At 40.3% G+C, this 144179-nt stretch overlaps 5 protein-coding genes and 1 long non-coding RNA gene across 8 annotated transcripts in view; 3 read left to right on the top strand and 3 right to left on the bottom strand.

The window, feature by feature from the left end:
• Nucleotides 1-15844: 15844 nt before the first annotated feature.
• zgc:172282 (leucine-rich repeat and fibronectin type III domain-containing protein 1-like protein) lies at nucleotides 15845-32352 on the top strand. Its single transcript, XM_063016788.1, has 3 exons — nucleotides 15845-17223; nucleotides 29131-29723; nucleotides 32267-32352. The coding sequence occupies exons 1-3, from the start codon at nucleotides 15845-15847 to the stop codon at nucleotides 32332-32334; spliced, it is 2040 nt and encodes a 679-aa protein (XP_062872858.1). The 3' UTR covers nucleotides 32335-32352.
• Nucleotides 32353-58651: 26299 nt separating this feature from the next.
• On the bottom strand, nucleotides 58652-66932 carry LOC134334380 (uncharacterized). Its single transcript, XR_010015478.1, has 2 exons — nucleotides 66835-66932; nucleotides 58652-58885 (listed from the first exon to the last, which is right to left on the bottom strand). It is a non-coding gene; the product is annotated as an uncharacterized LOC134334380 (long non-coding RNA).
• Nucleotides 66933-71160: 4228 nt separating this feature from the next.
• Nucleotides 71161-76846, top strand: scn2b (sodium channel, voltage-gated, type II, beta). Its single transcript, XM_063016653.1, has 3 exons — nucleotides 71161-71343; nucleotides 72378-72588; nucleotides 76647-76846. Exons 1-3 carry the CDS (start codon nucleotides 71161-71163, stop codon nucleotides 76844-76846), a joined length of 594 nt encoding a protein of 197 aa, XP_062872723.1.
• A 10732-nt stretch (nucleotides 76847-87578) lies between these two features.
• scn4ba (sodium channel, voltage-gated, type IV, beta a) lies at nucleotides 87579-101296 on the top strand. Its single transcript, XM_063016652.1, has 6 exons — nucleotides 87579-87602; nucleotides 87704-88057; nucleotides 96902-97065; nucleotides 98128-98347; nucleotides 99734-99863; nucleotides 100813-101296. Exons 2-6 carry the CDS (start codon nucleotides 87934-87936, stop codon nucleotides 100910-100912), a joined length of 738 nt encoding a protein of 245 aa, XP_062872722.1. The 5' UTR covers nucleotides 87579-87602; nucleotides 87704-87933; the 3' UTR covers nucleotides 100913-101296.
• An 8851-nt stretch (nucleotides 101297-110147) lies between these two features.
• On the bottom strand, nucleotides 110148-133798 carry tmprss4a (transmembrane serine protease 4a). 3 transcript variants are annotated; one of them, XM_063016650.1, is made up of 14 exons: nucleotides 133762-133798; nucleotides 132366-132527; nucleotides 122468-122522; nucleotides 122215-122358; nucleotides 118513-118665; nucleotides 117868-117997; nucleotides 117575-117685; nucleotides 117322-117365; nucleotides 115978-116140; nucleotides 115684-115847; nucleotides 113882-113977; nucleotides 113633-113775; nucleotides 112640-112789; nucleotides 110148-112298 (listed from the first exon to the last, which is right to left on the bottom strand). In XM_063016650.1, exons 4-14 carry the CDS (start codon nucleotides 122324-122326, stop codon nucleotides 112290-112292), a joined length of 1275 nt encoding a protein of 424 aa, XP_062872720.1. In that variant the 5' UTR covers nucleotides 122327-122358; nucleotides 122468-122522; nucleotides 132366-132527; nucleotides 133762-133798; the 3' UTR covers nucleotides 110148-112289. The 3 variants fall into 3 exon arrangements, with proteins under 3 accessions (XP_062872720.1, XP_062872719.1, XP_062872721.1); XM_063016649.1 differs by lacking the exon at nucleotides 133762-133798 and adding an exon at nucleotides 132627-132696; XM_063016651.1 differs by lacking the exons at nucleotides 132366-132527; nucleotides 133762-133798 and having other exon boundaries at nucleotides 122468-122797.
• A 9509-nt stretch (nucleotides 133799-143307) lies between these two features.
• Nucleotides 143308-144179, bottom strand: part of il10ra (interleukin 10 receptor, alpha) — a 4871-nt gene continuing 3999 nt past the window's right edge. Inside the window, exon 7 of the mRNA XM_063016492.1 lies at nucleotides 143308-144179. This exon is cut by the window's right edge and continues 34 nt beyond it. Within this exon, the coding sequence (XP_062872562.1) occupies nucleotides 143308-144179 (872 nt within the window).

The following is a 144179-nucleotide window of genomic DNA, read 5'->3' as shown; positions in this document are numbered from 1 at the left end:
AGAAGGTTGCTGGTTTAAGACCCACCAGTGCTAAGTTGCCACTGTTGGGCCCTGAGCAAGACCCTTCATCCTCCAGTTGTAGCCTAGGGCGGCACGGTGGCTCACAGCAAGAAGGTCCTGCGTTCGATCCTCAGGTGGAGCGGTTCGGGTCCTTTCTGGGCGGAGTTTGCATGTTCTCCCCGTGTTTGTGTGGACACTGAATTGTATGTGTGTCTGCCCTGCGATGGACTGGCGCCCTGTCCAGGGTGTTACTGTGTACCTTGTGCCCATTGAAAAGCTGGGATAGGCTCCAGCACCCCCCGCGTGACCCTAATTGGATAAGTGGTAAAGAACGTAAGTGAGTGAGTGAGTTAGTTGTAGCCTAGCGGTTAAGATAATAGTAATCAAAAGGTTGCTTGTTCAAGCTCCACCACTGCCAGGTTGCCACTGTTGGACCCTTGAGCAAGGCCCTTAACCCTCAATTGCTAATCTGAATGGTGCTAATCTGCCTCAAACACTTTTCCTTTACCCCCACCACAGGTAAACAGAGGTACAGGCTTGGATACATTATGACAATGCCTTCAGAATCTGAGGAACATCTTCTCATCTCCCTACCTTTTCTTCACTTTCACCCTACTGCCAATCCACATGCAGCACTTTCCACTTCCTCTTCACACCCAGGCATCTATGAGCTTTTCTAATGTGTCCACTTTCTTCACACTGAGGTAAGTGTGACCGCATTGTAATCTTGATATATAGCCGGCCGTGATGACTTAGAAACTGGAAATTGGAAATCTACTGTTCTATGACCATTTAGACGATAGCTGGAAGGGGCAATTTTGCTGAAAAATGAGGAGGTGAGAATACCACATGTGGGATGAGAGGCAGCATGTGGCATCTGTCTGGAATTTATTCACTGGGAAGCGAGATGAAAACGACTCTGTGGAGTATTTGTGTCAAACTGCCACCAATTTGCCTTGTGCACGGACATAAGCCCTAACCTTTTTCCTAAAAAATAAAACTCACCTGAATAATAAACCTGCTAAATAAACCTGCCATGGAAAATGCCTCAATTGCTGGTTTTGGTTTAAGACATATCAGCTCAAAAGCTGTCAATTTTAGCAAACATGTATTATCTGTGATATAGATGTAGTAATATATACTTACACTGATCACCCATAACATTAAACCACCTCCTTGTTTCTACACTCACTGTCCATTTTATCAGCTCCACTTACCACATAGAAGCACTTTGTAATACTACAATTACTGACTGTAGTCCAGTTTAGTAGTTTCTCTACATACCTTTTTAACCTGCTTTCACCCTGTTCTTCAATGGTCAGGACCCCCACAGGACCACTACAGAGCAGGTATTATTTAGGTGGTGGATCATTCTCAGCACTGCAGTGACACTAACATTGTGGTGGTGTGTTAGTGTGTGTTGTGCTTTTATGAGTGGATCAGACACTGCAGCGCTGCTGGAGTTTTTAAATACCGTGTCCACCCACTGTCCACTCTATTAGACACTCCTACCTAGTTGGTCCACCCTGTAGATGTAAAGTCAGAGACGATCGCTCATCTGTTGCTGCTGTTTGAGTTGGTCATCTTCTAGACCTTCATCAGTGGTCACAGGACGCTGCCTACAGGGCGCTGTTGGCTGGATATTTTGTCTTATCCACTCATACCAGCACAACACACACTAACACACCACCATGTCAGTGTCACTGCGGTGCTGAGAATGATCCAACACCTAAATAATACCTACTCTGTAGTGGTCCTGGGAGAGTCCTGACCATTGAAGAACAGCATGAAATGGGGCTAACAAAGCATGCAGAGAAACAGATGGACTACAGTCAGTAATTGTAGAACTACAAAGTGCTACTATTTGGTAAGTGGAGCTGATAAAATGGACAGTGAGTGGAGGTGGTTTTAATGTTATGGCTGATGAGTATATATACCAGACAGCTATTTTGGTTGAAGGCTCGAATAGCTTGTGGGAAAAAGCTCATTCTCATCCTTTCTCTCTCCTTTCTCTCTAGAGGAGTCTGTTATTGCGATGACTGGGTTTCTTTGCTATCATTCCGGCCCTTGACCAGCACCGTTTTCTATAAATGGACTGCAGGTCAAGATATTTTATGGTTTTGGTTGATGTAGTGGGTTTACTTCTGGTGAAGTGGTGGTAGGAACTTCCTTACATGGATCTGCTTTAGTGGGATCTGCATCAACAACGAGCTGGGCGAATCAAATATGTGTTCGTACTTAAAGACCCAACGTAGGCTGTAAATGGTATAACATCAAGTGTGCTACGGACAACCACTATTGCAAATGACCATACAGGAATGCACATGGTAAACAGCAATATTAAGTTAGACTGCAACATTCAATTAATGCTTGATTGGTATTAAGGGACAATGCGTGCCAACATTACATTCCCAACATCATTGCACCATTGGCAGCAGCCTACAATGTTGACTCAAGCCAAGTTAAATCCATGGCATTATGTTGTTGCAGCTGTAAAATACACTATGCTCGAGTTTCAATCTCTGATTGGCTGTGTGTCAGTAAGAGGCGGGACAAGGGCTGAAATGGGTTTGATGGATGGCCCCTACACGATGAGACGGGGGATAATGGGGATCGGTGCATGACTCTCCATGCGCGAAATGGATCCTCATATCAACTTGCCTTGTGGAGATGGAAAAATGGGTCGGTACTGCACACGTGTCGGAAAGGGTTTGTAGCAGTTGGTCTGTGGCAGTAGGAGTGAATCTCAGAAGTCTTGAAGCAGGTAATTTTCTTTCCATTTTCTATCTGTCCAGTTCAGTGAGCCTGTTCCCAGTGTTGCCTCAGTGTCCTATTTTTTTACTTCACAGAAAAGGGACCCTGTGTGGTCTTCTCAATGCAAACCATTCATAACATCACAAGATCTGAAATGTTGTGACTTACTATAGTATTAATATTAGCAGGAGGCTGTATAGCTCTATTCTCTATTAAGCTCTTACTTATCAACATGGTATTGTGGACTCCAAGACTGACATTCATTGGATGATTCTCATCACTCTAAACAGCTGTGGGATCAGAACTGGCATACATAATCCAGCCTACCAGTGGTCTTAATGTGTGCCAGAAAAACCGGTACAACAGAGGACTGTAGTGGCTGGTGGTGGCTCCATAATGGTATGGGGTTACATAGTGTACATGATGGTATGAGGACTCCCGGTTTACACCCATTCATGTCCTGCATTCATTCTGATGGGTTTGGCCTCTTCCAACAGGACCATGCGCCGCCACACGAGTCTAGAGATGCCAGATCTGAGTTTGGGGTTTTGCCATTCCTACCTAGGTTACCAGATCTTAAGGTTATTGAACACATCTAGGACGCCACAGAAATCCTACACCTTGGAATACAACAGAATTGTGGACTGTTCTGCTGGAAGTTTGGGGTTCATTGCATACAGAATAGTTCTGCAAGCTTGTAGAGTCCTACTCAAACTTGAAGGACCTACCAAGGTCTATCAGACTGGTGTACCAGTTTTTCTGGGACTTCATTGTACAGGCAGGCAATTAAGAGTTGAGAGGAGTTTCTGTGTCCTGTGTCCTGTGCATTTGAATGCCTTATGCAGTGGTTCTCAGTAGGCTTGGATGGGGCTCCCATTGCATTTAATTGAGAAGAGTGAAAAACAATCACGCATGACGGGACGGTAAAATCAAAAGGCTATTAGCATACAAGGTATAGTCATATAGATGTAGATGTATTTTAAACTACCCAAAGCATACATTGCGTCTTTGAGAATCTCTCCCGGAAGTTCCAGGAGCCTCCCGCATATACATAGCGGCTCCCTGATGCCCGGAAGTCAGATCAAATCTCCTGGAATCTAGAACCTAGAACGAGCGGTCAAGAGCGCACACACACACACGCACGCAGGCGACACAGACTTTTTTCCCCGAGTGCGTATTAAATTCATTATCTGATATACAATCTAGCGCACTGTGTAGGGAACATAAATCAATTGTCTAATATACTGTCTAGTGCACTATGTAGGGAACATAAATCCGTTATCTGATATACAATTTAGTGCACTATGTAGGGAACATAATTAATTATGTAATACACTATCTAGTGCACTATGTAAGGAACACAAATCATCATCTAGTTATACTTTCTAGTGCACTATGTAGTGAACATGAATGCGTTATCTGATATACTATCTAGTGCACTACGTAGGGAACATAAATTCATATGTAAAATAATATCTAGTGCACTATGTAGGGAACATAAATCCGTTATCTGATATACAATTTAGTGCACTATGTAGGGAACCTAAATCCGTTAACTAATACGCTACCTAAAGCATTATGTAAGAAACGTTAGTCTATTATCTAGTACACTATCTAGTGCACTAAGTAAGGAACATAAATTCTCTTCTAATATACAATCTAGTGCACTATGTATGTAACATAAATCTATTATCTTGCACACTATCTAGTGCACTATGTAGTACACATTAATGTGTTTGTGACGCGAACAGTTAGCTTAGTAGCTCAGTTAGCAGCTCCTAAAAGTTCTGTTATCACCCATATATATGTTTTAATGTGTGCGAGAGGTTTTTTAGCTTTTTTTGTTTGTTTTGGGCTTGGGGGGTCAGGGTCGAGGTCCGGGGGTACCTCCCTGAAATGAGTTTTTGCAACTTGGGATGTCTGGAATGGACATGTTTGAATTTCCCATTACACAAGTGCACAGGTCGATGGACGGCCACTATGAAAGATTCCGATTCAGTTGTTGATGCAGATCCAGCTGAAGACCAAGGTGAGGAAGCTCCTACCTATCACTACATCAACCAAGATGTTTACCTTTATCATGGATTCATCGAATTTCCAATTAGCAAGAACACCAAAGCTTTTGTCATCCTTGCTCAAAGTATACTAATACGATCATAACCCATGTCAAGAGGGTCCCAGAAAATGTTTTTTTTTAACACAAGAGGGTCTAAGAGGAAAAAAAAAAGGTTGAAAACCGCTTTCTTATCGCACCAATTATAAGATATTAGGTTCTATTTTTAGAAAACTGCCCAATTACTGTCTCATTGTGAAACACCCAGGAGTAATCACTAACACAGAACATCCACTATGTCCATTATAAATGTATTCGCCTGATGAATACGCACTATTTATATGTCTGATTTGGGAATTGCACTTATATACACTTATAATGACTCTCCAACTTAATTATGCAGCTCTACACAGCTGTAGCAATCAAACTGCATTTAACAAAACTACTTAACTTCATTTTATTTGTTATTATACATCCATTCCTGCATTTCAGGCCTGCAAAGTTGGGACAGGGGCAATTTAGGGCTAGTAATGAGGTGAAAAAACTAAATAATGATGTGATTCCAAACAGGTGATTGTTTGTCAACAAATGTGTGAGAAAATGATTGAAATATTTAAAAACAATGTACCTCAAATAAAGATTGGAAAGGATTTGCATATTTCCCCCTCTACAGTGCATAATATCATTAAACCATTCAAGGAATCAAGAGGAATTTCAGTGCGTAAAGGCCAAGGGTGCAAGCTTAAGCTGAATGCCCGTGATCTTCGATCCCTCAGACGGCACTGCATCAAGAACCTCCACTCAACAATAGCTGATATAACCACATGGGTGAGGGATTACTTTGGCAAACCTTTGTCAAGCACTATAATACAGAGTTACATGCACAAATGCCACAAAACTTTACTGTGCAAAAAAGAAGCCTTATGTTAACCATGTCCAGAAGCGGTGTCGACTTCTCTGGGCTCTGAGGCATCTAGGATGGACCATCACACAGTTGAAATGTGTATTGTGTATTATCAGATGAATCAGCATTCCAGGTCAAAGACAAAAAGGACCATCCAGACTGTTCTCAGCAACAAGTCCAAAAGCCAGCGTCTGTCATGGTATGGGGGTGTGTCAGTGCCCTTGGCAAAGGTGAAACACTAAATCACTTGGTCTCCTCGGTGCCAAAACGTCTTTAAAGTGTGGTGTAAAGGAGTAGCAACATTACAAAGTGGTAAATGCTTTACTGTCCCAACTTAAAGTCAAAGTAAATGTAAGAAACTGTGTGTCTTTATTATTATTACTGTCCCAACTTTTTCTGATTTGGGGTTGTAATAAAAAAAATAGAATTAAAATACACAAGAGAATCTTGAATGCAAACTCCAAACGTGGGTTTAGCCAGGATGCCGTCATGGTCATTAGAATAATTAGAAATAAATAATCTGGGCCCAGCAAATGATGTAGAAGGTGGTAAAGCTGTGCTGGACCTAGTATCGACTCAAGTGTGATTTAAGATGATGTATGTAAGGATTTACGTTTATGACTAATCACAATGCTGGGGTCTGCCAAAGCAACTAACAAGATTCAGGAGCTTTATTGATGAAGCTGTAGATCGGGTTTATAATTAATGAGCAGGCCTTGATGTAGAATTCTGGGACAGGATCAAGCTGGCAGTTGGTATAATTACTCCGGTTTATTGTACTTATCCAGGCACTTCTTGACCCAATTTGCACCCGCTGATTAACTCACTGTTATCATCTGTACATAATACATTTAAAGTGGAAATAAGATGAAGTGGCAATTTTCATTCATTTACTCAACATTTTTGTTGACTCCATAAGTCATATAATAAGTCATAAATAGGTCATAATTATAGCAGCTTAATTACAATTCAAATATTGTGGTACCTTGTAACTCAACGTCCCCTAAACTGTTTGAAATTTAGTGCCCTTCATCGAGAAATTTGTACCCTTAAACTAAACGTTTCCCTTAAACTCAACGTTTAAAAAATGTAAAGTCATCAAAGTGTGCATATGAGAAGAATCTGCATTTGTGTGGAACAACTGTCAAATCCAGTCTGAAAGCTCCACATGTATCTGTGTTTAGCTGGATTTTCCTCACCGTTTCACTTTTAAACTTATGTTACAGCTCGGGGTTCTAAAAAATTGTGTTTTTATATTATATTTGTTTTATTTTTAGTGTATAAGTGTCAAAAACAACCCCGTTTTTACATAAGCCTAAAATATATGCAAGTCCACGGGACCATGGAACGCATTAACAGGTTTTCCATACATCCTTATGGGAACAAATACCTTAAAAACTCAACACCTTTAAACTCAAAGCCAGTCCCAGAACCAGTTGATGTTGAGTTTCAAGGTACCACTGTAATCAATGTAATCAAGTGGTGGCTCCCAGGTGATGCAGTGGCTCCTGACAAAATAAAGCCTGTCACTCATGTAAACGGAGAGATGTCGCCGGCTAGTGGAGAATTACTGAACTACTGGTCTTGGTACACTTATCGTGGGAATTTTAAACAATCGACTAGACATTCGAGTTTTCCGATTTCGTCTGTTGAATCCGAAATCTGTTAAATAGAGGTTCGTTAAATCGAGGTTCCACTGTATAGTCAAAACTTTAAGCTCTTATGGTAGTATAGGGATCTGTGACCCCCTATTACTATTCTTTAATAACTAGAACAGAGGGAGGTCTGTGACTTGTGTCGGCACATTGGTGGACTGAGTAGCTAACGTTGCAGTCTTGCCTCATTTAGATTCAGTTATGCAAATCTGTTCTATTTCTTTTTTCTTATTTAGCTTGTTATGGAAAAATATGGTGAGATGATAAATAAAAACAAACATTATAATTGATTGGATTGGATTGAAAAATTTATCGGCATGATCGTGAGTTCCTCCAGCAGTCTGTCTGGAGAAGAACCCAGATGAGATGCAATGGCTTATACTGCTCTAGTCACCACACAATAAAGGACTACTAGCAAGGTATATAGAAGTCATTTCACTATTGTGCTCTACCTTTAAGACAAAATCAAGCCAGCATGGCAATAATTTATGCTTCAAGTTACCAGGTCTCTGTAAAGTTGACCATGTTGAACGTCATTCAGCAGGAAAGCTGTGCTGGATGTGAAACATCAACAGTACAAACATGCTATACTGCACTTACATTTAATATCAAATGAGGCTACGGTTTCCACACACCTAAGAGCGTAATAAAATTTATCACCTGTGTTATGCCTATCGATCGGGAGGAATCATCTGCCCGACCAACCTCTAAGAAATACATCGTCAGCAATGCCGTAAAAACACGAGCGGTGTCCGGCTGACTGATGCACGCGCTCAGAATGCTGAGTAATACGCTGACTTATAGTGCTCGTAGGTTATTACGACCAGTTAAGCCTGGGTGTTGCACAGGGTATTACAGAGACTGATGGTCATTTCCTCACATTGCATTTCAGGTTCAGGACTCAGGACTGATTTTATGTCTCAGTTGTAACTGACTAAGGTTACATAAGCGCTGCAAGATTCAGTGCCTTTATTTGCCATAGCATTAAAACCTCCTCACTGTCCATGTTATCAACCCCACTGTTGTTCTTCAATGGTCAGGACCCCCACAGGACCACTACAGAGCAGGTATTATTTAGGTGGTGGATCATTCTCAGCACAAAAGTGACAATGACATGGTGGTGGTGTGTTAGTGTGTGTTGTGCTGGTATGAGTGGATCAGACACAGCAGTGCTGATGGAGTTTTTAGACACCTCACTGTCACTGCTGGACTGAGAATAGTCCACCAACCAAAAACATCCAGCCATCAGCGCCCCATGGGCAGCGTCCTGACACCACTGATGAAGGTCTAGAAGATGACCAACTCAAACAGCAGCAATAGATGAGTGATCGTCTCTGACTTTACATCTACAAGGTGGACCAACTAGGTAGGAGTGTCTAATAGAGTGGACAGTGAGTGGACACGGTATGTAAAAACTCCAGCAGCATTACTGTGTCTGATCCACTCATACCAGCACAACACACACTAACACACCACCACCATGTCAGTGTGGTGAACCTGTGAAAGTCCTGACCATTAAAGAACAGAATGAAAGGGGGCAAACAAAGCATGCAGAGAAACAGATGTCAGTAATTGTAGAACTACTAAGTGCTTCTATATGGTAAGTTGAGCTGATCAAATGGACAGTGTGTGTAGAAACAAGGAGGTGGTTTTAATGTTATGGCTGATCGGTGTACATATACAGATTTGCATTTTCCATACTGTCCCAACTTTTTCTGATTTGGGGTTGTATATCAGTTCATCCCTCCATCTGCTACTGGCCCAGCCCATCCTGTATGTCAAATTTTAAAACCCAGTGTGAGCCTAGTCTTGAGCCAAAAAAAATTGCCCACCTCTGCTCTAGATGGATTTTACCAAGGTCAGTCAAGTGCTTAATATTTATGTTAAAGCTTGTTAATAAAACAGTTTACAGTTAATTAAATATTAAAAAATTACTGCAAGTTGTATGGCTAAGCAATATTCTAATGTAGATTTTAATACGTACTGTATGTTTAATATTCATTTCCTACAAGATATACAAGAGATAATAAAAAATCCTGCCTGGGCTAAACAGCTGTAGTATATTATTAAAATATGATATGAATGACCTAAAGCAGTAGGGTTCATAACTTTACACATCATTAGCTGCACATTCTACTTCATTCAGATGAGTTGCATCGTTCTGAAGCTTATTTAAAGAAACTGAGTTGCTCTGTGCATAAATGTAAGCAGTATTTGAACATATTGATACCAATAAACACAAGAAGATCCTAAAACAGAACCTTGTGGGACACCATATTGCATCTTTGTCTAAATCCTGTTCTTCTGAACTTAAAGCTTTAAGCCTTTCCTATAAAATTGTGCAATTTTGACCACAATATGATGTGATACGTCATTTCTTCAGTTAGTGCCGATTGCTTAACATCATGCTTCTGGAAAACAGACTGAAATATTTACGACTGACCATTAGAAGGATAAATGAGAGTAATTTCATTTAATTGGGGTCCAGTTCTACAGAGGGGAACACTGTGCGCAAGGCAGGTGCATATCCATTGCGTGGCTTTAACCTTCCCCCTCTTTCAGACATTGCAAATCATGTCTGTGTAGGCGCCTGGGCAGCTGATGGCACGTGGCGTGGACAAATCTGAAGTCAAGATTTAATTTCTCAACAGTGGCAACCTGGCAGTTGAACCAACATTTACCTCTGTGCTTTAACTGCCCAGTGTTAGTATTCTGGAGGCTAAGAATGGGTGCGATCAGTAGATTGTAAACTGGGCAAGGTCATCTTGTATGGCCGCCAGGGATTCTGGGAACTGTATTTGGAGTTACCTGTGGCTTGGTTTGGCTACGGTACTTTGGAACGGTACTCGTCTGACTGCATTGTGCGAAGTGTTACGTTTGGTGGAGGGGGATTATGGTGTGGGGTTGTTGTTCAGGAGTTGGGCTCTGCCCCTTAGTTCCAGTGAAAGAAACTCTTAATACTTCAATATACCATGAGCAATTTCATGCTCCCAACTTTGTGGGAACAGTTTGGATCCATCCATCCATCCATCCACTTTAACAAGTAGTCTGTCTGTCTGTCTGTCTGTCTATCTATCTATCTATCATCTATCCATCCATCCATCCATCCACTTTAACAAGTATTCTATCTATCTACCTGTCTGTCCGTCTGTCCGTCCATCCATCATCCGCAACATTGATTGTATGACCTGAAAAGCTACAGATTTTTTAAAATACTTAAAATCAGTGTTAACAGTGTATAAATAGCATATTCAGCAGTGTGTGTACAGGATGCAGCTGAGACATGTCTAATGTCTATTGACATGGTCTCAGCATGATGCAACATGTGCAATTTATCTAGTGTAATTTCAGTGTAACACATTTACTTATACCAGTTTTTAAGTAGGGTGGCATTGTGGCTTGGTGGGTAGCACCGTCGCCTAACAGAAGTAGGTGGGTTTGTTTCCCAGGTGGAGCAGTCCGGGTCCACCCCATGTCTGCATGGGTTTCCTCATCGGTTTCCTCCCACAGTCCAAAGACGTCCAAAAGCATCCCAAGGTGCCCTGTCCAGGGTGTTTCTGTGTGCTTATTGGGAGTTGGGATAGTCTCCAGCACCCCTCGTGACACTGATACATGATTTAATGATTTGGGGGTGGTGAAATCCCTGTAGCCTGAACAAAACCCTAACCAAACACCACTCATCCCTGAATCATTTGGCCATTTAGTCCTCACTTATAGCCTAAAGCTTTCGCTATTAATGCTAGTCACACATGAGCGATTTGTACTGCAGTTTACCAGACAGCAACCTTTCACACATGATTGATCCAGTACACATGATGCAACAGACAAACAGCACACTGAGGATCTGCTGAAATAAAGAATTTAGTGTTGTGTTTCCAGAATAAGATCCTGTAATCTGTTTTATAGCCATCATTGTGTACTTTAAAAGCTTATTTAGTAAACATTTTCATGCCTGGCTGGTTGAAAGGGCACTTCATATAAAGGAGGATGAAGGAGGACAAGCCAATGTTTAAATTTTAAAATGGAACTCTGAAGGAATAAAGCAACTGATTGAGATTTATAGTGAATGCCTTAGCATTTTTACACACTTGTGTTGTGGGGTTGAGCTTGAATAGATATAATTGTCGTTGTAACCCACCAATCTGCACTTAATCACCCATAATGAGTTAATTACAATTAAAATTAACGTCTAAAATATATAATTAACAAAAATATTCAAACCATTTGCTGTGGCACTTCAAACTGTAGTAAAATGCACCCTTTATTTTAGTTATCCTTGATTTCTCTTAAAAAACCTCTGGTGTACACATGAACTGGGGCGAGAATTCACCTTTCAAAAAGTACAAAGTTGAAAGAACAATGTGTGTGTTCAACTGAATAGTTTTATAGTGAAGACAGAAGATTGTTTGGGATGAAATTAGGAAAGGAAAGACCGACTGTAATTGGCTGCCAGGCAAGCCCTTGGCCCGTCAGGTGAGCCCTAAGCCCAATAATTGCTTTTCAGGTATCAAAAATAAGTGAGAAATACACATACACCAACCATACTGACAGGTGAAGCGAATAACACTGATTATCTCTTCATCACAGCACCAGTTAGTGGGTGGGATATATTAGGCAGCAAGTGAACATTTCATTTTCAAAGTATATATACTGTATATATACAGTATATATATATATATATATATATATATATATATATATATATATATATATATATATATATATATATATATATATATATATATATATATATATATATATATATATATATATATATATATATATATATATATATATATATATATATATACAGTGTATCACAAAAGTGAGTACACCCCTCACATTTCTGCAAATATTTCATTATATCTTTCATTATATATATATATATATATATATATATATAATAATGTTGGGCCTAGAATCGAACCCTGAGGCACACCCTTAGTAACAGATGGAGGCTGTAAGATAAAATTGCTCTGATTTAACTTGTTGCAACTATCTGTAAGATAGTTTGAAATTCACTCCAGTGAGTAATCAGAGACTCCAATGCTGCCCAGCCTATCTAAAAGAGTCGAATGATCAAGTGTCGAAATCCTTAGCTAGATCAATAAAAATAGCTGCACTGCTACTTTCACATCATCACATGAAAATCTTCTTCCCTTTAAGCTTCTCTGAGCGGTCCAAAAAGGTGAAAATCAGATGGTGCTAAATCCGGACTATAAGCTCTCTCTCAATCTCTTAGATACGACCAATTACTACTCCCCCCACCCTCACCATTTCTAATGAAAATATAATAGTGTGGAAACTTTTTAAAGCTCCCTCGTATTACACTGTATCGTAGCAAGCAGCCGGTTCGCCAGTATAGAAAGGCAAGGGACGTTCCCCCTGCTTATGTCATCATTAAGAAACATTAATAGCGATTAAAATGGGTTTTATGGTTGGAATAGTGTTGTGAGCATTTATGTTAAGTTGTGTTTGTCACAATGTGATTCATAGAGTCTTTTGAGTTCATGTATACCAGATGTGGTCTCATGCTTTTGTAACTCATTCAAGAGCAATTGCAAATAAAGTGTGCTGCCCCCTACAGCTAAGGAGCAGAAATGTTACATCTTACATCTCACAAACACCATAATATAAACACAAGGAGTAAAAATGAAGGTGGTTTTAAAGGTATGGGAAATGAAAAGGCACTATAAGCATAAGCATATAAATTTTATACTAAAAAATGATCACTACTTAACACACACAGGACACAATAGCACGTGTTACAAATTAACCAAAACACTAAACAACAAACAGGGCACACAGCTAAACCCTATGCTAAGCTACCCTAAGCCTAAGCATTTACCTAAGCTACAACAGATAGACTGAGAATAAACAAATGAACCTTCTACCTACTATACAAAACATTAAAATTACTGGCAAATGAAACACTAGGAAACTGCTAATGCAAGAAGCTAGAAAGCTAAATGGATAGACATAAACTTTTATGCTAACCATTGATCTAAGCACTGAATGAAAACAAGGAACAGCGCTGTAAACTAAGCTAAGCTAAACTAAATTAGAGGACATTAAATAGTCGTCTAGATACTGAGCTTTGCTAATACTAGCCTGAACACTAAATTCTGAAAACAAGGAACAAATCCCTAAACTAAGCTAAATTAAAGGACACATTAATTAGTAATCTAGATACTGAGCTATGGTAATGCTAGCCCCAACATTAAATACTGAAAACAAGGAACAAATCCCTAAACTAAGCTAAATTAAAGGACACATTAATTAGTAATCTAGATACTGAGCTATGGTAATGCTAGCCCTAACATTAAATACTGAAAACAAAGAACAGATCCAGAAACTAAACTAAGCTCAACTAAATTAGAGAACACATGAATTAGTAATCTAGATAGTGAGCTAGATAGTGATGGTAATGCTAACCCCAACCTTAAATACTGAAAACAAGGAACAGATCAGTAAATTAAGCTAAGCTAAATTAGAGAATACATGAAATGGAAATCTAGATACTGAGCTATGGTAATGCTAGCCCCAACATTAAATACTAAAAACAAGGAATAGATGCTTAAACTAAGCTAAGCGCAAAAAAATAAAGACAACAAATGCTGGAATCATCACACAGAGAAAAGGAATCAGCAATGACAGACCAAAAAAAAGACTTAATACAAGGGGTACTATATAAACAGATCAATAATGGGAGACAAAGGGAACAGCTGAGGATAATAACTATAAGGACGAATCAGAGAAAAGGGGCGGTGACAGAAAGGGTGTCTCAAACGTTACCGAAATCTTATACTGTGGTTTACACTGATCAGCCATAAAACCACCTCCTTCTTTCTACCCATTTTCTCAGCTCCACTTACCATATAGGAGCACTTTGTAGTTCTACAATTACTGACTGTAGTCCATCTGTTTATCTGCATGCTTTGTTAGCCCCATTTCATGCTGTTCTTCAATGGTCAGGACTCTCCCAGGACCACCACAGAACAGGTATTATTTAGGTGGTGGATCATTCTTAGCACTGCAGTGACACTGACCTGGTGGTGGTGTGTTAGTGTGTGTTGTGCTGGTATGAGTGGATCAGACACAGCAGCACTGCTGGAGTTTTTAAACACCTCACTGTCCCTGCTGGACTGAGAATAGTCCACCAACCAAAAATGTATCCAGCCAACAGCGCCCCGTGGGCAGCGTCCTGTGACCACTGATGAAGGTCTAGAAGATGACCGACTCATACAGCAGCAATAGATGAGCGATCGTCTCTGACTTTACATCTACAAGGTGGGCCGACTAGGTAGGAGTGTCTAATAAAGTGGACAGTGACTGGACACGGTATTTAAAAACTCCAGCAGCGCTGCTGTGTCTGATCCACTCGTACCAGCACAACACACACTAACACACCACCACCACGTCAGTGTCACTGCAGTGCTGAGAATGATCCACCACGTAAATAATACGTGCTCTGTGGTGGTCCTGGGAGAGTTCTGACCCCAGTGTTTTCCATCTCCTAAGGAAAGCATAATTTAGCCACTTAGCTGTTGGCAGCTCAAGCTAATTGTATAAGTACAATAAGAAAACAACAATTCAGGCTAACCAACCTAAAGTAAGGGAAATGACTCCCTAATGAAGCTGTAAAATTAAATGTATTTAGTACTGTAAATATTATTCACATTTAGCTTTGGGCTATCAACCGAAAGGTTAAGAGTTTGAATCCCAGCTCTGCCATTCAGCCACTGTTGAACACCTGAGCTCAGTGCTCTGAGCCCAGTTTCCAAATGAGCTGGGAACAAATTTCAGACAGGATGAATCTGAGATATTTCATGTTTTGTCTGCTCAACTTCATTTCATTTATTAATAAACATCCATTCCTGCATTTCAGGCTTGCAACACATTCCAAAAAAAGTTGGGACAGTAAAGCATTTACCACTTTGTAATGTTGGCATTCTTTTTCACCACACTTAAAAGATGTTTTGGCACGTTTCAACTGTGTGATGGTCCATCCTAGATGCCTCTGAGCCCAGAGAAGGCGACACCACTTCTGGAGATGGTTAACATAAGGCTTCTTTTTTAGTTTTAAGTGGCATTTGTGCATGTAACTCTGTATTGTAGTACTTGACAAAGGTTTGCCAAAGTAATTCCTTGCCCATGTGGCTATATCAGCTATTGTTGAGTGGCGGTTCTTGATGCAGTGCCGTCTGAGGGATGGAAGATCACGGCCGTTCAGGTTAAGCTTGCGCCCTTGGCCTTTATGCGCTGAAATTCCTCCCAGTTCTTTGAATCATCTAATAATATTAAGCACTGTAGAGGGAAAAATATGCAAATCCCTTTCAATCTTTCTTTAAGGTACATTGTTTTTAAACATTTCAATCGTTTTGCTTTCCCAACTTTTTCTGATTTGGGGTTGTAATAGCTTCATGTTTACTTAATTAGTATCTTTGTTTCTGTTGCAGTTGTCCAGGACACTAAGGGATGGAGTGCCTCGTCTTCTCCCTGCTACTACTGGCTGTCTCTACCTCAGGGCAGCTATGTCCCAAGCGTTGTATGTGCCAAAACATATCACCATCACTTGCTATACTCTGTGCCAAGACGGGGCTGCTCTTTGTGCCCTCCATCATCGACCGGCGAACAGTGGAACTCCGTCTCACTGAGAACTTCATCACGACTGTGAGAAGAAAGGACTTCGCCAACATGACGAGTCTCCTGCACCTGACACTGTCGCGCAACACCATTAGCCACATCATGCCTTATACCTTCGCCGACCTCAAACGACTGCGCGCGTTGCATCTGGACAGCAACCGCCTTGGTGTAATCATTGACGACCACTTACGAGGTCTTACCAACTTGAGGCACCTTATTCTTGCCAACAACCAACTCTATAGCATATCACCACACGCATTCGATGACTTCTTGGGAACCCTTGAAGACTTGGACTTGTCCTACAATAACCTGGTGGACATCCCTTGGGACACGATTGGAAGGCTCACCAATGTAAACACCCTCAATATGGACCACAACCTTATAGAGCATGTTCCTTTAGGAGTGTTTTCCAACCTACACAAGCTGGCACGGCTTGACATGACATCCAATAAACTGAAAAATATTCCCCCTGACCCTTTGTTCTTGAGGATACCAGTTTACGCCAAGTCAAAAGGCTCTCCTTTGTCCTCGCTTGTTCTTAGCTTTGGAGGAAACCCACTTCACTGTAACTGTGAGCTCCTCTGGCTGAGAAGGCTTACCAGAGAGGATGATCTTGAGACGTGTGCCTCACCTCTTGATCTTTCAGCCAAATATTTTTGGACGATCCCAGAGGAAGAGTTCATCTGTGAGCCTCCTGTGATCACAAAGCGGTCCTTCAAGACTTTTGCAATGGAGGGTCAGCCAGCTAGTCTAAAATGCAAAGCCAACGGCGACCCAGACCCGGATGTTCACTGGATTTCTCCTGAAGGTCGTCTCCTTTCCAACACCTCTCGCACTCTTACCTTCAACAACGGCAGCCTAGAAATAAACATCACCTCTCTAAAAGACGCAGGAATATTCACTTGTATTGCATCTAATGCGGCTGGGGAGTCGACAGGCACAGTGGAACTTGTGGTCACACCACTTCCTCACCTCGCCAACAGTACTAATCGTGTCCGGGAACCTGACCCGGGACCATCTGATATTTTAAACTCTGTCAAGTCTACCTCGTCTTCTAGCAATGAAACAAGAATGAATGAGAAGAAGACGGTACTTGTGGAGCTATCTGCAAACTCTGCTCTTATTAGATGGCCTTCACAGCAGCATTTTCCTGGGATCAGGATGTACCAGATTCAGTACAACAGCTCGTTAGATGACACTCTGGTCTACAGGTAAGAGTGACATGGTATTAATAAACTATATGGCTGAAAGCATGTGGACACCCCTCCCAATTATCCATTGAATTAAGTTTAGGTGGGGCAGCGGGACTCTCTGAATTTAAATCTCAGCTCTGGTACCGGTCAGCTGGGCGCCTCCTAGCAGGCACAATTGGCCACTAAGTCTGCTGTGTAGGAAAAGACCTAGGGGGCCGAGTTGCCTGTACAGGAAGTGGAGGAACGGAACATGGAGAGCACTGTGTGACTCTCTGTGCACAGTATTTATGGCATTTAGCAGACACTCCAAAAGCGTCTTACTAAAATAACTTGTAACAGTATACAGTCTAAGCAATTAACCTGGCAACCTGGCAGTGCTAAGACTTGGGCGACTGGGCGACGCACCACCAAAGGACGAAGGGAAAGAATTCTACCTCAGTGTTAAATTAACTGTGGATATTCTGGACAGGGGCGGAACGGTGGCTCGGTGGGTAGCACTGTCGCCTCACAGCAAGAAGATCCTGGGTTCGATCCCCAGGCGGGGCGGTCCGGGTCCTTTCTGTGCAGAGTTTGCATGTTCTCCCCGTGTCTGCGTGGGTTTCCTCCCGGAGCCCCATATGAACTGGTTAATTGGAGACACTGTAAGTGAATGGGTGTGTGTGTCTGTGATGGACTGGCGTCCCGTCCAGGGTGTTACTGTGTGCCTTGCGCCCATTGAAAAGCTGGGATACAATCCAGCACCCAAACGACCCTAATTGGATAAGAAATGAATGAATGAATGTTCTGGACAGTTTGTCTTGCCTCTGAATATCATAGTCCAATCCGTGTCAAGTTAGCTAGCTGTTAATTTACCCACTGAACAGGTCACCCTGGCCACCATCGTAACAATCGCCCCCCTGAGAGATCTGGCAGGAGTCGCCACTGGTTCTGGACATTGTGAGTCCTCACTAGTTGGCCTTTTTTTAGCTTTCATATAGCTAAATTCATGTAGCTATATGAATTTTCATTGGGCAAGCTGTAGCCTAGTGGTTAAGGTACAGGACTAGTAATCAGAAGGTTGCTGGCTCAAGCCCCACCACTGCCTGTTGGTTGCTGCTGTTGGGCCTTTGAGCAAGGCCCTTAACCCTCAGTTGCTCAGGCTGTAACTGTAATGCTGAAAAATGCCGAAAATGTAATGTAAATATAGAAATGCGCTAATAATCAAAGCTTTTTTAAGCATGCAGCTAAGTTTGTTATCGTGATTGAGTCGCTTTGTCCATCTTTTGTCTTCTGCAGCAGCTTTTAGGACTTCAATACCTTCAAATTGAATCAGGAGAGCTCTCGGTGTGCATTACTTCCACATTATGTCAATCAGCACGTCTTGAGGTGCTGCCCTGATGGATTTTAAAACATTTCGGCCTTCTTGCAGCCGCCTTCATAACTGAGAACTTGAGTATAATCAGATTTAACGTCTTTGTCCTTACTTGACGCAAGGGGGAAAGTACTTTCAGGAGTGGAAGATAAATTGGTCACCAAGGTCTCTGTCACCTGTATCAAGCAACCCGGAATACTCTCCTGGGTTAACCAGAGACATCTGCTACATCAGCCTGTATAAAGAATGAAACTCCATCAGCTGCTTTGCCACTTTTACCTAAGTGTCTGAAAACATATGGCTTGAAATACTGTATGATGATACGGTTACCTTAAATAATTTCATTTCTAAGTGTAAGACCTAGCTGTGATCTCTCAACACATCGTGAGTGCAGTCACTGCAGATTTCTAACACATGGCGGCTTAAACCTGCAGGCTTCAGCCTCAGGTCTGTGAAAGTAAAAAAAAAAGCTCAGATTTAATATGAAGAAAATAATGAATAAGATGTCAAGAGTGCAGATTTTAGAGATTTTGAGACTCAGGCACCCAGAATTAGGCAGCTTAACTGAACGAAAAAACTTCCCTGGTGTATTAAGACTAATCCAACGACTGGGAAAATAAGTATGTTTTTATTCTGGTCTTGAAGGTTGAGACTGAGTTAGAATTCCAAATAGATGTGAGGAGGTTATTCATGAGGTAGACAGTTTATGTAAAGTGCAGGTGCAAATGATAATAAATGATAATAAATAATAGGTCCATTGTATAATCCAGGGTGTTAGTGGTGTCAACGGTGTAGTGTAGTGATTAAGGTGGGGAAGAAACTGTTCCTGAGCTGGTCCTGGCATGTATGTCCCTGTATCTCCTTCCAGACTACAGAAGGTTATACAGTATGTGGTTGGGGTCCCTAATGATGCAGTGTGGTCTGCAGTCTTCACCACCTTATGAAGGGCCTTTCTGTCAGCCACAGTGGAGCTGCCGTACCACACTGTCACACAGTTGGACAGTACACTCTCTTGGTATTCTAGGAACTATAAGTAATTCTAGGAACTATAAGTAGCCTTGGTATTCTAGGAACTATAAGTAGCCTTGGTATTCCATGAACTTTAACAAATTCTAGGAACTATAAGTAATTCTAGGAACTATAAGTAGCCTTGTTATTCTAGGAACTATAACCAATTCTAGGAACTATACATAGCCCTGCATCTTGTAAACATAGTTAACTTTCTGGGCTTTAGTTTTAGCTCAACTAAATAATGCAGATCAAGGCTCCATAGGTTAGTAATAGTAATAGTATTTCATAATTAATTAAAACAATTTAATTAGCATCCAGAGCAGAGATGATAGAATAAGACTAATATGATCAAACCATTAGTATTAGTGAGCACTTGAGCTGCTGCATTTTGAACGAGCTGGAGTTTGTTCATGGATCTACCAGAGCATCCCGTAAGAAGGGCATTGCAGTAATTTAACCCTAGTAGGTAGGTAAATGGATAGATGGATAGATAATTTATTGATCCAGAAGGAAATTAAAGCCCCAGCAGCATTATACAACAATAAAGGTACACATTATTAAAATTAAACAGTAAAAATTTTAAGAACAGAACACACAGCAATGAAAATGCAGAGAGGTGCAGTTTTAAGTATAAAGTACATAGTAAAAAATTAAATAGAGATTAAATATTAAACAGTAAAGTGGTAAAGGTGGAAAATGACTAGTAATTTACATTGAATTGTTCCAGTATAGCCATATATACATAAACATACAAGCATGCATATGAGGGTTCTTCAAAAAGTTTCCACATTTTTTTAAACTCACTTTTCTACATAGTCACCTTCTGGTGCATTTTTCCCAGCATTGCTCTCTCTCTATAAGCTCTCTCTCAGTCTCTCAGACACGACCGATTACTACTGCTCCCACCCTCACCGTTTCCATTAAAATATAAAAGTGCGGAAACTTTTTGAAGATCCATCGTACATACACAATTGCATATGCATGTGTATAAATATACATAAGTACACATATATACATGGCTACATGTAGGGCCCTCAGTCCTTGGCTACCACCCTCTAATGGTGGCAGGTAGAGTGCAAATAATAGCGGTCCCAAAACTGTAGTAGCAGTAAGTCAGGTAAGATTTAAACCAAGACAGTGCCATTCCTGTAACGTCTTCTGTATTTTCTAACTTTTCCAGTAAAATATTATGATCTACAATATCAATGCTGCGCTAAGGTCTAATAGAACAACAAAAAATGCATCCATTATCAGAAGACATTAACAGATCATTTCCTACCCTAATGAACGCAGTTTCAGTTTTATGGTTGGGTCTAAATCCTGATTAAAATGTCTCATGAGCATTATTTTTGTACAGATGAGAGCATAACTGTTGGGAAATTGATTTTTCTAAATTCTTTGAAACAAAAGGAAGGGTCAGAATTGGGAATCTCTAATCAGGCAAAAAAAAAAAAGTAAATAAATACAGAGATTATTATTATTATTATTATTATTATTATTATTATTAATAATAATAATAATAATAATAATAATAATAATAATAATATCAATTACCAGAGTAAAATAAATAAATACATACATACAGAGATTTAAATTATTATTTATTTTTTAATTATTTAATTATTATTATTACTTACAATAACAACAAGAACAACAATAATAATAAAAATAATAATAGTAATAATAATAATAACAACAATAATAACAATAATAAATAATAACAATAATAATAGCAATTACAACAACAATAATAATAAATAATAATAACAATAATAATAGCAATTACAACAACAATAATAATAATATTAATAAATAATAATAATAATAATAATAATAATTGAACATTGTGTCTAGATTGTTTCTGTCTAGATTTTTTTTCTTTCACTAACAGCTTCTATGTTTGTCCCCAAAGTAACCGTAAAATACTGGCCTGCTTTTTGTTTAAATACAATAGATCATTTTCTTCTCTGTAGGGTGTACAATTGTTTTTCTTGAGGGCAAAAGTTTACCCATTAAACACTTTTAACAATGCTTCCATCCACCTGGGACTCGTACTTGGTATATCAGGCAGTGTAGCCCATTTGTATTTGAGGATGAATGTGAGACAATGTCCCACAACATAAGTAAAATAATAGGCTCCATTGTGGGGAAAAACTATTAGAAGAAAATCCACTCTTGTGAGGCAAGCTGGTAAAGATCCAAAAGGGTTGCTTATAGATTTATAGTTGCGTGCTGAAAAGCATGTATATGGGGGCTTGGGTGGTGCAGAGGTAAAAACACTAGCACACCAGAGCTGACATCTCGGACTTGTGAGTGATTTGTGAATCTCAGCTCTGCTACTGGCATGCTGGGCTCTTACAAGGACAATGATTGGCTTGTCTGTCGGGTTACGATCTCTGCTGGCTGATCAATGGTGTCTGCATCAGAGACGGGGGATTTTGGATATTAGTGTGTGACTCTCCATGTGTGAGACCCATATGAACTCATCTTGTAAGGTGAAAAAAAGCAGTCAGCTACTGTACATGTGTCAGAGGGGCCGTGTGTTAGTCACGGCTCTCCTCGGTCAGGAGTGGGGGTCAGCATCAGTATATATGTATATATATATATATATATATATATGACTTGTGATGGACTTTCACCCAGGTTATTTCTGTGTGTCTTGCACCCATTGAGAGTTGTCATCGGCTCCAGCACCAACCCCACCGGTCGACCCTAAATAAGATAAGCAGTTTAGAAAGTTAGTTTAATGCACATACAATAATAAAGAACATAATAAGACAATCCTTTAGGGGCATGTACTGCTGATTAGGAAAGGAAATGGAGAAAAGCTTAAAGCAATTAAAGTTGTTAACAAGGATGTTAAGCAAATCTATATGTTTAATGAGGCGAGTAAAATAAATGTTACACAGACAACAGGTGTGAAAAGAACCACATACATACACATCATAGTCTGCTCTGGACCCTGCTTCCTAAGAAATTGGGTAATGTGATGTACACTGATCAGCCATAACATTAAAACCACCTCCTTGTTTCTACACTCACTGTCCATTGTACCAGCACCACTTACCATATAGAAGCACTTTGTAGTTTTACAATTACTGACTGTAGTCCATCTGTTACTCTGCATGCTTTGTTAGCCCTCTTTCATGCTGTTCTTCAATGGTCAGGACTCTCCCAGGACCACTACAGAGCAGGTATTATCTGGGTGGTGGATGATTCTCAGCACTGCAGTGACAATGGCATGGTGGTGGTGTGTTAGTGTGTGTTGTGCTGGTATGAGTGGATCAGACACAGCAGCGCTGCTGGAGGTTTTAAATACCGTGTCCAGTCACTGTCCACTCTATTAGACACTCCTACCTAGTTGGTCCACCTCGTAGATGTAAAGTCAGAGACGATCGCTCATCTATTGCTGCTGTTTGAGTTGGTCATCTTCTAGACCTTCATCAGTGGTCACAGGACGCTGCCCACAGGGTGCTGTTAGCTGGATATTTTTGGTTGGTGGACTATTCTCAGTCCAGTGAGGTGTTTAAAAACTCCAGCAGCACTGCTGTGTATTATCCACTCATACCAGCACAACACACACTAACACACCACCACCATGGCATTGTCACTGCAGTGCTGAGAATGACCCACCACCCAAATAATACTTGCTCTGTGGTGGTCTTGACCATTGAAGAACAGGGTAAAATCAGGGTAAAAAAGTATGCAGAGAAACAAATGGACTACAGTCAGTAATTGTAGAACTACAAAGTGCTTCTATATGGTAAGTTGAGCTGATAAAAGGGACAGTGAGTGTAGAAACAAGGAGGTGGTTTTAATGTTATGTCTGATTGGTGTATATTGGGCATTGATGCACCCTAATACCATGACAGATGTTGGCTTTTGCATGTTTCAATAATAACTGTCTGGAGGGTCTTTTTAGTCTTTGGCCCAGACAGTTAAACATATGTTTTTTTCCTAAACAACAAGCTGAAATGTGGACTCATCTGGCCACAGCACACGTTTGCACAGTCTTGCTGTCCATCTTTATGTCCTTTAATAAAAAAAAGCCACCACAAAGCATGGGTGACCACAGGGTGCCCTAGAAAAAATGGAAGTGATCCAGGGAGATCATGGCAGCTTTAGGTCCAGATCTAAAAAGTGAAAGTGATTAGCCGTGATGCCAGGAGCAGTTTGTCACCGCTGCAAGCAGACAGGTCACTTTGTAGGCACAGTGCCAAAAAAGTCGATGCTCAAGTGGCATATAGACAGCGAGAGATGCCAGACGACAGACGTAAAGGAGGATACGGCAGCTGTGAGGATAACCTCGACAAGAGATTAAGATGTTCTGGGCATTCTTAACGGATATCTGTGGCATGCCATCTAGTCGACAAGATGTTCCACCATCAGCCGAATCTACAAGAAGGCGCCAAGAAAGAGTAGCTGAGTCAGAATGACAGATCGAGGGCCAGGGTACTCCAGAGTTTGTTGAAGTATCATTGCAAATTCTGCAGTGCAACAGTATAGTTGCAAATGCTACAAGAAATGCCTGGTAAACCAATCTAGCACACCAGTGAATTTAAATCTCAGCTCTGCTACCAGCAGACTGGGCGCCTATACATACAATGTCTCATTCAGAGGTGGGATTGCCGAAGGGAAATCCTCCTAAATGCTCCAATGACGACCTCTTCTTGCTGCTTAATGGGGCCTGCACAGAGACGGGGAATAATAGGGATCAGTGCATGACTCTCTGTATGCAATACTAAGCCCCATATGAACCCGCCTCATGCTGGTGCTGATGGTCTTTTCGGTCAGGAGTAGAGGTCAGAAGCAGTAGAGGAAGCGAAATGCGCTTGGGGAAATTGGGGGAAATGCATTTAAAAAAATAATAAGATTGAAATGAAAAATGTCACCCCTATCTGCCAGCAAGATCCCTTGCCACATAAAAGCCGGTATGGTACGGGTATCATGTAAAAAGTATAGGATCATTAGGATTCTGCTTGGACTGCTGGCAACTCGTCAATCAAAATGTCCTATTCCACATCCTCTGCATTGAAGAGACGCTGTATCTGGTTTTACATGGTTCAGTTTGATTGATTTGAGGAATGGTTACTGGGAAAAGCACTGTGAGATATCTCTGTAACAGTGTACCCCCCATGTCATGTATTGTCTACCTGGATGACCTACTAGTCCAATCCACCAACTTCCAAACAACCCTGCAGTACCTGCAATGCATAAAGTTGACCATTGACTGGGTGTTACATTGGGATTGATTGGCCCTGTGTTTGGAGGGTCAGGAGGGTCTTCCCAGGTGCCAGTGCCACACTGTACCTGCACCTGACCAGCAGAGCATAATGATTAGGGAAGGGGAGCCCTGATTCCTTACAGGGCATCTGAGGGACTTTGCTGGGGACTGGTAGGCTACGTGCTGGCTGGCACTAAACGAAGGGGAACTATGTGGCATTGGTGCTGTGTGTCTTATATGGGTCTTTGGGTGGGGCAGCTGTATGGTTCAAATCTCAGCAGTGCCACCAACCCGGCAAAGCACCAGTGGGATGGTACAAGTGGCATAGGATGACAATATTCAACAGGAAAATGGAATATATAAATAAATAAGTAAAATATGTGGCTCATAAATAGACATTTTATGGACGTTTATCATTGTAAAATATTAGTGTCTATGTATGGTGGCCATGTCTGTATCTGTAGGCGGGGTTGTCAAGTTATTTATGTCTGTTTTGTATTGAAAAGAGTCCGTCTGTGTTTTTTGTAAGCAAGGCTAGACTGGGCTTGATGTTGGGTGTGCTATTCACCCTATTAAAGAGCTTCTTTTCTTCGCTGCGTGCCTCTGTTTCGCCAAAGAAAAGCCTCAATTATGATTCCAGACATGGACTCATTTCTTCTGATGTACTCCCACGCTACTATATTGACCCAGCGATTAGTTACAATAGAAGTATGGATTTGCCGTGACACTTACATTTAAGGGTACAAGTGACCTTAAGTATGCCAGCAAAATGCCCCAACAGCATAATAGAACCACCCTTGTATGAGCATCTTGGTCATTGATTGGGCAATTTTGAATTCTGAGTTTTCGGTCAATATTCCTATTGAACCGTTAACTAGTTGTGCAGTTTTTGTGACCGAGGCAACAACTGTGTGTCCACTGATAATGAACTTTCTTTTAAAATCACTAAACAAAAAGCAGACCGGCCTGTATAATGTTTAACATGTTTACAAATATGGTGTGATGTTAATTGCTTAATTGTGTCTGGACTTGTTATTGTTCATGGGAATCTTTGACCATTCTTCCAGAAGCGCATTTGTGAGGTCAGACGCTGATGTTGGACGAGGAGGACTGGCTCACAGTCTCTGCTCTAATTCATCCCAAAGGTGTTCTATCTGGTTGAGGTCAGGACACCAAACCTTGCTTTGTGCACTGGTGCGCAGTCATGTTGGAACAGGAAGGGGCCATCCCCAAACTGTTGCCACAAAGTTGGGAGCATGAAATTGTCCAAAATCTCTTGGTGTGCTGAAGCATTAAGAGTTCCTTTTCCCCATGCCCTTCTAATCCCCCCTCCACCAAACTTTACACTTGGCAGATTGCAGTCAGACGAGTACCATTCTCCTGGCAACCGCCAAACCCAGACTCGTCCATCGGATTACCAGACGGAGAAGCGTGATTCGTCACTCCAGAGAACACGTCTCCACTGCTCTAGAGTCCAGTGGCGGCGTGCTTTACACCACTGCGCTTGGTGATGTAAGGCCTGGATGCAGCTGCTCGGCCATGGAAACCCATTCCATGAAGCTCTCTAAGCACCGTTCTTGAGCTAATCTGAAGGCAACATGAAGTTGGCGACATCTGCGCACTATGCGCCTCAGCATCCGCCGACCCCGCTCTGTCATTTTACATGGCCTATCACTTCGTGGCCGAGTTGCTGTCGTTTCCAATCGCTTCCACTTTGTTATAATACCACTGACAGTGGACTGTGGAATATTTAGTAGCGAGGAAATTTCACGACTGGACTTGTTGCGCAGGTGGCATCACGGTACCACACTGGAATTCACTGAGCTGAAGCAGTCTGCATGCCTAGGTGCTTGATTAGAACACCTGAATTCATTGATTTGGATGGGTGAGCGAATACTTTTGGCAATATAGTGTCGATAAATGCGATTTGAGTGGAAACAGGAAGTCTCAGACTAACACAAAAGTACTGTATCACATTTGAAGCTAGGCCACCACAGGGCTTCTGGCCAATGAGTGCAAGCACCCATGGTTAGTTATATAAATAGATAATGAAGGAACCTGAGGGCTATTATAGAGGCCACACTCTGCTTTCCTCCAGCAGTCTCTCGGAGCTTGACTGAGCAAGGGTGCCCTGGTGGGTGTTTTTTGACACTCCAAAAGGTCTTTTTTCTCTTTCCTTTCCTTTTTGAAATCTGGCTCACATCAAGAATTTATCAACACTGGATGCACTGCAGAAAAGAGGCAAAATATAAGCCATGTATGGATCCTGGCAGTTAAGGTACTGGACTAGTAATTGAAAGGTCGCTGGTTTAAGCCTGACCATTGCCAGGTTGCCACTGTTGAACCCTTGAGCAAGGCCCTTAACCCTCAATTGCTTAGACAGTATTTACTGTCACAGTACTGTAAGTCACTTTGGATAAATTGTCTGCTAAATGCTGAAATTGTAAATGTAAAGCTCAGTGAGTCCATTGTGCATCAACAAATCCTATATATCCATGTATCTGCCCATTCATCTGTCTGCCCATTCATCCATCTAATTAAGATGCTTTGGCATGAACCGAATAGCCTAAACATTCCAACTTTGCTACTTACTACAGCACCATTCTAAGCCGGTCCAACAGGCAATACAGCTGGAGGACGATCTGCCAGATGTTAAATCAAATTAATTGTCTAAGATTAGAATCAATTGTCTTGCAGCTGTATCTTTATGTACTCATGCTGGTAATAATGTTACTCTTGCAAGAAGGTGCAATAAGCAAGTTTAACTGCATCGTCCATAGAGCAAATAGATTTAGAAATTTCAACATCTACAGTCCAAAATATCATTGAAAGATTACAATAATCCAGTGAATAATCCAACACTGCATTAAACATCGACATAATCTTGTAATTCAATGCTGCATCTACAAATGCAAGCTAAGATTCATCCATGCAGAGTGGAAGCCATTAATAAACCACATCCCAACATGCCATCAACTTCTGAAATGAATGGAACAATGCAAAGTGGAAATGTGCACTGTGGGCTAATGAGTCTGTCTTTTAAATAATGGATGTTTTACACTTCAGACCAAAAAACATTGAACTTCTTTTGATTTTTTCATCAGTTAATTGAGAGTTTAAGGGAATTAAGAAATCACAGATTCCTGATTTACTGCAATTTACAAAGCTGTACTAGAAATGGTGTTTGTAGTTGGTAGGTTAAGTCTGGCACCTCTGCTGAAGACGTTTCTGCCTTTAGAGACTCTCAGGGGTGTAAAAACTCCAAAAAAGTACCATCTTAAGTCTGTATCTTATGTTTTTTTACACTTAGTTGTCTTTTCCTTTCTGTTTTTTATATACCACCCTTTTCTTGTACTGCTGTAATGCGTAAATTTCCCCAAGGGGATCGATAAAGTCTTATCTCTTACATCGATCAGGCATAACATTATGCCCACCTTCCCAATATTGTGTGGTCCCCCTTTTGCTGCCAAAACAGCCCTGACCCATCGAGGCATAGACTCCACTAGACCCCTGAAGGTGTGCTGTGGTGTCTGGCACCAAGACATTAGCAGCAGATCCTTTAACTCCTCTAAGTTGTGAGGTGGGGCCTCCATGGATCGGACTTGTTTGTCCAGCACATCCCACAGATGCTCGATTGGATTGAGATCTGGGGAATTTGGAGGCCAAGTCAACACCTCAAACTCGTTGTTGTGATCCTCAAACCATTCCTGAAGCATTTTTGCTTCGTGGCAGGGCGCATCATCCTGCCAGCCATCAGGGAATATCGTTTCCATGAAAGGGTGTCCATGGTCTGCAACAATGCCTACGTAGGTGGTACATGTCAAAGTAACATCCACATGGATGGCAGGACCCAAGGTTTCCCAGCAGAACATTGCCCAAAGCATCACACTGTCTCCGCCGGCTTGCCTTTTTCCCCATAGTGCATCCTGGTGCCATGTGTTGCCCTGTTGGGGACGTACACGCACCCGATCATCCACATAATGTAGAAAGAAAACGTGATTCATCAGACCAGACCACCTTCCTGGATTGCTCTGTGGTCCAGTTCCGATGCTAAAAAGAGGGTGGGGGATTCAAAGCTGTGTAAGGACCCTGGTTAGTAACCCAAGGCGTCTGTACAGAGGTGAAGGAATGTGGTCATAAGTGTGTGACTCTCCATGCGCAAGACTGGCCTCAGGTGTGGCCTCAGGACTGAACTATATAATATGGATGTGACATTAATATGGAGGTCCCAGCAGCCGAAGACTAATAAAAAAACAGAACATCACAGCATTCTGGCAGTTGGTTAATATATTCATCCTCATTCAGAAAAACAGACACTAAACAGTATTTTTTTTTGCAGGATGATACCATCTACAAGTAAGGACTTCCTGGTGAGGGATCTGATGTCTGGGCGTGAGTACAACCTGTGCGTCCTGGCCATGTACGACGACATCCTGACATCTCTTACTGCTACACGCCAGGTGGGCTGCGTCACATTCGTCACAGAAACAGAATACAGCCAGTGCCAGATCCTGCAAAGTCACTTTCTGGGTGGCACCATGATCATCATAATCGGCGGCATCATTGTCGCCTCTGTGTTGGTCTTTATCATCATCCTTATGATCCGCTACAAAGTCTACAGCCAACACGGGGCTGCTAAAGGGATTGCCATGAGCAACAGTCGCTTACAGACCAACGGAAGAGGGCAGACGCCTGGGCAAGTGCCACACTCGGGTTCCAAAGTCTCCGAGAGGCATGAGGAGGCTCCTTCCTCCCTGAAAGACTGCTCTGCTATGTCTTTAGCTGTGGATTGTGACAAAGCGATGCAGATCACAGAGGCCAGCAGTGAGGGACTTGGGTCAACATTGCATAAGCCCGTCTCCAGGATTTGCACAGAGCAAAGAAGGAGAAGCTCGCTGTCTTCTATTGATATGACCACCGCTGTGGAAGGAAGTAAGTAAAATATAATTTAATGTTATTGTAGTTTGGAATGTTCTCTTTAAATCAATCAATAATTTCTATTAAAGTGTCTAATATTCCAAATACACATGCCGTATAACTAAAGCCCTACCTAATTCATCTAGTTCGTAAAATAAGCCGTTTCCCTGTGAAATCCCTGCATTTCAGGCCTACAACACATTCCAAAATAAGTTGGGACAGGGGCAATTTAGGGCTAGTAATGAGGTGAAAAATTAAACTAAATAATTATGATGTGATTCCAAACAGGTGATTGTAATCGCCTCTGGAAAAGACGACGTCTTGAAGGCAGCACATGTTGCTCTAAGATCTCAATGTACTTTTCTGCATTAATGCTGCCATCACAGAAGTGTAAATGACCTTTGCCAAGGGCACTGACACAACCTCATACAGTGACAGACCCTGGCTTTTGGACTTGTTCCTGATAACAGTCTGGATGGTCCTTTTCGTCTTTGGTCTGAAGCACACGGCTGATTCATCTGACCACGATACATGTTTCCACTGTGTGATGGTCCATCCTAGATGCCTCTGAGCCCAGAGAAGAAGACGCCACTTCTGGACATGGTTAACACAGGGCTTCTTTTTTGCACAGTAAAGTTTTAAGTGGTATTTGTGCATGTAACTCTGTATTGTAGCGCTTGACAAAGGTTTGCCAAAGTAATCCCTCACCCATGTGGTTATATCAGCTATTGTTGAGTGGTTCTGCAGGGATGGAAGATCACAGGCGTTCAGCTTAAGCTTTCACTTTTAGCCTTTGCACACTAAAATTCCTCCTGATTTATTGAATCGTTAATGATATTATGCACTGTAGAGGGAGAAATATGCAAATCCATTCCAATCTTTCTTTGAGGTTCATTGTTTTTAAGCATTTCAATCATTTTCTTACACATTTGTTGACAGACTGAAGATCCTGGGGTTGTAGTAACAATTATTGTCTTGAATTGTTTGTGTAAACATTTCTATATATGTATTCTTATCTCTACTGTGGTAACAAATGCATGGGGTGTTAATAAATATAAAAGAGTGTATTATTGTTCATAGCCTGTAGTCCTAAATTACTCAGACAGGACTCAATTAGGTTTTGTCGCTTCTGTTATTCAAAGACACAGTAATTTACACAATGATTAAAGGACAGCCTGTTTCTGGTAATTCGTTTCCAGAACACATCATTTTTCTATAAATTTACATCTTTTTTATGTAGCACTTAATTATAGACTCACTGGACCAGACACTGGCCTCATTACAAATAGCAGCATGTATTGTTTAATGTTAATTGGTTGTGTGATTTTGAAAAATACAGGCGATACGTCTTATTGTGTTCATAATATAATTAAATATGAAATAAATATAATATAAAATAGTATGAACTTTAACATTTTAAATGGATACGTTGTAAAGCGCAGTGCATTGTCAGACACAACAAAATTTGACTGAACTCGGGAACAATTCTGCAAATATACAACCCCAAATCAGAAAAAGCTGGGACATGAATGCAATGTTCCTTCCATTTACTTTGACTTTTATTTGATTGCAGGCAGTTTGAACCCAGGATATTTCATGTTTTCATGTCTGCTCAACTTCAATTCATTTGTTAATATACCGCCATTCCTGCATTTCAGGCAATTTAGTGCTAGTAATGAGTAAAACTTTACTGTGCAAAAAAGAAGCTTTATGTTAACCATGTCCAGAAGCGGCGTCGACTTCTCTGGGCTCGGAGGCATCTAGGATGGACCATCACACAGTGACTTTTTTGGAAAAAATAGATGCCGTGTGCTCCAGACCAAAGACGAAAAGGACCATCCAGACTGTTATCATCAACAAGTCCCAAAGCCAGGGTCAGTCATGGTATGAGGTTGTGTCAGTGACCTTGGCAAAGGGACGTCCATGCATTTTTCAACAAGATGATGGACTGGCCTGCCTGCAGTCCTGACCTGTCCCCAATAGAGAACGTGTGGAGAATTTTGAAACAAAAAATGTGACAACGACGACCCCGTACTGTCTCACATCTTAAGACGTGTCTGCAGGAAGAATGGGACAAAATAAAAGCTGAAACACTAAATCACTTGGTATCCTCGGTGCAAAAATGTCTTTCAAATGCGGTGAAAAGGAATAGCAACATTACAAAGTGTTAAATGCTTTACCAGACAAAACATAAAATATATCAGGTTCATCCTGTCTGCAATGAAATAAAAGTCAAAGTGTTTTTTTATTATTTGCCTTTTCCATGCTGTTCCAACTTTTTCTGATTTGGGGTTGTATATATAAGGTCTGAATTACCTTTATTGTCAGGCTGTGAATATATTTTTTAGTCAGATCAGCAAGTCTGCTTTATTGTTGAGTAAGTAGGTTTGTTTAGGGATTCATTCTGTTAGTAGACTTGAAAAGTTCTGTTTCAGCATCCTTTAGACACCTGGCACTACATAACACTTACACTGTATACCTGCTTACAGTTTGCACAATGTGCCATTGTTCTACTTTTAAGCTTATTCCTTACAGCTTTTTCTGTCTGTCATTTTTAGACACAGCGGTCCAGAAGGTCAGCAATGAGAAGAACGTTCCACGAGATTGGACTGGTTTTAAAATTTGATGACCTACCCTGCTGTCCTAAAAGAGGCAGCCATGAACTCTAAAAAAGTAATGCTATATTTATTTACCTTTTTATTTACTGTTTGATCCTATGGAGATTGTGTGATTATGTAGATTGTTAGGGGTGTGTGTATGTGTGTGTGTGAAACCCACCATTAATATAAACAATTAAACAAATTAATCATTTTAATTAGGGCGGCACGGTGGGTAGCGCTGTCACCTCAGAGCAAGTAGGTCCTGGGTTCGATCCCTAGGAGTCCTTTCTGTGCGGAGTTTGCATGTTCTCCCCGTGTCTGCGTGGGTTTCCTCCGGGAGCTCTGGTTTCCTCCCACAGTCCAAAAACATGCAGTCAGTTTAATTGGAGACACTGAATTGCCCTATAAGCAATGTGTGTGTGTGTGTGTGTGTGTATATATATATATATACAGTGTATCACAAAAGTGAGTACACCCCTCACATTTCTGCAGATATTTAAGTATATCTTTTCATGGGACAACACTGACAAAATGACACTTTGACACAATGAAAAGTAGTCTGTGTGCAGCTTATATAACAGTGTAAATTTATTCTTCCCTCAAAATAACTCAATATACAGCCATTACTGTCTAAACCACCGGCAACAAAAGTGAGTACACCCCTAAGAGACTACACCCCTAAATGTCCAAATTGAGCACTGCTTGTCATTTTCCCTCCAAAATGTCATGTGACTCGTTAGTGTTACTAGGTCTTAGGTGTGCATAGGAAGCAGGTGTGTTCAATTTAGTAGTACAGCTCTCACACTCTCTCATACTGGCCACTGAAAGTTCCAACATGGCACCTCATGGCAAAGAACTCTCTGAGGATCTTAAAAGACGAATTGTTGCGCTACATGAAGATGGCCAAGGCTACAAGAAGATTGCCAACACCCTGAAACTGAGCTGCAGCACAGTGGCCAAGATCATCCAGCGTTTAAAAAGAGCAGGGTCCACTCAGAACAGACCTCGCGTTGGTCGTCCAAAGAAGCTGAGTGCACGTGCTCAGCGTCACATCCAACTGCTGTCTTTGAAAGATAGGTGCAGGAGTGCTGTCAGCATTGCTGCAGAGATTGAAAAGGTGGGGGGTCAGCCTGTCAGTGCTCAGACCATACGCCGCACACTACATCAAATTGGTCTGCATGGCTGTCACCCCAGAAGGAAGCCTCTTCTGAAGTCTCTACACAAGAAAGCCCGCAAACAGTTTGCTGAAGACATGTCAACAAAGGACATGGATTACTGGAACCATGTCCTATGGTCTGATGAGACCAAAATTAATTTGTTTGGTTCAGATGGTCTCAAGCATGTGTGGCAGCAATCAGGTGAGGAGTACAAAGATAAGTGTGTCATGCCTACAGTCAAGCATGGTGGTGGGAATGCCATGGTCTGGGGCTGTATGAGTGCAGCAGGTGTTGGGGAGTTACATTTCATTGAGGGACACATGAACTCCAATATGTACTGTGAAATACTGAAGCAGAGCATGATCCCCTCCCTCCGGAAACTGGGTCGCAGGGCAGTGTTCCAGCATGATAATGACCCCAAACACACCTCTAAGACGACCACTGCTTTATTGAAGAGGCTGAGGGTAAAGGTGATGGACTGGCAGAAGCATGTCTCCAGACCTAAACCCAATAGAACATCTTTGGGGCATCCTCAAGCGGAAGGTGGAGGAGCGCAAAGTCTCGAATATCCGCCAGCTCCGTGATGTCGTCATGGAGGAGTGGAAAAGCATTCCAGTGGCAACCTGTGAAGCTCTGGTAAACTCCATGCCCAGGAGAGTTAAGGCAGTTCTGGGAAATAATGGTGGCCACACAAAATATTGACACTTCAGGAACTTTCACTAAGGGGTGTACTCACTTTTGTTGCCGGTGGTTTAGACATTAATGGCTGTATATTGAGTTATTTTGAGGGAAGAATAAATTTACACTGTTATATAAGCTGCACACAGACTACTTTTCATTGTGTCAAAGTGTCATTTTGTCAGTGTTGTCCCATGAAAAGATATACTTAAATATCTGCAGAAATGTGAGGGGTGTACTCACTTTTGTGATACACTGTATATATATATATGTTTGTCTGCCCTGAGGTGGACTGGTGTCCCGTCCAGCGTGTTACTGTGTGCCTTGTGCCCATTGAAAAGCTGGGAAAGGCTTCAGCACCCCTCCACGACTCTAATTGGATAAGCGGATAAGAAATGGTTGAATGAAATAATTTTAATTAATAAATAATTGCTTTTGATTATACCATCCAAACACTTCGTAAAATGCAACAGGGCACGCCCAGGTGGCGGAGCAGGATACTCCGCTAGAGCTCCTGAACTCCTCGGTTCGAAACTCGGCATTGCCACTAATCAGCTGGGCGCCATCTAGCGGGCATAATTGGCAGTGCCTGCAGCAGTTACGTTTCTGCTAGGGCGGGATAACCGGACTATGTGGGTGGGGTCATTCAATGCTGTGTAAGGACCCTGATTAGCAGAAAAAAAGAGGCACCTGTGCAGAGTGCATGAGTGAAAAATAAGCTAAATTGGGAGAAAATGCATAAGTAAAATAGAAGAAAATGAATGAATAAATAAAATGCAACAGGAACCCCCCTCTGGGCTCACTGAGGCCACCTAGTGGGCTCCGGCCCCCCTGTTGAGAAACACTTGTCTAGGAGATTATGACTGATACATTTAAACACATACTTGTCATGCAACTGTTTTATACATATTAGGGATGTAACAATACACTCTATCCGTGATGCGATTCACGATACTGGGTTCACAATACGATTTTTTCCCGATTTTTTAAACAAAATAAAATTGAAGACACATTATGACAAAGTTTCCTTTTATTATTTCTCTTTAAAAAATAAAATAAAATACTGTATTTGTGCTTATCTTTTATTTATCTAAATAATGAATGTCCTTTCATTTCTGAGGTAGGTACAAACTATGCAAAACAATGCTGCACATTTCCCTTTTTGTGTAAAAAAAAAAATAAAATGAAATTTAAAAACAAATCCCACATTAAATAAATAAATGAATAATACAAATAAAGAAAGTCCTCACATAAATAAATTTGGCTGGAAAATTCCGAACCTGGCAACCCTGTAGTGACGTCAACCAGGCGAGGTGAATAGTGCCAGTGCCCTCTGCTGTTTAAAGTGAATATTGATTCATTATACATGTAAACAGAATTGAATCGTTACACGTGAATCGATTTGTGGTGCATCGTTACATCCCTAATATATACAACCCTAAGCCTAACCTTAATGTTTTTTTCTATTTTTCTTTTTTCTTTTAGACTTTTTAGTCTTCAGGGAAACGTAATAATGGGATCTCTTCAGTAAAACTCCTGCAGGCCATTATCCATCAAACTCTTCACTAAATATTTCTGGAACTATCCCAGCAATTACATCAAGGACAACTCTGGAGACTCAATGCACTGTTTCCAGAAACGGGACATTAAGCACATAATTGTTTTATTTTTTATTGATGGCTTATGAAACATGTTGGCTTTTGGAACTCACTGTGGACTGGCCTGACTTGTTTAGCTGGCAGGTACAGCATTCGTCGTAACCTGTACAGCAGCGGGTAAGTACAACCTTAAACCTTAAAAAAAACCTAATGAAAAGTAATGATGTCATGTTTATTGTGAAGACCCTCGTGACTAGATGTAAGAAGGAACATAAGACATGTCACGCTCATCGTAATATCTTAGGTCTTAGAACAAATTCATGGTCAGGTGTATTTCTAAAAGGGACTCCGAGGGGCAATGGTAGCTGAATGGTTAAGGCACTAAAGCGGTGTTCATAATAACATGAGCTAGGAAGCAAAATAGTCTCCGCCGAACGATCCGCCGCTGCCTTCTTAAATGCCATAAGCACATTACTGGAGACGAGGTGCAGCTGTGGACAATTAGCTGAAGACCAATCACAATGAGGGGGTTGTTAAAAACAAACATTCCAAACATGTGCTCCTGGAGAGAGGGGTGTGGCACAAACAAACTCCAGGAGCATAGATGCTTAATTCGTGACGCATAGCGGTTTATATTGGATATACTAAAACAAAGAAATGCGGAGTTTGACAAGGCTTATGAACAATTTTATGTTCATTTTCTTAATTCACATAGAAGAACATCTGGATTTGGGCAGTTTATCCCTTTCTTTATGACAGATCCTCTCAAGCTATCGGAATAGATGATAAGGGTCTGTGAACTGACATATCTCCACAGATGTTAAATCTAAATGTGTAAGTCTGAGCTTTGACTGGGTCACTCCAAGACATTTATGGGTCTGTCCGAAAACCTAGTGACCTATTTACATAGACAGCATTCTATGTCATCCTGTACACACTCCCGAAAAGAAGGCTGTCTGAATTCTTAGCTGCCCAAAATTGCTGCCTACTAAGCGTTAATCAGACTGAATAACGAGGAAGCATCCGATGCTTCCTTAGCGGTGAAGGCAATCCCAGCGTTCAGTGCAGCACAACTTTTCTCACAAAAAATTACAAATATGGCGAATGGATGCCGCGGGTTGTGCCACCTCAGCCCATTGGTTTGAATGGCCTGAGGCTAACTGTGTTAGCTTAGTAAGCTAAAACTGCATTGACTTAAACGCTGTAATCGCCGTCTAAGTAGTGTGTCTAAATAACCTGCCTTATAAGTTTGATGTCTTATTAGAATCCTCTCTGCTTAGGCAGCTGCCCAGGTAGGCAGTAGGCAGCAAGGCAGCTCACTAGGTTTCGAATGAACCCTGTATTTTAGGGGTCTGTGTTTGTGTGCACTGTGAAATAGGTTTCCTCAAGGATTGTTCCTGTATTTAGCTGCATTAATTAATACCTTAACTCTTACTATTCCCACTATGCCAACACAATGTTTACTATAGTAATTAAATTAGCCAGATGATGTGCAGTATTGGTTTTTCACCTGATTTAATGCAAGAGCAGAGAATTCTTTCATCACGCTGCCCTTTACTTTCCGTTTAGCAAATGCCATGCGGGCTGTTTTATGCCTTTTACTCAACAGTAACTTCCATTTAGCCACTCTGGCATAAAGGCTGAGTTTATGGAGTCCTGCAGAGATGATTGTCCATCAAACATGTTCTCACATCTCTGCACAGAACGTTTGGAGCATTAGAGTGATTCTTGGCTGGATGCCCAATTTAGCTGAATAGCCAATTTCAGTGCAAAATATGTCAAGGTCCAGGCAAAGTGTTTTCTATTTAAAAAACACTGAGGTCACTGTGGTCCTGCTAACTCGAAAAACCTTGACCTTGTTTCTTTATATCTTTGATATGCTGATCTGTGCTTTGCCTAAATGATGATGAAGATCCAGACAGTTCCTTAGACTTCAGAGATGTTATGGCTTGGTTTCTGTCCTTATAATGCAGTAAAAATTGTAAGCTAATTTAGTTGTAGACTCAGAAGTCACTTTAGAAACATCACTTTGGAATATGGAACACTCCTCGCTCTGTTAGTGACTTATTTAACTCTGATGAACTCAATAAACTCACATACAGCAATAAATCTGGCACTAGAACCCACATGAATTAAAGTGCTGCCAATTACACACTACGGGTCTGTCTGAAAACCTAGTGAGCTGCCTTGCTGCCTACTGCCTAAGTAGTGAGGATTCTAATAAGACATCAAACTTATAAGGCAGATTATTTTAAATAAATGACACTTGTGCACTTTTATACAAATACGAATTTATTTACATTTAAAAGAACTCCATTCGCTGCTCTGCATTCGCGCACCATATTTATAATTTTTTGTAAGAAAAGTTGTGCCGCACTGAATGCTGGGATTACCTTCACCGCTAAGGAAGCATCAGTCAGATCTGATTCTAACGTTTAGAATTAAGGCACCCTCAGTAGGCAGCAATTTAAGGTATCTCAGAATTTAGACATACCTTCTTCTTGGAAGTGTGTAGGATTACGTACAATACCATCTATGTATGTCTATGAGAGCTCACTAGGACCCTAAATTCAGCAAAGCCAAATTCATCACAGGAGCTCCAAATCTTGTGATCTTGGACCATGGCTGTAAACATGGCTATAAACAGTGATAAGCAAAAACAAACTGAAATCCTAATCTGCCACTCTTCCAACACAAGATTTGAAGCCCTCCTGTGCTGAATTTGACTTCCCCAAAATGCATGTTGACAAGCCACAGTCCTTCTGGTAGAATGTACTCTAGACTGTTAAAAGAATAGCTTTTTGTTATGTCAAAACAATGTTTAAAAGTGAATAATATGCCTGCTATGTACAATGAAGGAGGTTCAGTATTGTTTTGAGGTTGCTTTTCTGCATCAGATACTGGGCAAAATAAGGTTAGGAGACTATCAAGGCATTTTGTAGTGTAACATAATGTTCAACCTAGTGTCAAAAAGCTGTGTTAGTCTCAGGTCATTGGTCTACCAGCAGGATAATGACCAGAAACACATCTAAAACCACCCTGGGCAGTTTTTAAACAATCTGATATGAGTCTTGATCTGAATTCTATTGAACCTTTGTGTAAAGAGCTGGACCAAAAGAGGTGTGAGTCAAACTAGCAAAGGTGTGACTCCAAATGCTGTGCTATTAATATTAGATTCATGGTGTAATATTGCATTTGTAGCATTAAGCAGATTGAGGGCCTTGCTAGACTGCCCAACAATAGCACCTTGGTGGTAGTGGGGCTTGAACCAGCAACCAGTTTTGTGTTTTGCAAGTTACCTACAACCCACTCTGTTTGCACAGGTAGTCCAGCTTCTCCAGGATCTCCAAGATGACACATCCATACCTGCTATCGAAGGTTTGCTGTGTCTCCCAGCACAGTAGCAAGAGCATTGAGGAGATACCAGGGATACCAGGACATTACACGGGCATCAATCCAGCACCAGGACCGATATCTGCTCCTTTGTACGAAGAGGAACAGGGGGAGCACTGCCAGAGCCCTACAAAATGACTGGACTTACTGAGATCTCCCAGGACATCATGTGACATCACATGTCGGGAGTGCATACAAGCATATGGGGGCCATACAGTCACGTTATGAGATTGAATAAGCCTTTTTTATCCTGATTTTTTGTGTGATTTTGAATCCAGGCTTCAATGCGTCCAATATTTCCATTGACTGTTCTTATCTCATTTTGTTCTCAACAAATTACACAATTTATATCAGTAAAGATTTTCAAGATCTGATGTGTGATTTAATTAAATGCTTCCTTAATTTTTGTGCAGTGTATTATACACACTGTGTGTGTATGTGTGTGTGTTTTCTCAGAGGAGAAAAATTTCTCTGCATAAGGTTCCTTGTTGACAATAAAACTCACACTGTGTGCTGTGTGTGTGTGACAGTGTGTGTTCAATAACGGACTTCATGCTGAGAAATCTTTTCCCCCTGGGGTCAATAATGTCTGGGCATGCTATTTTCTATCGCATGGTCAATAGAAGGGGTAGAAGCTCACAGCCCTGTGCAGCCCTGTATACTATGCTCACAATTGATGCTGTGTTATTCCTGTCAAGACAAGGCTAGCGGCTCTTTAGTTGCTTTAAGATGCGGTACTCACTCGTCTTACCGGCAGTTGCAGATTGGCTTTCCCAATTAATTACATTTCACTATTATTTATAATTAATTAAACCATGAATGCGAATAAAAGAAAAAAAATCATTAATTAAAGTCTCCCTTGGAGGCGTAGGTTTGAATCCCACTTCTGACACCAATGTGGCGTCGCTGAGATGTAAAGAAACATAACGCTGTTTTGGTAGGAGAATAATGCTTTTTACACATTTATTTTTGAGTCACATTTATTTGTATAGCAACTGCACAGAATCCAGGACCGACAGACCAAAAACCCCTGTTGAGCAAGCCTAGGGCGGCAGTGGCAAGTAAAACCTCCCCTAAAATGATAGGAAGAAACCTTGAAAGGGAACCAGACTCGGTCGATACCTCCATCCTCCTTGGGTGGCCTGGAGAATAACTTGAATGAATAGGATTTACACAAATCATACATACACAAGTTATAACTAGCTGGCGCCCACCAGCTAGCTATTCCGCTAGCACACCAGCTCCGAGATTCTCAACTCCTCGGTTCGAAACTCGGCGTTGCCACCAGTCAGCTGGGCGCCATCTAGCTGGCATAATTGTCAGTGCCTGCAGCAGACACGTCTCTGCTAGGGTGGGATGACCGGACTATGTGGGTGGGGTCTTCAAACGCTGTGTAAGGACCCTGACTGATGGATAGAGAGGTGCCTGTGCAGAGTGCATAGGTGAAAAAGGTTTCCGCTAAGGGCTGTGTGCAGGTCGTCGGAGGAGGTGTGAGCATCAATATACCCACCTCGACTGCAATCAGAGATCCCCCAGCAGCGGAAGACAAATTAACTACGCTAAATTGGGAGAAAATGGAAGAAAAGGCATAAATTATTTCATTATTCAGTCCAGTCTGTAATAAGGTCCGTAGTGAGGTCTGGACATTTGTGGTGCAAACAAGCCAGGTGTCCGTCACATCTAGCAGGAGCAGCATTGTTGGCACGGCAGTCCCGACTTGAAGGCTTCGACCTCGGGTTGGTAAACAGGTCTCCATCAGAACTACCTCAGTTCCTAAAATGTGAACTCATTAAGCATTAGACTCCGACACCCCTCATTATTACAGCATAACTAGAAGGCAGAGCGAGCAGGTAACACAGTCATGAAGGCTTTCACAGGACATCAGTGCCACCTCCTCCACTATCATCAAACCTGAGTGATCGGACAGGAGAGGCAGAACGACAGCAACACAACATCCCTGATCACCACCAGAAGTTTCTATGACCTATACACCAACCTGGCATAACATTATGACCACTGACGGGTGACGTGAATAACACTTATTATCTTTTTTGACAAGGGCCAAATTGTGATGGCTAGACGACTGGGTCAGAGCATCTCCAAAACTGCAGCTCTTGTGGGGTGTTCCTGGTCTGCAGTGGTCAGTATCTCCTGCTTTGGTGTCCACATACTTTTGGCAATCGAGCATCTGTGGGATGTGCTGGACAAACAAGTCCGATCCATGGAGGCCCCACCTCGCAACTTGCTAACGTCTTGGTGTCAGATACCACAGCACACCTTCAGGGATCTAGTGGAGGTCAGGGCTGTTTTGGCAGGAAAATGAAGGCCAACACAATATTAGGAAGGTGGTCATAATGTTATGCCTGATCTGTATTTTAGAAATGACTTGTGTCAATTACAAGGGCGTGGAAAAAGATCCCTCCTGCTGTCGAACAAGTGGACAGAACACACAGGTCATCAAACACAACACACCAATACATTGATAGTTACACCGATCAGGCATAAAATTATGACCACCTTCCTAATATTGTGTTGGTCCCCCTTTTGCTGCCAAAACAGCCCTGCAACTGTGATGCACTGTGTATCTCTGACACCTTTCTATCAGAACCAGCATTAACATCTTCAGCCTTCACTCCCCATGTGCATCAATGAGCCTTGGCCGCCCATGACCCTGTCGCCGGTTTACCACTGTTCCCTCCTTGGACCACTTTTGATAGATACTGACCACTGCAGGCTAGGAACACCCCACAAGAGCTGCAGTTTTGGAGATTCTCAGACCCAGTCGTCTAGCCATCACAATTTGACCCTAGCTCAAATCACATCAACTTTGTGGATAAAATGTTCACCTGCTGCCTAATATATCCCACCCACTAACAGGTGCCGTGATGAAGAGATAATCAGTGTTATTCACTTCACCTGTCAGTGGTCATAATGTTATGCCTGGTCAGTGTAGATGGTATGTGATAGTCTACTAACATACAAGATAATGAAATAGTTCTTCTGCAGCATAAGTGTTTACCCTGTCATTTCAAGGTTTAGGATAATGAGCCGTCTCGTCGCCTGCTGGGGGAAGCTGATTGACCAAGCATGATGATCCTGCAATCAACATCACAACACCGCATGAGCAGCAGCCTGTGAAAAAGGAGGGTTTGGTGTTATGTTTATATGAGAAAGCATGTGTTTATTTTATTCAGACTCAGTTAAAGGATAGACTATGATCTATAAAGAAAGGAAATGAAGAACAGGGGTATGTTTAATTTCCCCCAAGGTTTTTGTATTATTAAATAGAACCCTCACTCCATATACTGTTTACTTTAACAATATTAGTTATAGATTTTGTGGTGATGCGTAACCCACCTATGCGGCTATAGGCGCTCAGAAAAGACGTTCTACAGTGATGTGCTAATAGCTGGGAAGGATCATATGTCAAAGCTGCCAGACTGTTGACCTTGAGAATGGATGAGGGCACACCTACAGTCTCTGTATCGGCTTGAATTTCAGGTTCAGAATGGAAGTAGTCCTCCATGGCTAAATAAGCAATTAAGTTCTGGTTTTGACAGTTTAAGGTTCAATTTGGGGCAACAGATCAATACGCACTTGTGGATAAAGTGTACACAAAGCAGACTTCTAGTCCAAATTACTAGGAAAAGTTACACAGTACAATTCACACCGACTGACTGTAGTCCATCTGTTTCTCTGCATGCTTTGTTAGCCCCCTTTCATGCTGTTCTTCAATAGTCAGGACTCTCCAGGACCACCACAGAGCAGGTATTATTTGGGTGGTGGGTCATTCTCTGCACTGCACTGACACTTACATGGTGGACTGACAATAGTCCACCAACCAAAAATATCTAGCCAACAGCGCCCCATATGGGCAGCGTCCTGTGACCACTGATGAAGATCTCAAAGATGACCAACTCAAACAGCAGCAATAGATGAGCGATCGTCTCTGACTTTACATCGACAAGGTGGATCAACTAGGTAGGAGTGTCTAATAGAGTGGACAGTGAGTGGACACGGTATTTAAAAATTCCGGCAGTCCACTCATACCAGCACAACACACACTAACACACCACCACCATGTCAGTGTCACTGCAGTGCTGAGAATGATCCACCACCCAAATAATACCTGCTCTGTGGTGGTCCTGTGGGGGTCCTGACCATCGAAGAACAGGGTGAAAGCAGGCTAAAAAAGCATGCAGAGAAACAGATGGACTACAGTCAGTAATTGTAGAACTACAAAGTGCTTCTATACGGTAAGTGGAGCTGCTGCCTATAAGACGTCATCTTTTCCAGGGACGTCCATGTGTCATTTCTGCGGAAGACAAGGGTACGGGTACTTGACTGGCCTCTTTAGGTTCTAAAGTCCAACACCTAATGTAATGTGACTAGAGCAGTGTAAAAGGAGGACCATGGTATCTGTTCCTTGTTCTTCTTCAGAAATATAATCTTGCTGATCTTACAACCTACTGTCTGTCTGACCTAAAGTGGATTACAACATGACTAAACCATTGGGAACTTAATAATAACCTTTAATTTGCCGCAGCTGGGATGTGTTACATTAACACCACCCAGGGATGTGATCAAGGTGACTTGCAAGCATGGTGAAAACTAAAAAGCTGTCACAAAAGCCGAGAGAACAGATCATTTCATTGCACCAAAGGGGTTCTGGGTATAAAGAGATTTCCAAGACCTTGAACATTCCTAGAGACTAGATTGTCAATTAGGAGAAACTGACACATTAGTTATCTGTGCCTCTGTGCCCCCTCTGCTGGTTGAAATGACAACCCAGAAGGACATTTATTTCAGGAGCTGGGTCGCATTACACGAATCCAATCACATCAAGACAATGAAGATAAACCCATGTGTTACTGTAAAAGACAGGATGACCTGATGAAGGGTGGGACAAATGTGGCAGTGGCAACCAGCGGATCACTGAACAACCAGGGACTTCATGGACTGTCTCCAAAATTCATGCCACTCTTGACCAAGAAGTACAGAAAGGGTCAACGGAAATATGCCAGAAGGAATTTGGATAGACCTTCAGTTGTATCTCCTCTACTGCTGCAGACCCCTTCCAACCTCCAACCACTTCTTTTCACCTGCAGGGATTAGTTTAGCATCCAGCATATAGATTCCTAAACCCCCACAATACAAGCTTAAGCCTTCTTGCATTCCGTGAGTCCATTCAGCTTGTGATTACCAAGAAATCAATTTACATACCCTCTGGGCTCTAGACCTGGATGGCCTGACGGGGCTTTGCATTCTCTCGACTAATTATCCAGTCTGATGGAGAGGGTGATTAACTGGTCCAATAATCTTGGCAGACTAATTCCGTTTTTACCATCTAAGCTTCGTATCACAGACTAAGCAGGTCAACAACTTTGTTACCTACATTAAACATCAAGGGATGCTCTCGATCCAGATTAGTTTCTTGTTTTGTTATCTTGGAAATCAGATCAGCCACCAGTGTATTGGTGGACCGAGTAGCTTTCCTCATGCTGATTTACCCATGCTGATTCCCCCATACCTTTCCTTAAATGGTCAGTACTTGTGCTGTCCTTATACACTGTCAAGTCACATAATTATAATTATGACCACTACTTTTGGCAGCTGTTTATGGACCCATGCATCCATGTGGATGGCACTCTCAACCAATCTTCCATCAAGACGATGCGACACGGCTAGAAATGTTTGATATTGGTTGGAAGAGCATGACCCTGACCCCTTAATTCCCCAGACTTGAACCCAACTGAGCATCTGTGGGACCATCTCGATCGGTGTGTTCGCCCTATGGATCCTCCAGCTGTGGGATGCACTGCAGTCTGCAGGGATCCAGATACCTGCGACAACCTCCCAGGACGTTATTGAGTCACTGCCAGGCCATCTAGCTGCTGTCCGTGCACATCTATATTCTGTTTAGAAATGCTTATACTTTCCTCATGCTGATTTACCCGCTTACTTGACATCTCGCCATGCCATTTGCCATGGTGTGTCTGCTCCCACGGCAGGTCATTTCAAATCCTTCCTTGGCCCTATTTCTGTTCAAATTTCAGCCACTGCACTTGGGTCTTGGCTCGGTGGGGAATTTATGTATTCTGCCTTACTAAGCTGCAAACAATAACTGATTGTATCACTCACCACATGTTGCTGTTCTTCCATTTTCCTGCCAGCACCTTCTCACACACCTGCTTTAACCACCACAGCTAGAAGCTCTCAACTTTCTACAGTCCTAGAGGTCCTAGAAGTCTCGCTCTCCTCTACAATCCTCAGCCAAGACACTCATCATCAAAGCAATATCTCAACCTGGACGGTAAAACACACACTGTTCACCAGAGATCTTGAATACATCGTATCGAATCTCGGCTCTGCCTGCTGGGTGAGGCTGAGCGGCCACATGAACAAAGATTGTCCTGTTGTTCAGATAGGGGCGGGATTTAACCCGGATGGGGACTCTCTCTCAGACTAGTGCGATTACGACCTCTGCTGGTTGTTTGGTGTTGCCTGCACGGAGATGGGAAAGGAGTGCGGTAGAGGGTGTGGCTCTCCCTCTCTCTCTTCCCAATCCTGTCACTGCTTTCTTTGTGGAAGGAAGTGTATCTTTCTCAGAAAGGTTTATGGGAAACAGTTAGTTGTAGGTTTGGCAGCTCTGCACAAAGAGGAGGCTACACTGAACTCCAGTTCTTTAAACGTGTCCTGTAGTGTCTTGGCACCAATGATCTGGCATCAGATCGTTCAAGCCCTGTAAGCTGTGGGATGCAGCCTCAATTGATTGTACTTGTTTGTTCGACACATCCCACAGATGCTCAATCAGATTGAAATCTGGGGGATTATAAAGCCACCCTTTGCAGCTATCACAGCTTCAACTCTTCTGAAGAGGCTTTCCACAAGGTTTAGGTCATTTCTGAGGTCAGACACTGATGTTGGACGAGAAGGCCTGGCTCACAGTCTCCGCTCTAATTCATCCCAAATGTGTTTTATCGGGTTGAGGTCAGGACACAAAACTCGCTCATCCACGTCTTTATGGACCTTGCTTTGTGCACTGGTGTGCAGTCATGTTGGAACAGGAAGGGGCAAACTGTTCCCACAAAATTGGGAGCATGAAATTGTCCAAAATCTCTTGGTATGCTGAAGCATTAAGAGTTCCTTTCACTGGAACTAAGGGGCCGAGCCCAACTCCTGAAAAACAACCCCACACCATAATCCCCCCTCCACCAAACTCTACACTTGGCACAATGCAGTCAGACAAGTACCGTTCTCCTGGCAACCGCCAAACCCAGACTCGTCCATCGGATTACCAGACAGAGAAGCGTGATTCGTCACTCCAGAGAACACGTCTCCACCGCTCTAGAGTCCGGTAGCGGCGTGCTTTACACCACTGCGCTTGGTGATGTAAGGCTTGGATGCAGCTGCTCGACCATGGAAACCCATTCCACGAAGCTCTCTATGCACTGTTCTTGAGCTAATCTGAAGCCACATGAAGTTTGGAGGTCTGTAGCGATTGACTGTTGCGATTGTCTGTAGCGACCTCTGCTGACCCCGCTCCGTCATTTTACGTGGCCTACCACTTTGTAGCTGAGTTGCTGTCATTCCCAATCGCTTCCACTTTGTTATAACACCACTGACAGTTGACAGTGAAATATTTAGTAGCGAGGAAATTTCATGACTGGACTTGTTGCACAGGTGGCATCCTGGTGGTATCACGGTACCACGCTGGAATTCACTGAGCTCCTGAGAGCGACCCATTCTTTCTCTAATGTTTGTAGAAGCAGTCTGCATGCCTAGGTGCTTGCTTTTATACACCTGTGGCCATGGAAGTGATTGGAACACCTGAATTCAATGATTTGGATGGGTGAGTGAATACGTCTGGCAATATAGTGTATCAGCAACATATATTCCAGGCACAAGAACAAGTGTTTCTAGTTTCTTTTCTTTATTTCTACCCTGTTTTTTAAGACCAAGGAGTCTAGACCGTTTATGAGAATGGGTAATGTATTTAACAGCATCTAGTTTCCACTATTTCAATAGCCATAAAATGTTGCAGAGGTAATGTATACCTATCAAAAACACTCATAAACCAGCCACACTTTTCTATTACATTCAGCAAATAACAGTACCATTCCTTGCACTCACTACAGTCCAGAAATATCCCACACGTTGCATCAGAAAACTGGATTTCTGGACCGCACAGACATCAGAGGATAGATTATAAATCACTCATGCACTCAAAATGGATCTTAATGCAAAGCACACTTCCTTGATTATGCAGTCAGCGGGGAATGTGGTTCAGCTGAGAAACCTGAAGCTAATGTAGCATGGTATTGGAGGCATCATTACAAAATCAATAGCACGCACTGGATTGTGAGAAGTTAACGGTGTCACTTCTGAGACTGGGTTAGATCTCTCAGAAGATTTGGCCATTAGAAATCACAACCCCAAATCAGAAAAAGTTGGGACAGCATGGAAAATGCAAAAAAAAAAAAAAAAACAGTTTCTTACATTTACTTTGACTTCGATTTGATTGCAGACAGGATGAACCTGATATATTTTTATGTTTTATCTGCTCAACTTCATTTCATTCATTAATAAACATCCATTCCTGCATTTCAGGCCTGCAACACATTCTAAAAAAAGTTGGGACAGTAAAGCGTTTACCACTTTCTAATGTTGCCATTCCTTTTCACCACACTTAAAAACCGTTTTGGCGATTTTAAGTGATTTAGTGTTTCAGCTTTTATTTTGTCCCGTTCTTCCTGCAAACACGTCTTAACATGTGCAACAGTACGGGGTCGTCGTTGTCACATTTTTCCTTTCAAAATTCTCCACACATTCTCTATTGGAGATAGGTCAGGACTGCAGGCAGACCAGTCCAGTACCCGTACCCTCTTCTTCCGCCAAGGGCACTGACACAGCCCCATATCATGACAGACCCTGGCTTTTGGACTTGTTCCTGATAACAGTCTGGATGGTCCTTTTCGTCTTTGACATGAAAAAGACCTGGAATGTTGATTCATCTGACCACAATACACGTTTCTACTGTGTGATGGTCCATATTAAATGCCTCCGAGCTCAGAGAAGTCGACGCCGCTTCTGGACATGGTTAACATAAGGCTTCTTTTTGCACAGTAAAGCTTTAAGTGGTATTTGTGCATGTAACTCTGTATTGTAGTGCTTGACAAAGGTTTGCCAAAGTAATCCCTCACCCATGTGATTATATCAGCTATTGTTGAGTGGGTTTGAAGATTGAAGCTTGCACCCTTGGCCTTTATGCACTGAAATTCCTCCTGATTTTCCCACAGTCCAAAGACATGCAGTCAGTTTTATTGGAGATACTAAAGTCCCCTTAGTCATGTGTGTGTGTGTTTGCCCTGTGATGGACTGAATGAATGAATAGCTTGTGGTGCAAATATTCAGATACTGGTTATTGCACTGGTTGGTGCAACATGGAATCCCTTGGAATCCTGCTATTCGTCCTCAGTTCATGCTCTTCTCATACTCCGTTCTCATTTCTCTTCCAACCCATTAGTTATATCCACCCTAAAGATATGGATCCAGTTTCATACAAAGTTTCACTTTACAGAGGCGCCCACCCGGACTCCTATATGTAAGAATGATCTATTCAAGCCCGCAGCCTGCAGTCTGCACTTTAAAGGAATCTTTAAGAGGAGGATTTTTACAGTTTCACCTCAATACATTCAGGATTCAGTCTTCCAGGAATGAATATGTTCTGATTCTTTCAAGCTTGCCATCGCACAGAATCCCTTTGTTCCATGTTTCCGGAATGTCCCCCAGTTCTTCCTTGGTGAGACGTTTCTACAATACAAACTAAAAGAAAGATCATCTTACTTTTCAATAACAAGATTTTATCTTTCAATAAGGTAAAAAGCCCCAGAGTAAAGGCTAAATGGAAAGAAGAGTTTAGTATAGGGACTAAAGATTTGATTAGAGTTCATTTCTTATCTTTATGCACCAGATTGAATTAAATGCAATTAGCCTACCTGTCCTTAATGAAACCTGGACATGCGACACTATCATACACCGATCAGGCATAACCGCCTTATGACCACCTTTCTAATATCGTGTTGGTCTGACCCATTGAGGCATGGACTCCACTAGACTCCTGAAGGTGTGCTGTGGTATCTGGCACCAAGATGTTAGCAGCAGATCCTTTAACTCCTGTAAGTTGTGAGGTGAGGCCTCCATGGATCAGACTTGTTTGTCCAGCACATCCCACAGATGCTCGATTGGATTGAGATCTGGGGAATTTGAAGGACAAGTCAATACCTCAAACTCGTTGCTGTGCTTTGTGGCAGGGCGCATTATCGTGCTGAAAGAGGCCACAGCCATCAGGGAATACCGTTTCCATGAAAGGGTGAACATGGTCTGCAACAATGCTTAGGTAGGTGGTACGTGTCAAAGTAACATCCACATGGATGGCAGGACCCAAGGTTTCCCAGCCGAACATTGCCCAATGCATCACTCTGCCTTCATCCTGGTGCCATGTGTTCTCCAGGTAAGCGACGCACACGCGCCCGGCCATCCACGTGATGTAAAAAAAATGTGATTCATCAGACCAGGCCACCTTCTTCCATTACTCAATGGTCCAGTTACAATGCTCACATGCCCATTGTTGGCGCTTTTGGCGGTGGACAGGTGTCAGCATGGGCACCCTGACTGATCTGCAGCTATGCAGCCCCATACTTTACTGTGTACTGTGTATGCTGACATCTTTCGATCAGAACCAGCATTAACTTCTTCAGCAGTTTGAGCTACAGTAGCTCGTCTGTTACAGTAGCCTTTGCTCCCCACGTGCATCAATGAGCCTTGGCCGCCCATGACCCTGTCGCCGGTTAACCATTGTTCCTTGCTTGGACCACTTTTGATAGATACACCCCACAAGAGCTGCAATTTTGGAGATGCTCTGACCCAGTCGTTTAGCCATCACAATTTGGCCCTTGGTGCCTAATATATCCCACCCACTAACAGGTGCCGTGATGAAGAGATAATCAGTGTTATTCACTTCACCTGTCAGTGGTTTTAATGTTATGCCATAAGTTGGGCAGATACTGGGATTTAGTGTGCTCTCCTCTCCTCTTTCCTTTGTTTTTAGTAAACAGCTGAGTCAATCCCTGACACTTCCCAGTGGGGCTCTCGAGAATTAGATGACATAACCTTTGCACTACTGCTAGCGAGACGAAGAATTGTCATTAGATGGAGGTCTTGCTCTCCCCTCTTCCATTCCCAATGGTTGAGAGAAGTTACTTTCTCTTTGTTCCTCGAGAAAATCAAGTTTAGTTTGAGGGCTTCTTCGGACAATTTTTATAGACGCTGGTAACCTTTTATTGCTTCTGTGGAAGGTCCAGGTAGTCCTCCCTCTTAACCCCCCTTCCTTTTTTATATTAAATTATCTCCTTTCTTCTCGCTTTTGTTCCAGCTCTTTAGTTGTCACCATGGTTGCAACCCACCTTGAACACATCTTTGGGTGGGGTTCAAATAACACATCCCAGCTGAAACAAATTAGGAGTCATTAATGTGGTAGCACAGTGGTTAAGATACTGGACTAATGCAGCTCAAGTGTGCAGCGGTAAAAACACACACTAGCACACCAGAGCTGGGATTTCGAATACATCGTATCGAGTCTCAGCTCTGCCTGCCGGCTGGGCTGAGCGGCCACATGAACAATGATTGGTCATATAGGGGTGGGGCATTATGCCGGATAGGGACTCTCTCCAAACTGATGCAATTTCAACCTTTGATGGCTGGTTGATGGCGCCTGCACAGAGGCGGGGAAAAGAGTGCTGTCAGGGTGTGTCTCTCCATACACAGAGCTGGTCTGCAGCTGATCTCATCTAGTGTAGGTGACAAAATGCATACTAGAAGATGACCAACTCAAACAGCAGCAATAGATGAGCGATCGTTTCAGACTTTACATCTACGAGGTGGACCGACTAGGTAGGAGTGTCTAATAGAGCAGACTGTGAGTGGACATGGTGTTTAAAAACTCCAGCAGCGCTGCTGTGTCTGATCCACTCATACCAGCACAACACACACTAACACACCACCACCATGTCAGTGTCACTGCTGTGCTGAGAATGATCCACCACCTAAATAATACCTGCTCTGTGGTGGTCCTTGGAGAATCCTGACAATTGAAGAACAGGGTGAAAACAGGCTAAAAATGTATGTAGAGAAACAGATGGACTACAGTCAGTAATTGTAGAACTACAAAGTGCTTCTATATGGTGAGTGGAGCTGATAAAATGGACACAGTGTAGAAACAAGGACGTGGTGGACCCAATAGCAGAGCTCCTGGTTTATTTACTTAAGGTTTAGACAGTAAATATGAACTAATGTGACAAAGGAAACAACATATGAGGTGTGGAGATGAACAGACAATGTTTGCATGCTTTCACAGTTGCAAGTGCTTGATTCAGCTGGATTCAAACCGGCAACTCACTGAACCAAAAAGCAGTGTTTTATCACTGCTCTACAGGGGAAGGGGAAGTGGAAATTGGGTGGAAAAAGCACCACAAAAGGTGGTAGTAAAAAAAAGGCGGGAACGGCAAACAAAGGAGACGCTGGAAATGGCATACCTAAACAAAGGAAGGCAGTAGTAAGCAGATATAGCGTAACACAATACTATTTTAAGCCTTTGTGCTGCAAACTCTCCTTTAACTAAAATAATTGTTTTCTTCAAAGTTAATAAACTTAAAGGCAGTGAGCTGAACCCTTTAAGTTCAACTTCAGTTTTTCACACAGATTTGCTTCCTGAGTTTATACCTCAGTTAACATATCTATTTATTTTTCTTTGTTTCAGCTTTCTGTTCTTTTCTCTCCTCTCTTTTACTTGTTTGTTGTAGCTAGCGTTGCCAACCGTCCTGTAAAATACTGAATCGTTTCTTATTTGGAAACTAAACGTGGTGTTTCGTATTGAACTGATACGGGACGCGCTTTATTCTGTATTTTTTATCAATGGGAGAGAAATGCTGCAGATTAGACTTCTGCACTGGAAGAAGCTGAACTACAGCAAGAATTACCATAGGATGAAATCTATGTAGTTTGGTTAACTAAAATTACTTTGTGGAAGAAAATATGAAATTGACAGTGTACATGTGCTATGAAATTCTAACAAAATATAATACAAAAAAGTAACATGCCAGCAAAAGATGCCACACAGTTGAGTTTATTTCAAAGAGTGCCCACTGTAATACATAAACTAAACAAGACAAAAAAAAAAACCAAGTATTTATGGAAAAATGTGAGAAATGTTCAGCATTTTTATAACACCAGGTCGGTTTTATTTTTATTTTTTAAAGTGAAATTGCTGTTTTTCATGTTTAAAGAATTCTTGAAGGAGTACGTCAGTGTGAAGATGGATTATGTAAAAATGTTGTTTGCACTATTAAGAAAAAAATGTTACATGATGTTCTTTATGCATGTTGTTTTGCCTAAAGAATGGTTCTGATTTATTATTATAAAGAATGAAAATAATTTATGTTAAACAGCCTAAATGAAACATTTTGATAATGTTCCTATGACGGTGTAAGACCCGTTATATTTTTATATAGGTGCAACCCTAACCGCCTACCACCCGCTCCCGCTCAGGTAAACACCTGCCACAACACCCCCACCCTATGCCTTCCACCAACCCGCCAGCCCAGGGTGTTCCTTATTTCCAGTTCTGAAAGTTGGCAACCCTAGGTGTAGCTAGTTTTTCTTTTTACCTTTGTGCTAATTACCATACCGTCTGCTCCTCTACAAAGGTGCAGCACTGAGCCATGGTTTCAGTGAGCTTTTATGCAGAGCCCTGCAGGTGTGTCTGATTAGCAGTAATTAGTGCTGGGGCTTCTGGGAACTGGAGTTCTGAGAGCTGCTCCCAGCAGCTCACTTACTGCACCGCCCAGGCCCCCTGCTGGTGACCTTTACAGGTGTTTTTTTATATATACAGTATATATATATATACAGTATATATACAGTACAGGCCAAAAGTTTGGACACACCTTCTCATTCCTGTGGTTTTTCTTAATTTTTTTTAAATTTTCTACATTGTAGATTAATACTAAAGACATCCAAACTATGAAGGAACACATATGGAATTATGTAGTAAACAAAAAAGTGTTAAACAAACCAGAATATGTTTTATATTTTAGATTCTTCAAAGTAGCTATCTTTTGCTTTAATGACAGATTTGCACACTCTTTGAATTTTTCTCAACCAGCTTTATTAGGTTTCCACCTGGAATGGTTTTCAATGAATGTTTGTGCCTTGTCTAGAGTGAATTTTTGGAATTTGTTGCTTTTTTAATGTGTTTGAGACCATAAGTTGGGTTGTGCAGAGGTAGAGTTGGTAAAATATAAAACATATTCTGGTTTGTTTAACACTTTTTGGTTCACTACATAATTCTTCATAGTTTGGATGTCTTCAGTATTAATCTACAATGTAGAAAATAAAAATAATCAAGAAAAAACATTAAAGAGAAGGTGTGTCCAAACTTTTGGCTGGTGTGTCCAAACTTTTGGCCTGTACTGTATATATATAGTAGACCCTTGACTTACGAATTTAATTGGTTCCGAAGGGCTGTTCTTAAGTCAAAATGTTTGTTAGTTAAACCTATTTTTCCCATAACAAATCATGTAAACAGAATTCCACCCCCTTACCTAACTTCTCTAATGTCTTAAATTGTCTTTTTTGTTACAAATACAAGTACATTTTCCCCTAAATCTTAAATTATAGAATAGACATTCCTGTAATAAACAATAATAAACAACATTACACAATAGTACTGCACATAAAACACACATTCAGTACAGTACGTGTGCTGTACCATACACCATAATAAATTTCCTTCTTTTTTTTTAAAATGTATCTACCAGAAACGACAATAACTCTCATATTTCTCTATAAGTTGGTCAACTTCTAGACCTTCATCAGTAGTCACAGGGCGCTACCCATGGGGAGCTGTTGGCTGGATATTTTTGGTCTATATTCTCAGTCCAGCAGTGACAGTGAGGTGTTTAAAAACTCCAGCAGTGCTGCTGTGTCTGATCCACTCATACCAGCACAACACACACTAACACACCACCACCATGTCAGTGTCACTGCAGTGCTGAGAATGATCCACCACCTAAATAATACCTACTCTGTAGTGGTCCTGACCATTAAAGAACAGGGTGAAAACAGGCTAAAAATGTATGTAGAGAAACAGATGGACTACAGTCAGTAATTGTAGAACTACAAAGTGCTTCTATATGGTATGTGGAGCTGATAAAATGGACAGTGAGTGTAGAAACAAGAGGTCGTTTTAATGTTATGGCTGATCAGTGTATATAATATAAAGGATGTAGTCAGTAGATTGAAGTCAGAAGAAATGACCCAGAAAATGAATAACAGCATATGCCATGGATTTTTCAATATTGTCATTCTGACCAACCGTGGATTCTGTGAAGAATAGAGTCAGTAGGCAGTCACGCATATGTCTCTATGTCGTCAAGGACTCAAAAAACCAAATCGTCAATACATTCGATTCACGGAGTTCTATCGGTCAGTCACAGCGAGTACAGCACAGCAGGGTAGAACCAGTGTGCGACTCTGTCTTTGATTTACCAAGGCTCCGATTGCCAGACGGTGGTTCATTTCGTGACTAAACCCCTAGTGTGAATACACACTGTGTCCTATCTCAACAGTGTGTTTAAAGCCACGCTGTCTGGCCTGAAAGAATAGGGAATTTCTACTCAGGTGCACACGTATATATTTAGATTTGCAGCATTTGGCAGACACTCTTATCTAGACAGACAAAACAAATGAGCTTTGTATTTGTCTTAGAAGACATTATCTCATTTTTGTACTAACACTATTTAGCTAACGCCTTGTTAGAAGGCAATACAAGGACCATTTTTTAGCAATAATTATAAATATAATAATAATAATGATTATTATTATTACTATTGTTATTAATTAATAATAATAATAATAATAATAATTATAGTAACAATAGAAACTCTGTGTTTATAATAAGTATCATTAACAAAATGACATAATATTTAATAATATTAATAATAATAATACTTATCATTATTATTATTATTAAATATTATGTCATTTTGTTACTAACACCATTAAGCTAAATGTTGTTAGAAGGCAATAATTATTATATTTAGCAATAATAATAATAATATAATTAAAGTAAATATACAATTAAAACAATAATAATTATTATTAATATTTATTTTATTATTATTATTATTATTAATAATGATAATAATAACAACAACAATTATAAAATAATAAAAATAAAATTAAAATAATAATTATTATTATTTATTTTAATAACAACAACAATAAAAATAATAACAATAAAATTTAAATAATACTTATTATTATAAAATAATAAATGATAATGCAATTAAAATAATATTTATTATTATTACTATTTATCTTATTAATAATAATAATAATAATAATGATAATAATATAAATAAAATAATAATTGTTGTCACTACTATTTATTTTAATAATAATAACAATAATAATAATAAAAAAATGATAATATAATTAAAATAATAATAATTATTATTACTATAATACAATAATAATAATAAAAAATTATACTGTAATTAAATTAATAATTATTATTATTACTATTTATTTTAATAATAATAATAATTTAATAAAAATAATAATTATTGTCATTACTATTTATTTCAATAATAATAACAATAATAATAATATAAATAAAATAATAATTATTGTCACTACTATTTATTTCAATAATAATAACAATAATAATAATAATATAAATACAATAATAATTATTGTCACTACTATTTATTTAAGTAATAATAACAACAATAATTATATTAGCAATAATAATAACAATAATTGTTATTATTATTATTGTTATAAGCCAACTACTAGGCCGTTCACAAAGGCACTACATTCCAACTTAAAAACAGACAGCTCCGGGATTATTGTGTTCTCTCTTAAGATGAAAAAAGTTTAATTAAAAGAAGCTGTATTACACTTTAATGGTTAATTAGCATAATTATCTGTAAAGTGGTTCATCTGCTGATGTGAGTCACATTAAGACTTTTTGTGTTGCCATTCTGGCCTACAGAGGGGCCATAGACGCGCCACGTGAGCATCAATATTTGACAGTTTTCTCTCTCTCAGAGCTGCCAGCTCCTCTGCTATTTCTCTAAAGCTGTAATACAGGATTTGATCCGGTCCAGTTTTCCGCTGGTGTATGATGCCAACATACTTGTCTCTTTTTGGGAATTCTCCCAGAGTCTTGCATTTTTGGGACTCTGCCCTGAGAAAGCGGATTGCCCTCGAGGAAATGGGGTGTAAAGCCACCTCTGGGGCAATCCGCTTTCCTAGGGCGGTTAAATAAATCCATGTTATGCGTAAACCGCACCACTTAATGGGTTTGGGTTGCCACTCATGCATCTTTACTTTTTTTCTAAATGCTGGGTTGTCACAGTTGGACAGAACAGCCATATTTAACCAGTTCTCAGTTCTGCTTTATCCTCGATCAGTTCTAGCTCCATTCTAGCTGTGGCAGACCTTTAAGTAGTTCATCTGCTGCTGTATGGTGGCAGTTTCTGGAAGTTTCAGGCTGCCAAGGAACTTCTTTTACTTGATTATTATTTCTAACCAAAAGAAGAAGGCTGGGGGTGTGTTCATATTAGTGCTCTATTAGACACTCCTACCTAGTTGGTCCACCTTGTAGATGTAAAGTAAGAGACGATCGCACATCTATCGCTGCTGTTTGAGTTGGTCATCTTCTAGACCTTCATCAGTGGTCACAGGACGCTGCCCACGGGGCGCTGTTGGCTGAATATTTTTGGTTGGTGGACTATTCTCAGTCCAGCAGTGACAGTGAGGTGTTTACAAACTCCATCAGCGCTGCTGTGTCTGATCCACTCATACCATCACAACACGTCAGTGTCACCGCAGTGCTGAGGATGATCCACCACCTAAATAATACCTGCTCTGTAGAGGTCCTGTGGGGGTCCTGACCATTGAAGAACAGGGTGAAAGGGGGCTAACGTACTGTAGAACTACAAAGTGCTTCTATATGGTAAGTGGAGCTGATAAAATAGACAGTGAGTGTAGAAACAAGGAGGTGGTTTTAATGTTATGGCTGATCGGTGTATACTGCTTTTATGATTATGAAGGGAAGCCTGGAAGACGTCTTTTTAGGTTCTTCTGATCCCCCAATGATTCTTTTTATTGTATAACTTAACCTTTTTTTATTTGAAATCAAGCATGGTAAATTCGTCTACCAATTAATAATATATGACAAACTTATAAGACAAACGTCCTTTCATTTTTAATGATGTTCTTTTGCTTGATTGCTCAGAAGGAAAATTGGATTTGTGTTCTTTCAGACGTTTCTCATTCTGTAATAAAATTGCTTGAAATCTGAAATCTGTTTAATCTATAATACCAGAATTTAGGATTTGTACTGATAATAACCTCAGAAAACCTGTATTATCTGAATTAATCTTTATAGAGATACAGTATGTTTCTGTATTAACAAATATTCTTGATTCTTAAACCATCCAGATGCAGGTATGACAACATTTGATGAATGTACTCATGGCTCCCTCTAGAGGATGCAAATACACTGATCAGCCATAACATTAAAACCACCTTCTTGTTTTTACACACATTGTCCATTTAATCAGCTCCACTTACCATATAGAAGCACTTTGTAATTCTACAATTACAATTTGTTCTTCAATGGTCAGGACCCCTACACGACCATGACAGAGCAGGTATTATTTAGGTGGTGGATCATTCTCAGCACTGCACTGACACTGACATGGTGGTGGTGTGTTAGTGTGTGTTGTGCTGGTATGAGTGGATCAGACACAGCAGTGCTGCTGAAGTTTTTAAACACCTCACTGTCACTGCTGGATTGAGAATAGTCCACCAACCAAAAACATAATAAAGCGAACAGCGCCCAGTGGGCAGCGTCCTGTGACCACTGATGAAGGTCTAGAAGATGACCAACTCAAACAGCAGCAATAGTTGAACGATCGTCTCCGACTTTACATCTACAAGGTGGACCAACTAGGTAGGAGTGTCTAATAGAACGGACTGTGAGTGGACACTCATACCAGCACAACACACACTAACACACCACCACCATGTCATTGTCACTGCAGTGCTGAGAATGATCCACCACCTAAATAATACCTGCTCTGTGGGGGTCCTGACCATCGAAGAACAGGGTGAAAGCAGGCTAAAAAGGTATGTAGAGAAATAGATGGACAACAGTTGAATTTGGAAGGATGCTAAATTCTCATTACAGGGCAAGCAACTAAAAATTACACCAACCTTATTCTGATGATTTGCACTAAATGGTGTCAGCCAGGGAGTCTGGACAATAGCTGCTGATACCAAGTGTTCATCAGTAAGGGTGGACCAATATTTAGACTTTATTATTTTATAATAAATAAGTACAACAGAGAATGAAAAGTTCAGTGTAACCAAATTAAACAGAATTAAACTTAAATCTTTAGTACTTTATTATTATGAAGCTTATTAAGAACTTGTAGCACTTCAGTTTATCAAGTTCATCAACACTATTTTTTTATTGCTGTTGTAAATAATATCAAAACAGTTGCTGGGTGGGTGGCACTGTCGCCTCACAGGAAGAAGGTCCTTCAATTCCCAGGTTGAGTGGGCTGGGTCCTTTATGTGTGGAGTCATCGCGGGTTTCCTCCAGGTGCTCAGGTTTCATCCTACAATGCAAAGACATGTAAGTTAGGTGAATTGAAGACTCAGCACTGCTTGTCTGGGCATCTTCATTAAAACTAATAACATTTTGCTATTTTCCCTTATAGTTATCATCACGGATAGATCAAGATGAGTTTTTAAGATGAGTCGTCTCAGGGTGTCTAAGACATAAAGTTTGAATTCTGGGTTTTTGCACCCCGGTGGGATCATCTTAATTGGAGATATTGGAGGCTTCAACCTGTTACACTATTGACATGCCAGGGTGGGGGCACAAATTTGCAGCTATGGTGCTGGCTTAAGCTCGTAAACGTGGCTGTGATTGGCATGCCCACTGTGGTATTTTAGCCCAAATACTAAACAAAAAAACTCAAGAGATAAAGAAAAAAGACCGGGAGCATACCTGGACTCTTCAAACTACCTGCTTTCAGCACAAGGACTCCTCCCACTACCCACAATGCTCAAACAGATGCAGCCAAAGAATAAAATACTCCCCCTAAAGTGGATTAAGTCAAAACCACCTCCTTGTTTCTACACTCACTGACCATTTTATCAGCTCCACTTACCATATAGAAGCACTTTGTAGTTCTACAATTACTGACTGTAGCCCATCTGTTTCTCTGCATGCTTTTTTAACCTGCTTTCACCCTGTTCTTTAATGGTCAGGACCACCACAGTGTAGGTATTATTTAGGTGGTGGATCATTCTCAGCACAGCACTGACATGGTGGTGGTGTGTTAGTGTGTGTTGTGCTGGTATGAGTGGATCAGACACAGCAGCGCTGCTGGAGTTTTTAAATACCGTGTCCAGTCACTGTCCACTCTATTAGACATTCCTACCTAGTCGGTTCACCTTGTAGATGTGAAGTCAGAGACGATCGCTCATCTATTGCTGCTGTTTGAGTTGGTCATCTTCTAGACCTTCATCAGTGGTCACAGGACGCTGCCCACGGGGCGCTGTTGGCTGGATATTTTTGGTTGGTGGACTATTCTCAGTCCAGCAGTGACAGTGAGGTGTTTACAAACTCCATCAGCACTGCTGTGTCTGATCCACTCATACCAGCACAACACACACTAACACACCACCACCATGTCAGTGTCACTGCAGTGCTGAGAATGATCCACCACCCAAATAATACCTGTTCTGTGGGGGTCCTGGGAGAGTCCCGACCATTGAAGAACAGCATGGAAGGGGGCTAACAAAGCATGTAGAGGAACAGATGGACTACAGTCAGTAATTGTAGAACTATAAAGTGCTTCTATATGGTAAGTGGAGCTGATAGAAGAAACAAGGAGGTGGTTTTAATGTTTAATGTTTAAAGTCATTGAGAGGTAGACCTAAAATTCCAAATCTTAAATATTCTGCTCATGTATTCAGTAATGTCAGATTGAATTCTTCTATCAATTTTTAATTCCTTTTGTTTGATTATTACACTTTGCAGAGCCTGTTCAAACACACATTTTGCCCTTGGTGTTTTATTTTGTTAAATTAAATCTACTTCTATAAAAAAGAGGACAGGTATGATAGTAAAATAGAGATGCTGTGATGTTTTGAAAGATATGTGGATGTTCAGGGTTTTATTTCACAGTGGCACAGTGGAGATATCAGCATGTCAGGCTCAAAGTCTAAACATTATTGGATTTTTTTCTCTTTGGTCTTTTAAATCCACTGAGGTCTAGTCTGCAAAAGAACCTACTTCACTTCACAGTTTGAACCCAAGATGTTTCATGTTTTGTCTGCTCAACTTCGTTTCATTTGTTAATATACCTCGATTCCTGCATTCCAAAAAAAGTTAGGACGGGGGCAATTTAGGGCTAGTAATGAGCTGAAAAAACTAAATAATGATGTGATTTCAAACAGGTGATTGTAATCATGGTTTGGTACAAAAGCAGCGTCCAGGAAAGGCTGAGTCTTTGATGAACAAAGATGATCAGATGATCTCCAGTTTGTCCACAAATGTGTGAGAAAATGATTGAAATATTTACAAACAATGTACCTCAGAGAAATATTGGAAGGGATTTGCATATTTCTCCCTCTACAGTGCATAATATCATTAAACCATTCAAGGAATCAGGAGGAATTTCAGTGCGTAAAGGCCAAGGGTGCAAGCTTAAGCTGAACACCCGTGATCTTCGAAATCTCAGACGGCACTGCATCAAGAACCGCCACTCAACAATAGCTGATATAACCACATGGGTGAGGGATTACTTTGGCAAACCTTTGTCAAGCACTACAATACAGAGTTACATGCACAAATACCACTTAAACCTTTACTGTACAAAAAAGAAGGCTTATGTTAACCATGTCCAGAAGCGGCGTTGACTTCTCTGGACTCCGAGGCATCTAGGATGGACCATCACACAGTGGAAACGTGTATTGTGGTCAGATGAATCAGCATTCCCGGTCTTTTTTGGACCAAAGATAAAAAGGACCATCCAGACTGTAATCAGGAACAAATCCAAAAGCCAGGGTCTGTCATGGTATGGGGCTGTGTCAGTGCCCTTGGCAAATGTAATTTACACTTCTGTGATGCAGTATTAATGCAGAAAAATACATTGAGATCAAAGTAAATGTAGTTTTTTATTATTTGCATTTTCCATACTGTACCAACTTTTTTTCTTTGGCGATGTAGACAGTACCACACATTTCTTACCTTAAACTGCACTGCCATTGGGGTATCCAATATCACTACAAAAGTACCTTCACTTTTTGAATACTTCCACATTGACTCAGTCTCCAGGTACTTCTGTTTGCAAGTCTTATGTAATAACACATCCTGATAGAAATGGTGCCTCATCCACAGGGCATAAGCAGTGATTCGGAGTGTAAACAGGCATTGCATGCAAGTACACTAAGTAGTCCTTTAATTGATAACATTCTTTTCTGGTCTGAAAAAAACTACTACTACTACTACTACTACTACTACTAATAACAATAATAATAATAATAATAATAATAATAAATAACAGTTAGTAAATGGGATTACGTGTTAAAGCTATAATTTTGTATTCATTTGGCACCATCTAGTGGGCACATTGTTACACTGCATGCACACGTTGGGCATTTGGATTTACACTGGAACTTCCTGCTTCTAAGTTATACATCCACATATCAATTCATTCATTCATTTGTCTGTTTCTTCATCAATTTATCCTGGTCAGGGTCACGGTGGGTATAATTCATTAAGCGAAAGGCAGGAAACACTTCGGACAGGTGACCAGTCCATCGCAGCACACACACACATTCACACTTGGCCTGACTGCATGTCTTTGGACTGTGGGAGAAAACTGGAGCACCCGGAGGAAACCCACACAGACACAGGGACAACATGTAAACCAAGGACCAAGGCTCTTTTTGCTATGATGCGATAGCACTACCCACTAAGCCATTGTTTCGCCCCATAACCAATACAGAAGTGTTCTAACATGTAATTGTGCTTTACTAAAACATCACAAAGTCTTTTTTTTAACAAAAAACAATGGCAATAACAATGAACAAATTACATTTTGATCTTTTAAATATTCAGTTGGTAATATAGGCTATATAACTTAATGTAGCCACAACAAAAAAGTAATCCAACATTAACTGGCCCAGTCTTCCACACTGCTAGGTTTTTGATGCAGATCTTGCCACAGTACCATTATTGAGTTCATATCAGCATTTTATTACAACTATAATAACTATTAGAGCTCTTTGGCAGTGATGATGAAATGAAGTCTATACGGAAGTCCACCATACCTACAATGAAACATGTTGGAGGATGCATAATATTATGATGCTGATTTGCTGCCTCTGGGACTGAAAGGCTTTAAACATTTGTTACAGGAACAAATAAATCAGGGGATTATTAGAGTATTTTAGAGCCAAATGTGCTTCTAGCTGTAAGAAAACTATATGCTTGGGTTAAAAAATTTGTCCAACAGCAAGATAATAAAATAACGTACACATCCCAAATTACACAAATAATGCTTAAGAGGGGAAAAATGATTTGTTTTTAAAGTGGTCAGTCCTCATTGTTGTAAATTTATGAATAATAGACCAAATTTTAATACTTTTAAGGCATCCTTTATACTGTAGCTTACATGAATACATTAAAACTGTAAAAAAGGTGAAAGCAAAAAGTAGCTTAACACTGCTTAAAACTTCTCTCTCCCTTAATGTTTATAAAAATTATTAAATTGTATTATGTATAAATTACATTTTATTTCTATTACTTTTATTACCTCGAGCAATTCTTAGTTAATTATTATTTTGTAAATTCATCGTGTACTCTATTTTGGCTGTGATTTGATGTATTTTTATGCAATTTATACTGTATATTGTTCAATAAAGTTTGTAAAAAAAAAATGCATCTTGGCCTTACCATATGTATTGCTTTATTTTTTAACAATCATATCAGCTTTATTACATTCATTTCTAAATAAAGAGATGTGATGTTAAAGTTAATTTTGTAATTGTTAGTGTCCACAGATGAGAGAAGTGAGGAGAAGAAAAAAAAAAACAGAGACCCCCGTCTCACCGTTTCTGTCAGACGGATAACCAGAACCATAAAACCAACCAGTATTACCGCTACATACCCTGCCATACATCTCATAGCACTTAATAGCACATATATATTTGGTGTATTGCTTTTATTTATTGCATGAGCAGATCTGGGTGAAAACATATTAAATATATAAACATTTATTTAAAAAAAAGACGTTGAGTTCGGGGATTAAAATGCCTATCGTGTTGGGTTCGGGAAGCGCGCAGGGAGTGTCAGCCGGCCTGGTCTGCTGTATAGCACTGCTAGTATTTGGGGGTGAGTGAAAATTAAACTGGTTTGTTTATTATCGTCGGTTTTATTATTTTTTAAATGTCTTTTATATGTCCTGTGTTTAGGTAATATAAGCGTGTCAGTGCTTCTGTTATGACGTTACATAATAATATACAATTCATAATAATAACTAGTACTACCCGTTATTGTTCATACTGTTTTAATGCTAAATAACGTGTCACATTTAGAATGCAGTTTCTCGTTATAACCCATCTGTGTACATTAGATTTGTACATCAATCCCATCATTTTAGGTATTTGCTGTTCAAAATCCAACCCATCCTGATAGAGGGCGATGCAGCACAGTTTAACCATTTATGCTTTTTTTGTTTATAAAATGGCTCACAGCAAGAAGGTCCTGGGTTCGATCCCCCAGGTGGGGCGGACCGGGTCCTTTCTGTGTGGGGTTTGCATGTTCTCCCCGTGTCTGCGTGGGTTTCCTCCGGGAGCTCCGGTTTCCTCCCGCAGTCCAAAGACATGCAGTCAGGTTAATTGGAGACACCTACGTTTGTCCGTCCAGGGTGTTACTGTGTGCCTTGTGCCCATTGAAAAGCTCCGGTTTCCTCCCACAGTCCAAAGACATGCAAGCGAGGTGAATTGGAGACACTAAATTGTACATGACTGTGTTCTATATAGGGCGTCACGGTGGCTAAGTGGGTAGCGCTGTCGCCTCACAGCAAGAAGGTCCTGGGTTCGATCCCCCAGGTGGGGCGGTCCGGGTCCTTTCTGTGCGGGGTTTGCATGTTCTCCCCGTGTCTGCGTGGGTTTCCTCCGGGAGCTCCGGTTTCCTCCCACAGTCCAAAAACATGCAGTCAGGTTAATTGGAGACACTGAATTGCCCTATAGGTGAATGGGTGTGTGTGTGTGTATGTTTGTCTGCCCTGCGACCGACTGGCGCCCCGTCCAGGGTGTTACTGTGTGCCTTGCGCCCATTGAAAAGCTGGGATAGGCTCCAGCAACAACGACACTAATTGGATAAGGGGTTAAGAAAGTGAGTGAGTGTTTATAAAATTCATATGACACACCAAGTAGTTTTGGTGCACAACTCCAAGAATCAAGGTTCGCTCCTTTCGAGAGTTTGGGAAATACCCTGCCATGGACTGGAACTGTATTCCCACTGATAAGTAGTGTTGTATTGGTCAATTATTATTATTATTATTATTATTATTATTATTATTATTATTATTATTATTATTATAAGCCCAAATCAGAAAAGTTTGGGACAGTCTAAAAATGCAAATAAAATAAAAATGCAGTGTTCCTTACATTTACTTTGATTTGATTGCAGACAGTTTGGTCAACTGCATTTCATTTGTTAATATACCTCTATTCCCGGTCGCCTCACAGCAAGAAGGTCCTGGGTCCGGGTCCTTTCCGTGTGGAGTTTGCATGTTCTCCCCGTGTCCGCGTGGGTTTCCTCTCACAGTCCAAAGAAATGCAACTGAGGTGAATCGGAGACACTAAATTGTCCATGACTGTGTTCAGTATAACCTTGTGAACTGATGAATCTTGTGTCATGAATGTAACCAAAATGTGTTACATTTTAGGCCTGCAACACATTCCAAAAAAAAGTTGGGACAGGGCAATTTAGGGCTAGTAATGAGGTGAAAAAACTAAATAATTATGTGATTCCAAACACGTGATTGTAATCATGGTTCATTACAAAAGCAGCATCCAGTAAAGGCTGAGTTTACAAGACATCATCATTTCCAGGGACGTCCATGCATCACGCATTTTTCAACAAGTCAGTGCAAAACCACATGCTGCACAAATTACAAAGATATGGCTGTGGAAGAAGAGGGTACGGGTACTGGACTGGCCTGCCTGCAGACCTGATCTGTCCTGAATAAAGAATGTGTGGAGAATTTTGAAACAAAAAATGTGACAATGACGACCCCGTAATGCTCATCTTAAGACGTGTTTGCAGGAAGAATGGGACAAAATAAAAGCTGAAACACTAAATCACTTGGTCTCCTCTGTGCCAAAACATCTTTTAAGTGTTGTGAAAAGGAATAACAACATTACCAAGACCTGAAATGAAGGAATATCTCCAGTTCATGCTGTCTGCAATGAAATAAAAGTCAAAAGTAAATGTAAAAAACTCTGTGTTTTCTCCCAACTTTCTGATTTGGGGTTGTATTATTGTATGAGTTGCCACAACATAATGCATTGGTGCAGTCAGCTGCAAACATTTCAATGTCTTGTGAAGCCACTGGAGGGCGCATAAAGCACACTGTTTACTTCATAATAAAGTTATAACGTCTCAAAAATGATGGATGTAAAGCTGCCAAAGCCAAGAGGCCATTACCATTAAAACCACATCCTAGTTTCTACACTCACTGTCCATTTTATCAGCTCCACTTACCATATAGAAGCACTTTGTAGTTCTACAATTACTGACTGTAGTCCATCTGTTTCTCTGCATGCTTTGTTAGCCCCCTTTGATGCTGTTCTACACAGCAGGTATTATTTAGGTGGTGGATCATTCTCAGCACTACAGTGACAATGACATGGTGGTTGTGTGTTAGTGTGTGTTGTACTGGTATGAGTGGATCAGACACAGCAATGCTGATGACGTTTTTAAACACCTCACTGTCCCTTCTGGACTGAGAATAGTCCACCAACCAAAAATATCCTGCCAACAGCGCCCCGTGGGCAGCATCCTGTGACCACTGATGAAGGTCTCAAAGATGACCAACTCAAACAGCAGCAATAGATGAGCGATCGTCTCTGACTTTACATCTACAAGGTGGACCGACTAGGTAGGAGTGTCTACTAGACTAGAGTGGACAGTGGGTGGACACGGTATTTAAAAACTCCAGCAGCACGACACACACTAACACACCACCACCATGTCAGTGTCACTGCAGTGCTGATAATGATCCACCACCTAAATAATACCTGCTCTGTAGTGGTCCTATGGGGGTCCTGACCATTGAAGAACATGATGAAAGCAGGTTTAAAAAGTATGTAAAGAAATAGATGGACTAAAGTTAGTAATTGTAGAACTACAAAGTGCTTCTATATGGTAAGTGGTGCTGATAATGGACAGTGTGTGTAGAAACAAGGCAACAGAACAGAGCAACTTAGAGTCTTCTCCTTTAATGCTTAAGCAAAATACAGAATTTCTTTAGATCCTTACCTTAGAGACTTACCTTTGTGGCTCATCCCAAAGGTGCTGTGATGGCCATGGCAAAACCTTAATCTTGTGCTTAGTTATTTTGTGCTGGGGATCCCGATTGTGTTCCAGGAGGGTGTATTTACCTGCTTCTTGCCCCTTCCGGCGTGTGCACAGTCCCTCAACCCCTTCTTTTTCACCCGTACTTCGGTGGATTAGCACAGTGGTCCCCAACCACCACCGGTACCGGTCCACGGGCCGCACAGAAAGAATGAATAATTAAAGATCACTAGAAAAGCAGTTTTCACTGCTTCTATTTCGGGTAGTACTATCTTATTGTCACCCCTACGTGGGGAGCAGCGTCTCATTGCAGCCAAAAAAGCTCATTTGACATCGTTTGTGAGCAATATTATTAAATCCTCCTGTCCCTGCCGGTTCGTGAAATTATATCTTATATGAAACCGGTCCATGGTGCAAAGACGGTTGGGAAACGCTGGATTAGCACTTCTGAACAGGCGCCTCGGTCTGCTAACCAGGGTTTCTACACAGTGTTTGAAGACCCCACCCACTTAGTCCAGTCTTTTCCCACCTAGCAGACTTGCCATTTTCTTCTGCTGCGGCACTGCCAATTGTGCCCGCTAGATGCTGCCCAGCTGACCGGTAGCAGAGCCGAGATTCGAGTCGTGGTGTTCCGAATCTCAGCGCTTGTGTGCAAGCGGACCCATTTTGTACTGACATTAATCAGTGCTTTGGATCATCATCCTGTTAGATATACTGGTTCTTAACCTGAACAAGTTGTCCAGGGCCTTGTTGGTGCCAAATCCGTCTCTGATGTTTGTGGCCAGAGCTCTATTTTGATCTGATCTGTTATAAGCACACTGTGCCAATGTAAGTCCTGGTGATGTCTGACAGACTGTAGATGTTTGAGTTTATCGGTCCTTGAGAACAGAGTCTTTTTTCTGGCAACCTTCCCAAATAAGTTCTGGTTATGTAGGTGGTGTTTGATTGTAGTTCAGGAACCTTTCAGAGCCTTTCTTTGGCACATCAGTTGCATCTATCGAAATGAGAAATCTGGAAGAGAGCAGTTTGTACTTCAGCACTGCAGTTCTTCTGCTATTGGGTCAGTCAGCATCATCTTCTATTCTCTTCATACTAGCTAAGTCCCTGGTACACTTATTCAAGTTTTCCTCGGTTTCCATCACCAGGCAGTGAGTTGTTAGTACACCGATTAGGCATAACATTAAAACCACCTCCTTGTTTCTACACACTGTTCATTTTATTAGCTCCACTTACCATATAGGAGCACTTTGTAGTTCTACAATTACTGACTGTAGTCCATCTGTTTCTCTACATACTTTTTTAGCCTGCTTTCACCCTGTTCTTAAATGGTCAGGACCCCCACAGGACCACCACAGAGCAGGTATTATTTAGGTGGTGGATCACTCTCAGCACTGCTGTGACACTGACATGGTGATGGTGTGTTAGTGTGTGTTGTGCTGGTATGAGCCACAGGATCAGACACAGCAGTGCTGCTGGAGTTTTTAAATACCGTGTTTACTCACTGTCCACTCTATTAGACACTCCTACCTAGTTGGTCCACCTTGACCAGACGTAAACTCAGAGACGATCGCTCATCTATTGCTGCTGTTTGAGTTGGTCATCTTCTAGACCTTCATCAGTGGTCACAGGACGCCACCCACGGGGCGCTGTTGGCTGGGTATTTTTGGTTGGTGGACTATTCTTAATCCAGCAGTGACAGTGAGGTGTTTAAAAACTCCAGCAGTGCTGCTGTGTCTTATCCACTCATACCAGCACAACACACACTAACACACCACCACCATGTCAGTGTCACTGCAGTGCTGAGAATCCTGACCATTGAAGAACAGCATAAAAGGGGGCTAAAAAGTATGTAGAGAAATAGATTAGACTACAGTCAGTAATTGTAGAACTACAAAGTGCTCCTATATGGTAAGTGAAGCCGATTGATGTATGTCGTAGCATCATCTAGTCTGGTCATCCAGGCCAGCTGACATCCTCCTGGTATTTTCTTTGTCCCTCAAGAAACTAAAAACATCAACTAGATGGATTAAAACTGTCCTGAGGGGCTTATTTCTTATTAATCTCTTCATATAAATGATATAGATTTTCTTTTAATCCATGCTCACCTCAAAATCTCGCATCTTTAAGTCTTAAGTCATGCATTCTTTAACACTGACCTTGAAATGTGTGTGTGTGTGTACGTGTCAGTACGAGTGTGTGATAGACCCTTTCGGTATGACGCAGGATGCGATAAGTGCATCGCGCACTGCTGTACAAAGTGTTCTGTAGATTTGGCTTCGTCAAAAGTATTGGGACAGGTGAACGCTCAAAAGGGAGGGGCTTAGCCCATCTGCAGCACTCGTAATGCAGGGGAGAGATAAAAAGGAGGGGTAAGGTAAAGTTGCTGCTGGTTCCTACTACTACTGCAGCAATGGGACGTTAAGTACTAATAAGATTAAACACACATATGCAAGCGATTATTTGCTATACACAGATACACACCTGCGTTATAATTTTACCATGTGTGTATCTATTGTATGTGTATTTCCCCTACACAATGTGGACATATCTTGGGTAATAAAGAGTCCTAAAATGATGTTTTTGTAATACATATAGCAAAGCAATAGACATTTACAAGTTATAGTGAACTGCTCTGCATTGTGGAAGTGTGGTGTTTTTCTCTCCGAGTGTGTGTGTGTGTGTGTGTGTGTGTGTGTGTGTGTGTGTGCTGCAGCAATGCAGTCATCTGTCTGGACTGTGAGAAGTGCTGCCTAAGCTCTAGTGCTTTACAGCAGACTGCTATAGTGCAGCTGTTCTGCAGAAATAGGTGTGGCAGGGCTTTCATCTTATATTTCATAACAACTAGCAAACTATTTATCCCATGTGTTTTAACACAGTCATTAAGCACTTTATTAGGTACGCCTATTTAATATGTGCATTTATGAATTATTGTAGATTATTTTATAAGCTACATATCATCTAGATGAACTTTTAGGCATACTGGTATACATTACAATTGACAGTAGTCAATCTGCTGCTTTGTACACTTTTTCACCCTTCTGTACCCCATGTACAAATCAAAAGAGACCCCCCTATTGTCCATATGATGTTTGGGTGGGTTTGTGTGAGTGTATCCAGTGCAGCAGTGTTGTTGGGATTTTAAATACGATTTAAACATACTGGCTATAACGTCTTGCACTATCAGATCCATAAACAAGCTCCAGTTTGTTTAGAATTCAGCAGCTCGAGCTACAGCTTTAAGGTTTGATCATATTAGTCCTATTCAATCATCTCTGCACTATTAAATTATGCCAATAAAATAATGCATCAATTACAAAATACATTAACTAATATAAAATGCTACATGGCCTGGCTCCAAAGTATTTGAGTGAATGTATTGAGCATTACAACAGTGTGAGAGTGTGTTTACCTAGTTCAGTTGGTGCAGAGCTACTTAAAGTTCCAGGGGAAAGAGCGTTCTCATACATAGATCTACAACTCTGGATTTCTGGAAGTCCAGATTTAATATATATATAGAGTCTTTTGATTAGTCTTTACAAACCAGAGATGGTCTATGGTCTGTCACACATACTGGCCAGTTTTTTATGATGTGTTGGGCTATCTTGCTTTGCTTTGTTCAGCCCTCAGGGATCAGGACTGTCCAACCTGACTATGGACAAACAAGCAGAGCTTGGGGGTTCATGGTCATATAGATTTGTGGTGATCATGGAAGTTAGGTTGCTGTAGTTCTGCCTCTTTCATATGATCAGTTAGGTTTGTTGACAGTGGGGTAGGTGGGCACTTTTTATGCTTTTCATCTAATTTATATGATGCACTATTTACTCACATTAATCACATTTTAATCTGACCTTCTGACAGTGCTGTTCCCGCTGGACTGTTGTATATAATGGAAATATATAGTAACTGTATTCTAACACAGACTGAACTGAAAGATGATAAACTCTAATTATACTTTTAGAGTACTTTGTAGCTACTATAGCTAGAGATTTCCCCTAACTAAATCTTTTAATAATATTATAAACTGTAGATGGTGCACTGAGAAACGTTGTCTTTAAACTGACTAACAATTCTCTTATGAAGTTTGGTGAACCACGACCCACCCTTGCTTGCGAAGACTATGTCTTTGGTGTACTCAATCTTGATGACTTTACTCATCACTAGTTAAATGTTAATTGTGGTACCTTCCAAAACAATGTTACTTGTATGACCTTAATGTTATTTTTCCCAATGTCCTAACTTTTTTGGAGTGTGGATAACAATGATGGATGAAAGGTATAAAACTGAGCCATAATGCTTTTGGTTTCAGGCTCTTCTGTCTCATCCATGGAAGTGATCATGGCACAGAAAATCAACGCACTAAATGGCACCACCGTGAAGATATCCTGCACTTTTACGTCCTGCTATAAACTGGATACGACCAAGTTTGCAATGAACTGGACTTACCAGGAGACCAAAAATGACACGGAGGAAATGGTAAGCATGGTGGAATGAGTAAGGCTGCTATTACATTGACATTGACTGATCTGTGTTGATGTTTTATTCTGGGCATGGTAGTGGGCACAGATTATTTTACGTCATTACTGGGAAATTATTTTTATTAATAAATTAAATCTATTAAATGATTAATAGTCATTACAGTTGACTTTTTACTTACGTTTTCAATATTATATATTAGTAATATAATGATTTTATTTTTTTATATAAAACAGCCATCATATAACCAAAATAATTTAAAAAACCTTTGTAACTGTAATAAAGAGGTTATAAATAAGTGGCTCGGTGGGTAGCACCGTCGCCTCACAGCAAGAAGGTCCTGGGTTCGATCCCCAGGCGGGGCGGTCCGGGTCCTTTCTGTGTGGAGTTTGCATATGCTCTCCGTGTCTGCGTGGGTTTCCTCCCACAGTCCAAAAACATGCAGTCAGGTTAATAGGAGAAACTGAATTGCGCCCCGTCCAGGGTGTTACTGTGTGCCTTGCGCCCATTGAAAAGCTGGGATAGTCTCCAGCAACCCCCTGTGACCCTGACTGGATAAGCGAGCAAGAAAGTGAGCGAGTGAGTGAGGTTCTAAATAAGGCCCTACCTATTTCACGGTCGTGAGAACCGTGTCACGGCCCGTCAAATGAGCCGTGATGTGGAATTTAATATGTAAGGTTTGTGTTCAGTGCCTCATGATTACTGGTAGCAATCCTACGGCAATTTAGTTATTTGTGAAAGGCCTACCTGCTACAGATTGGCAGCCTGGATGTATTTCTGCACTGTGTTTTTCTCCATTGTTTTCCTGTGATGCCAGACCCACAATGACCTTGACATAATGAACAGGTCAGTGAAAATTCATTAATTAAATGAAAGTTAATGGCACTTTTGGTGGTGTAATAATATGTGGAATTAGATACATCCAGCAGTTTGCGTATTGCTTAATTATCTTCTTCTTTCTCAGGGCATCACATGACATAAGCATGTTTATGCTGTTTATTATATGTTATTTTCCTATTCTCTGTGTCCTATAGTTTATGACATTTAAGAAAGCAATAACACCCTTGAGGACGGATCGTTTCGGGGAGAGGGTGAAGTTTGTTGGAAACTTGGACAAAAACGACCTCTCCATCACCATCTCCGATGTGCAGCAGACAGATGAAGGGATCTACAACTGTTACGTACGCAACCCTCCAGATCGCATTCAGGGTCATGGGAAAATTCAGCTGTTTGTAGTCACTGAGTGTAAGTGTCTATTAGATCACAAAAAATAGAAATTTGATTAATATATAATATCATCAAATATATATGTATATATATATATATATATATATATATATATATATATATATATATATACAGTGTATCACAAAAGTGAGTACACCCCTCACATTTCTGCAGATATTTAAGTATATCTTTTCATGGGACAACACTGACAAAATGACACTTTGACACAATGAAAAGTAGTCTGTGTGCAGCTTATATAACAGTGTAAATTTATTCTTCCCTCAAAATAACTCAATATACAGCCATTAATGTCTAAACCACCAGCAACAAAAGTGAGTACACCCCTAAGAGACTACACCCCTAAATGTCCAAATTGAGCACTGCTTGTAATTTTCCCTCCAAAATGTCATGTGATTTGTTAGTGTTACTAGGTCTCAGGTGTGCATAGGAAGCAGGTGTGTTCAATTTAGTAGTACAGCTCTCACACTCTCTCATACTGGTCACTGAAAGTTCCAACATGGCACCTCATGGCAAAGAACTCTCTGAGGATCTTAAAAGACAAATTGTTGCGCTACATGAAGATGGCCAAGGCTACAAGAAGATTGCCAACACCCTGAAACTGAGCTGCAGCACAGTGGCCAAGATCATCCAGCGTTTTAAAAGAGCAGGGTCCACTCAGAACAGACCTCGCGTTGGTCGTCCAAAGAAGCTGAGTGCACGTGCTCAGCGTCACATCCAACTGCTGTCTTTGAAAGATAGGTGCAGGAGTGCTGTCAGCATTGCTGCAGAGATTGAAAAGGTGGGGGGTCAGCCTGTCAGTGCTCAGACCATACGCCGCACACTACATCAAATTGGTCTGCATGGCTGTCACCCCAGAAGGAAGCCTCTTCTGAAGTCTCTACACAAGAAAGCCCACAAACAGTTTGCTGAAGACATGTCAACAAAGGACATGGATTACTGGAACCATGTCCTATGGTCTGATGAGACCAAGATTAATTTGTTTGGTTCAGATGGTCTCAAGCATGTGTGGCGGCAATCAGGTGAGGAGTACAAAGATAAGTGTGTCATGCCTACAGTCAAGCATGGTGGTGGGAATGCCATGGTCTGGGGCTGCATGAGTGCAGCAGGTGTTGGGGAGTTACATTTCATTGAGGGACACATGAACTCCAATATGTACTGTGAAATACTGAAGCAGAGCATGATCCCCTCCCTCCGGAAACTGGGTCGCAGGGCAGTGTTCCAGCATGATAATGACCCCAAACACACCTCTAAGACGACCACTGCTTTATTGAAGAGGCTGAGGGTAAAGGTGATGTACTGGCCAAGCATGTCTCCAGACCTAAACCCAATAGAACATCTTTGGGGCATCCTCAAGCGGAAGGTGGAGGAGCGCAAAGTCTCGAATATCCGCCAGCTCCGTGATGTCGTCATGGAGGAGTGGAAAAGCATTCCAGTGGCAACCTGTGAAGCTCTGGTAAACTCCATGCCCAGGAGAGTTAAGGCAGTTCTGGGAAATAATGGTGGCCACACAAAATATTGCCACTTCAGGAACTTTCACTAAGGGGTGTACTCACTTTTGTTGCCGGTGGTTTAGACATTAATGGCTGTATATTGAGTTATTTTGGGGGAAGAATAAATTTACACTGTTATATAAGCTGCACACAGACTACTTTTCATTGTGTCAAAGTGTCATTTTGTCAGTGTCATTTTGAAAAGTGAGTACACCCCTCACATTTCTGCAGATATTTAAGTATATCTTTTCATGGGACAACACTGACAAAATGACACTTTGACACAATGAAAAGTAGTCTGTGTGCAGCTTATATAACAGTGTAAATTTATTCTTCCCTCAAAATAACTCAATATACAGCCATTAATGTCTAAACCACCGGCAACAAAAGTGAGTACACCCCTTAGTGAAAGTTCCTGAAGTGTCAATATTTTGTGTGGCCACCATTATTTCCCAGAACTGCCTTAACTCTCCTGGGCATGGAGTTTACCAGAGCTTCACAGGTTGCCACTGGAATGCTTTTCCACTCCTCCATGACGACATCACGGAGCTGGCGGATATTCGAGGCTTTGCGCTCCTCCACCTTCCGCTTGAGGATGCCCCAAAGATGTTCTATTGGGTTTAGGTCTGGAAACATGCTTGGCCAGTCCATCACCTTTACCCTCAGCCTCTTCAATAAAGCAGTGGTCGTCTTAGAGGTGTGTTTGGGGTCATTATCATGCTGGAACACTGCCCTGCGACCCAGTTTCCGGAGGGAGGGGATCATGCTCTGCTTCAGTATTTCACAGTACATATTGGAGTTCATGTGTCCCTCAATGAAATGTAACTTCCCAACACCTGCTGCACTCATGCAGCCCCAGACCATGGCATTCCCACCACCATGCTTGACTGTAGGCATGACACACTTATCTTTGTACTCCTCACCTGATTGCCGCCACACATGCTTGAGACCATCTGAACCAAACAAATTAATCTTGGTCTCATCAGACCATAGGACATGGTTCCAGTAATCCATGTCCTTTGTTGACATGTCTTCAGCAAACTGTTTGCGGGCTTTCTTGTGTAGAGACTTCAGAAGAGGCTTCCTTCTGGGGTGACAGCCATGCAGACCAATTTGATGTAGTGTGCGGCGTATGGTCTGAGCACTGACAGGCTGATCCCCCACCTTTTCAATCTCTGCAGCAATGCTGACAGCACTCCTGCGCCTATCTTTCAAAGACAGCAGTTGGATGTGACGCTGAGCACGTGCACTCAGCTTCTTTGGACGACCAACGCGAAGTCTGTTCTGAGTGGACCCTGCTCTTTTAAAACGCTGGATGATCTTGGCCACTGTGCTGCAGCTCAGTTTCAGGGTGTTGGCAAATCTTCTTGTAGCCTTGGCCATCTTCATGTAGCGCAACAATTCGTCTTTTGAGATCCTCAGAGAGTTCTTTGCCATGAGGTGCCATGTTGGAACTTTCAGTGACCAGTATGAGAGAGTGTGAGAGCTGTACTACTAAATTGAACACACCTGCTCCCTATGCACACCTGAGACCTAGTAACACTAACAAGTCACATGACATTTTGGAGGGAAAATGACAAGCAGTGCTCAATTTGGACATTTAGGGGTGTAGTCTCTTAGGGGTGTATTTACTTTTGTTGCCGGTGGTTTAGACATTAATGGCTGTATATTGAGTTATTTTAAGGGAAGAATAAATTTACACTGTTATATAAGCTGCACACAGACTACTTTTCATTGTGTCAAAGTGTCATTTTGTCAGTGTTGTCCCATGAAAAGATATACTTAAATATCTGCAGAAATGTGAGGGGTGTACTCACTTTTGTGATACACTGTATATATTAGATTTAGACCAGAATCGCATCTGAGGAGGGTATATTTGCCGGACACATGCTCCTTCTGACACGTACACAGTCCACTGACCCCCTCTTATTTATTCATACTGCATACTGAGGCCAGTCCCATGCATGGAGAGTCACACACTGATCTCCGTGTCCTATTACTTATGAATTGGCACCTTGGTCTACTAACCAGGTTCCTTACACAGCATCGAAGACCCCTCACCTTTCGTAGTCCAGTCTTTCCCACCCAGCAGACTTTATTGGCCAGTTATGTCTGACTGCCAGTCTATCTATCTATTTCCTCGGCTGCTCCCGTTAGGCTTCGCCAGCGGATCGTGATCCGCATTATTGATTTGGCACAGTTTTTACGCCGGATGCTCTTCCTGACACAACCCTCCCTATTTATCCGGGCTTGGGACCAAGATTTTGGGTTAGGACAGGGCTAAAAAAAACCAGGACCTAGTTGGAATATGTTTATGTGTAATATATACAGTAAATATATGTATGTAGAAGTTATTTATAATGCTTTACTATGGATTTATGGGACATTATAAGCATGTATTCAAAAAGCCTCAATTTTTTTCTCCGTTATTAACATTTTATTTAGCATTTTTAACACAATTTATGTGACAAATTTGTTTCCTTTTTTATGTTTTTATTGTATTCATGCCAATAAAGCAACAGTGGTCTTTTATTTTTGACTTTATCCTCTGTACCTGTCTGTTAGTGCCTCCACCCAGAGACTCGACCATCGCAGTGGCAATCGGGGCGACTATAGGAGGAATGCTGGCTTTGGTGATCCTCTCCATGGTGATTGTCAAGTGTGTGCGCAGACACAAAAAACAGGAGCTCATCTCTGATGAACAAAAGATGGAGGAGGAGGGCAAAACAGATGGAGAAGGTGGCACGGAGGAAGGCACTAAGTGAGAATTCTGTCTTTGTCCTTCGTGTCTTATTTTGTGTATACTTATGTATATGTATGTATGTATGTATATATATATATATATATACTGTATATATATATATATAACATTAACATAACATTGGGATCTTTTTGTGTTTTTTTTTTATTAAAAACAGACAAGTCTGACCTGGCAATTTTACCAAGATAGGCTGCAGACTTTTCTCATTCAGGTAAAAGTGAACTTTCCCATTTTGTTTTTATAAATATCTTTGTATTAAATTCAGAGCTAGAATGTCTTTGTAATACATAAATACATAAAACAACTGGATTTGCAATTATCCATGGAAATTAATGTTTTAATTTTAATTTATCTTTATTACAGAACTGAAGTCTGCAGTGCTGTCCAAGCCATTGGAATCATTTATTGTCCTGCCAGTACACAAAATTAGCCACTGCCAAACTTGCCACATTCCAAGTGGGTCATGAGTAATTCCAAATCAGGTCTTAGTGTGAACACTATATCTTGGGACCACTGTTTTATTTTTTATTTATTTTTTATTTGTAATACTATTCCATATAGTTTACTACTGAAGGAAGATGTACTGTTGTTATGATTCCTTATTCCTGACAAGGGCGAAGCGCACCATACGAACAAGTGCAAAATGTGTGTGTGTGTGTGTGTGTGTGTGTGTGACAAATAGTCACATAAAAAATTTTCCTTTTCTTTAAGATGTACTAAACAGGGGTGCGTTTCCCAAAAAGTTCGTAACGCTTAGTAATTCGTAACTTTGTACTTAAGAACATACTTAAATTTTTCGAGTGTTTCCCAAAACCCTTTGTAACTAAGGTAGTACTTAAAATCGTTTGTAAATTACGAGTAGTCTGACCCATTCGTAACTCACTAAGTACTTCACTAAGTTTGCGTGCTCAAAAAGACACACTGAAATTATTAACTATCATTAACTATCATAATATATATGTATATAAAATTGTACTTAATTGAAAAAATAACTTCACTGTATTGAAGAACGTGAGATAATTTGTTAATGTACACATCTAAATGAAATAAATGCTTGTTCAGATGGCAGTATAACTGGCAAAGAAATAGATGGCATTGGTTTTCTACTGTATAACTCTGTCATTGAAAGCTGCTTGCCCATGATGTCCTGTTGATCAGGTGGAGCCTTTTGACTGGACTGTGCAAAGAAAGGCCCAGGAGATGACCCAGGACTGCTGCAAAGTGAAGGCTGCACAGGGGATATAGGCAGTCACTTTTGGGCCTAGTATTCTCAGTGTTGCTTCCTCATCCACAGTAAGGCCTGTTGCAGGTAACTGACCTCTACCTGGAATTGTGCCCCTGTTTGCACTGTAGGCTTGCCATGCTTCTGGATTGATGAATAAAATGTTAATTGTGCGCCTATTTATAGGCTTGATGTGCGATAGATATCGATTGCAAATGTAATGTTTTTATATCAGTAATTTAAAGACCTATTGGTTATTAGTTTAAAAAAAAAATGTTTTCTTAATGAATTATTTGTTGTTTGTTAATATAATAATAAATTGTATTGTAATCGGTAATTCAGTTTTCAGCTGGTGGTGCCTTTTTAGAGGCGGAGTCACCAAAGAACTACTTAAACCTTGTTCGTAATTTCAGAGACTTACGAGGACTTTTGGGAAACACTTGCAAAATTGGCGTTCTTAAAGTTACTTTGTTCTTAAAGTTGTTCATAAATCGCTAAGATCAATCGTTATCGGGAAACGCACTCTAGAACAGCATCTATATTAGCAATGCCATTTCTATCTGGTAATCTAAAGCAAAAATCTTAATAATTTAAATATATATATATATATATATATATATATATATATATATATATACAGTATATTGACAGTTCAGGGAAAATTAGAGAAACAAACGATCTTTTTAAATTCAAGTTTGTTAGAGAAATAAACCTATGTGCTTTATATTTATCCAGCATTCCGTGCACATTGGTACCTTTCTATTATAAAAGCAAGTTACTGATGTTTAACATTCAATATAAATGGCAAAAATAAAAACTTGAATAGATTTAAAATTCTTTAGCTTTTCCTAAAAGACTGATTTTAGATTTTTGTATAGTGTTTACATGTCCTTTGCATAGCTAGTTTAAAAGGTAGCACTGTAGGAAATGTAATAAAATTAAAGCTAGATGCCTCAAAAAACTCTAATTAAAACATTCCTGAATGTTACAACAAATAATACACAAATAAAACATGCTAAACACTTTGTACATGGTGTAGCTACTGTAACCTTTTTAATTATTATTATTTTTATTTCTACAGTATCGTAGTATTACTGGCATGCATTGCATCCATTGCATGTTTGTTGCACATAATCACTTCAGAAAAGTATGAATGTATGGATTTCTGTCTACAATTGTAAATTGACTATCATGATTCGATGTTAAAGGTTATAGACTGAAACGTGAAGAAAGAAAAATAAAGCTACATGCACAATGTACAGTAAATAGTCATTGGACTATTTTTTCAACGCTCTGTAAAGTTTAAAGACGGTAGCATGATAACATGGTAACGGTGAAGTTCCTGTCTGAGAAACCTCATGAAACTTGCTTCAGAATGAAAACAGTCTATAGAAGAATATACAGTATGTGAATCACAGCTTGTTAAAGTAATATTCATAAAGAAATGTGTATATTGGCATGATTTATGTTGGACATATTTTTATTGTTCTGATTTCCTTTATATTTCAGATCGTATGAATGAGATTCATACTGTATGTATATCATATAAATAACATTAAAGTATTATGCATAGTGTCAGATGAACAATGTATTGTAAATGAGTACCTACATACTTAATCGGTGTGGGTAAAAGTTGAATAAAGTATCCTTATTATTATTACTGTTGTTGTTGTTACTGATATTATTATTATTATTAGTTTATTTAGTTAATGTGATTGAAAAATGGTTGATAATCCTCTTTTTATTACATTGGCCAGAACTGTATTTACTATATTTAATAACATAATGGACCGAAATAATGAAGACAATTGACACACAGTATTCCTTGAACACACTAATCAGTCATTTCGAGCCCAGACAAAAAAAGTATGTGAACCCCTGAGCTAACAACTTTTCCAAATTTAGGTTTAATTAATTGGATGCTGTTGAAGGTAAGGGTTGTACAGATTACTCTACGCCGATCAGGCATAATATTATGTGGTTATGCACCCCCATAGGTAACAAACTGCTATGCTGTGTATTCTGACACCTTTCTGTTAGAACCACGCGGGCCAGCCTTTGCTCCCCACGTGCATCAATGAGCCTTGGCCGCCCATGACCCTGTCGCCAGTTTACCAGTGTTTACCAGTGTTTGTTCCTTGGACCACTTTTGATAGATACTGACCACTGCAGACCGAGAACACCCCATAAGAGCTGCAGTTTTGGAGATGCTCTGACCCTGTCGTCTAGCCATCACAATTTGGCCCTTGTCAAACTCGCTCAAATCCTTACGCTCGCCCATTTTTCCTGCTTCTAACATCAACTCTGAGGATAAAATGTTCACTTGCTGCCTAATATATCCCACTCACTAACAGCTGCCGTGATGAAGAGATAATCAGTGTCACCCATAAGTTTGTGACCTTAAGCTCAAGCAATGTTGGTTATGCAGCAAGTGAAATTAATTGATATGTTGTGGCAAGTCCCTGTTGTTGCTCGGAAAGGAATTGTAGTTTTGACTAATACCAATCTGTACCCTAAAATTTAGATGCAGGATTGGAAATCTCTCAAGCATCTGACCCGAGTGTGTTCTTCTCCTCTTCTGCTCTTAATATGATACTACACCCTGCATATTTACAGCAGAAGAGACATCATCCTTCAGACAGAATAACTCGACTGCAATCTGCAGCAGAAGAGTAAGGTTTCATCCACATGATCCATGATCTCACATAACTATATAAAATTCAGCACATATCTTGCTTGTTTTGAGTGTGTGTGTGTTAATCTGTAAAGGCATTACTAAGTAGCTTTTCCCGCTACTGTTTTTTTTCCCCCTCCTAGAGTCTCTAATCTTAATATAAAATATCTGATACAGTTAAAGTCAGACTACATTAATATGGGATTTATTATGGATTAACATTTTGGTTATTATTTGTTGATTTTTAACCTGTCTGTACAGTAAGAGGTGAATACAGCAGTGATTAGTAAACTATAATCTTATTACCACAAAATTATATTCTTACAAAAATTGCAGATGTTTTCCATTTCTCATTATTATTATTATTATTATTATTATTATTACTATTATTATTATTGTTATTATTATTATTGTTGTTGTATTAGTGTTATTATTATTATCATTGTTATTATTATTGTTATTATTATCATTATTATTATAATTATTATTGCTATTATCATTATTATTATCGTTATTATTATCATTATTATTATTATCATTATTATTGCTATTATCATTATTATTATTGTTATTATTGTTGTTGTTATTATTATCTTTTTTTTTGGGGGGAGTAAAGGTTAATCCTTAAAGTACTTAATGTTATTCTTAAATAAATAAAATAAATGTAATATTCCTATTTGGTAGTATGTACATGTGTTTTACCCTAAAATGCAACTGATATGGGCACCTATTATGTATCCTGTCAATGAAAGTGTTAAATCCTTTTAACTATTTTAATATTTAATTGCCACTAGGGGACTATAAACAGTGTGCATCTTATAAAATTAAATCAAAACTTAATGGCTAAAGCCTTTTAACAATTACTATAAATAGAGAAATAAAATAGTAAAATTATATATCATCTTACTATCTTATCATCTTACCAGTGTACTAAATTTGTTGATTGCTTGTTAAAGAAATTCATTAAATAGATGATTCACTAAACAGATAAACAACAAGAATAAATATGATGTCAAAATAATAAGGTAAGTCGAAATTAAAGGAGCACAATTTGGTCCTTGTCAAACTCGCTCAAATCCTTACACTAGCCCATTTTTCCTGCTTCTAACATCAACTTTAAAGGTAAAATGTTCACTTGCTGCCTAATATATCCCACCCACTAACAGGTGCCATGATGAAGAGATAATCAGTGTTATTCACTTCACCTGTCATAATGTTATGCCTAGTCGGTGAATATCACAAATATATTCATCTAAAATATGTAAATAATGCAAACTGAGTCTGGATCACAAATATATTAATATCAGAAAACTTATACATTTTTCACTATGTTAAGATCCTTGAAGATTAAGTTTTATCTTAAAAGCTTTTTCATTAGCAACTGACTACAGTTTTGGTTTTTTTTTGTAATAGTCACCCTATCACATACTGTATATATTCATCTGAAAAATGTATATAGTACAAACTAAGTCTTATTAGCAATTGACTACAGTTTTTTTTTTTTTTATAATAATTACTCTTTATATATTACAAATATATTCATATAACAAATGATAAATTTTACACTTTGTTTAGATCTTTGAAGATTAAGTTTCATCTTAAAAAATGCTTAATTAGCCATTGACCATAGTTTTGGTTTTTTTTGAAGGGTTCTAGTCACCCTTCAAATAACACACATATATTCATATGATAAATTTGTATATTACAAACTATGTCTAGATCCTTGAAGATTAAATTTCAATATTGCAAACTGTCTGTATCCTTGAAGATTAAGTTTCATTAAAAAAATCAATCATTCAGTCACATAATAGTCATTCTTCATATATCACCAATATATTCATATAAAAACTTATACATTGTACACTATGTTTAGAACCTTTAAGATTACGTTTTTAAGATTAAGATTAAGCATTTGACCACAGTTTATATATTCATATAATAAATTTATATATTGCAAACTATGATTAATTAAATGGAATCATTCAATCTCTCAGTTACCCTTCATATATTGCAATTATATTCATATAAAAACGTATACATTTTACACTATGTTTAGAACATTGAAGATCAGGTTTTTAAGATTAAGCAACTGACCACAGTTTTTGGTTCTCTTGGGAACACTCAATATATTGGGTCTTTAATTACAAACTATGTCTGGATCCTTGAAGATTAAGTTTCATTAAGATTATATGAATATATTTGTGGTATATGAAGGGTGTCTATTAAGAGATTGTATATAAATCTATTAGTCATATACAGACTGAAAACAAATCTATGTATTTGAGTAATTTAAATATAATGATTAAACAAAGAAGCAGCCACCTATATGAAGTCATTCATTTACACTATTATTATTTTTTTTCTTTTCACTATGTTATTTCTACATTACACATTTTGGTAACATAGCAAATCATTTATGGTGCCATATAAACAAGAAAAAGAAGAGTGGATTTAGGATCAAGTCCCAAAATGTATTCAAATGATACATTTATATTACATATATAACTATAGATAACTATATCTGGATCCCTGAAGATTAAGTTTAATAAAAAAATAATAGTCTCTTAATAGTCACTTTTCATATATCACAAATATGTGCATCTCACACTATGTCTAGATCCTTAAAGATTAAGATTCGTCTTTAAAATAAAATGCTTCATTAGCAATTCACCACAGTTTTGGGGTTTTTTTTGGTAAGTCGCCCTACACATATATTTATATAATACATTTATATATTACAAACTATGTCTGGATCCTTGAAGATTAAGTTTCATCTAAAAATGTCAAATTTGTTTCAGGAGCAACTGACCACAGTTTAGATTTTTGGTATCTATTTTTACATATTAGATCCAGTCTATATACATCAGACACGCAGCCACGTGCATGAACATGTAACTATTAGAAATAAATCATTACTTACTGTGTCTGAGTCCAGTCAATAGGTTGATCTGTTGATTGTCACATAAATAAAAAAATGCCATGTAAATAATATGTGGTAAAAGATAATAGATGCTGTAAATGTGTAATTCTAAATTCTCCAGAAATGAGTCTGCTAAATAAAGTTCTCTGGTAAGCCTAGTGAAGGGCAGCAGGAAGGAGAGAAAGAGAGAGGCAGTGAGAGAGGCAGTGAGAGAGGCAGTGTGAGAGAGAGAGGATTGCAGCATTGTGCTCAGACTGAAGGGTAGACCTACACATAGTAGAGAAGAAATCATCCCCACCTCTGTCTTATATACTAAATAGATGCAAGTATGTCCCGCAACACAACCCCCTTTTCGACTATATAAGCACCCCTTCTTACTTCTTTCCCCAGCCCCCTTCCTCGCACTATACGTAGCATCTGTACCTAAACATTTCGCCATCCTGTCCCACAAAACTGCTGTTTCATCGTGCCTCCACCCACCACCTTTAGTTTGTCCTTCAGTGTCTTTCTACGTATGTGAAGTGTATTAAAGGCTGCTGTTGTCCCGTTTTAACAATATTCAATTTTAAATATACACCGATCAGCCATAACATTAAAACCACCTCCTTGTTTCTACACTCTGTCCATTTAATCAGCTCCACTTACCATATAGAAGCACTTTGTAGTTCTACAATTACTGACTGTAGTCCATCTGTTTCTCTACATATCTTTTTAGCCTCCTTTTACCCTGTTCTTTGATGGTCAGGACCCCTTTTACAGAGCAGGTATTATTTAGGTGGTGGATCATTCTCAGCACTGCAGTGACACTGACATGGTGGTGGTGTGTTAGTGTGTGTTGTGCTGGTATGAGTGGATCAGACACAGTTTTTAAATACCTTGTCCACTCACTGTCCACTCTATTAGACACTCCTACCTAGTTGGTCCAGCTTGTAGATGTAAAGTCAGAGACGATCGCTTGTCTAATGCTGCTGTTTGAGTTGGTCATCTTCTAGACCTTCATCAGTGGTCACAGGACGTTGCCCACGGGGCGCTGTTGGCTGGATATTTTTGGTTGGTGGACTATTCACAGTCCAGCAGTGACAGTAAGGTGTTTAAAAACTTCATCAGCATTGCTGTGTCTTATCCACTCATACCAGCACAACACACACTAACACACCACCACCATGTCAGAGTCACTGCAGTGCTGAGAATGATCCACCACCCAAATAATACCTGCTCTGTAGTGGTCCTGGGAGAGTCCTGACCATTGAAGAACAGCATGAAAGGGGGCTAACAAAGCATGCAGAGAAACAGATGGACTACAGTCAGTAATTGTAGAACTACAAAGTGCTTCTATATGGTCAGTGGAGCTGATAAAATGGACAGTGAGTGTAGAAACAAGGAGGTGGTTTTAATGTTATGGCTGATCTGTGTATATATAAAGTAGTTCTACTGTATAATTCTATCCCTGGTAGCCTTAATATAAAGAATTAGATTACAGGACCAACCTCACTCTTGTTCTCTCCTCCCTCCTCGCTCTATCCCAAGCACACACCCCACATGCACACACACACACACACACCATTCTGACTTCATATGCATACCAAGGTCACACTGACATTATGTTAAGAAGTGTATATCTTGCATGTCTGTGTTGAGACGGTTAATTCTATAGATCATTGTATCTCAGTACTGTACACACCAGCATCCTTTAATGCTGTATAAGACAAGGACTACTTGCCTTTTTACTTGCCTGTACGCAAAGTCACCGTTACAGACACGTTAACTGTAAATCTCTGACAGAACTGGGTTATCGAGAGCAGCCTGGTACATATAAAGTTATAAAGATATTTACCACTGAAGTGTGCTGTGCTGTTATGTGTGCATGCATCATTACACACTCTGCTGCATTTACTCTCTGAACAGTTCGGCTTCTGCCTAACAGCTGCAGTGCAACCCCAGTGATTCCTGCAACGAGAAACTGCATTGCACTACAAGCCAACACAGCAGTTTTACTGGATCACTGGCATCTGTCTAAAAAAAGACTGTCCTTTGGCCTATTAATAGTATAGTGCTAATAGATCTAGCACTACTTAGCTATTCCACCTATATGTATAATGGACTATCAATACGTATGTTATAGAAATAACATCAGGCTGGCATGCATCCGTTTAAGGAGTACAGTCGGTACCTTGAAACTAGACGTCAATTGGTTCTGGGAGTGGCGCCGAGTTTAAATGAGATTGAGTTTTAAGGTATCTTTTTCTATAAGGATGTATGGTAAACATGTTAATGCGTTCCATGATCATTATTAGCCAGAGAACAACTCTTGACTGGGACTTTGCTTACTTACCTTGGGCCATTAACAAGCAAGGTCTTTGTATTTAACCCTAAAAGTAGGGGTCTGACTGTCTCTTTAATCCTCTAGCTATTGGTCAATGTCTTATATAACGTCGTCAGATAGAACTAATTGATTTAAGTTTATAAATCATTAGCATATACACATACACCGATGAGGCATAACATTATGACCACCTTCCTAATATTGTGTTGGTCCCCCTGTCGAGGCATAGACTCCACTAGACCCCTGAAGGTGTGCTGGGGTATCTGGCACCAAGATGTTAGCAGCAGATCCTTTAACTCACTTGGATTGAGATCTGGGGAATCTGGAGGCCAAGTCAACACCTGAAACTCGTTGTTGTGCTCCTCAAACCATTCCTGAACCATTTGAGCCATCAGGGAATACCGTTTCCATGAGAGGGTGAACATGGTCTGCAACAATGCTTAGGTAGGTGGAACGTGTCAAAGTAACATCCACATGGATGGCAGGACCCAAGGTTTCCCAGCAGAACGTTGCCCAAAAGCATCACACTGCCTCCGCCGTCTTGCCTTTTTCCCATAGTGCATCCTGGTGCCATGTGTTCCTCACAGGAAAACGTGATTCATCAGACCAGGCCACCTTCCTCCATTGCTTTGTGGTCCAGTCCCGATGCTCACGTGCCCATTGTTGGCGCTATTGGCGGTGGACAGGGGTCAGCATGGGCCCCCTGACTGGTCTGCAGCTATGCAGCCCCATACGCACTGTGTATTCTGCAGTGTAACCAGCATTAACTTCTTCAGCAACTTAAGCTACAGTAGCTCGTCTGTTGGATCGGACCACACAGGTCAGCCTTCGCCCCCCAAGTGCATCAATCTTGGAGTCTTGGCCGCCCATGACCCTTTTGCCGGTTTACCACTGTTCCACTGCAGACCGGGAACACCCCACAAGAGCTGCAGTTTTTGCGATGCTCTGACCCAATCGTCTAGACATCACAATTTGACCCTTGTCAGACTTGCTCAAATTCCTATTTTCCCTGCTTCTAACACATCAACTTTGAGGATAAAATATATCACACTCACTAAGAGGTGCCATAATGTTATGTCTGGTTGGTGTATGTTTATTACAATGCATTTGATGCATTATGTAGTGATTTGAATTCTACCTGTCCCATATACCATCGTAAAAAAATATTACCAACTAAATGGCAGCAATGGGAAGTAGTAGAAGATTCTAGTAAGAAAAAAAAGCATTTTAATAGAGTGGAAAAACAAACCCCTCTGGGAGTGGATGAGTAGAGGATAGGCTGGATGAGCAGCCTGTTACATGACAACGTTCAAGCCGTGCGTGTTTACGATCCTCCCGGGAAGTGATCATGCTAAAGGACACCCACTTCCACCCCCCATTCTCTGCAGTAGCACTCTCACTGCTCATTCTTTTCTGCACTGCAGCTACAGATGCATGCCGGCTGCCTTTCCAGTACCTCCACCTCGTATGTGCGCCGGACTGACACAATCAGGTTCATTAAAAGAAGAGATCGGTAGACTCCCTCCCTTGCGCTGTGCAGCTGCCAGTCCCACATGAATGAAGGCAGTAACTCGTCTCTTCACGGGCTGAGCATTTCATCCGATCAGCATTCGGCGAGCCGGTGAGCGTGAGCTCTCTCTTCCCTCTCTCTCTCTCTCTTTCTCTCATTTCTGATTTTCTCAGTTCTCAGTTTGTTCTTCTTTTTTCTTCCTCACTTACTAGATCCCACCGCAAAGAAAGAAGACACAAGGAGGCACTCACTGCAGGACATTTCCAGTCGAAAAGTCCCCACTCACCCCTCCTTCCTTGCTTTTTTTTTTTTTAACTCCTGCACCGTAGCTCACCTCACCTCTCGTCCGTCTTTTTTACCCACCATCCCACCAAGGAACCCACGGCTACAGTCGAACCGCAGACACACGTTTCAGGACAAGGAAAGACTTTAAGATAAACAAATGGGGAGACGTTCGAGTAATAAACGGGACACGGACGGGTGGAGGAACAGCGGATCGTTCCTGCACAGGTGCACAAGCTCTGGTGATATGGTCCATTCCAGCATAGTCATCACCCTTCTCCTTGGTAAGCCCTCCGGTTCACGTTCTATCTGCATTCCTCCCGCTCTGTACCTCTCGCTGTCACTTTTCACATGTGCCCTCTGTCGTACCCTTTGCGTTAGCGCTAGAGGTGTTGCCAGAACACTAAGATTTCTGCACTGCTTGCAAACATGGGACACCCTCCTTCCTGTCCTGGCATGTGTATTTACTTGTTGCTGTGTAAGGTTGATTTAGTTACACATATCAGTTGTCCTTCTATATGGGTGGAGGTTAGGAATGCGTTTAGGAAAAAATGCTGCCAGATTTTGTACACAAACAAGGCTATCTATATATCTACATCTGTCGTCTATAGATGCATGTATGTATGTATGCATATATTTGTGTGTGTAATTTAATGTATTAATTTCTAAATGTTATATACAGTGTATATATACCCAAATGTATATATCTTGTATTTGCCATAACACACGCACACACATATACACACACATTTTTGCTTTGTTGGAGGCTTATTTTGAAGGTGACGTGGGAACAAATAAAACAGGGCATTATTGAGTGCTTTCACAAGCAGTTATGGTTACCACACATGCTTTCATTTAGGCTTAATGGGTAAACACAGTATAATGATGATAATTTGCTGTATTTTTTTAAAATAATGCTTTGGAAGTTAGTCTGCAATATGGACTGAAATGAGTTTTAATTAGTTATTACCAGAATAAATCTGAAATGCTGTTATAATAATAATAATAATAATATTGATAATAATAATTTTGTTAATAATAATAATAATAATAATAATGATATTGATAATAATGATATTGTTAATAATAATAATGATATTGATAATAATAATAATAATAATAATATTCGCAATATAAATAATAATAATAATAAAAATAATGATATTGATAATAATAATAATGATAATAATATAATAATAATAATAATAATCGCAATATAAATTATAATAATAATAATATTCGCAACAATAATAATAATAATGATAATAATAATAATAACAATAATAATTATTATTATTATCATTGTTGTTGTTGTTGTTGTTAAGGCGATGCCAATGTCTTTTCTCTTTTGGAAATTCTTTCCATTAAATTTTGGAGTGTGTCTGTGGGAATTTATGCCTATTTAGTCAAAATAAAACTTTTGTAGTCAACCTCCCTGTGATTTTTAACAGATTTAACAGTCAGTTCTCCAACTTGCTCATCAAGTCTTGTCTTTATTGACCTTGCTTAGTGCCCAGGGTCATGGCCTTTCCCAGACCGTTCCCAATACTTATTTCCAAATAGTGTATTATTATTATTATTATTATTATTATTATTACTATTAGTTTTATTATTATTATTATTATTATTATTATTATTATTATTATTATTACCTTATTTACCATCATGCTCATTTTTATCAACCGTTTTAGTTAATTTTAGTTTCAGTTTTAGTAATTATTATTATTATTATGATTATTATTATTATTATTATTATTATTAATATCATGTGATTTCTCTTCATTCTCATCATTGTTGTTGTATATATTTTAGTTTCAGTATTAATAATTTTAGTTCTGGGGATCAAATACAAGTTAAAATAGGTCATTTTTCTTGCTTTACCAGCTGTTAAACACAATAAAGATACAACACCTATATATTAATAACTTTTAATTCTATCAGACACAGTGAGCTTCGTATGTATGTTGTGTCAGGGAATCAAAAAACTAAAGGATGAACAACATGGCTTAAGTAACTTTAGGCTACTTTTGCTAATGTTACAAGTGTATAAGCTTTTGTTAAAGCCCTGCAATGATTGCCTTGTTCTAGCGTTTTCAAATTGAATCACACCCATTGTGACCTTGACCAGAAGAATGCAGTAGATAACAAAGAAATAAGTGATCGAAAGATCAGGACTGCAGGCAGCCCAGTCAAGCACATGCACTCTGTGTCTACAAAGCCATGCTGGTGCAGCTTGTATAGAACGAGGCCTGGTATTGCGGAAATAATCATTGACTACACCCAAACTAAGCCCAAGAACTCTATGAGTTTTTGCATGCATTTTATCTAGGCGTGAACTGTGTTAAGTGACAGCAGCTGTCCAAAGCACTTCTCAGCTCTTGTGCCTATATTTATCACAGTAGCATGACGGTTTCTCATGCAGTGCCTTCTGAGGGCATGAAGGTCACGCATATTTAATAGTAGCAGCCAGCCGTTACCTACACAGACTGAGATTTCTCTGGTTCTCAGGTTGCCTAAATTTTTTTGCAATATTATGTAAGAATAATGATCTGAATTGTTTGCAATTTAATCTAGTCATATCCAATTACGTCTGCCGATACAACCCTCCACTGCTGACTGAGGAGCTTCGCAATGGACACACGCCCCCTCCGACACGTGGGCAGTACTGACTGCCTCTTTTCACCTGCACTAGATGAGTTCATATGCGGATCAGCCTTGTGCACGGAGAGCCACACCCTGATCAGCATTATTCCTCAATAATGGTCCGGCTTGTCCACCCAATCGTTGTTCGTGTGGCCAGCCAGCCCAGCCGGATGGCAGAGCTGAGATTCGATACGATGTATTAGAAAACCCAGCTCTGGTGTGCTAGCGTATTTTACCGCTGTGCCACCTGAGCGAACCTTTGGTAGATCTTTTAAGTCCCAGTCCTGGAAGACTTACAGACCTAAAGACTTTAGTACGTCAGTTAATGTAATTTAATATGTGTAACATTAGTGGTTACTCAATGCAGGACGTGTGGGTTAACAGTTCTGCTGCTTGGCAGAGACATTCTGTTCTAAACTGACCTCTAGATCACTAGATTATCAGTCCGTCAACCCCCACAAGGCATCTGCATAAGTCACATACTGATTCCCCTGCCAACATTCACACCTTCTAGAGTGCATTTTTAATGCTGTATATCTGAATTTAGCCTGCAAAATATAGTTTTTTATACAACCCCAAATCAGAAAAAGTTGGGACAGTATGGAAAATGCAAATAATAAAATAATAAAACACAGTTTCATTTCATTTATTAATAAACATCCATTCCTGCATTTCAGGCCTGCAACACATTCCAAAAAAGTTGGGACAGTAAAGCATTTACCACTTTGTAATGTTGCTATTCCTTTTCACCACACTTAAAAGAGGTTTTGGCACAAAGGATATCAAGTGATTTAGTGTTTCAGCTTTTATTTTGACCCATTCTTCCTGCAAACACGTCTTAAGATGTGCAACAGTACGGGGTTGCCGTTGTCGCATTTTTCCTTTCAAAATTCTTCACACATTTTCTATTGGGGACAGGTCAGGACTGCAGGCAGGCCAGTCCAGTACCTGTACCCTCTTCTTCCGGAGCCATACCTTTGTAATATGTGCACCATGTTTGAAAAATGCATGGACGTTTCTGTAAACGATGGCGTCTTGAAGGCAGCATATGTTGCTCTAAGATCTTAATGTACTTTTTTGCATTAATGCTGCCATCACAGAAGTGTAAATGACCTTTGCCAAGAGCACTGGCACAACCCCATACCATGACAGACCCTGGCTTTTGGTCTTGTTGCTCATAACAGTCTGGATGGTCCTTTTCGTCTTTGGTCCGGAGCACACGGCTGGAATGCTGATTCATCTGACCACAATACATGTTTCCACTGTGATGATGGTCCATCCTAGATGCCTCCGAGCCCAGAGAAGTCGATGCCGCTTCTGGACATGGTTAACATAAGGCTTCTTTTTTGCACAGTAAATGTGCAATTAGAAGAGCTTGAAGATGAGCTGGCCACTCATGACCCACCACCATCTCAGGCGGGCCAGACTGAAGCTTATTCTGGCCAGACCAGTCAATCTCGCCCCAACATTTCCTCCAGGCCGTCTTTAACAAATGCAAAGCTCAAATCCTCTCACCTCACCCTCTTTTGGGCACTACTCCACCCTAAGAAAGGTTGTTTTCCCTGTGCTCTTTGAGATCTGAGATATACTCTTCACCTGTTTTCTTCATGACCAAGAAGGCTAGGTCTTTGCATCGCTAGCCCTAGTTCACCTCACACACCTACCACCTCCATGCCACTGATGAACTCTGCATTAGGGTTGCCACAGCAGGTTTCAGGGTTCACTAAACTGGAACTGCATATTGCCTTCAATCTTGTGGTGGAACAACCAGGCTGTCTGTGTAAGCAGGATGCACCAAGCAGGATAGGCAGGCTCTCCAGAGGGTGGTGCGTTCAGCTGAGTGCACTATCCAGACCGAGCTTCCTGACCTGCGGTCCATATGTAGAAAATGGTGCTGATCAAGGGCCAGGAGGATAGCAAAGGACCCCAGTCAACCCAATAACTATATTAACATTTATATTTTTGAGAAACCCTGGTTAGTCAATGACCATTATCTGTAGCTACGCTGATACCATAAATCCTGCCAACTATGCTACAAGAAATGAGAACAGCAGCTTCCCAACAGGGATGGACACTGTCCTCCTTTAAAAGACCAGGCTTTCCTGTAGAAAGTGGACCAGTTATCTACAAAGCAATGTTGTTTTCTGAGCACCATATACACATCCAGCAGGTCAGTGACATTAAGGTTTCACCATTGCTTACCCAATTGTATTATGCTTCCTCTCTACCGGTGCTGACCCCTGCGGAGAGTGAACTGACACCGGATGGCAGAGCTGAGATTCGATACGATGTGTTTGAAATCACAGGTCTGGTGTGCTAGTGTGTTTTCCCGCTACACCACTTGAGTGGCTCGAATATTAGCATACATAATACCCATTTATAGTACCTATAACCTACCCATAGTCCATTAAACTATTAAAAAGTCCATAGACTATACAGGGTCTGTAAGAATGGGCACATATTTTATTTGCCCACCTCAAAAGTGCAAAGGGGGCTATAAATGATTCAGATTCAGTTGTTAATGCAGAGCCCCCAGAAGTAGACCCAGGTGAGGAAGCTTCAGCACCAGTTTATCAGGAGTGAACCCACTATATTAACCAAAATCAGACAATATAAAGAAGTTACCTTCAGCATGGATTTATCAGATTTCCCATTAGCAAGAAGACGATACCCTTCTACATCCACGCTGAAAGCTTAAGAATAAGATCATAAGATCACCTGTGTCAAGGGGGTCCCAGATTTTTTTTCAATCATACTGGGGTCTGTAAAAAAAAGAGGAGAAAAAAAGGTTAAGAACCTTATTTTGGATGAATTTTAAGAGCATTAATTTTCCGTTGCAATGTCTGCTAGATGTAAGTCTTAACAGGCCTAATTCTAAACTATCAATATATTTATAACAAATTTGTTTGTTCCCCAGTTTCTAAATGGCTTCTAAACCTAAAAACATAATAGTTATTTTAACCATAACGGCGCCATGCTTAGCTTTTTACATAGACCTTGACCCAAAAGCCTGACTCTGCAGGTCATTATTGGTTAGCAGCTAAAGGAACTATTAGTGGGTGAAGGCAGAGAATCCAGTCAGCACAAACCATTAAGCATTACACAGAGGTATGCAGTCCGTGCATTAAACCTTGAGCAGGCATCTTACTGTAAGTAGTACTCACTGCCTACTTCAATCTTAGAGCCTTCGGGAATTGTGTGTGTAGCTTATCTGGGTTTTGTAGAGTGAAAAACAAATTTAACATGAGAAAATCGAGATTATTTTAAAATACAATAAAATGCAATAGAATATATTTTACTGACAAAAGTAAAAAGTAGAAATGTTTTTACTGATCAACACATTTACATTTTATTGCCTGCAACACACTTTAAGAAAAATGGAACAGAGGCAAAAGAAAAAAAAAAAAAAAAAAAAAAAAAATATATATATATATATATATATACTGTATATATATATATATATATATATTTAAAAATGCATTTACAATTTAAAAACAAATTATATATATATATATATATATATATATATATATATATATATATATATATATATGTATAAACATTATATATTCAAGTATATATTCATCTTTATATACAGTATTTACCTAGTATATTTAAAAACGAATTTAGAATTTAAAAACAAATGATATACTATATGTATAAACATTATATATTTAAATGATCTATTTATAATTATATATTTACATATTTCAATAATACATTTAAAAACGAGGGGGGAGGGGTGCTGGAGCCTATCCCAGCTTTTCAATGGGCGCAAGGCACACAGTAACACCCTGGATGGAACGCCAGAACATCGCAGGGCAGACAAACATACACACACTTATACATTCACTTATAGGGCAATTCAGTGTCTCCAATTCACCTCACCTGCATGTCTTTGGACTGTGGGAGGAAACCGGAGCACCCGGGGAAACCCACACGGACACGGGGAGAACATGAAAACTCCACACAGAAAGGACCCAGTCCCGGACCACCCCACCTGGGAATCGAACCCAGGACCTTCTTGCTGTAAGGCGACAGTGCTACCCACTTAGCCACCGTACCACCCGTATTTCTAATTATATATTTATATACTTAAATGGTATATTAAAAAACACATTTAGAATTTAAAAACAAAAAGAAAACAAATTTTATATAAGTGTATAAACATTATATATTTAAATTATGTATATATATATATATATAATATTTGTATAAACATTATATATTTAAATTATATATTTCAATCATATATATATATGAGGTGATTCAAAGATGTCCTTTCAAATTAAGCACAACAGTCACAATTTGGATCCATCCCAAATCACATACAACTATAATAAACATCTTTTTAATTTGAGGTTTTTAGAAATACTTGATCCAGATGTTTAACAGTGCAAGTCATCAACTGGATAACAGCTGTGAAAAGACAAAGCGTTCAGTCAGCACACACCTTTAAGTATCACACAGAGGCATGTAGTCTAATGTAGTAGTCTAGAGCAGCACACACATTAGTGTAAGCAATACCTCAGTATCACTTCCTACTCCATTATTAGAGCCTGGGGGAATTGTGAAAATAGCAGAGCTTAGCTTAGCAATATTGTATATAGATTAAACAGAAAGATATATAAAAGCAAAAAAGACCGTGTATTGTATATATTTAATTGAATTTTACTGAACACATGGACGTAAAAAGAATGAATGAGCAGGGTAGAGTTAGTAAAGTAAATAAAAGATGGTTGGATGAATGCAGTCAGTTAACGTTTCTACAAAAATCAATTTTACTAGCCACACCCAGGCAGTATAACTGCCAAACACTCTTAAATCCAAACATTAGTTAAATATAAGCTGTCTGGCAATTTGAAGCAGGACGGGAGGTCTCAAAAAGCAGCATATGATGCCTGTTTATCAGTCTAGACGTGGTTACAAGGCTCCAGGACTCCAGCAAACCACAGTGAGAGCCATCATGCACTAATGGAGAAAACCTTTGTCATATCATTGATTGTGTACACACTTTCAAAATACATTTACAGGTGGTGAAGCGGTAAAATCCACTAACACAGCAGAGCTGGGATTTCTGCCATCCGGCTGGGCTGGGCGCCTACATGAACAATGATTGGCTGGTGATCACACAGGGTGGGGATGTCAAACCAGGGTTCTTCATAACTGGTGCAACTGCGACCTCTGCTGGCTGATTGATGGTGCCTGCACAGAGTCGAGGAATAATACGTTGATCAGGGTGTGGCTCTCCGTGCACAAAGCTGATCCGCATATGAACTCGCCTCGTGCAGGTGAAAAGATGCAGTCGACACACGTGTGTCAGTCTCGGCTCTCCTGTCAGCAGTGGAGGGTGATATCAGTAGAGGGGAGAAGTAATGCAATCAGGGTATGCTGAAAAACACACATACTGGCACTAAATATGGCTGAAAATCTTGAACTTAGGGGTGTCCATACTTAACTCCACATATCACATACCATACACACACATCACGACTATCGTTACATATACTTAAACTCTTATAAACACACACACACACACACACAATCCCATCTGGATTTAAAAATAGCTATTACGCAAACTTATTTTAGGGCTATCACTGATCTACATGCTGAGGATACCAGCATAGGAAGCAGAAAACAACTACCCCTTCTCTTTGCACCCTTTCCACCCTTGCTCTGGTTCAGTCATTTATGCTTGTTTTGACCCCCTGCCCTGTTGATTGCATTATTTTGGATTTAAACTCTAGAGTTCTAGTTTTTAGGGCTGGTAGACTGCTATGCCTCCCAAGCCCTACAACTATTTGTACTGGGCCCAACTGCTGAGCATCAAATCATGCCAATCTGCCCTGCCAAATATGACCTGTGGGGCGTATCCTACATAGGCGTAGATTGAAATGTCTGTCCTTCCTAATTGACATTCACTTGCACCTTGTCGAGTGTTTATTCACTCCAGGTGGAAGTGTTTCTAATTAGCATGTTTTTTTCTTCAAAGACTTGTCAGCTCCTTGGTTGGGAAACCTGCCTTTCTCATTGCGGTCTAGTTTCCTGCCGGCGTTTGATGTCATACTTTATCCGTTTAGTAACTCGGCCTCAACTCAGTCATGGGACTTTTCGAAACTGCCCTGGACGAGCAAGCTTACCCTTAGCCACAGTATTGTTCCAACTTGGTTAAGCATCCTGCAAATTGGGTTCACTTTTGATTCTTTAAGTAGCTTGGGTATTGGTGGCGCCTCATTGATGAGGCTTGGCTTGGTATATTTGAATGTCTTTTGTATGGGTGAGTCTGTTTTAGCTGGTTATAATTAAACTTAAAGAACAAATGAGATCACTGAAATAAGAAGAACACCTTTAAGAGCCTTGCTCAAGGGTCCAACAGTGGTTGGCATAGCAGAGCCTGGAGTTGAATCGACAATCTTCAGACTGAACCACTAATTATTCATCCTTCTTCTGTCTGTCTTTCTCTTCTTTATTTCACGGTCATGTAGGTGTATGGTGTGCACAGGCGTTGGAAATATCGGTGGGCAAAGTTCACTCTATTGAGGTGATGAACGGTAGCTCTGTACTCTTACCTTGCACTTACAGTAGCTGTATCGGCATCAAGAACTTATACTTCAACTGGCATTACAATGACAATGGCACAATGATTAAGGTAAGACGGCGATAGTAGTACCTCTTTAAAACCACCTCCTTGTTTCTACACTCACTGTCCATTTTATCAGCTTCACTTACCATATAGAAGCACTTTGTAGTTCTACAATTACTGACTGTGGTCCATCTGTTTCTCTGCATGCTTTGTTAGCCCCCTTTCATGCTGTTCTTCAATGGTCAGGACCCCCACAGGACCACCACAGAGCAGGTATTAATTAGGTGGTGGATCATTCTCAGCACTGCAGTGACACTGACCCGGTGGTGGTGTGTTAGTGTGTGTTGTGCTGGTATGAGTGGATCAGACACAGCATTGATGGAGTTTTAAACACCTCACTGTCACTGCTGGACTGGGAATAGTCTACCAACCAAAAACATCCAGCCAACAGCAGCAATAGATGAGCGATCTTCTCTGACTTTACATCTACAAGGTGGACCAACTAGGTAGGAGTGTCTAATAGAGTGGACAGTGAGTGGACACGGTATTTAAAAACTCCAGCAGCGCTGCTGTGTCTGATCCACTCAAACCAGCACAACACACATTAACACACCACCACCATGTCAGTGTCACTGCAGTGCTGAGAATGATCCACCACCCAAATAATACTGCTCTGTAGTGGTCCTGTGGGGGTCCTGACCATTGAAGAACAGGGTGAAAGCAGGTTTAAAAAGTATGTAGAGAAATAGATGGACTACAGTCAGTAATTGTAGAACTACAAACTGCTTCTATATGGTAAGTGGAGCTGATAAAATGGACAGTGTGTGTAGAAACATGGAGGTGGTTTTAATGTTATGGTTGATCATAGGCTAAAATGATGAATATAGAAGTTTGGGCCATTGAGCAAGGCACCTAATCCTCTCAGCTCCAGGGGCGCCATACAATGGCTGACCTTGCGCTCTGACCCCTGCAGGTATCATTGCAATAACCATCATATGACGCACAATAATGCATTATACTAGCACATGCTTTATCTGAACTAAGCTTTATTGTATTGACTTCTATACTGACATGTTTAGCACTTTAAATCCAGTATGATTAATAATGGAAAGTATGTCTCTTCACCAGATCTGTGAAGGCACAATTCCGGCGGAGGGTTTCGAACCCCATGTGGCGATCTATCATGACCGTTTTTCATTCATTGGGTCCAGTAAGAACAACAACATTTCTGTCCTACTATGGAACGTCACTTTTGAAGATGAGGGCGAGTACACCTGCTTTGGCCGCAACCCTAAGGAGAAGAACCGAAACCACAGCGCTGTGTTTAGCATCATCGTTGTGGATCAGTGTAAGACCTCTTTCTATACTCTTAGGATGTAGAACCCTAAATCAGAAAAAGTTGGGACAATATGTTACTTACGTTTACTTTGACTTTTATTTGATTGCAGACAGTTTGAACCCAAAATTTTTCATGTTTTATCTGCTCATTCTAGCATTTCAGGCCTGCTACGCATTCCAAAAAAAGTTGGGACGGGGGCAATTTAGGGCTAGTTAATGAGGTGAGAAAAACTAAATGATGATGTGATTCCAAACAGGTGATTGTAATCATGGTTTGGTACAAAAGCAGCATCCAGGAAAGGCTGAGTCTTTGATGAGCAAAGATGATCAGAGGATCTCCAGTTTGTCAACTACCTCAAAGAAAGATTGGAAGGGATTTGCATATTTCCCCCTCTACAGTGCAAAATATAATTAAACGATTCAACGAATCGGGAGGAATTTCAGTGCATAAAGGCCAAGGACGCAAGCTTAAGCTGAGCACCAGTGATCTTCGATCCCTCAGACGGCACTGCATCAAGAACCACCACTCAACAATAGCTGATATAACCACATGGGTGAGGGATTACTTTGGCAAACCTTTGTCAAGCGCTACAATACAGAGTTACATGCACAAATGCCACAAAACTTTACTGTGCAAAAAAAGAAGCCTTATGTTAACCATGTCCAGAAGCGGCGTCGACTTCTCTGGGCTTGGAGGCATCTGGGATGAACCATCACACAGTGGAAACGTGTATTGTGGTCAGATGAATCAGCATTTCATGTCTTTTTTGGAAAAATGGATGCTGTGTGCTCCGGACCAAAGACGAAAAGGACCATCCAGACTGTTATCAGGAACAAGTCCAAAAGCCAGGGTCTGTCATGGTTTGGGGTTGTGTCAGTGCCCTTGGTAAAGGTCATTTACACTTCTGTGATGGCAGCATTAATGCAAAAAAGTACATTGAGATCTTAGAGCAACATGTGCTGCCTGCAAAACTACATGCTGCACACAAAGGCATGGCTGCGGAAGAAGAGGGTACGGGTACTGGACTGGCCTGCCGGCAGTACTGACCTGTCCCCAATAGAGAATGTGTGGAGAATTTTTAAGCGAAACATGCGACAACGACGACCCCGTACTGTTGCACATCTTAAGACGTGTTTGCAGGAAGAATGGGTCAAATCAAAAGCTGAAACACTAAATCACTTTGTCTCCTGGGTGCCAAAATGTCTTTTAAGTGTGGTCAAAAGGATTAGCATTTACTGTTCCACTTTTTTTTGGTATGTGTTGCAGGCCTGAAATGCAGGGATAAATGTTTATTAATAAATAAAATGAAGTTTCTATGTTTTTGCTGTACAAAGTATAATAATAATAATATATAAAATATGTCTTCTCCCTTTCTTTGGAATCTCTTGCTACCAGTAAAAGTAGTGGATAAAACACTGACACTCCTCATTGTCTCCGTGCTTGGTGGGCTCATCGGTTTAATCATTATCGTCATGGTAATAAAGGCGGTGGTCCTCCATGTCATGAACAAATCCCAGGACAAGAAGTAAGTCTTTTTTGCCCTTCTCCTTGTCCACACAATTTCCTACACACATACAGATACTTACAGACATATGCCAGATTAAATAAAAAGACCTGGATATATATACACCAATCAGCCATAACATTAAAACCACCTCCTGGTTTCTAGATACACTAACACTAACATATAGAAGCACTTTGTAGTTCTACAATTACTGATTGTAGTTCATCTGTTTCTCTGCATGCTTTGTTAGCCCCCTTTCATGATGTACTTCAATGGTCTGGACCCCCACAGGACCACTACAAAGCAGGTATTATTAATGTGGTGGATGATTCTCAGCACTGCAGTGACACTGACATGGTGGTGGTGTGTTAGTGTGTGTTGTGCTGGTATGAGTGGATCAGATACAGCAGCGCTGCTGGAGTTTTTAAACATGTAACTCACACTGCTGGACTGAGAATAGTCCACCAACCAAAAATATCCTGCCAACAGCGCCCCGTGGGCAGCGTCCTGTGACCACTGATGAAGGTCTAGAAGATGACCGACTCAAACAGCAGCAAAGGATGAGCGATCGTCTCTGACTTTACATCTACAAGGTGGACCAACTAAGTAAGAGTGTCTAATAGAGTGGACAGTGAGTGGACACGGTATTTAAAAACTCCCGCAGCGCTGCTGTGTCTGATCCACTCATACCAGCACAACACACACTAACACACCACCACCATGTCAGTGTCACTGCAGTGCTCAGAATGAGTCCTGGGAGAGTCCTGACCATTGAAGAACAGGGTGAAAGGAGGCTAACAAAGCATGCAGAGAAACAGATGGACTACAGTCAGTAACTGTAGAACTACAAATTGCTTCTATATGGCAAGTGGAGCTGATAAAATGAACAGTGAGTGTATGTTTTAATGTTATGGCTGATCTGTGTATATTAACCTAATCATCTTTGGTTCTGTCTCTCTCCTCTTTACAGTAAAGAGTGCCTTGTAAGCAATTCAGGGAACGACAACACAGAAAATGGCCTTTCGGGATCCAAAGCGGACAACAAAGCATCACCAAAGGCGCAGAAATAAGCATGCAGAAATGTGCACTTGTACAGACGTACGCGTAATTAACGAGTTTAAAAAGCTATAAAAAAGCTATGGCTTGTTTTGTATTCATCTTATAATAATATAGAAGCAGAATGTGAAAATTATATTAGTATACAGTATATTTTAGATTGCTTGAGATTTAAGCTGTATGGGCTGGATGTTACTTTTGGATGGAATAGATGGAAAATGGAGAGAAGTGTCATTATTTAAAAACGCAAATTACGTACACTGCCGTCGACAACCAACTGCCATGTGTGTTAACATAAACAGCACAAAAACGGTCATTTTTAGATGAAAACGCTGCAATTACATTCCACTTTCCTAAGCTGAAATAGCTCCTCAGATATAGAATACAACCAGAATTTACTGGACATAGTTTTTAAAAGTAGAATTTTACAAATAGAATATAAGATTTTACACAAACTGAATACTGCCTCTTAGATTGGATGTTTACTATCAATATAATCAAGAAAAATATGTGGCCACTGATATATGCTACGTATTACTACGTTTACTTCTCTTAATAGGGAATCAAGCAGTGTATAGTAGCATGTAAACACAGAACGATCTGAATTGTAATATGATCATAGAAATGTTCAGCTGAAAGAAACAAAAGTAGATCCAGCCCATAATGTGCTTTTTTTATTTGCTTGAGATCAAAGTTGTAACATTCCTGCTGTTCCTGGAAATGTGTCTGTTATACAACCTCAAATCAGAAAAAGTTGGGACAACATAAATGCAAATAATGAAAAAAACACACAGACTTTTATTTCATTGCAGACAGAATGAACCTGAGATATTCCTGCATTTCAGGCCGGCAACACGTTCCAAAATAAGTTGGGACAGTAAAGCATTTACCACTTTCTAATGTTGCCATTCCTTTTCACCACACTTAAAAGACGTTTTGGCACCGAGGATACCAAGTGATTCAGTGTTTCAGCTTTTATTTTGTCTCATTCTTTCTGCAAACACGTCTTAAGATGTACAACAGTACGGGGACAGGTCAGGACTACAGGCAGGCCAGTCCAGTACCCGTACCCGCCTCTTCCGCAGCCATGCCTTTGTAATGTGTGCAGCATGTGATTTTGCAGTGTCTTGTTGAAAAATGCATGAACGTCCCTGGAAAATATGATGTCTTGAAGGGAGCACATGTTGCTCTAAGATCTCAATGTACTTTTCTGCATTAATGCTGCATCACAGAAGTGTAAATTACCTTTACCAAGGGCACTGACACAGTCCCATACCATGACAGACCCTGACTTTTGGACTTGTTCCTGATAACAGTCTGGATTATCCTTTTCATCTTTGGTCCAGAGCACACAAGTCCATTTTTTTCCAAAAAAGACCTGGAATGCTGATTTATCTGACCACAATACACGTTTCCACTGTGTGATGGTCCATCCTAGGTGTCTCAGAGCCCAGAGAGATCGATGCTGCTTCTGGACATGGTTAACATAAGGCTTCTTTTTTGAACTTTGGCGCATGTAACTTTGTATTGTAGTGCTTGACAAAGGTTTGCCAAAGTAATCCCTCACCCATGTGGTTATATCAGCTATTGTTGAGTGGCGGTTCTTGATGCAGTGCCGTCTAACAATAGGGGTTTAAAGATCACAAGCGTTCAGGTTAAGCTTGCGCCCTTGGCCTTCACGCACTGAAATTCCTCCTGATTCCTTGAATCGTTTAATAATATTAAGCACTGTAGAGGGAGAAATATGCAAATCCCTTCCAATATTTCTTTGAGGTTCATTGTTTTCAAACATTTCAATCATTTGTAGACAAACTGGAGATCCTCTGATCATCTTTGTTCATCAAAGACTCAGCCTTTCCTGGATGCTGCTTTTGTACCAAACCATGATTACAATCACCTGTTGACATCACCTGTTTGGAATCACATCATTATTTAGTTTTTTCACCTCATTACTAGCCCTTAACTGCCCCCCTTCCAACTTTTTGACTGTGTTGCAGGCCTAAAATGCAGGAATGGATGTTTATTAACAAATGAAATGAAGTTGAGCAGAGAAAACATGAAATATCTCAGGTTCATGCTGCGTTTTTATTTTATTTGCATTATTTATAGATCTGATTTGGGGTTGTAGTCTTCCAGGACAGCAGGAGTCTTACATTGCCGTTTAGGAACAGAGAAAAAAAAACACTCGTGCCTGCTTTTCTGCTTTTGCTTTAAGCTCCTCTTGCTTCTGGTAGCCTTCGACTTATATGAAAAGAAAACAAGCTTCTTAAAACCTTAGCAAAAAAAGACAATCCTATAGAAACACTTTTTTGCAGAAAATGAATGATCTTTTCTGATGCTGCTTTAACAAGTTAACCGATGCACTTTTTAAACTGAAAAAAAAGCATGTGAATAATTTTATATATGTAATATTTAGTGCTAAATGCTACAATAATATCACTTTACTCTTTCTTGTGAAAAAATGGAAAACAAGTGAAGTCATAACATCTTTCTTTGTGTTTGAATGATTACACTGTTATAGGCAGGCAGGGATACAGACTGGGATGAATCTCTTTACATTCATGTGTGTGGGGTGTGTGTAGGTGGGTCTGTCTGAAAACCTAGTGAGCTGCCTTGCTGTCTATCTGGGCAGCTGCCTAAATAGAGAGGATTCTAATAAGTCATCGACTTATAAGGCAGGTTATTCAGACACAGTTATTAGACAACTACTAGCACAATAACATCACAGTTACCTCGGCTGCGCCCGTTAGGGGTCGCCGGCAGATCGTGATCCGCATTATTACTTTGGGACAGTTTTTAAGCCGGATGCCCTTCCTGACACAACCCTCCCTATTTATCCGGGCTTGGGACCGGCACTACAATGCACTGGTTTATGCATCCCAGCGGCTAGGTACCTATAGGACAATTCAGTGTCTCCAATTAGCCTGGCTACATGTTTTTGGACTGTGGGAGGAAACCGGAGCGCGCGGAGGAAACCCACACAGACACGGGATGCTGGGATTTCCTTCACCGCTAAGGAAGTATCAGATGCTCCCTCGTCATTCAGTCAGATTATAGCTTCAAAATAAGGCATCTTAGTAGGCAGCATTTTGGGGCATCTATTGTTCGAATTCGAACAGCCTTCTTCTGGGGAGCGCGTAGGGTGACGTACAATGCTGTCTATGTACAGAGCTCACTAGGTTTCCGAACGGACCCGGTGTGAGTGTGTGTGTGTTTTCAGCTTTTTACTGTAAGTACAACCACAAATAACTTTAATTTGACATCCATATGCAATTACAAGTATACCTCTTTGCTTGCTTTGGTAGTATAGAATGTGCAATATGTAACAAAGCCACTCGCATAAATATGGATATCACGTGTAATAGCTTAACACATAAGTACTGTCTAAGAGAGAATATCAATAATGACATGTGACTGAAACTAAAAAAGACACGCATCAAAACAAGAGACCTCATTTTATATATATATATATATATATATATACTATATATACAATATATTGGCAAAAGTAATCACTCGTCTGCCTTCACACGCATATAAACTTGAGTGACGTCCCATTCTTAATCCATAGAGTTTTTAATATGATGTCAGCCCACTTTTTGCATCTATAACAGCTTCAACTCTTCTGGGAAGGCTTTCCACAAGGTTCAGGAGTGTGTTTATAGAAAGAAGCACATTTGTGAGGTCAGACACTGATGTTGGACGAGAAGGCCTGGCTCGCAGTCTCCGCGCAAATTCATCCCAAAGGTGTTCTATCTGGTTTAGGTCAGGACACCAAACTCGCTCATCCACGTCTTTATGGACCTTGCTTTGTGCACTGGTGTGCAGTTATGTTGGAACAGGAAGGGGCCATCCCCAAACTGTTCACACAAAGTTCGGAGCATTAAATTGTCCAAAATCTCTTGGTATGCTGAAGCATTAAGAGTTCCTTTCACTGGAACTAAGGGGCCGAGCCCAACTCCTGAAAAACATCCCCACACCATAATCCCCCCTCCACCAAACTCTACACTTGGCACAATGCAGTCAGACAAGTACCGTTCTCCTGGCAACCGCCAAACCCAGACTCGTCCATCGGATTGTCAGACGGAGAAGCGTGATTCGTCACTCCAGAGAACACGTCTCCACTGCTCTAGAGTCCAGTGGCGGCGTGCTTTACGATTGACTCTGTAGCGATTGACTATGTGGCTACTACTTGGTAGCTGAGTTGCTGTCGTTCCCAATCGCTTCCACTGTGTTATAATACCACTGACAGTCGAATGTGGAATATTTAGTAGCGAGGAAATTTCACGACTGGACTTGTTGCACAGGTGGCATCCTGGTGGTATCACGGTACCAAACTGAGAGCGACCCATTCTTTCACTAATGTTTGTAGAAGCAGTCTACATGCCTAGGTGCTTGATTTTATACACTTGTGGCCATGGAAGTGATTGGAACACCTGAATTCAATGACTTGGATGGGTGAGTGAATACTTCTGGCAATATAGTGTACATATATCACATACACACATTTACTAACTCTGCAAATTGCACATATCTAGTCGTCTTCCATTAGCCTTGACTCGAGTCAGAATTCAGGGGCTTTAGCAGTCTCAGATGTTTGGGATGCGATTCATTCAACAGAGCGATATTAATTCTTCAATTTATTTCTAGGATTTTCAATGAACGACGTTAAAATAATTAAATTTAGAGGTTTGTAAAGCTGTACGTCATAGAGTAATGTCTTTTTTTTGGCATGTTAGCAATAATGGCAGAATCTTACATTAGATACAGTTTGCGAACACTGTGCTGTATGGTTTTTGTACAACATCTGATAATTTGGTACCATTTTAACTCTCCATTGCACTAAAAGAAAAACGTTTCGTCAGGCGTGATTGATTTATCTTGATTGTCTTGATGTTTTTAGGAGTTGCATAGTGAGCATACAACAGGCAATAAACTGTCGATCTGTATTTTGGTTCTCCGTTGCCAAATGAGACATTGTGCAGTGTTATTTGTGTGTGTACCTCTCACCTAGTGCAGAAGATTAGGAACTGCTTTGATTAGGAATCACCCTGCATTCACACTAGTAAGAAACTAACTAACTAGCTAGATTATGAAATGACGAATTACAAGAGATCGTCAAAAAGTGGAAACATTAAGGGTGGGAGGAGTAGTAATTGGTCGTCTTTGAGAGACTGAGACAGAGCTTAAAGTCCGGATTTAGCACAATCTGATTTCCACCTTTATTGGACCGCTCAAGGAAGCTTTAAGAGGCAGAAGATTTTCATGTGATGATGATGTAAAAGCAGCGGTGCATCAGTGGCTAATCTAGTCGTAACCAGTTACCCAGCTAATCCTTAATTGCTCAGACTGTATACTGTAACTGTAATGTAAGTCACTTTGGAAAAAGGCGTCTCCTAAATGCCAAAAATGTAAATGTCTTTTCACCTGCACAAGGCGAGTTCACATCAGCTTTGTGTACGAAGAGCCACACCCTAATCAATGCATTATCCCTCGACTTTGTCGATGACATATTATGTGATGTTGTGGGGTTGCTTTGCTTCGTCAAGACAACATGCTGTTCGTAGATTTAAAAAAATAATAATGATTTATTATTATAGTGGAGGATTATAGATTAGGGTTGTAGGGGGTATCCCGGGGGTTGTGCTGGAGCCTATCCCAGCTTTTCAATGGACGCAAGGCACACAGTAACACCCTGGACGGGACGTTAGTCCATGACAGGGCAGACACACATACACATACACAAACACACACATACACACACCCATTCACTTATAGGGCAATTCAGTGCCAATTAACCTGACTGCATGTTTTTGGACTGTGGGTGGAAACCGGAGCTCCCGGAGGAAACCTACACAGACATGGGGAGAACATGCAAACTCCGCACACAAAGGACCAGGACCGCCCCGTCTGGGGATTGAACCCAGGACCTTCTTGCTGTGAGGCGACAGTGCTACCCACTAAGCCAGCGTGCCACCCTAATCCTGATATGTGTAGAGAACCGAATCATAAAGCTGGACAAACCAGGATAAACTTTACCTACTGTTTTTGTCTCCTAGTCTGAACATTGGCTGTATCAGATCACCATGCAATGCATAAAAATAAAAGAAAATAGAAGAAAAGGGTATGTCTAAGCAAATTAATGTAAAAGAAATTAAAATATATGAATGTAGACATTATTGCTAAGCCTTTTGTTGCTGCTGTTCATTTTTAAGCATGCATATCAAATATAGACAACATATCAAGAACACAATAAGCAGTAAATGATTCATTATTATACTGTAAGTCTCTTAGAAAAGCAATATCGAGTGTATGCATGTCTCGACTGTGTGTCAACTGTTCAGACTACTGTTTTATTGTCTTATTAATTTATTATTGTTCTTAAACTGTTATTGTTCTGTTCTTTTATGTACAAATGTGAATTAACTCCCTCTTAGTTCCCGACACCCGTTATTATTTTTTGTATTTTTTCTGTGACTTGTTAGCACTTAGACACTTCGCTCTGTCTATGCATAAACTGAAACTTAGCTTAGCTCTGTATGTTCTGGTATGTCATGCTGTGATATATCTGCAGGATTTCAGATTTTCGGATGCAGCACTGCTTAATGCATGCAGCTTGATACTGTGTTGTGTTACCAGAACGTGCTGTGTTCAGAGCCGGTGAGCGTGTGATGCAGTCCTCACACAGTGCCCACTCACTGTTCATTTTATCAGCTCCACTTACCACATAGAAGCACTTTGTAGTTCTACAATTACAGACTGTAGTCCATCTGTTTCTCTACATACTTTTTTAACCTGCTTTCATGCTGTTCTTCAATGGTCAGGACCCCCACAGGTCCACCACAGAGCAGGTATTATTTAGGTGGTGGATCATTCTCAGCACTGCACTGACAATGACATGGTGGTGGTGTGTTAGTGTGTGTGTTTTTAAATACCGAGTCCACTCACTGTCCACTCTATTAGACACTCCTGCCTGGTTGGTCCACCTTGTAGATGTAAAGTCAGAGACGATCGCTCATCTATCACTGCTGTTTGAGTTGGTCATCTTCTAGACCTTCATCAGTGGGCACAGGACGCCACCCACGTTTTTGGTTGGTGGACTATTCTCAGTCCAGCAGTGTCTGATCCACTCATACCAGCACAACACACACTAACACACCACCACCATGTCAGTGTCAGTGCAGTGCTGAGAATGACCCACCACCCAAATAATACCTGCTCTGTAGTGGTCCTGTGAGAGTCCTGACCATTGAAGAACAAGGTGAAGTGGGGCTAACAGAGCATGCAGAGAAGCAGATGGACTACAGTCAGTAATTGTAGAACTACAAAGTGCTTCTATATGGTAAGTGGAGCTGATAAAATGGACAGTGTGTGTAGAAACAAGGAGGTGATTTAATCAGACATAAAGCCTGTGCATATGGGGTTATACACTAAACCAAGCAAAATAATTTTGATATTATTTGTGCCAGACTTATAAAGTTGCTAATTTGCATGTTTTTAAATTATAACACACAATAAATTAAAATTTAATATGGAATTATTACCTAAGAATAATCATTTTAAATAATTATATAGATTTTACTACTATAGTGGCTCCTTCTCTCACTGCCAGGCCACGAGTATGAGATCTGCTCTACAGATATTCCACACATTCCACTTCAGAGAGCATTCGCACTCCCTGCAGTCTTCCTCACTACACTGCAGTTTTAAATTCAAGCTCGAGTTTATTACAAATCAATGAAAAACACTAGAAATACATAGTGCAACTTTTATACTTTGAAAGTATGTTATGATGGTAATCATGACAGGAACTATTCCCCTGATGCACAGGTAGTTTTTAGACTTAAAAAGGACACTTTGTTTTATTACAAACTCTAAGTAAGAAGGAAATGTGCAAAAAGTGCAAATGTACTCCATAAATGCCAGTTTCCTTCATCATCTATGTGTCTGCCAATCTTTCTTACTATGCACTTAAACAGTCCATTCAAAATCTAAAAGAATAAAGATATACTAAAATACTGGAAATAAAGTTCTTTTTTGGTAAAAATGTACTGTACGTTGTCTTTATTGAATTGTCTTGTATTCTTACATTATACACTGACTAGGCATAACATTATGACCACTGACAGGTGAAGTGAAGAACACTGATTATCTCTTCATCACGGCACCTGTTAGTGGGTGGGATATATTAGACACCAAGAGCCAAATTATGATGGCTAGACGACTGGGTCAGAGCATCTCTACAACTGAAGCTCTTGTGGGGTGTTCCCAGTCTGCAGTGGTCAGTATCTATCAAAAGTGGTCCAAGGAAGGAACAGTGGTAAACTGGCGACAGGGTCATAGGCGGCCAAGGCTCATTGATGCCTGTCCACCGCTGAAAGCGCCAACAATGTGCACGTAAGCATCTGAACTGGACCACGGAGCAATGGAAGAAGGTGGCCTGGTCTGATAAATCACGTTTTCTTTTACATCACGTGGATGGTCGGGTGCGTGTGCGTCACTTACCTGGGGAACACATGGCACCAGGATGCACTATAGGAAGAAGGCAACCCAGTGGAGGCAGTGTGATGCTTTGGGCAATGTTCTGCTGGGAAACCTTGGGTCCTGCCATCCATGTGGATGTTACTTGGCACTTACAAAGCATAACATTATGACCACCTTCCTAATAGTGTTGGTCCCCCTTTTGCTGCCAAAACAGCCCTGACCCGTCGAGGCATGTACTCCACTCTAGACCCCTGAAGGTGTGCTGTGGTATCTGGCACCTAGATGTCAGCAGCAGATCCTTTAACTCCTGTAAGTTGTGAAGTGGGGCCTCCATGCATCGGACTTGTTTGTCCACCACATGGATGGCAGGAGCCAAGGTTTCCCAGCAGAACATTGCCCAAAGCATCACAATGCGTCCGCCGGCTTGCCTTCTTCCCATAATGCAGGAGCTGATGAAATGGACAGTGAGTGTAGAAACAAGGAGGTGGTTTTAATGTTATGAATGATCGGTGTGTGTAGTAATAATGTCTTATTTTCTAAAATCTCCTGTTGGATTTAATGTTTAAAAGCAGATGACGTTTGTAGTACCATTAGTCCACCAGTATACACGAAGCACTTTGTGGTTTTGGCCACCAGATGGCGCTAATGTGTGCTTCTGATTAACTTTCGGTACCTTAATCCTTGAGCTACAACCATGTTTTTTTTTTTTTAATCTAAGCATTTTTTTAATTTAAGTGCAATGTTTAATCATAAGCAAACAACACATTTAAAAAAAACAATGTTTATTTAAAAATGTAAAGAAAATAGCTATAACATTAATAATGCAAGTGTAGTGTTTTGCCAATTTATTCAGCAACAATAAAGCAATTCATTACAATTTCCATCACTCTAAATTAATCATATTAAGAAATTGATACATTTTTTAAACTACTTTGACAATGTACCACTTATTGCACTTAGTAAAGAAGTCACAGTTGATATACAAACTAAAATCATCTGTATGTGCATTTTTGTGCAATATTTGCTGAGTGTGACGAGCACAGGCAGCAGCAGCTTTTCTATGGTGACTTATGCCTAGTTCACACTACACGATTGCCCTGATTTTCACTCGCCGACTGGATGCCGCTAGATGTGGCAGCTCGGGGCTCGAAACTCGGCTCTCGATCGCTGTGTGTGCAATCGCGTACCGTTCAATGACGTGATCCGAGGCGTTGCGAGCAGGTTGCGAGTGGCAGCGAGTGCTATGTGGAACTACCGCCAATGAGAACGCAGGATACGGGGTGAGGGGAAAAACATGGACGGGACAGGGGCATATATATAATACCCACAATGCATTGCAAAAAAATATTTATTAACCTCCAACTCACTACAGAACAGACGCTGTTCTGATCCCAGCTGGTCGCATTGCCCAATCCACTCGGATTCATTTACTTTTCCTACTTGCTTTTACGCTGCACATCAGCGCACAAACAACTTTGATCGCTCGCTTCTTGTTGACGTGCATTTTTGGACGTTGTATCGTTAAACCCCTCGTGTGTTTTCGTGACAAAACGTAGTTTGGGAGACCAGACAGACTTGATTCCTATCACTGATATATCGTGTAGTGTGTGACCCCTATCGCCGATAAAAGACTCCTGATTGCAACAGATCCAGTCGTGTAGTGTGAACTGTAGAGCGATCTGACGACTTGGAAAGCCGTGTAGTGTGAACTTGGCATTAGCAAGGACACGCGATCCAAACATGATGGATTTCCTCTGGTGACCTACGCTATATAGAACGCGGCTTTTCGGCTCATTCGCGGCCTGCAAAGCCAAGACAATCTGATTCTTCTTCTGTTATGTACACATTATGTAAAAAAAGGTGTTAATTAATTAAATTAAATCCCTGAGAACACACCTAATGAAATGCACTAACAAGCTAACGGTACAGGATAAATCCTAAATCCTAGACAGATGAGGTAGAATTGGGCATCTCTGGTTAAATGCCATGTTATGTTGTTTTTATGAATGAAAATAAGTTCACACATCCACTACAGGGATAAAAATTAAATATGTAATATTTTTGGATATACACTGATTAGGCATAACATTATGACCACTGTGATGCACTGTGTATTCTGACACCTTTCTATCCAGCATTAACTTCTTCAGCAATTTGAGCTACAGTAGCTCGTCTCTTGGATCGGACCACATGGGCCAGCCTTCGCTCCCCACGTGCATCAATGAGCCTTGACCCTGTTGACGGTTTACCACTGTTCCTTCCTTGGACCACTTTTGATACTGACTACTGAAGACCGGGAACACTCCACAAGAGCTACAGTTTTGGAGATGCTCTGACCCAGTCGTCTAGCCATCACAATTTGGCCCTTGTCAAACTACTTACGCTTGCCCATTTTTCCATTGTTTACTTGCTGCCTAATATATCCCACCCACTAACAGGTGCCGTGATGAAGAGATAATCAGTGTTATTCACTTCACCTGTCAGTGGTCATAATGTTATGCCTGGTCAGTGTATATATACAGGTGTATTCTCTGCTTGTTTGGAACCTAAGGTCAGAATGCAGGGTCAGCCATCGTACGGTGCTCCTGGAGAGAGAGGCCCCAACAGTGGCAGCATGGCAGAGCCAGGATTCGAACTCTCAACCCTTTGATTGACAGCCCAAAGCTCTACCCACTAGGCTACCACTATATATATGTATTTTTACCTCTTTACATTTAACCAGAGTTGTCCAAACTTTTCCATAAGACTGTACATATGCATAAAGTTCTAGAACAATTCAAACACAATCTTTAACAATTCACTTATCATGTTTGTGTATATACAGAGAACGACGTGCTTCAAAGAGAGATTGTATTGCACTTGAGTAATGTGTTTCTAAGGCCTCGGTGTCTTCTGGTCTGCTTTTGCTCAGGGCTTCTGTCAAAGAAAAGAAACAAACAACAGTAAGTCAACAACATGTTTAATCATGTGATAAATGTAAGAAATAAATCTAGAAGTTTCTCAGATTTGTACTCAAAGGATCTGTCTGAAAAACTAGTAAGCTCTCTACATAGACAGCACGCTCCTGAGAAGAAGTCTGTCTCAATTTATTGGTTGCCCTTAAAGGCTGCCTACTGAGGTGCCCTAATTCTAAGTGTTAATCTGACTGAATAACGAGGGAATTTTTATAAGAAGCCTGTCTTGTTGGAAAAACAAATGGTATTAAAATAGAGTTAGCACTGTGTGTGTAACCAAAAGACATAACCAAAAACTGATACCTCTATGACTGAGTACACCCAGTTGAGCATCTGATCCACATTAGAGTAAACACCAGGTTGGCCTTTCCTTCCACAGCCCACACCCCAACTAACAACTCCTACCAACATCCAGCGCTGTTCGAAATACACCAGAGGTCCACCACTGTCCCCCTGAGAGAAAAAGACAGGGATAGACAAAGGAAGACACAAATGAGTTCAGATGCAATGGTCAATCTGATTCAAACTGAAACGTTAAAACAGAAATAAAATCAATATTGCTGACCCAGAGCATCTCAGATGCCGCCTAGTATGCTTTAATAATAACAACGTCTGATTAAGGTACAGGCAGAAGACACAGAGGTATACTTAGGGGTAAAACGTGTTATTCCATGTGCCGTACAGCTCTGTGCAGGATTCCACTCTGACTGAGGAGAGCCGTAACTAACACACGACCCTGCATCTTTTCACCTGCACAAGGCGAGTTCTTATGCAGATCAGCTTTGTGTGTGGAGAGACACACCCTGATCCCATTATCCCCCTGTGCAGGCGCCATCAATCAGCCAGCACAGATCATAACTGCATCAGTTATGAGAAATTCCTTTCGGCATCGTCCCTTGAACAACAAGTCAATCGTCGTTCGCGTAGCCACCCAGCCCACCCAGATGGCAGAGCTGAGATTCGATACAATGTATTCGAAATCCCAGCTCTGGTGTGCTAGCGTGTTTTACCGCTGCGCCACCTGAGCGGCCCAATGTATGAAGACTTAATGAGAACAAGCCAGGAGGGAAGACTCGAACTCAGGTTCCCAAGACCCTGGTCCTATTTATTAATTTGTGTTTTAACAGCATGTTTAACACGTGTCATTTAATGACAAAAATCGTATCTTGTCTATATATTTTAGTCCATATAATGGCTGCAAGGTAAGTTAAACTGTTCTTGTGTCGTCCTGTGTGAGAGTTTCTTTTACGGTTTCAGGCATGTGTATTTGTTCTCATTCCTCGGTGTATTGTTTACCTGGCATGCGTCCACGTTGCCCTCCAGGAAGCCGGCACAAATCATTCTGGGAGTGATGCTGGTGCCGTAAACCGATGGGCTAGAACACTGATCTCTGTCTATGAGCGGAATTTTAGCCTTCTGAAGATCTGATGAAAGTTTTCCTGGATAAATTAAAATGACATAAAAAAGCAGTTCATTTAAAATGTTAGATTTAGGATTATTTATAATAGTATGTAGTGATACTGTATATTGAGACTGTATTAGTACCGTTTTCATGCAAATAACCCCAGCCAGTTACTATTAATGGAGCTCCTCCTTTGAGGCCCAGATTGGAGGGTGGGAGGCATGCCGGCTTCACATAGGCTAATAAAAAGAAACAAACATAATGAGAAATGCTTTTTATATAAGAAAAACAAGACTATAGACATAAAATCTGATCCTAGTATTGGCCTGGTATATAAGGAACAAACACAGTGGGTTTTAGTTTATATGGTAAACTGATGCATATCAGCGTAATTATTAAAACATGTTATGATAGAAATAATAATAATATTATTATTAATGGGTGTGGTTCGGTTGACCATTTTTTTCCTTTTAAAAGTACCAAGTGTGATTTGATGTGCATGCAGTGGAATTAATATAATGACATTATAATGAAAAATGTGATTCAGTTATAGATTCCTTTGTAGGCGTTTACACGCGTGAGTTGTTTGTTTTTTTTGCTAGTTGCTAAGTGCCAGAAAACCTGGTACAGATGAGTCTATTAGTTACTAGTGTAGCTGACATTCCAAAACCTCTGACAGGTGAACGTTATGTGCGCCTGTTCATGCCCTGTATTCATTCTGATGGGTGCGGCCTCTAACAACAAGACAATGCGTCGCCACACACGTCTAGAGACGCCAGATTATGGTTAGATGAACACTCATCTGAGTTTGGGGTCCTGCCATTCCTACCTAAATCACCAGATTCATGCGACACACTGTGGAATACAGAAATCCTACATCTCGGAATAGGAAAGAATTGTGGAACGTTGTGCAGGAAGTATGGTATTCATTGCCTACAGTGTCCTTGCACAAGTTTGTGGAGTCTATGCTCCCGTGGGGGATCTAATCTAGTGGCAAGACATTTTGGTAATCTGTTATTCCCTTGGTTTTGCTATACATGCTGTTGTCTTCCAATAATATTAGGCAATCGAGTTCATTCGCCTGTGTTAAGTAAGTGCTTCAAGAAGGGGAACAATGTTACATTGACATTTTCGGCATTTAGCAGATGCCTTTATTCTAAGCAACTTACAGTATTGTAACAGTCTATTGTAACAGTCTATTGTTACAGTCTAAGCAATTGAGGGTTAAGAGCCTTGCTCAAGGGCCTTGAACCAGTGACCTTTTGATTACTAGTTTAGTACCTTAACCACTAGGCTACAATGTCCCTATGTTAAGCAGCATTATTGTAATTCATAAGAAGAACAAAGGAACACCTAACAGTGGAGAGTCAATTTGCAAATAAATAAAATAATGTATATATACCATTTAAATTAGCATTACATTGGTATTATATATTATATATAGATTATATAAATAGAAAATATACTTTGGTGCCTTGGTCACTGTTTGCTAGGATCATACAGTCTAAGCAATTGAGGGTTAAGCGTCTTGCTCAAGGGCCCAACAGTGATGGCAACCTAGCAGTAATGGGGCTTAAACCAATGCCAATTCCAATACTTGGCATGTGCCTTAACCTCTAGACTATGGTCTGATCCCAACATGTCTTAGCCAGTAGACAATGGGTCTGTGCGAAAATCTAGTGAGCTTTGTGGGGGTTGTGTCGCCTCAGCTTATTGGATTAAATGGCATAAGGCTAACTGTGTTAGCTTAGTAAGCGAAAACTGCGGTGACGTAATCATCGCAATCGCTGTCTAAGTAGTGTGTCTGAATGACCTGCCTTAAAAATTTAATGTCTTCTTTATATCCTCTTTACTTGCTGCTTAGCTGCCTAGGCAGCAAGGCAGCTTACTAGGTTTCCGAACAGACCCAATGTGTGTTCAAAAGTACTAGAAAATTGCTTCCTACCTCCTACAGTAAATGGTTTGCTAAGTCTCATCATGGCTAAGTCATAGTCGTTGCGTGATTCTTTGTAGTCTCCGTTCACGATGATTTTGTCGACGCTGGATCCCCCCAGGCTCGAGTAGTACGTCTTGCCTGCCACCACCCGCCATCTGGACACTTGTGCCCTCCTGTTACATAAAATATAGACTTAATTTAGTCTATTAGTGTAAGCCACATGTGAAGGGTTAAACAACAATAAACATGACATGCTTACAAAGGCAAATTGCATAATGTTGGTGGAAGAGTTAAAACATTTACCCGTTGAAGCAGTGGGCAGCTGTGACGACCCAGTTCGGCGACACCAGCGAGCCTCCACATGTGTGCTGGCCATTATGCTGCAGGCTCACCTGCCACGGCCAATTCTCAATAATTGCACTCTGTCCTCCCACAATCCTGCTGTCGGGAGCTTTTGGACCACAGTCTACAACCAGGAATACAATCCTTTATTAAGTAAATAACAATAATTTATAACAAGTATTATATTATTTTTTTCCCATAATGCCAGCTAAACAGCAGACTTAAGTTGCACGTTAAGGCTTAAGTTGCAGTCCCAAGTAAAGATTATGGGGGGACTGGGGGGTCTGACTGTCCTAATTAATACAACCTTAATGAAGACACGACCAATAATGGGAGTAAAGGCAGGCAGATGAGAGGAGAAATGGTACGGTCCACTTTAGGGGTGTCTGAGATCATATTCACCTGATGCTGCTGATCCCCCCATTGTCACTGTATACACCCAGGGAAACACCCTGGACAGGTTGCCAGTCCATCACAATGTTAACACACACACACACTCATACCTAGGGCAATTTAGCATATCCGTTTAGCATGACTGCACGTCTTTGGCCTGTGAGAAGAAATCGGAGTACCCAGAGGAAACCCATGCAGACTATGGGAGAACATGCTCCACACTGCTCCACTTGGGAACCCAGGACCTTCCTGCTGTGTATAACTGCCACTCTATAATATAATATACTATAATATACTCTACTCTATAATCCTCTAATTCTTTATTTTTTGCATTTTCCCCCAAAATCCCTCCCAATCTAGTCGCATCAAATGACCTGGCTGCATTACGCTTCCCTACTTATGTTAACCTCCACTCTGACTGAGGCAGTAAATAACACACGCCCCCTCCGACATGTGTGCAGTACCTGACTGCATCTTTTCACCTGCACAAGGGGAGTTCATATGTGGATCAGCTTTGTGTACGGAGAAACACACCCTGAACACACATCAATCAGCCAGCAGAGGTCGTAATTGCATCAGTTATGAGGAATCCCCTCCGGGACCCTCCCTTCAAAGCCAATTGTTGTTCGCGTAGGCGCTCAGCTGACAAGTTGAGCGCCTTCCAAGAAACACTGGGCACAAGGCAGGAAAACATCCTGGCTAGGGTGCCAATCAATCTCTTAAAAACACTTACTCACTCCCTCACCCACCCACGTATAATGCTAGTAACAATTTCTGAATTACTGAAGGCAGTTCATATTTTTTTGGCAAGCCCAACAACGGTGGTACTCGTAGCATACTGCTACCTAAATGTCCCCGCTGGTTTGGCATCATGTTATATGCTTAATAATTAAAAACAAGTTTATATCCTACCTGAGCAAAACAAGGCAACAACTGATCCTGAACTGCACGTATTTCTGCAGGAGAGAAGAGGAATGAGGTAACTGTGCTGATACATTATGTTTACATTACCTCTATATGTATACATTCCTATAGTGATTATTCATTAAGGCTAATAATAAGACATTAATGTAGCCTATTAAAAAATGTCAATGCACTAACATGTCAAACTGCACAATAGTGTAAATAAAATATAAATATAAGTTTACTATAAAATGTTACTGACTGATTTGAGGTGCCAGATTGAACTGGCTGTACATTATCGGGTCCCACGGTACAATAAAGCTTTAGATCAGATGACAGATCAGGCAGTTGAACTGTATAATGATATGGATTACTAGAAGAAAAACGGGGGGAGAAAAGAGAGAAATAATGTTCATCAGAACAAATTATGCAAATGACCAGAATTTGTGCATTAGTTTGTCTTACCTACGTCATAATTCTAGGCATAATAAAAAATCATCACATTCTGCCTAAACAAATAACATTATAATGTCTTTTTTTAATCCTCACACTTACACTGTATATCCTAGCTGCTGACATACTGTTTGAGTGTGTTGCTTTGTCCAGCCATCCGCACACACACTCCTCCACTGGTTTTGGCTGGCATTGTATATCTGAAGCACCGAGAGATTTGTGGTCAAGCGTACTGTGAAAACAAAACAACAACAAAAAAATGTTAAGGTGAGCTGGATAATTACAGTACGTGCAACCAGATAGCAACTGTATTTGTGTTCCTTGACAACTAAATTAAAAATTTTATTTTAAGCTTAGGTCTGAACACATTAGAGGTTAAGACACCAATATTCCTTATAAGGCAATGGACAGTGGTTAATAATCAGAAGGTTGCTTGTTTAAGCCCTGTTGTTGCCAAGTTCAAGCTGCTGAGCAAGGCCTTTAACCTTGCACTGTATTCAATCAATTGTAAGTCACTTTGAATACATAAATGCAATTGTAAAAAATCTACAGACTCACACTCTAAGACCCCAACCAAAGTGTATAAATGAATGGGAGTGTTTGGAACACAATAGCAACAGAAAAATATTATTTTGGGATGTTTTGTAAGGCTCTGAAGTCTCAGGGAGGGTTAAGTTTCTCTGAGCCACATAATTTGAGTTAACTGTTTAGTGTCATGTTTTTGTGTAATATGGATTGATGTCTTACCAGGAAAGGTTGAGTTGCTTACAAAGCGGGAGGCGCATGAAGACTCATCCTCTGCATCTGTGCAGTCCTGCTTGCCATCGCAGGCTTGCTCTAGTGGAATGAACTTCAGTGACTTGGAGCAGAAAAAGTACTTAGTTTCAACTAGTTGTGCAACTGGGTCATGAGAAAGGAGTGGAGAATGGAAGTGAAAGAGAGAAGAGAGAGAAAAAAACATTAGAATCACATTAATGTCATTAAGTAATTAATGAGGCACTTATTGCACTGATTGCACGCACTGCCAAATTGCCCAGTCGACCAGTATTAGAGTTCAGAATCCCAGTGCTAGTTTCCTCCCAATCTAGTCATATCCAATTACCAGATTGCATTACGCTTCCTCTCTACTGATGTTGATCTCTACCCTGATTGAGGAGAGCCGAGATTCACACACGCCCCATCCGACACGTGTGCAGTAGCCGACTGCATCTTTTCACCTGCACGAGGCGAGTTCATATGCGGATCAGCTTTGTGTACGGAGAGACACACCCTGATCAATGCATTATCCCTTGTCTCTGTGTAGGCGGCATCGATCAGCCAGCCAGCAGAGGTCATAATTGCATCATTCCCTCCGGCACCCCTTTTAAACAACAGCCAATCGTTGTTCTTTTAGGCACGTGTGCAGTAGCCGACTGCATCTTTTCACCTGCACGAGGCGAGTTCATATGCGGATCAGCTTTTGTGTACGGAGAGACACACCCTGATCAATGCATTATCCCTCGTCTCTGTGCATGCGGCATCAATCAGCCAGCCAGCAGAGGTCATAATTGCATCAGAACAACAGCCAATCATTGTTCTTGTAGGCGCCCATTCTGCTGGATGGCAGAGCTGAGGTAATTAATACGTATAGATGTATTATATAAGTAACTAAGACAGTAAGATTTACCCAGTGCTTGTGTGTTTAAATAGAATAAACTTGGTAATAAGTTTAATAAGTTTATTCATGATTCATGAGGTTAATTTAATAACATAATTATGTAGCCCTGTGCAAATTTGGAATGTTCATGTTGTGAGCATTGTTTGCTCAACTTGATGTGCAGCTTGAGCATATTTACTTAACCCTTAGATGCATGAGTGACTGAACCCTACACTCTTCCATAAGTGGGTCAAAAATGTTAGAATCAATGTGTTTTTATACCACTTTTGTCATTTTGGTTAAAAATAATCATTTTTATTATACTTAGTATTATATTTTGGTCCACAAAAGAATGATTTCATGTTTGAAATATTTGTATATTATATATTTATATTTGAGATATTTGAATATTTGTATTTTTCACTTTTTAAACATTTGTAACATTCTTAAAACCTTTTGAAAATTGGAAAAGAAAATGTCAACATCCATTGTGTGTGTGTGTGTGTGTCTGTGTGTGTGTGAAATAGAGAGAGTATATGGGTCTGTATGGTCTGTGTGTAACTGTCCACACCGTTTCTCTCTTCTTGCCTTCTCACGGTATGTAGTTGTGACAAACTATCTGTTTCTGGCTGTGACCATTGCACACAGGTACATACAGGTGCATTATGCACACCGACTGTTGACTTTACGATATTTGTTACTTGGGCAGATCTAACACCTCTTTCTCTTCGGTTGACCCTGTCTGCTTCTTTCCTGTGGCTGAATTGTGGCTTTTGTCACCCCACACCTTTCCATTGCGTCAATGATTGGGGTGTGCAGTTGGGGGCAACCTTCCAGTCAATGTCTCATGTGTGGTGTGACAAGCTCTTCTAAGAGCTCATTGAGAAAGAACCGTCATGCATTGGTGATATCTATCCATCCATCTATACATTCATCCATCCATCCATCCAATGTTAGCTAGCTTTGTTAGCTAGCTAGTTTCGCAAACTACAAATTAGGCAAATTTGATGATAGATGATAAGAAACATACTCCTTTACACAATATACATAAATGACACCTACACACACCTACACACACAGTACATACAGTAATGTTAGCTAGCTTAATTAGCTAGCTAGTGTTAATTTGTTGATACATGATAATTAGATATTCTCTTTCACACAGTAGTCATGAATGACGCACACACATTTCTGAAGTAAAAAAATGAAGATAATATTTACATGTACCAGGGCTCTCAAGTTTTCAAGTTTGCTTGGAGGGGAGGGGGGGTGGGTGCTGGGGGTTGTCAGAGGTTGTTCTGTCGATGTCCCTTTCCGGGGGACCATCAGCATAAACACAATTAGCCTCAAATGGGCCCCTTGAACAGCAGTGGTCATTGTTTCTTCACTTTACACTAAATTCTGTAATATTAAATAAATTGTTTAAGCTATGCTGAAATTGGGGCTATTGGGGGCTCCCATTTAAAGCACTGTTGTTCAATGTCCATTAATGAGTTCCATCCAGCGCCAAACGCGTTCCTGGTTTTGGTTTTATTAAGCCCCACCATGGAAAAAACCCTCTCTGCATCTGCATTTGAGTGTGGCAGAACTAATACCAGTTTGTCAATCGTAGACAGCCTCGGAAATCTGCTCATACCAGTCACCTTTGAAGAAAATAAACCAAGGAAGCCTAATTACACTCCTACATAGTTTTGCAGTTATTAAGTTGCTCATGTCAATGGGCTGAATATTTCTTGTATATACAGTACAATGTCAAACATGGCTGGGTCTTGGGGCATAGGGATGTCCAGGGTAGTCCAGGAACTCCTCACCCAGCAACAAGAAATTCTATTTTCTGATTGGCCGATAGGTCGCTAATTCAAGACAGCTGTATGAGCGCAGAGTAATCTCCTTTGACTCGTGTGTAGGATAGGTTATAGTCATTTCTGTGCGGCGAAGTTTATCATTTCTCAGCGTGAGAAATGCCATGTGTGGCGTGTGAGCTTGTTAAAATGCGTGTGTTTCATGGTAAAAATGGTTAAAATGGTTAAACTGGTATAATCTGACCCCCGGTGTGGTCCATTTTACAGCATAAGCCTACCTTATGCCAAGTTCACACTACACGACTTTCTGATTTGCCGGGTCGCTGTACAGTTCACACTACACGACTGAATCTCTTGCACTCGGGAGTCTTTTCAGTCGGTGTATATTTCACACTACACGACTGATGGGTGATAGGGGGTTTCACACTACACGATCTATCACCAACTGGAATCACAGACGAGCATCTCTGCTCTCCCAAATATCGTTTTGTCACGTAAACAAACGCGAGAAGTGGCGAAAGGTCCAAAAATGCACGTCAACAAGTAGCGATCAAAGTTTGTGCACGTAAAAACAAAGAGAAAAAATAAATGAATCTTAGTGGATTTTGCTTGGATTGTTCTATAGTGAGTTGGAGGTTAAGAAATATTTTTGCAATGCAACGTTGGTGTTTTGTAGAGAACGATAAGGTCAAAAATACTATGCTCACGCAATATCTTGTGTTCTCATTGGCTGTTCGACATGGCACTCATTGCCAGTTGTGCAACTCACATTGAGATATCTGAAATGTTAGCGGGTCGAGTTGTTGAGTAGTTCACACATAGCGATTAAGATCCGAGTTTCGATCGCCGAGCAAACGCCGAGTTGCTCCCGAGCCGGCAAATCTAGCGCCGACCAGTCGCCGAGCGAAAATCTGGGCAAAAGTCGTGTAGTGTGAACTAGGCATTAACCTCAAGAATGGTAGGTTCTGATCAGTAAGGACTTTGACTGCATGCATGTGTGTAAATACTCACTAAAGTATGCAGTCACTGCCAGAATGCCAAGAACAAGCACTACACAGAGGATGGTGATGATGAGTTTTTTCCTCACTGTGCACTTCTTAACCTCTGGCTTTGAACCTGGCATGAGCCTTCTGTGCCTGCCAGGCCTGACCACAACTGAAAGACAGGGTAATAATAAGGTCAAATGAATTCAAAGTTGTTTCCTGTGTATGCACATAGATTTTGTGGTCTGTAGGCTTTTTATGACTAACCGGTAATACTTTACCTTGCTGAGTTTGGTTTAAGGGTGCAGTGCTCTCTTCAACAGCTTGACCAGTAGTCTAAATGTGAAAAGAATGTGAATTATTTTCTTAGTTTTAAAAGAAGAGGTCATGATAAAGAGTAGTAGGTTTACATCTGTAATTATTTCATTATTGCTGTGTTTTTCCTTCAGAATATTGTAATTGTATCACTATATAAATTACTCCCCATGCTAGGCGTTATCAAATAATAATTTTTCTGAGACACATTCCATACAGTGGGGGCCAAACTGGTAACTACTAGTAAATACAGAATAATATTGGGGCGTTGGCGAGACTAGTTTACTGTAACATTACATCAAACACATAACCACCTCCTTGTTTCTACACTCACTGTCCATTTCATCAGCTCCACTTACCATATAGGAGCACTTTGTAGTTCTACTGTACAATTACTGACTGTAGTCCATCTGTTTCTCTGCATGCTTTGTTAGCCCCCTTTCATGCTGTTCTTCAATGGTCAGGACTCTCCCAGGATCACTACAGAGTAGGTATTATTTGGGTGGTGGATCATTCTCAGCACTGCAGTGACACTGACATGGTGGTGGTGTGTTAGTGTGTGTTGTGCTGGTATGAGTGGATCAGACACAGCAGTGCTGCTGGAGGTTTTAAATACCGTGTCCACTCACTGTCCACTCTATAAGACACTCCTACCTAGTTGGTCCACCGTGTAGATGTAAAGTCAGAGACGATCACTCATCTATTGCTGCTGTTTGAGTTGGTCGGTCATCAGTGGTCACAGGACGCTGTTGGCTGGGTATATTTTTGGTTGGTGGACTATTCTCAGTCCAGCAGTGACAGTGAGGTGTTTAAAAACTCAATCAGCGCTGCTGTGTCTTATCCACTCATACCAGCACAACACACACTAACACACCACCACCATGTCAGTGTAACTGTAGTGCTGAGAATGATCCACCACCCAAATAATACCTGATCTGTGGTGGTCCTGGGAGAGTCCTGACCATTAAAGAACAGCATGAAAGGGGGCTAACAAAGCATGCAGAGAAACAGATGGACTACAGTCAGTAATTGTAGAACTACAAAGCGCTTCTATATGGTAAGTGGAGCTGATAAAATGGACAGTGAGTGTAGAAACATGTGGTTTTATATATATATTATGCATTTTTCATTTTCTATTTCCTGTGTTCAATTTGTCTTCCGCTGTTAAGGGATCCCCGATTTTTGCAGTTGAGGTGGGCATATTGCCGCGCAGCCCCTAACAGAACACTTTCCACCCATGCATTCTGCACAGGCGTCTCTATCTGCCAATCAGGGTCCTTACACAGCATTTGAAGACCCCACGGACATATTCCACTAACCCTGTCTCCTCACACCTTTTTAGATATTGAAATGACCCTCCCTGTTTAATCCTTTCATCTTGTATCCTGACCCCCCTAACCTGTATCCTTTCTAGTGTAGATAAAGTCTCCCCAAAAATATGTCTAGTCAGATTTTGTTGGTCTTCCATGCTGCGCCCATACGTCTGTATGTGTTTGATAAATCTGAAGACCTGAAGACCCGGTCTCCAATGATCCTTTACATTTGACCCTATATTATTAAAAGGTAACATTTGAATACAAAATGTTAACAATGACTTTGTGTTTACTATTAGTAATTGTATGACTAATTGTGCAATCTTAGTTTTTAAGTCAGTTTAAAATCTAGTGATTATGTGTAAAAGGACCAGTCTGTTCTAAACTGGTCTTTCTGGGTTGAGCGGTTTTAGAAAAACAGCTCATTATCCACCTTGGTCAGAGTGACCCGGGGCTACAAATCAAGCAGAAAATGTGGCAGAACAGGTTTTGTGATAGAGTGGACTGCAGCCTATTGTGTGTGTGTGTGTGTGAGTGAGAGTGAGTGAGTAAGTGAGAGTGAGTGCCTTAATAATATATCTATTTACACGCCCAGGTGGCGCTTTGGGATATTCCACTAGCACACCAGCACCCGAGATTCTAAACTCCTTGGTTTGATACTCGGCATTGCCACCGGTCAGCTAGGCACCATTTAGCGGGATTGACAGTGTCTGCAGTAGTTACGTTTCTGCTAGGGCGGGATGACCGGACTATGTGGGTGGGGTCATCAAACGCTGTGTAAGGACCCTGATTGACGGATGGAGAGGCGCCTGTGCACAGAGCATGGGTGAAAAAGGGTTCCACTAAGGGCTGCACGCGAGTCAAATGAGGCGTGAGCAGCAATGTACACTCCTCGACTGCAATCAGGGATCCCCCAGCAGCGGAAGACAAACTGACTACGCTAAATTGGGAGAAAATGGGAGAAAATGCATAAATATACATATATATAAATATTGAGGCGCAGCACAGACTACACAGAGATGATCACGTGTGTAGAGAAGCACACTTTTCCACTGATTATGGAATCCCCGAAGGGACAAAATCCATCCCGTATGAGGAATCAAAGACGGTATACCGAATGTATTGTCATACCGTCCAGCCCTAGGTCAACACATACATCAAACGTGGTCAAAACACTAGACCACAGAAAGGTCTGTTACACTAGCAGTCCTACGGCAATTCAGTTAGCAATCGGTTAGTCAAAATGTCCAAGATGTCGAAGACTAAATCAGCTAAAAACATGATTTGCTTGACTACACTAAATTGGGAGAAAATGGGAGAAAATGCATAAAAATATACATAGTGAGGCGCAGCACAGACTACACGGAGATGATCACGTGTGTAGAGAAGCACACTTTTCCATTGATTATCCATCCCGTATGAGGACTCAAAGACGATATATACCGAATGTATCGTCATACCGTCCAGCCCTAGGTCAACACATAGATCAAACATTGCCAGAACACCACAGTAAGGTCTGTTACACTAGCAGTCCTACGGCAATTCAGTTAGCAATCGGTTAGTCAAAATGTCCAAGATGTCGAAGCCTAAATTGGCTAAGAACGTGACTCAGGTAACTGAGTTTGGAAAACTCCCAACCGATTCAGTGTCAAAACAAGGATGGGAATTTTCGTTTCAATTATTAAGGCAGGCTGTGCTGTGTATTGTAGCTTCCTTTTATTCTATCATTTAATTCATGACTATCGATTCATATGCCTGTACCACTCAGTATGTTCGGTAATCAGTGATTAAAGTATTGAAGTGGCTTGACTGGAAATAGGATGATGGTCATTTGATCTGTGCCAATTTATTTAGTGACTCACAAGGAACAAAACAGACATCAAGAAAAACTAGTATGACAGTACAAACACTGGGATAATCAAACTATTCGCATTGATGTTGTAGATGACGTGTATTGCTATGGTGTAAAACACAATACAAATACTATACAGGAGCTAATAAAAGTAGGAACTTAAAATAGCTCTTTAAGCTATTGGTTAACTTAAAGGGTGCAGTGAATGACCCTAATGTTGTATTGGCATTACCAGATTTACCGGTTTACGTTGTTTGATTGAGTTGGTTGATATGCCAGTTTTGTTTCTACCACTATTCAAACCATTGGATTGTAGGTGTGTCCACAATGCATTGATCTTTCCTTTTAGAATTCATACAAAACTCTTTTAAACCCTTACAAAAACAAACATAAAGCATGTAATCATATCTACACTGCAGGTGCAGAGCAGTTTTTGTGTCTGACCTTTTTAACAGTGTAAAGTATGTAAAATGTGCACAATGTTTTGAATAAGATTTGCATACAGATCTTACAAAGGCTGCAAGTCGGGAAAGTCACAGATCTAATATATAACCACAATATATAACCACGAAACAACCCAAGAAACTAGTATTTTAACTAATAATCAGGTATAAGTGTCTATTACGGAAAATAACTGACATGTTTTATATTGTTCTGGTGATGCTTTAAGCAGTTGTTGGGTTGCAGACTGGCTGCTTTTGACTTTCACCAATGAGGCATAACATTTTGACCACCTTCCTAATATTGTGTTGGTCCCCCTTTTGCTGCCAAAACAGCCCCGCAACTGTGATGCACTGTGTATTCTGACACCTTTCTATCAGAACCAGCTGTAACTTCTTCAGCAATTTGAGCTACAGTAGCTCGTCTGTTGGATCGGACCACACGGGCCAGCCTTCGCTCCCCACGTGCATCAATGAGCCTTGACCCTTGAGCCGCCCATGACCCTGTCGCCGGTTTACCACTGTATCTTCCTAGGACCACTTTTGATAGATACTGACCACTACAGACCTTGTCAAACTCATTTTTTCTGCTTCTAACACATCAACTTTGAGGATAAAATGTTCACTTGTTGCCTTATATATCCCACCCACTAACAGGTAGCGTGATAAAGAGATAATCAGTGTTATTCACTTCATGTTATGCCTGGTCGGTGTATATAAGGTAGGTATACTAGGTAAGTAACTAGGTCATACAAAGCTATGACCTAAAATAGCTTGATAACTAGGTCATATACAGCCCTAATAAAAATAGTGTGACCTTTTTGTCTTTTTTAATTAGACTGAAAACTAGAGCGGCTTAGCAAGAATTCAAATTTGTGCAAAACTTTTGTCCCTAAATTCTGAGGTCATGTGGCAAAACTAACAATAACAGCCATAACATTAAAATCACACACTCGACACACACTGTTCATTTTATCAGCTACACTTACCATATAGAAGCACTTTTACTGAATGTAGTCCATCTGTTTCTCTACATACCTTTTTAGCCTGCTTTCACCCTGTTCTTCAATGGTCAGGACCCCCACAGGACCACCACAGAGTTGGTATTATTTAGGTGGTGGATCATTCTCAGCACTGCAGTGACACTGACATGGTAGTGGTGTGTTAGTGTGTGTTGTGCTGGTATGAGTAGATCAGACAGCAGCGCCGCTGGAGTTTTTAAATACCGTGTCCACTCACTGTCCACTCTATTAGACACTCCTACCTAGTTGATCCACCTTGTAGATGTAAAGTCAGAGACGAGCGCTCATCTATTGCTGCTGTTCGAGTTGGTCATCTTCTAGACGACGCTGCCTACAAGGCGCTATTGGCTGGATGTTTTTGGTTGGTGGACTATTCTCTGTCCAGCGGTGACAGTGAGGTGTTTAAAAACTCCATTAGCAATGTTGTGTCTTATCCACTCATACCAGCACAACACACACTAACACACCACCACCATGTCAGTGTTACAGCAGTGCTTTGTAGAACTACAAAGTGCTCCTATGTGGTAAGTGGAGCTGATAAAATAGACAGTGAGTGTAGAAACAAGGAGGTGGTCGTAATGTTATGCCTGATCGGTGTATATATCACATTGTAAGGGTGACCTGAAATGACATTGTACAGTGACAAGGTTATAAGCCACACTATTAAAGAATGATTAAGATGTCAGGCAGCATTTTGGGGGATTTAAAAATAGGTTTCGGGTTTTAATACAAAGCAATCATAAAACACACATAAATACACTGCTGTGAGAGACACTAAAAACATTAGGCATTAAATTTAGAATGGAATTCTCCTCCTACGTGAACCGCCAAGAATAATTACAGAGAACGTCAACTCACCTTCATGGTTCTCTTGCCGCTCTGAAAAGCAGCTCACGGTCCTAAAAACCCTTCTCTGTTTTTTTTCCCTTCACGCACCTTTGCTCTTACTTTTTGTTTTGTTTTGCCCGTTCACCCTGATTGTTCTGTCTCCACAAGCGATATTCGATACGCCTGGGAATTTAGAGCCTGCTCTGATCTAGAATCCAGAAAGCTAAGAAGTGTCTCGTAGTTCTTCTTAGTTTTAGTGGATAAACCGAAACTGGGAAAATTCAAAACCTCGAATGTGTAGTGCAAGAGGACACCTCCTCCTGTAGCTCGCATAGGTATGGGTGTGGTCTTGTTTAACAAGTCCTCATGCCAGAATAATCCTACCAAACAGTTCAGATGACACAGATGAAGAATGCCTCATGTACACATGACAATGGTATTATGTCAATAATGCTCTGTCATATTGTTTTGAGTTTCTATTTTTATACTGGGATACTGCACTTTATTGGAGTGCATTAAACATTCATTTGTTAACCTTTGGTGCTTTTATGCTGGATGTTCATTTTGAGATGACAACTCACAATGCCAGGTGTAACCTCCTAGAGATGAGAAGAACCCCATTCATAACCACAACCACATAAAAACAAATTTGAGGCCAGTTGTCTCTTCTAAGCTGCCATTTCTGTATGCCGGGTTGTTTTACAGTCGCTGCCAATATTAATTAATATTATTTGGAAGTCGCTACCACATAGGTCATCCAGTTTCTTCCAGGTAATGTCAAACAAAATTTTTATGAGAGCTTATTCTTGGTGTAGGTAGGTACTGGTTCTGTCGTTTAACACAGTGGTCCCCAACCACTGGGTCATTTATCACCAGGCCGCACAGAAAGAACAAAATTAGAGATCGCTACAAGAGCAATTCAATTTCTAGGGCTGCCAATAATTACTATTTTTCTATCGATTAATCTACAGACTATTTTATCAATGAATCGATTTAATCTTTAATTCAGAATCTCATTTAAGCTTCTTTTATTTTAACAACAAACCGTATGGCATAATAATATGGCAAAAAACTAAATGTAAACAGGGTTTATGTCCATATTATCAAATTCTCAAGTGCTCCATATTAAACAAAGTGCAACATGTGTTTATGGCGTTCCGTACACAAAGCAAAGTGCTTAAACTTATAGCAGAAATAAAATAGTTAGAGGTGGGCACGTCTCATTAAGTCCAGCGTACAGTAAAGACAGAATGAGCCCAGATTCTAACCTACACACTCACTCAAAACTTGTGGTTATTGTCTCCAATCACCACCAGGTAGGAGCAGCTCAGGATTCACACTGATTTTCCATTCTATAGTTATTCTATTTTAAATCCCCCCGCCCACGCCAGTCCGTGAAATTATATCTTATGTTATATTTTGCGGTGCGTGCTGCAAAAACGGTTGGGGACCGCTGGTTTAACACACATAGGTCACTTGCATTGATAACATTTTCTAAAGCTATACCCTTTGTTGCTTCCCTGAGCGCGTTGTGTATATTAAAATCTCCCAAGCGCATGTATTAGGGTTAAGTTGGTTAGTGTTGATTAGCTGTTATCTAGTTCCTGCAGAGTAATATGGCTGTCTGGGGTTAATATCTGTCACCTGTACTTTGGTTTCAATTAGGATTTGGCTATAATAGATGTTTGATCAAATAGATGTTCCCCCAGTTGGACGTTGTGAGGGTTTTGGACATTGATTTTTTCTTTTATCTTGCTTTCAAGGTTGGTTTCTGTTGATTTTTGTCCCTGGGTATTTTTGGGGGGAGGGGAGGGAGGGATCTCTGGTTTCCTCAACCTACTGTAGGTGTGGATTTCGATATTTCCGCATATGTTCTTTAAAATGTTAAGTTTAGGATTTTCAAACTATTTTCCTTGCTTCAATGAAGGTAACTTCTTCATGGTCCTGATTGTTTGTATTTCGTTCTCTCTGTACCAGATTATTTGGCACTTTTTGAAAGCAGCGTTGTTGTTTTCTGAACAGTTTGTGTATTTTGGCATGTTTTGACATCCTGGCCCATGTTCTGGTCAGCCACAGTTTTAACAAGTTGCGTTACTCATACAGTGCCAGACGGTTTTTTGGCACTTGATACACCTTAGTGGGTTTTGAATATACAGTTCTACAAGTGCTTAACAGTTCAGTTCTGATGATTTATGAAGGTCCATTTAAAGTTGGTAATTCCTTGGTTTTAATCCCAGCGTCTTCCATAACTTTAAGTTCTCTAGTGCAAATGACTCTTTTGCTGCTGTTAAGGAAGGGATAAAGTTAAGATTTCATCCGTACCCCTTCAAATTCGGTGCCACAGAGAAGGTTTTCCATTTGAAATTTCTTAGTGCATTATTGATTAGGATTCATCTGGATCTGGACGTTTAGTATTTTTACTTCTCCTGCAATGCCTTGTGTTTCTTTTTGGATTGGAAAGGGTGTCAGTATGGTTAGTGGTATTCCAGTGTTGTAGATTCTAGTTGAATAAAGCAATGCCAGTTAATTTATCCATGTTGGTAAGTATGTGTTTTCAACATCCCTACTCACCACTCACCACAAAGCCGAACAGGGGGATGCAGGGGGAGTCATGGAATTCCTGCAGGTATGCACCGAGACTATAGGGATGGTATACCTAAGTATACATTTGATATTATAATGCTACTTGATTGACCCTCGGCCAACACCCTTTGGGGGCTCTTGGGTCTCCTAAAAGGACCTTTATGGCATGTCTTGAACAGACGTTATTTCAAGTTGATTTAATAGTCTTGGCTGGCCTCGCTCCCACCCATGGACACAAATGAAGACACACACACTGCAGTGCAAAACTTGCAACTTAAGCCAGCATCACTGTTTACAAGTCTGAAGGCAAGTCCTGACAAGAAATGTAAGCCAACATCTGACAGCCCAAAGTGACTGTGTGCTGCTAAAATATAACATAACTAACCAATTCATGAAAAAATAAAGCTAAACCTAGTAATAAAAGAGGTACAACTGGAGGAAGATCATGCCCTGGGTGCATTACACAGAGAAGGAATTTGAGAACTGCACGATTTCAGGGGCAAACTGGGGAAAACATCAGACAAACCAGTATAAACTTGTTCAGCAACATTTCACCACACAGAAATCACTCCAGTATAGACCCTGCTCATGGATAGGGCCTGCAAGTGTTAAAATATAAACAACTGACCAACTAAAACAACTGGATTATCAAATATCTCTTTTTTCCTAAATTTTTTTGAGATTATACTATGGCCATTAAAAAAAAGGAAAGAAGACTGATCTCTATGGACAGTTTGCTTTGATTAATGGTCTATCTGTAAAGACATCAAAATCCACATGTGGACATTAATGCAGGAAAGCCGGATCAATCATTTAGTCTTATGACTAAAGCTTAGAGAATATCCTTCTATAATATATCTCATAGGTATTACTGTAAATAGGGTTTGTATAATGTCAGGAATGAAAGGATTCCTAACAACAGATGTGAAGCATTTTTGCAAGAAAGAGTGAGCAAAGATTGCCAAGTCCAGATGTGCCATGTTTATGGACTCCAACCCAAAATGACTAAATGCTGTCATTAAATTAAAAGGAATATCTATGCAACCATAGATTTTTATTTTTAACCTCCGATAAGAGAAGTGAAAGAGAAGAAGGAAATTGCTGAGTAAAGTATTCTTTCTTTTGTGCAATTACACCAACAAAATACAACACTATTGAAATAAAGAAGGAAATAATAGAGAAATATGAGAGTTATCGTTGTTTATGGTAGATACATTTTATATATATATAAAAAAAAGGAAATTTATTATGGTGTATGGTACAGCACACGTACTGTACTGAAACGTGGTGTGTTTTATGTACAGTACTACTGTGTATTGATGTTTATTATTGTTTATTACAGTATTGTCTATTCTATAATTTAAGATTAAGGGTAAATATACTTGTATTTATAACAAAAAAGAGCATTTAAGACATTAGAAAGGTTAGGTAAGGGGGTGGTTTTGGAGGTCTGGCACGGATTAATTCTGCTCACATTATTTCTTATGGGAAAAATAGGTTTAACTAATGAACATTTTGACTTAATTTTTTTTATAAATAAAATTAGTCCTAAATTTAACACCAAATTGTACTTGTATTGTGTATTGTGTTGCCCATTTTAGTTGCCTGTGAAACTGTAAAATGAGTAGGTAATACGTGTTACCTTTACTACTGAGGTGCATTGAATCTTGTATGTCAAACAAAAGTCGAATATTAATTAACAGTTATAGTTATATTACTTTACATTACTTTACCTCAGTGAACAGATACAACACAATGTATCAACACAGTCTATCAACACAATGTGTATAGAATATTTGACTAAAAGTAAACAAAGTAATTCTTACCTGCCTTTACAATCCTCAAGCTTTCCTGGTGCGATGCTTTTAGAGCCCTAAAAACTGGAGCGGTAGACTGTTATATCGGATTTACACGATTCTATGGCGTTAAGTTCCAAGTGTGTCTGCATTGCTTTGTGGTGCTGTCTCCTAGCATTTATTGCCAGGGATCTAGAAGTACAATACACTTCACATTTTAATCTTGGTCATCCCTCCCTTCAAAATAAAGTTGTAAAAGTTAATCCTAAACTTATATAACCTGCGACGTACCGTCGTGTAACCATTTTGATGCTTGTTAACACAAATAGTGTTGACTGAAAACACAGCTCTGACAGAAAGCCACACTTGTGGCTAATGTTTACAGTCATAAAATATATATTCTTTCAGTCAAGATATTTACCATTTATACCAATCAGCCATAACATTTAAACCACCTCCTTGTTTCTACACTGTCCATTTTATCAGCTCCACTTTGTAGTTCTACAATTACTGACTGTAGTCCATCTGTTTCACTACATGCTTTGTTAGCCCCCTTTCATGCTGTTCTTCAATGATCAGGACCCCCACATGACCACTACAGAGTAGGTATTATTTAGGTGGTGGATCATTCTCAGCACTGCACTGACATGGTGGTGGTGTGTTAGTGTGTGTTGTGCTGGTATGAGAGTTTTTAAATACCGTGTCCACTCACTGTCCACTCATAGCTAGTTGGTTCACCTTGTAGACGTAAAGTCAGAGACGATCGCTCATCTATTGCTGCTGTTAGAGTTGGTCATCTTCTAGACCTTCATCAGTGGTCACATGATGCTCCCCACAGAGAGCTGTTGGCTGGATATTTTTGGTTGGTGGACTATTGTCAGTCCAGCAGTGACATTGAGGTGTTTAAAAACTCTATCAGTGCTGCTGTGTCTGATCCACTCATACCAGCACAACACACACTAACACACCACCACCATATCAGTGTCACTGCGGTGCTGAGAAAGATCCACCACCCAAATAATACCTGGTCTTGTGGGGGTCCTGACCGTTGAAGAACAGGGTGAAAGAGGGGTAACAAAGCATGCAGAGAAACAGATGGACTACAGTCAAAGTGCTCCTATATGGTAAGTGGAGCTGATAAAATGGACAGTTTTGAGTGTAGAAACAATGTGTTATTGCTGATCAGTGTATATACCTGACTATATTTCTTTCTTGTTAAATGCTGTAAAAATCAGTAAAGTCAGTTGAATAATTAGAAAGTAATGCATTACAAAAATGAGCTTTGACTCTATTGCATTATCTTACATTGACTTTTATGGCATTTGCAGTTTATATTACCTTATATAACTTACCCAACTCATAAAACAGCTAGACATTGTTATTTGTTTATGACTAATAAATGTAGTATAATTAATGTATTACTTACTGTTTTATTGAAAAACCTTAATGGCCTGCTCCAGTAGTAATAAGTAATAAGTCTTAATATATAATGGATATTTTGAGATCTGAACCTCTTCTTTACTCTGCTTGGTAATCTTTGTTGGGTTAGCAATGCTCTTTTGAAATTTGTTTGCCTTATCTCTCAGACCTACTGTTTAAATATGCCCTCCCTGTTAAACGTACATTTCATTTGCTTTTTACTTCTTTATATGTAAGAGATACAAGAGGTGTTGGCTTTTATTTGGGTAACAGACTGTTATTGTAATTCCAGGCAAAACACAGACAAGAAATATGAGAGGAATGAAAGAAGGCTATGTAAAAAACATACGAATCAGATCGTAAATGGGCTGTACAGCATTTGGGATTACCACTGACGGAACATACTTAAACTAGACAGAGTAATAAGTCTCCACCTCCTTGATTCTACACTCACTGTCCATTTTATCAGCTCCACTTACCATATGAAAGCATTTTGTAGTTGTACAATTACTGACTGTAGTCCATATGTTTCTCTGCATGCTTTTTTAACCTCCTTTTACTTTGTTCTTCAATGGTCAGGACCACCACAGAGTAGGTATTATTTGGGTGGTGGGTCATTCTCAGCCTGCAGTGACACTGACATGGTGGTGGTGTGTTAGTGTGTGTTGTGCTGGTATGAGTGGATCAGACACAGCAATGCCGATCCCTCAGCAATGCCGAGAACAGTCCACCAACCAAAAATATCCAGCCAACAGCGCCTGTGGGCAGCATCCTGTGACCACTGATGAAAGTCTAGGAGATGACCAACTCAAAAAGCAGCAATAGATTAGCGATCGTCTCTTACTTTACATCTACAAGCTAGGTTTGAGTGTCTAATAGAGTGGACAGTGAGTGGACACGGTATATAAAAACTCGAGCAGCGCTGCTGTGTCTGATCCACTCATACCAGCACAACACGCACTAACACACCACCACCATGTCATTGTCACTGCAGTGCTGAGAATGATCCACCACCTAAATGACACCTGCTCTGTAGTGGTCCTGTGGGGGTCCTGGCCATTGAAGAACAGGGTGAAAGGAGGTTAAAAAAGTATGTAGAGAAATAGATGGACTACAGTCAGTAATAGGGATTAACCCTCCTATAACCTTTACACACCTCACCTGTCAAACTGATACTCTCATACTGACACCTATTTAACAAACATTTTTATACGTCTATATTCTATGGGTGCAACTACCTGCAGTTGCTTACATTATCACTTGAATAAGATCATGTACAACCATGTATAACCATGTACAAATACATACAGTATGTTTTGGAGAATATGTAGGTCAAATAAAGTTTTGTGTTTATTACACAGTAAAGATCTACCATGATGAACTTCCTTTTGCTGGTTTGCTTCTGCTGAAGTTTTTTTGTAAAAGAGTGAAGGTGTGTTTGTGGGTGTGTAATGAAAAGTGTGAAAAACAGAATGACAAGGCTTTATTTTCAAGCATTATTCACAACATACCAGGAAATAAGCCGGGAAAACACCTATTTCTCTTTATTTTGTTTCCTCCTACACATACACCGATCAGCCATAACATTAAAACCACCTCCTTGTTTCTACACTCACTGTCCATTTTATCAGCCTGACTTACTATAAAGAAGCACTTTGAAGTTCTACCCCCACATGACCACCACAGAGCAGGTATTATTTAGGTGGTGGATGATTCTCAGCACTGCAGTGACACTGACATGGAGGTGGTGTCTTAGTGTGTGTTGTGCTGGTATGAGTGGATCAGACACAGCAGCGCTGCTGGAGTTTTTAAATACCGTGTCCACTCACTGTCCACTCTATTAGACACTCCTTGAATAGAATAGAATACAATACAATAGAAACTTTATTTGTCATTGTACATGGTACAACGAAATACTGTGTGGTATGTCTTAACATAAATTAATCTTATAAAAAGAAAAACAACAGCAACAAAAAAAACACCACACGGCAACACAGACATAAAACATACAGTCAATAATAGCTGCAATATAAGATCTTGGTGCAAAAATGCAAAAGAGGTGCAAAAATGCATGAGTTCTTAAGGTTTTACAGGGGGTGTACAGAGGGAGTGATGGATGTTACAGCTCAGGGGGAGAAGCTGTTCCTCAGCTTGCTAGTCTGAGTTTTTATTGTCCTGTATCTCCGCCCTGAAGGCAGAGGGACAAACAGTTCGTGTCCTGGGTGGGTGGGATCTTTAGTAATGTTGCTGGTTCCTGACTTCCAACAGCGCCTACCTAGTTGGTCCACCTTGTAGATGTAAAGTCAGAAATGATCGCTCATCTATAGCTGCTGTTTCAGTTGGTCATCTTCTAGACTTTCATCAGTGGTCACAACATGCTGCCCGTGGGGCGCTGTTGGCTGGATATTTTTGGTTTGTGGACTATTCTCAGTCCAGCAGTGACAGTGAGGTGTTTAAAAACTCCATCAGCATTGCTGTGTCTGATCCACTCATACCAGCACATGTCATTTTCACAGCAGTGCTGAGAATGATCCACCAAAAATGGTATTGCATATGTTTTGTTACTACCGTATATTAAATCATACTGCAATAGGTTCTATTTTTACAGTTTTTATAATACAAAAGTACAAAACATGAAGAAACAAGGGTGGTCTGCTGACGTAACAGGATGTGGGGTATCAGAACTGTCGAGAGTTGTCATGTTCACTGGCAGACAGTTTCCTTTTAGTGGTGTGAAGCTGAAACTAACAGCCAAAGTACACAAACCTTTAGCTACAGCCGACCTTTGAGAATTAAGCTGTTATGCTGGGTTTTTTGTACTGCATTACAGAGAAACGTCATTTCAAATCCACAAAACCACATGAAGGCAGAAAAAGGTTACCCAAAATTCTTTTAAATAAACGTTATATATAAAGTTGCACCCCTTTGCGCACCCTTTTCACCTTTTCCACGTTTTATTGTTACAGTCTCATTCAAATTGTTTATTAGGGGTTACAGTATCTGTACACACCCTTAGCCTAATTCTTGGTTGATGCACCTTTGGCAGCAATTACAGCTTCAAGGCACTATGAGCTATGAGCTTGGCACACTTGTTTCCGGACATTTCTGCCCATACCTCTTGGCATATCCTTGCAAGTTCCGTCAGGTTGGATGAGGAGCGTTGGTACATTTTCAGCTCCTTCCACAGATGTTCGATTGGATTCATGTCTGGGCCACTCAACGACAGTCACAGATTTTCTCAGAAGCCACGTGTTCTCTTGGCTGTGTGCTTCAAGTCGTTGTCATGTTGGAAGATAACCCTTCGCCCCAGTCTGAGGTCCAGATCGCTCTGGAGCAGGTTTTCTTCAAGGATCTTGGTGCATTCATCTTCACTTCCCTTCTTCTATCAGGACTAGTCGTCCCGGTCCTGCTGCTGAAAAACACCCTGACATCATGATGCTGCCACCGCCATGCTTCACTGTAGGGACGCCTGGTTTCAGGCCAAAAAGTTCAACCAGAGAATCTTGTTGCTCATGGTTTGAGATTCTTCTAGGTGCCCATGCGGGCCTTCATGTGCCTTTTACTAAGGAGTAGCTTCCGTCTGGCGACTCTACCATCCATAAAGGCGAGATTTGTGGAGTGCTGCCTGGATGATTGATCTTCTAATAGGTTCTCCCATCTCCATAAGGATATGCTGGAGCTCTGTCAGAGTGACCCTCAGGTTCCTGCTCACCTCCCAGGCCAAGGCCCGTCTTCCCCGATCGCTCAGTTTGGCCAAGAGGCCAGGGCTAGGACGATTTTTGGTGCTTTCAAACTTCTTCCATTTACAACTGATGGAGGCCACTGTGCTCTTTGGGACCTGTAAAGCTGCAGCGATTTTTCTGTACCCTTCTGTGATCTGTTAGATGGGTTAAATGGATGCCAGCTGTCACAGTTATTATAACCTATTCTTGTTTGACAAGACTTCAACTACTCTACGTACAGTGCATGATGCACCATTTAATTTAAATAGGAGACAGATCTGGACTGCAAGCAGGTCAGTCAGGCACTCATTGTTGTTGAAGCCATGATAGAATAGAATAGAATGCATTTATATGTATATACACATGCACAGTACAATGGGGTCAGAGCACAGGGTCAGCCATTGTACGGCACCCCAGAGCAGAGAGGGTTAAGGGCCTTGCTCAAGGACCCAACAGTGGCTGCATAGCAGAGCTGATAGCCCATAGCCCTATCCCCTAGGGTACCACTGTCCCTAATGTTGTAGCACATGCAGAAAGAGGGCTTGATTGATAAGAGCTTCCTGAAATAACTGTGAACTTCCTGGAAAAGACGTCACCCTGATGTCAGCACACGTCTTTCTAAAATCCTAGATTATATGTTTAGAAAAACTAAATCTAAAGAACTTTAACTTTAACTGTACAGTTAATTAACTCATTTTAAAAATTATTTTCTTGTAGTCGATTTCTGTACGTTTACTGATCGAAACCCGTGCAGTTAATCTCGTGTGGGCAGCAGTGCTTGGAAACTTACGCTGTTTCATGACTAAGCTTACAGTTCTTGTGTAGGAAAACTGGTTTCTGTTAAACTAGGCTTAGCTTTACTTTAAACAGCCTCCAAAACTAGGGTATCCGGTAATGAAACACAGAATGTTGTTTTCCAGATTATTGCATGTAATAATGATAACAAAAACATAATTTAAACACGTATTGGTATAAATAATGATAATTATAAATAAAAATTATTATAAAAAATTATAATTATAAATATTGATAATTATAAACACAAATTATTATAAAAATATTATTATAACTAATTATAATTATAAAAAATATATAAAACTAATTATAATAAATAATGATAATTGTAAATAAAAATTATTATTACAATATTATTATAAATAATGATAATTATAAAAATATTTTAAAAAAATAATTATTATAAATAATGATAATTATAAATAAAAATTATTATAAAAAATATTACAATAAATAATGATAATTAAGGCCGCTCAGGTGGCGCAGCGGTAAAAAAAGACAAGCTGCAACCAGAGCTGGATTCTGCGTACATCGTATCGAATCCAGCTCTGCCTTACCGGTTCGAGGCTTAGTGGCTGTATGAGCAACGATTGGCCGGTTGCTCAGTTGGGGGGCGGGACAAAGAACCGGATGTGGGTCTCTCTCTGTCAGAATGCAGATTAGAGGCACCTGCACAAAGATGAGGAAGAGTGCCCTTAGGGTGTGTCTCTCCACATGCAACGCTAGGTGGCACAACACTCATCAATGCGTGGGTGGCAAAAATGCATCCGGCTGCTGCCCATCTTTCGGAGGGGATATGGGTTAGCTCCTTGGTCAGGGCAGGGATCGGCATAGACAGAGAGGAAGCACGATGCAAACTGAACAATTGGATGCGCTAAAGGGGGAGAAAAAGGGGGAAAAAATATAATTATAAATAAAAATTATTATAAAAGATTATTATGGGCGGCACGGTGGCTAAGTGGGTAGCACTGTCACCTCACAGCAAGAAGGTCCTGGGTTCGATCCCCGGGTGGGGCGGTTCGGGTCCTTTCTGTGCGGAGTTTGCATGTTCTCCCTGTGTCTGCGTGGGTTTCCTCCAGGTGCTCCGGTTTCCTCCCACAGTCCAAAGACATGCCGCTACCTAGCCGCTGGGATGCACAGACCTGTGCATTGTAGTGCTGGTCCCAAGCCCGAATAAATAGGGAGGGTTGTGTCAGGAAGGGCATCCGACGTAAAACTGTGCCAAATCCCACCAGCAACCCGTAATGGGAAGAAGCCGGAAATGCACACCCCGTAACCAAAAAACAGGACAAAGGCTGAGGAGCAAGAAGATTATAAAAGATTATGATAATAAATAATGATAATTATAAATACAAATTATTATAAAAGATTATTATAATAAATAATGATAATTATAAATTAAAAGTATTATAAAAAGTATTATAATAAATAATGATAATTATAAATACAAATATTATAAAAAATATTATAAAAAATAATGATAATTAAAAATAAAAATTATTATAATAAATATTTTTTGAAATAATGGTAATTATAAAAAAATATTATAAACATTATTATAATAAATAATGATAATCAAAAAAAATTATTATAAAATATTATTATAAATAATGATAATTATAAAACATATTTAAAAAAATATTATAAGTAATGATAATTATAAATAAAAATTATTATAGAAATATTATTATAAATAATGATCATTATAAATACAATTTATTATAAAATATATCATAATAAATAATGATAATTATAAATAAAAAGTATTATAAAAAGTATTATAATAAATAATGATAATTATAAATAAAAAGTATTATAATAAATAATGATAATTATAAATACAGATTGTGAAAAATATTATTATAAATAATGATAATTATAAATACAAATTATTATAAAAAGTATTATTATAAATAATGATAATTATAAAAAAATATTATAGAAAATTATTAGCTGCTGAAAACTTTGACAGGTTTTTTGTAATAATACAAACTATTAATTTTTAATTGTAATGATCCTAATGTAGTTAACATAAATTAAAAATGCTTTATATTTAACTTGTGCATTTAAATAAGCTATGACTAACTTCAGCCAAAAAAACAAAAAGAGGAACGAATATGAATTTGTTTCATAGCTATTTGGGTACATGCGCTTCTTCATGCATACATGCACTTCTGCATATAAATAGTTGATGGGATTTTCCCTCATAACAAACATTTGTTTTATAGGAATTCCCAAAACTACTGGACTGTACATGCTGTTTATGACACTGTTCTTTACACGGTCACCACACACAGAGCTTTTGCAAGTGTCAAATAAGCCCACATGCAAAGAGGAACATGACTAAACAGTTCAACAGAGAAACAAGACTGGTTAAAGGAAAGCACACCATAATTAACTTATGGGCTTTTTGTAAAACTTATAGACGTATTTTTGATTCTACTAATATCATTTATGAATCAATCGTACAGTATTGTAGGAAGTAGGGGAATTTTATGAAATTTGACCCAAGTAAACAATTTAAAGACACTGGTGCAGTTATTGATGTAGAATTTTAATCGCTTTCACATTTTTTTACATTACATTTGCATTAAAAGCTTTGTCGGTCCGGGTCCTTTCTGTGTGGAGTTTGCATGTTTTCCTCGTGTCTGTGTGTGTTTCCTCCCAGTGCTCCGGTTTCCTCTCAGTCCAAAGACGTGCAAGTGAGGTGAATTGGAGACACTAAATTGTCCATGACTGTGTTTGATATAACCTTGTGAACTGATGAATCTTGTGTAATGAGTAACTATCGTTCCTGTCATGAATGTAACCAAAGTGTAAAACATGACATTAAAATTCTAATAAACAAACACTCTGAAACCTCCACATGTATCTGAGTTTAGCTGGATTTTCCTCCTGTTTCACTTTTAAACTCGTGTTAAAGCTCGGGGTGCTGAGAAATTGTGAGAATCAGCTTTTTTGTGCGTGTTATTTTCAGTATATAAGTGTAAAAAAAAATCCCATTATTTTACATTAGCTTAAGATATACACATATACCTTAAAAAATACCTTCAAACTCAACGTCTTTTAAACTTAAAGCCACTCCCAGAACCAACTGACATTGAGTTTTAAGGTACCACTGTAATTCATCAATTCTTCAGTATTAGGTACTGACTGGTAAGGCAAAGAATAAGAAAGCATTAAAGTCCACTAGTCATTATGTCATGGTAGTTTGGCGTGTTAAGCTTTTTCGTGTTGGGAGTACATGCAAACTCCACACATAAAGGACCTGGACTGCTCTACAAAGGGATCGAACACAGGGTCTTGTTGTGAGGCGACAGTGCTACCCACCGAGCCACCATGCCACCCCATAATTTGTAGATAAAACATAACTCATTACAATAATTACTGACAAATAATAAATTGTATTTATTGATTAGGTTTTTTTTTTTATTATAAATATTAATAAATAAAAAAAAAAAACAACATTGTCAAAAGTATTTGGACACCCCTGCTAATTACAGGTGTGAAAACTTTGTGGCAACAGTTTCAGTAAGGCTGTTTCCTGTTTATGCATGACATTGCCCGTAAGCACACACCAAGGTCAAAAAGACATGGTTTGATCAGTTTGGAGTGGCCTGCACCAGAGCCATTCTTTTATAGTCTGATCACAGCATTTTCTTGACTAGATGAGCACAAACTGAGACATTCTGCAAAATCTTGCAGTAATCATGCACAGATAATAGCCCTAATAGGAAACATTATTAAATCTATTGGATGGCTGACATGTTTAGACAGCCACGTACCTATAGCCATAATAAGTGCAATAAGTAATACACAATGTGCAAAATTTAAAAAAGTTTAAATCAGAAAGTTGGGACAGTATGGAAAATGCAAATAAAATAAAAATGCAGTTTTTCTTACATTTACTTTGAGTTTTATTTCATTGCTGACAGTTTTAACCTGATATTTCATGTTTTGCCTGGTCAACTTCATTTCATTTGTTAATATACCTCCATTCCTGCATTTCAGACCAGCAACACATTCCAAAAACTAAATAATGATGTGATTCCAAACAGGTGATGTCAACAGGTGATTGTAATCATGGTTCAGATGATCAGAGGATCTCCAGTTTGTTAAAAACAATGTACCTCAAAGAAAGATTGGAAGGGATTTGCATATTTCTCCCTCTACAGTTCATAATATCATTACACCATTCAAGGAATTGGGAGGAATTTCAGTGCATAAAGGCCAAGGACGCAAGCTTAAGCTGAACGCCCGTGATCTTCCATCCCTCAGACGGCACTGCAACAAGAACCGTCACTCAACAATAGCTGATATAACCACATGGGCAAGCACTACAATACAGAGTTACAGGATGAGGATGGACCATCACACAGTGGAAACGTGTAGTGTGGTCAGATGAATCAGCATTCCAGGTCTGTTTTGGTCTAAAGGCGAAAAGGACCATCCAGACTTATCAGCAGCAAGTCCAAAAGCCAGGGTCTGTCATGGTATGGGGTTGTGTCAGTGCCCCTGGTAAAGGTAATTTACTCGTCTGTCATGGAAGCATTAATGCAGAAAAGTACATTGAGATCTTAGAGCAACATGTGCTGCCTTCAAGACGTCATTTTTTCCAGGGGCGTACATGTATCTTTCAACAAGACAATGCAAAACCACATGCTGCACACATTACAAAGGCATGGCTGTGGAAGAAGATGGTACGGGTACCGGACTGGCCTGCCTTCAGTCCTGACCTGCAAAGTCCTACCACTGCATAGTGGTAAATGCTTTACTGTCCCAACTTTTTGCGGGAATGGATGTTTATTAATAAATGAAATGAAGTTGACCAGACAAAACATCAAACATCTCAAGTTCATCCTATCTGCAATGAAATTCTGATTCTGATTCTGATTCCAGGTTGTATTTTCATATTAGTATAAATGCAATGACTATGGTAGTTTGAAGTGCTGATTTCAAATAAACACCCACATACATACACATGATCCATAAACACGAGTTTTTCTTTGAAATGTTAAAGTTCACTAGCAAGTAGCTCAAGAAAATGTCAGTTCCACATCATCAAGTGTGAAAGGCTGAGTGTTCAATAAACAGGATTGTGGCTTCTCATTTTGGAGAAGTGGTCGGCATGACAAGAGAAACTGACAGGAATCAGTATAGTTCACATTTTCCCAGACAAACACTGACTGTTCATGCTCATTCTTCACATTACAAAAGGTTTCTGTCTGGACATGTCCCTTTTTTAGGTAGATAGGCACCGAAGAGTGGCTCTCTTGAGTCTGTGGAGAGTCTTCAATCGAAGGTTTTTTAGATTTGCACCAAATGCAGTACTCATGGTCCGAACACATACATGTCACCTGACCTCCTGACCTGTAGCCACAGGATGGGAACGCAATGTTTGTCTCTATGCCACAAAGCTGTGTAGTCTCATTTGGCGTAGTCTCATCAACGCTTGAAGGGCTTTGACTCCGATATCCGTCTCCAACCACTACCTCGGACAACAGCCCACCTTCTTCCCCTTCTAGAGAGTCTGAAATCTGAAATTGGTGGCCCATTCCCAAACCACTGTCCTCCTCCCCTCCCTCGTGTCTACCCCTACGATGTGTATTTTGTGGCGAATACTGTGCTCCAGCGTCTCCTGTGCCACTCTGACAGCCCTCGGTCAGTTTCAGACTCCCACACCCACTGTCTACTGATATGTCTGGTACTGGTTCATGAATTATCGTGTCGCTGCCAGACTCGGACAGGTTCAAGTGATCCATGCTCACTCCACTGTCTAGGCTTTCTCTCCTTTCATTATCTTCCTCGGAATATTCGGTAATCTTGTCCGACGTTTGCATCTTCGTCGCCGTGTCGGCGATGAGTATCCATCCTTTGTTATTCACCGTCTCCACTTGGACGGGTCCTA

Source organism: Trichomycterus rosablanca, chromosome 20 (assembly GCF_030014385.1).
Source record: "Trichomycterus rosablanca isolate fTriRos1 chromosome 20, fTriRos1.hap1, whole genome shotgun sequence".
Classification (NCBI taxonomy): domain Eukaryota; kingdom Metazoa; phylum Chordata; class Actinopteri; order Siluriformes; family Trichomycteridae; genus Trichomycterus; species Trichomycterus rosablanca.
The sequence above is the reverse complement of the archived record's forward strand: the minus strand, read 5'-3'. Positions and strand labels throughout refer to the sequence as shown.

Excerpts from the sequence above, each read along its gene's own strand:
- scn4ba (XM_063016652.1), top strand. The coding sequence starts at position 87,934 with ATGGGGAGACGTTCGAGTAATAAACGGGACACGGACGGGTGGAGGAAC. Across the intron at positions 98,348-99,733 it reads CATCATCGTTGTGGATCAGT|TAAAAGTAGTGGATAAAACA; the intron begins GTAAGACCTCTT and ends TCTTGCTACCAG. Across the intron at positions 99,864-100,812 it reads AACAAATCCCAGGACAAGAA|TAAAGAGTGCCTTGTAAGCA; the intron begins GTAAGTCTTTTT and ends TCCTCTTTACAG.
- scn2b (XM_063016653.1), top strand. The coding sequence starts at position 71,161 with ATGCTTTTGGTTTCAGGCTCTTCTGTCTCATCCATGGAAGTGATCATG. Across the intron at positions 71,344-72,377 it reads AAAATGACACGGAGGAAATG|TTTATGACATTTAAGAAAGC; the intron begins GTAAGCATGGTG and ends TGTGTCCTATAG. Across the intron at positions 72,589-76,646 it reads GCTGTTTGTAGTCACTGAGT|TGCCTCCACCCAGAGACTCG; the intron begins GTAAGTGTCTAT and ends CCTGTCTGTTAG.
- tmprss4a (XM_063016650.1), bottom strand. The coding sequence starts at position 122,326 with ATGCCAGGTTCAAAGCCAGAGGTTAAGAAGTGCACAGTGAGGAAAAAA. Across the intron at positions 118,666-122,214 it reads GGCAGTGACTGCATACTTTA|TTGCACAACTAGTTGAAACT; the intron begins GTGAGTATTTAC and ends CTCATGACCCAG. Across the intron at positions 117,366-117,574 it reads CAATCTGGCACCTCAAATCA|AAATACGTGCAGTTCAGGAT; the intron begins GTCAGTAACATT and ends TCTCTCCTGCAG.
- zgc:172282 (XM_063016788.1), top strand. The coding sequence starts at position 15,845 with ATGGAGTGCCTCGTCTTCTCCCTGCTACTACTGGCTGTCTCTACCTCA. Across the intron at positions 17,224-29,130 it reads GATGACACTCTGGTCTACAG|GATGATACCATCTACAAGTA; the intron begins GTAAGAGTGACA and ends TTTTTTTTGCAG. Across the intron at positions 29,724-32,266 it reads GACCACCGCTGTGGAAGGAA|ACACAGCGGTCCAGAAGGTC; the intron begins GTAAGTAAAATA and ends TGTCATTTTTAG.